General features: G+C 48.9%; 3 protein-coding genes and 1 pseudogene across 3 annotated transcripts; 3 read left to right on the top strand and 1 right to left on the bottom strand.

Annotated features, from left to right (window-relative positions):
* The first annotated feature begins 10,425 nt into the window (after positions 1 to 10,425).
* LOC139229774 (E3 ubiquitin-protein ligase TRIM69-like) lies at positions 10,426 to 67,446 on the top strand. Its single transcript, XM_070861359.1, has 12 exons — positions 10,426 to 10,873; positions 10,962 to 11,057; positions 28,078 to 28,311; positions 29,390 to 29,412; positions 29,512 to 29,627; positions 31,375 to 31,492; positions 54,293 to 54,356; positions 54,445 to 54,540; positions 55,869 to 56,102; positions 57,273 to 57,295; positions 57,395 to 57,510; positions 64,614 to 67,446. Exons 1-12 carry the CDS (start codon positions 10,463 to 10,465, stop codon positions 65,162 to 65,164), a joined length of 2,082 nt encoding a protein of 693 aa, XP_070717460.1. The 5' UTR covers positions 10,426 to 10,462; the 3' UTR covers positions 65,165 to 67,446.
* Positions 52,968 to 53,168, top strand: LOC139230788 (U2 spliceosomal RNA; annotated as a pseudogene).
* A 13,774-nt stretch (positions 67,447 to 81,220) lies between the features above and the next one.
* On the top strand, positions 81,221 to 98,605 carry LOC139229773 (zinc-binding protein A33-like). The gene is made up of 6 exons (XM_070861358.1): positions 81,221 to 89,461; positions 89,550 to 89,645; positions 89,738 to 89,971; positions 95,080 to 95,102; positions 95,202 to 95,317; positions 96,928 to 98,605. Exons 1-6 carry the CDS (start codon positions 88,892 to 88,894, stop codon positions 97,476 to 97,478), a joined length of 1,590 nt encoding a protein of 529 aa, XP_070717459.1. The 5' UTR covers positions 81,221 to 88,891; the 3' UTR covers positions 97,479 to 98,605.
* A 24,211-nt stretch (positions 98,606 to 122,816) lies between these two features.
* LOC139229772 (zinc-binding protein A33-like) lies at positions 122,817 to 129,375 on the bottom strand. Its single transcript, XM_070861357.1, has 6 exons — positions 128,750 to 129,375; positions 128,566 to 128,661; positions 128,240 to 128,473; positions 126,650 to 126,672; positions 126,435 to 126,550; positions 122,817 to 124,805 (listed from the first exon to the last, which is right to left on the bottom strand). Exons 1-6 carry the CDS (start codon positions 129,158 to 129,160, stop codon positions 124,240 to 124,242), a joined length of 1,446 nt encoding a protein of 481 aa, XP_070717458.1. The 5' UTR covers positions 129,161 to 129,375; the 3' UTR covers positions 122,817 to 124,239.
* Between the last annotated feature and the right edge of the window lie 852 nt (positions 129,376 to 130,227).

Below are 130,227 nucleotides of genomic sequence, written 5' to 3'. Positions count from 1 at the left end.
ACTTCTTCACTCAGAGAGTTGTTAATCTGTGGAATTTCCTGCCGCAGAGAGTTGTTGAAGCCAGTTCATTGGATATATTCAAGAGGGAGTTAGATATGGCCCTTAGGGCTAAAGGGATCAAGGGGTATGGAGAGAAAGCAGGAAAGGGGTACTGAGGTGAATGATCAGCCATGATCTTATTGAATGCTGGTGCAGGCTCAAAGGGCCGAATGGCCTAATCCTGCACCTATTTTCTATGTTTCTAACAAAAATCTATCAATCTCAGTTTTACCATTTCCGATTGATTCCAGACTTAACAGCATTTTGCTGAGAGAGTTCCAGATTCTCACTAACCTTTGTGTGAAGAAGTGCTTCCTGACATCACCCATGGATGGCCGAGCTCTAATGTTAAGGTTATTCCCCCTTGTTCTGGACTCTCCACACCAGAGGAAGTAGTTTCTCTCTCTATTTAACCCATCAACTTCTTTAATCATCTTAACCACCTCAATTAGACCATCCGTTAATCTCCTTCACTCGAGGGAATACAAGTCTAGTCTGTGTGACCTGTCCTCATAATTTAACCCTTTTTGCCCCATTATCATTCTGGTCAACCTGCACTGCTCTTCTTCCAAGGCCAATATCACTCTCAGCTCTCTCTTTAAGCAGGAGATTCCTTGTGCCGGCCCCTTTAGGAACCTGTGTTGGAATTATCCTGCCCGTTGTGTCATGATACTAGACAGAACTTAACGACACACATATATATCCCGCTCTTCCCCAAATCCTGTCCAAAGCAAAAACAGTTTAAAGACCCGTACCGAGCGCCAGTTTGAGTGCAATTTGTGCCCAGATTGTTGATTGGACCCAAAGCAGAAACCATCCCACAGTGTTAGTGAGGTGCCCTCTCCCTCTTCACTGTCTGCAAATAACACTCATTCAGCCAATCACAGACTCCCCTTTTCCCGCTCTCTCTCTCCCCGCCCCGCCCCCGGCGCTGACACTCGCCGATCCTCCAATCACAGCCTCCCTATCCCCGCGCGCTTCCTCCCTCCGGCCGCGCGTGGTTTTGACGTTGGCCTTTGATTTTCAGATGACGCGCGCTCCTCAACCGCAGTCAGTAACACGCGGTGCTGGGGGAGGGGTTACTGAGTGACAGTGTGAGGGAGCTGGATTAACATCAGTACAGATACAGTCAGTAACACAGGGTGCTGGGGGAGGGGTTACTGAGTGACAGTGTGAGGGAGCTGGATTAACATCAGTACAGATACAGTCAGTAACACAGTGCTGGGGGAGGGGTAACTGAGTGACAGTGTGAGGGAGCTGGATTAACATCAGTACAGATACAGTCAGTAACACAGGGTGCTGGGGGAGGGGTTACTGAGTGACAGTGTGAGGGAGCTGGATTAACATCAGTACAGATACAGTCAGTAACACAGTGCTGGGGGAGGGGTAACTGAGTGACAGTGTGAGGGAGCTGGATTAACATCAGTACAGATACAGTCAGTAACACAGTGCTGGGGGAGGGGTTACTGAGTGACAGTGTGAGAGAGCTGGATTAACATCAGTACAGATACAGTCAGTAACACAGTGCTGGGGGAGGGGTAACTGAGTGACAGTGTGAGGGAGCTGGATTAACATCAGTACAGATACAGTCAGTAACACAGGGTCCTGGGGGAGGGGTTACTGAGTGACAGTGTGAGGGAGCTGGATTAACATCAGTACAGATACAGTCAGTAACACAGTGCTGGGGGAGGGGTTACTGAGTGACAGTGTGAGGGAGCTGGATTAACATCAGTACAGATACAGTCAGTAACATAGGGTGCTGGGGGAGGGGTTACTGAGTGACAGTGTGAGGGAGCTGGATTAACATCAGTACAGATACAGTCAGTAACACTGTGCTGGGGGAGGGGTTACTGAGTGACAGTGTGAGGGAGCTGGATTAACATCAGTACAGATACAGTCAGTAACACTGTGCTGGGGGAGGGGTTACTGAGTGACAGTGTGAGGGAGCTGGATTAACATCAGTACAGATACAGTCAGTAACACAGTGCTGGGGGAGGGGTTACTGAGTGACAGTGTGAGGGAGCTGGATTAACATCAGTGCAGATACAGTCAGTAACACAGTGCTGGGGGAGGGGTTACTGAGTGACAGTGTGAGGGAGCTGGATTAACATCAGTACAGATACAGTCAGTAACACAGTGCTGGGGGAGGGGTTACTGAGTGACAGTGTGAGGGAGCTGGATTAACATCAGTACAGATACATTTTAGGTTTAATTTGAAGACAATGGAGAGAATTTTCCATGGTTTGTGCCACTGATGGGGTTTCACAGCAACGACAGTTTATGATGCACATGTGCTGCCTGAGAATTTTCACCATTTAAAATAGAAAGAAAATGGTGGGCAATGTATCTGTAAGTTCCCACCAGACCACCCATTGTGTGTGAAGTCCCATGGGTGGGGCAGGGCCACACAGGAATATTAGATTTGAGGCGATGGGGGGAATACAAGAACAAAAGAAATAGGAGCAGGAGTAGACTATTCGGCCACTTGAGCCTGCTCACCATTCAATAAGATCGTGGCTGATCCACCTCAACGCCACTTTCCTGCACTATCCCCATATCCCTGGATTCCCTGAACATCCAAAAATCTATCCATCTCTGTCTTGTATATACTCAACGACGGAGCCTGCACAGCTTTCTGGGGTAGAGAATTGTAAAGATTCACCACCCTGTGAGTGAAGAGATTTCACCCTGTCAATCCCCCTCAGAATATTATGGGCTGGATGTTCTGCTCCTTGGTGCTCTGGGTTTCGCCCCGGAGCGGTGTGAAAGGCAGTGTTCAGGTCTCCTGCGTCCCGTCACCATCCTCCGGTCCGGTTTTGTGGTGGCACTGAGCAGCACCGCCGGGAAGAGCTGCACCGGGTGTACAACACCTCTGGTTGTCACACCGGCAGTAGTTTGCACTTTTGCCCGATCCGTCCACCCGGAAGTGCACCTGCTCCGACCGCCTGGGAAACCAGAGCGATCCAGCATCGCCGGCGGGGCAGAGAGAGGGAAAGTGCTCCGAAGGTAAGTGTGAGTGGTTCTTTTAATTTTATACTGATTTGTGTTGTGGTCAACAACCCTAATCCTAATTCACTAACCAGTGATCCCAATCTTAAAACTAACCACTATCTCTAACCCTAATCCTAACCACTATCTCTAACACTAATCCTAACCACTAACTCTAACCCTAATCCTAACCACTATCTCGAACCCGAACCCTAACCACTAACTCTAATCCGAACCCTAACCACTATCTCTAACCCTAATCCTAACCATTAACTCTAACCCTAATCCTAACTACTATCGCTAACCATAATCCTAACCACTATCTCTAACTCGAACCCTAACCCGAACCCTAACCACTAACTCTAACCCTAATCCTAACCACTAACTCTAACCCTAATCCTAACCACTATATCTAACCCTAATCCGAACTACTATCTCGAACCATAATCCTAACCACTAACTCTAACCCTAACCCTAACCCTAACCACGAACTTTAATACGAACCACTAGATCTAACCCTAATCCTAACCACTAACTCGAACCCGAACCCTAACCACTATCTCCAACCCGAACCCTAACCACTAACTCTAATCTGAACCCTAACCAATATCTCTAACCCTAATCCTAACCACTAACTCTAACCCTAATCCTAACTACTATCGCTAACCATAATCCTAACCACTATCTCTAACTCGAACCCTAACCCTAACCCGAACCCGAACCACTAACTCTAACCATAATCCTAACCACGAACTCTAACCCTAATCCTAACCACTAACTCTAATCCTAATCCTAACCACTATCTCTAACCCTAATCCTAACCACTAACTCTAACCCTAATCCTACCCACTAAATCTAACCCTGATCCTAACCCCTATTTTTAATACCCTAACCCCCTGCCAACAACCCTAATTCTAACTCCCTAACCAGTGACCCCAATCCTAACCCTAACCACTAACCTCTAATCCTAATCCACTAACCGTGCAGTATCACAAATCATTGGGGTGTTGCCGATGATGCAGCTCGGTCACATTGTCAGTCGTCAGTCCGACAGAAAACAGTCATCACAACTAACCTTGAAAAAAAGCCCGAAGGGAGTTACTTTATTTGAACAGTAAAGGTTACAGAGTAAAGCTCGCAGATTGCCATGGGAAGGAAGGGCTCCTCTCCCCCTGTCTTCTTGCAGTTTCCCTCCCCTCTGAGGATGACCCAGGGATAATGCTTACAATGTGTGGAGCAGAGTGTTATGTGCTAACAATCACTGCGACAGACAGTTGTGGTTGTAATACAGATTCGGAATACAGGAAGTCAAACAAGACGGTGCATTCCTGACCAGAATGGAAGGTGGCTCAGTCTCAGGCCCATTCTGACTTTGTCCCCTTTCTGTTACAACTCATCCTTCTCATGTTCAACACATATTCCAGGGCGATAGGGTGGAAACGTTTCATATGATGAATAAGGGGATGGGGTAGATAGAAGCAGGGTGTTTTCCGTGTTCGAGGGCTCAAGGCGAGGAGCCATAGATACACGATTAAATGTAAGAGATTTGGAACAGTGATTAATGGAAACTTCTTCCCACACAGAGCTGTGAGGCTGTGGAGTTCACTTCCAGCGTCAGTGGGTGGGGCACAACGTTCTGCAGTGACAAATGGTCCTCATGATTTTATCCAGGACAGGCCTCAGACCAGTCATTTGCTCCAATGTTGATGCAATGGTTCAAGACAAATATCGGGAACAGCAGTCACAGTCAATAAAATCTGAGCCGAGGTAAGTACCAATATAGTTTATCTTCATCTATTTCTGTTTCAGTAACTTTTGCTGAATGTGTCCCAGATTTCGGATCAGGCCCAAAATGAATGTGCCTCCCCTGCTCTCGTCCATGATATGCTGAGAAGTATCGAATCACCTGCCCACAGCATCTTGGCTTGGAGAAATAAAACATAAACATAAAACAGGACACCGTGTGATCCCACCTGCTCCTCTTTACAATAACTGTGGGGTCTTTTACATACGCTGACGGACCCTCGGTTTAATGGCCTTGAAATTAACTCAGAGCCGAGAATGGAGTGTGGGGGGCCGGGGTTGGGGGATGGGCTGCAGCGGACAACGTCTGTATCAGGCAACGGGCCCCCAACATCACAATTTTTGCTTCTGGGTTTGGTGCCTCCACTGCCCCACAGAGAGGAAATGTTGCCCTCATTTCTCAGATGCTGCCCTTGATGTTCTGCTCCGTGCTGGAAGGGCCAGGAGGGAGGTGCTGTTTCCCACTAGTGTAAATAAGAGAGCTGCTGCCACCATGAAGAAGGCCTGGGTGGAGTTAGCAGAAGAAGTGAGCAGCTGAAGTGTGACCATGTGGTCCTGGATTTAGTGCCACAAAGGTTCAATGACCTGACTCGGTCAGGAAAGGTCAACATACATCGATATTCATCCAAATCCTGCAGTGCACTCCCTCTCACTATTTCTTGTCAGTCCCACTCCATTCACATCTCTCCCATCAGGATCATTCAGACCGGCTCGATGTACCTCCTCTCATCCTCACTCCCTTCACATGTTCAATAACAACAGGGAAACAACAACTTGCACATTCAACAATCCCTGTGGTGTTTAAAGTGGCCCATTGTGTCTGTGACAGCTCTTGGAAATAGCTATCCAATTAGTCCCACTCCCCCGCTCTTTCCCAATAGACGCAATTCTTTTCTTTTCAAGTCTTTATCCAATTACGGTTTGAAAGTTATGATTGAATCTGCTTCCACCAGCCTTTCAGGCCGTGCATCCCACATCATTCCAGGCCACGGTTTACTGACAGGATTTCACTGTAAACGGTCACGTTGGTAGTTTCAATGTTAAATGGTGACATAAAGGTGATCAAACATTTAAAGTAGGGCAGTGTGGCACATACGGGAGCACAGTGGTTAAGTTACAGGGTTAGTAATCCAGGGGCCTGGACTAATGATCCAGAGACGTGAGTTTAAATCCCACCAGCTGTGGAATTTAAATTCAGTTAATTAAATAAAAATCTGGCATTTACAAACAGCGAGTGTCAGTAATGGTGACCATCAAACTATCGGATTGTCGTAAAAACCCATCTGGTTCACTAATGTCCTTTAGGGAAGGAAATCTGCCGTCCTTACCCGGTCTGGCCTATGTGTGACTCCAGACCCACAGCAATGTGGTTGACATTTAACTGCCCCTCTGAAATGGCTCAGCGAGCCACTCGGTTGTAAAAAACAGCTACAAGAAACAATAAGAATAAAAGCGGGCCACCCGGTATCGACCTCAGCACCAGCGACAGACACGACAACAGCTCACACAGCCCAGTCGACCCTGCAAAGTCCTCCTCACCAACATCTGGGGACTTGTGACAAAATTGGGAGAGCTGTCCCACAGACTCCTCAAGCAACAGTCTGACATCGTCATACTCACAGAATCATACCTTTCAGCCAATGTCCCAAACTCCTCCATCACCATCCCTGGGTATGTCCTGTCCCACCGGCAGGCAAACACACCAGGGGTGGCAGCACAGTGGTATACGGGAGGGAGGGAGTGGCCCTGGGAGTCCTCAACATTGACTCCGGACCCCAGGAAGTCTCATGGCTTCAGGTCAAGCATGGGCAAGGAAACCTCCTGCTGATCACCACCTACCGCCCTCCCTCAGCTGATGAATCAGTACTCCTCCATGTTCAACACCACTTGGAAGAAGCACTGAGAGTAGCAAGGGCACAGAATGTACTCTGGGTGGGGGACTTCAATGTCCATCACCAAGAGTGGCTCGGTAGCACCACTACTGACCGAGCTGGCTGAGTCCTGAAGGACATAGCTGCCAGACTGGGCCTGCAGCAGGTGGTGAGAGAACCAACACGGGGGAAAAACCTACTTGACCTTGTCCTCACCAACCTACCTGTCGCAGATACATCTGTCCATGACAGTAGTGATAGCAGTGACCACCGCACAGTCCTTGTGGAGACAAAATCTCACCTTCACACTGAGGACAACCTCCATCGTGTTGTGTGGCACCACCACCGTGATAAATGGGATAGATTTAGAACAGATCTACAGCTCAAACCTGGGCATCCATGAGGTGCTGGGGGCCATCAGCAGCAGAATTGTATTCCACCACAATCTGTAACCTCATGGCCCGGTATATCCCTCACTCTACCATTACCATCGAGCCAGGACAACAATCCTGGTTCAATGAGGAGTGTAGAAAAACACGCCAGGAGCAGCATCCCGGCATATTAAAAATGAGGTGCCAACCTGGGAAGCTGCAACACAGGACTACATGCATGTTAAAAAGGTGGTAATAGCATGTGATAGACAGGGCTAAGTGATCCCACAATCAACGGATCAGATCAAAGCTCTGTAGTCCTGCCACATCCAGTCGTGAATGGTGGTGGACCATTAAACAACTGACGGGAGGAGGAGGCTCCATGAATATCCCCATCCTCAATGATAGCCGAGCCCAGCACGTGAGTACAAAAGACAAGGCTGAAGCATTTACAACCATCTTCAGCCAGAAATGCCAAGTGGGTGATCCATATCAGCCTCTTCCTGAGGTCCTCACCATCACAGAAGCCAGGCTTCAGTGAATTCGATTCACTCCACGTGATCTCAAGAAACGGCTGAGCGCACTGGATACAGTAAAGGCTATGGGCCCCGACAACATCCCGGCTGTTGGGCTGAAGACTTGTGCTCCAGAACTAACCGCGCCTCTAGCCAAGCTGTTCCAGTACAGCGACAACACTGGCATCTACCCGACAATGTGGAAAACTGCCCAGATATGTCCTGTCCACAAAAAGCAGGAGAAATCCAATCCAGCCAAAACCGCCCCATCAGTCTACTCTCAAACAAGTGCCAGGCAATGAATATCTCCAACAGCGAGAGTCTAACCACCGCCCCTTGACATTCAATGGCACTACCGTCCCAGAATCCCCCACCATCAATGTCCTGGGGGGGTCACAATTGACCAGAAACTTAACTGGACCAGCCACTTAAAGTGTGGCAACAAGAGCAGGTCAGAGGCTGGGTATTCTGTGGTGAGTGTCTCACCTCCTGACTCCCCAACTACAAGGCACAAGTCAGGAGTGTGATGGAACACTCTCCACTTGCCTGGATGAGTGTAGCTCCAACAACAAGCAGGAAGCTCGACACGATCCAGGACAAAGCAGCCCGCTTGATCAGCACCCCATCCCCACCTTAAACAGTCACTCCCTCCACCACCAGCACACCGTGGCTGCAGTGTGTACTATCGACAAGATGCACTGCAGCAACTCGCCAAGGCTTCTTCGGCAGCACCTCCTAAACCCGCCACCTTTACCACCTAGAAGGACAAGGGCAGCAGGTACATGGGAACACCACCACCTCCATGTTCCCCTCCAAATCACACACTATCCTGACTTGGAAAAATATCGCCGCTCCTTCATTGTTGATGGGTCAAAATTCTGGAACTCCCTCCCTCACAGCACTGTGGGAGCACCTTCACCACACGGACTGCAACGGTTCAAGAAGGCGGCTCACCACCACCTTCTCAAGGGCAGTGAGGGATGGGCAATAAATGCTGGCCTTGCCAGCGATGCCCACATCCAATGAATGTTTAAAAAATACACAAAGGTTTTGATTATATAAAAGTAGAAATAGAACAAGGTATTTGCAAAAACTCCAGTGTTGTGGCAAAATGTTGCAAACATTGATGAGTGGGTGAGAAGAGTTGGGGTAAATGAGCCAAGGCCCATAGTTAATGCTGTAGGTTCTCAGGAAGCTTTTAAAAGTGGGAAAGGTGCAGGGAGGTGAGTCGTTTAATAACAGCGTTGTAGAGTACATGGGTGTGATGCATGAAGACAAGTGTGTCAGCTTGGCTCAGGTGAGGTAAAACTTGTAAATTACAGCAAACTGTATTTTGATGCTATTTACCACATTGTGTACAGTCAGACATGTAAAACGGTTTACCAATTATTGTACGATGAAAGCTGTACCTTTCTGAACTATTCTCACGTTAGCCCTTCATTGCAAAGCTCCCCTTTAATGTGGGATTATTATACTGTAACGGTCAGACACGGATCATCCAGGCACTTGCTCATTATCTGGCCTGTCTTGGTTTTGTTTATGTTTGTGTATCCAGGACCAGAACAGATCGCCAGGACCGTGGGAGCCTGCCCCCATCCTGGGCTAATGTCAGTAATATATCGATCATTTCTTCACTCACCTTCTGAACCACACAAAACTGTGTCACGGAGCACGTTTACATATTTACCACAAATCAAACACAACTTCTGATTTTAAAACAGTCTGTACGAGAATCAAGACAAAAGCATCAGAGCTAAATTAATTGGACTCGTCTTAATTTTTAAATAATTAGTTTCTGTTTTATTTCCAGAATAGTATCCATTGATTTATTTATTTATATATGGTTAGGTATTTTAAAATCAGATTCAGAGACTCCCCTGAGCTGAACAGACCCATGGCCCTGCGGCTAAGAACGAAGGAGAAAACCGCCCCAAACATCCGCTCACACTGGGTCTCGCTCGGTCCATGCAGAGTGGGTTGTTCCACAATGCACTTGGCAGGTAATTGTGGTGGATCCGGTTGTAAGGGACACACACCGGGACCTGCATAATTGGAGAGAGGGGGATACAGTCATTCGGGGTTTAATGGGGGCAGTCACCAGCTGTAGGAAGCACACACCAACATCTGCACGGATAACGGTGGCTGCTCAGACCAACATCTGCACGGATAAAGAGAGGGGCTTTAGGGATTCGATAGTTCCAGGTCTGTACAAGCGCTCCTGTAGCACGGCCGTGCCCGGACACCACCAGCTGCAGTGAGAATTGAGCACAAGAATGTGTTTCCAGCAGTTAGGAGGCTGCCTTCTTCCCCCCACCCGATGTACCCTCCTCCCCGGGAATTCAGCAAGACTCCGCCCAGTCCGCCCACCTCTCACTTTCAGATTGCCCGGGCCTGAAATATGACCAGAGGTGGCTCCAAACTTCAAATCTGGGCCAACATGTGGAGCAACATAACGGCACATCCCCCAAAACCTCACATTAAATCAATAAACTGTAATAAAAAGCACATCAATGTATGGAGGATGGTGCAATTAAATAGTTTAACAAATCCAGGATAATTATCAGTTTCTGACATATTCATGTCATCTGCAAACATTTGAGATCAGAGCAATTATTTCTACACCTTTAGAGCATGTTTCCTGGCTCCATACAACATTAAACTGATGCACAGAGTAAATCGGTTTGTTTAATACGGCCCTTCACTGCACAGAAAGCAAATGCACAGTTTTCCCGCAACAAAATCTTTTTCAGGAAACTTACAAAAATCCTTGGTTGAGAAATATTGTCCAGCAGCGTCACCTAGTGACAGGATCCAGCTGGAGCTCAGCAACATTGAAACTGAAAGTGGGTTGAATCAGGAAGTGCTGAGTGTTAACATGGTTTCCAAGCAGCAGCCTGAGAGTTGGACTGAGGAGGTAACTTGTCCCATTTGTCTGGAATTCTTCACCGATCCGGTTTCACTGGACTGTGGGCACAACTTCTGCCGCTCCTGTATCACACGGTGTTGGGAAAAGAAGGAGACAAACTCCTGCCCGGAATGTAGAGAGGAGTTTCTGGAAATAAACCTCAGGACCAGTCGGGTCTTGGTGAGTCTGTCGGAGAAAGCTCGAAAATTAACCCTGACTCCGAGAGAGAAGGAAAATAAACTTCACTGTGAGGAACATCAGGAAGAACTGAAGCTGTTTTGTGAAACTGACAAGAAACTGATCTGTTACACTTGTATAGTTTCACGGGAACACAAATCTCACAACTTCATGTCGATTAAAGAAGCTGTTGAAATCTACAAGGTAAAATGGAACAGATTTTATCACCTGATTATTTTATCACATTTTCATAGTCCAGCCCTTTCATTCTGTGATTTTCTCCCAATCCCAGGATCAGCTGAAATCCTCTTTAGAATCTCTCACAGAGAAGAAATCGGTGGTTCTAGAAACGGAAGGGAAACAGAAATGGCAGATTTCCGGAGTTAGGGTAAGCTCTCCCTGTGCTGATTTTCTGGGATCTCGAATAGTTTAGTTAGTTCTCAGCGGGAACGGGTTTCCGAGGTCGGCCCGACAATGGTGGCCAACGGTTTGGCTGGGCCTCCAACAGGCATACCCCATGAAGAGCTCTCAGCGGCCCTCCCCTTTAACTGAAGGAGAGGGATGTTGTGATGACTCGGAGCGATGGCCATGGATTGGGGGTGGGGAGAGACTTGATCGATATTCAGCTCTTTGTTTATTTTTCAGTTGGTGTGGAGTGCGGCACTTTTTCGTCGGGGGGCAATTTCGGCCCATCATCTCTTTATGAATCCATGTTGTGGGTCCCTAATATGTCCCTTTCTATCCAAGCAATCATGTATTGTATCCCTAATGATGCCCTTATGTATCTTTTCTGTTACTGATGTCAAACTAATGGGCCTGTAGTTACCCGTGTCTGTCTTGTCACCTTTTTCAAAGATGTGGACTACATTAGCCTCCTTCCAGTCTATGGGAACCATCCCAGAGTGCAGTGAGCTATTAAAATATGGGCTAGGGGCTCGCACAGCACGTGTCCCATCTCCCTGAGGACCCCCGGGTGGCTATCATCCTGCCCGACTGCTCTATCTATTTTCAGATTCTTAATTCGATCTACTACAATCTGTTCATCTATGTTAATATTACTCGTTTTATTATTAAATATTCAATTCTAATAGTCGAGCATCATCTTCAGGATTGAGGACCAATGCAAAGTACTTACATAGAAACATAGAAAATAGGTGCAGGAGTAGGTCATTCGGCCTTTCGAGCCTGCACCGCCATTCAATAAGATCATAGCTGATCATTCACCTCAGTAACCCTTTCCTGCTTTCTCTCCATACCCCTTGATCCCTTTAGCCGTAAGGGCCATATCTAACTCCCTCTTGAATATATCTAACGATTTGGCATCAACAATTCTCTGGGGTAGGGAATTCCACAGGTTAACAACTCTCTGAGTGAAGAAGTTTCTCCTCATCTCAGTCCGAAATGGCTTACCCCTTATTCTTAGACTGTGACCCCTGGTTCTGGACTTCCTCCAACATCGGGAACATTCTTCCTGCATCAAACCTGTCCAGTCCCGTCAGAATTTTATATGTTTCCATGAGATCTCCTCTCATTCTTCTAAACTCCAGTGAATACAGGCCCAGTCGATCCAGTCTCTCCTCATATGTCAGTCCTGCCATCCCGGGAATCAATCTGGTGAAACTTCGCTGCACTCCCTCAATAGCAAGAACGTCCTTCCTCAGATTAGGAGACCAAAACTGAACACAATATTCCAGGTGAGGCCTCACCAAGGACCTGTACAACTGCAGTAAGACCTCCCTGCTCCTATACTCAAATCCCCTAGCTATGAAGACCAACATACCATTTGCCTTCTTCACCGCCTGCTGTATCTGCATGCCAACTTTCAATGACTGATGTACCATGACACCCAGGTCTCATTGTACCTCCCCTTTTCCTAATCTGCCGCCATTCAGATAATATTCTGCCTTCATGTTTTTGCCACCAAAGTGGATAACCTCACATTTATACATAAGAACATAAGAACATAAGAATTAGGAACAGGAGTAGGCCATCTAGCCCCTCGAGCCTGCTCCGCCATTCAACAAGATCATGGCTGATCTGGCTGTGGACTCAACTCCACTTACCCGCCCACTCCCCGTAACCCTTAATTCCCTTATTGGTTAAAAATCTATCTATCTGTGACTTGAATACATTCAATGAGCTAGCCTCAACTGCTTCCTTGGACAGAGAATTCCACAGATTCACAACCCTCTGGGAGAAGAAATTCCTTCTCAACTCGGTTTTAAATTGGCTCCCCCGTATTTTGAGGCTGTGCCCCCTAGTTCTAGTCTCCCCTACCAGTGGAAACAACCTCTCTGCCTCTATCTTGTCTATCCCTTTCATTATTTTAAATGTTTCTATAAGATCACCCCTCATCCTTCTGAACTCCAACGAGTAAAGACCCAGTCTACTCAATCTATCATCATAAGGTAACCCCCTCATCTCCGGAATCAGCCTAGTGAATCGTCTCTGTACCCCCTCCAAAGCCAGTATATCCTTCCTTAAGTAAGGTGACCAAAACTGCACGTAGTACTCCAGGTGCGGCCTCACCAATACCCTGTACAGTTGCAGCAGGACCTCCCTGCTTTTGTACTCCATCCCTCTCGCAATGAAGGCCAACATTCCATTCGCCTTCCTGATTACTTGCTGCACCTGCAAACTAACTTTTTGGGATTCATGCACAAGGACTATCTGCTCGGAACTCTGCGCGCTTTCGGGTTCGGGACGCATTTCGTCGCCCGGATCCGACTTTTGTACGCCGCCGCGGAGTGTCTGATTAAGGTTAACGGGTCCTTGACGGCGCCCCTTCGCTTTAGGAGAGGGGTGCGCCAGGGATGCCCCATGTCCGGCCAGTTATACGCCGTTTGCGTGGAGCCTTTCCTGCGCCTCTTGCGGACGAGGTTGACGGGACTGGCTCTGCAAGGGCCGGGCGTGGAGGTCGTCCTCTCGGCTTACGCCGATGACGTGCTCCTCGCGATAGAGGATCCCGCTGACCTGCGGAGGATGCGTGAGTGCCAGGAGATTTACTCGGCCGCGTCCTCCGCCAGGATCAACTGGGAGAAATGTTCCGGACTCCTGGTGGGTCAGTGGCGGGTGGACTCCCTGCCGGAGGAGCTCAGGCCTTTTGCCTGGAGCACGACCCATCTCCTCTATCTGGGAGTCTACCTTAGCCCCGATGAGGGAGCCTGGCCGGCGAACTGGCAGGAGCTGGAGGCCAAGGTCGCCGCTCGCCTAGGGCGGTGGACAGGACTGCTCCGAGTGCTGTCCTACAGGGGTCGAGCGCTAGTCATAAACCAGCTGGTGGCCGCAATGCTGTGGTACCGGCTGGTCACTTTGACCCCTCCCCCTGCGTTTGTCGCCAAGATACAGAAGAAGCTGGTGGACTTCTTCTGGAACAACAGGAAGCACTGGGTCTCTGCCGCGGTCTTGAGTCTCCCGCTTGAGGAGGGCGGTCAGTCGTTGGTGTGCGTCAGCGCCCAGCTCGCGACTTTCCGTCTTCAGACCCTGCAGAGATACCTTTACGTCGAGCCCCCTCCTAGGTGGTGCGCTCTGGCGAGGTATTTCTTCCGCCAGCAGCTCGACCTCAATTATGACACGCAGCTCCTGTTTGTGAACTTGGGGGGTGCCAGGACCGCCCTCCGGGAGCTGCCTGTCTTTTACAGGGAACTCATCAGGGTCTGGAACAAAGTCTCCACCAAGCGCAGCTCTCCACCGGCTGGAGTGGCGGCCGTCCTGCAGGAGCCGCTGCTCGGGAATCCGTACCTCCACGGCCGAGGTTTTATGTGGCGGTCGGAAGAGAGGGCTGTGGCTGGTGAGGTGACCAGGGTCAGGGACCTGCTCGATGGCGGAGGAGCGGGCTGGATGGCGCCAGTCACGCTGGCGCGGCGCCTAAATTCTGCCAACGTCCGCCACGCGGCCGATGCCATCGAGTCGCTAAAAACAGCTCTGGGCCCTGACTCCGTTAGGTGCATCGAGGAGGCTCAAGCACGTGGGGAGATCCCGTCCGAACTGACCCCCGTCCGGACGGAATTCCTCATCGGCGCCAAACCCCGGAACCTCCCTCGGGGGCCGGCGCCTCACAACTTGAGCCGCCTCGGGGAAATCCCCTCCGTGCCTTTCAGTTCCGCGCGGAGGGGTTTCCTGTACGGGCTGCTCCTGCACACCCTCAACTTTGCCATCCTCGCCGGCCGTCCGGACACGCCATGGCGCACCATCTTGCCGTCCGGAGGAGGCGGGGGTCCCCGATGGAGGGCACTCTACGCAGGGGTCCTCCCACTATTCATCGGGGACTTGGCCTGGAGGGTGGTGCACGGAGCAGTGCCGTGCAATAAATTTTTAAGCCGGTTCACGGACTCCCAGGCCGCCTGCAATTTCTGCGGTCTGGAGGAGTCCGTGTTCCATGTTTTTATTGAATGCACGAGGTTGCAGCCCCTGTTCCACTATTTGAAGGGGCTGCTCCTGAAATTCTGGCTGCACTTCAGTCCCACTCTCCTGATCTTTGGGCACCCTGTGCGGAGGGGAGCGGGTAGGTCCGAAGGCCTCCTCGTAGGACTGCTCCTGGGCACGGCCAAGGGTGCCATCAGCCGGTCCAGGCAGCAGGCGGTCGAGGGGGTCGTTCAACCTGACTGCCTGCCTCTCTTCCGCTCTTACATCCGGTCCAGGGTGTCCTTGGAGATGGAGCACGCGGTGTCCACCGGTACGCTCGCGGCCTTCCGCGAGAGGTGGGCACCGGAGGGACTGGAGTGCATCATCACGCCCGGCAACCAAATTTTAATTTGATTTTACGTTTTAAAGTTTAATTTGTTTTAATTGCCGGTGCTTTTAGTGTCCCCCTTCCCTTTTATAGGGGGCACTGGGGAAAATTGTGATTTTAGTGCCCAAAAAAAAAAACCAAAAAAAAAAAAGAAAAACACAAAAAAAAAACCAAAAAAAAAGGGGGGAAAAAAAGGGCCTTGAAAATGTCTGGAGTGTCACCCAGGTCGGGTGGCACCGTTTATTGTTTTTATGTTTTCACAGGTGAACTCAAAAGAGTTTCATGCACAAGGACTATCTGCTCGGAACTCTGATTGCTTTCGGGTTCGGGACGCATTTCGTCGCCCGGATCCGACTTTTGTACGCCGCCGCGGAGTGTCTGATTAAGGTTAACGGGTCCTTGACGGCGCCCCTTCGCTTTAGGAGAGGGGTGCGCCAGGGATGCCCCATGTCCGGCCAGTTATACGCCGTTTGCGTGGAGCCTTTCCTGCGCCTCTTGCGGACGAGGTTGACGGGACTGGCTCTGCAAGGGCCGGGCGTGGAGGTCGTCCTCTCGGCTTACGCCGATGACGTGCTCCTCGCGATAGAGGATCCCGCTGACCTGCGGAGGATGCGTGAGTGCCAGGAGATTTACTCGGCCGCGTCCTCCGCCAGGATCAACTGGGAGAAATGTTCCGGACTCCTGGTGGGTCAGTGGCGGGTGGACTCCCTGCCGGAGGAGCTCAGGCCTTTTGCCTGGAGCACGACCCATCTCCTCTATCTGGGAGTCTACCTTAGCCCCGACGAGGGAGCCTGGCCGGCGAACTGGCAGGAGCTGGAGGCCAAGGTCGCCGCTCGCCTAGGGCGCTGGACAGGACTGCTCCGAGTGCTGTCCTACAGGGGTCGAGCGCTAGTCATAAACCAGCTGGTGGCCGCAATGCTGTGGTACCGGCTGGTCACTTTGACCCCTCCCCCTGCGTTTGTCGCCAAGATACAGAAGAAGCTGGTGGACTTCTTCTGGAACAACAGGAAGCACTGGGTCTCTGCCGCGGTCTTGAGTCTCCCGCTTGAGGAGGGCGGTCAGTCGTTGGTGTGCGTCAGTGCCCAGCTCGCGACTTTCCGTCTTCAGACCCTGCAGAGATACCTTTACGTCGAGCCCCCTCCTAGGTGGTGCGCTCTGGCGAGGTATTTCTTCCGCCAGCAGCTCGACCTCAATTATGACACGCAGCTCCTGTTTGTGAACTTGGGGGGTGCCAGGACCGCCCTCCGGGAGCTGCCTGTCTTTTACAGGGAACTCATCAGGGTCTGGAACAAAGTCTCCACCAAGCGCAGCTCTCCACCGGCTGGAGTGGCGGCCGTCCTGCAGGAGCCGCTGCTCGGGAATCCGTACCTCCACGGCCGAGGTTTTATGTGGCGGTCGGAAGAGAGGGCTGTGGCTGGTGAGGTGACCAGGGTCAGGGACCTGCTCGATGGCGGAGGAGCGGGCTGGATGGCGCCAGTCACGCTGGCGCGGCGCCTAAATTCTGCCAACGTCCGCCACGCGGCCGATGCCATCGAGTCGCTAAAAACAGCTCTGGGCCCTGACTCCGTTAGGTGTATCGAGGAGGCTCAAGCACGTGGGGAGATCCCGTCCGAACTGACCCCCGTCCGGACGGAATTCCTCATCGGCGCCAAACCCCGGAACCTCCCTCGGGGGCCGGCGCCTCACAACTTGAGCCGCCTCGGGGAAATCCCCTCCGTGCCTTTCAGTTCCGCGCGGAGGGGTTTCCTGTACGGGCTGCTCCTGCACACCCTCAACTTTGCCATCCTCGCCGGCCGTCCGGACACGCCATGGCGCACCATCTTGCCGTCCGGAGGAGGCGGGGGTCCCCGATGGAGGGCACTCTACGCAGGGGTCCTCCCACTATTCATCGGGGACTTGGCCTGGAGGGTGGTGCACGGAGCAGTGCCGTGCAATAAATTTTTAAGCCGGTTCACGGACTCCCAGGCCGCCTGCAATTTCTGCGGTCTGGAGGAGTCCGTGTTCCATGTTTTTATTGAATGCACGAGGTTGCAGCCCCTGTTCCACTATTTGAAGGGGCTGCTCCTGAAATTCTGGCTGCACTTCAGTCCCACTCTCCTGATCTTTGGGCACCCTGTGCGGAGGGGAGCGGGTAGGTCCGAAGGCCTCCTCGTAGGACTGCTCCTGGGCACGGCCAAGGGTGCCATCAGCCGGTCCAGGCAGCGGGCGGTCGAGGGGGTCGTTCAACCTGACTGCCTGCCTCTCTTCCGCTCTTACATCCGGTCCAGGGTGTCCTTGGAGATGGAGCACGCGGTGTCCACCGGTACGCTCGCGGCCTTCCGCGAGAGGTGGGCACCGGAGGGACTGGAGTGCATCATCACGCCCGGCAACCAAATTTTAATTTGATTTTACGTTTTAAAGTTTAATTTGTTTTAATTGCCGGTGCTTTTAGTGTCCCCCTTCCCTTTTATAGGGGGCACTGGGGAAAATTGTGATTTTAGTGCCCAAAAAAAAAAACCAAAAAAAAAAAAGAAAAACACAAAAAAAAAACCAAAAAAAAAGGGGGGAAAAAAAGGGCCTTGAAAAAGTCTGGAGTGTCACCCAGGTCGGGTGGCACCGTTTATTGTTTTTATGTTTTCACAGGTGAACTCAAAAGAGTTTCATGCACAAGGACTATCTGCTCGGAACTCTGCGCGCTTTCGGGTTCGGGACGCATTTCGTCGCCCGGATCCGACTTTTGTACGCCGCCGCGGAGTGTCTGATTAAGGTTAACGGGTCCTTGACGGCGCCCCTTCGCTTTAGGAGAGGGGTGCGCCAGGGATGCCCCATGTCCGGCCAGTTATACGCCGTTTGCGTGGAGCCTTTCCTGCGCCTCTTGCGGACGAGGTTGACGGGACTGGCTCTGCAAGGGCCGGGCGTGGAGGTCGTCCTCTCGGCTTACGCCGATGACGTGCTCCTCGCGATAGAGGATCCCGCTGACCTGCGGAGGATGCGTGAGTGCCAGGAGATTTACTCGGCCGCGTCCTCCGCCAGGATCAACTGGGAGAAATGTTCCGGACTCCTGGTGGGTCAGTGGCGGGTGGACTCCCTGCCGGAGGAGCTCAGGCCTTTTGCCTGGAGCACGACCCATCTCCTCTATCTGGGAGTCTACCTTAGCCCCGACGAGGGAGCCTGGCCGGCGAACTGGCAGGAGCTGGAGGCCAAGGTCGCCGCTCGCCTAGGGCGGTGGACAGGACTGCTCCGAGTGCTGTCCTACAGGGGTCGAGCGCTAGTCATAAACCAGCTGGTGGCCGCAATGCTGTGGTACCGGCTGGTCACTTTGACCCCTCCCCCTGCGTTTGTCGCCAAGATACAGAAGAAGCTGGTGGACTTCTTCTGGAACAACAGGAAGCACTGGGTCTCTGCCGCGGTCTTGAGTCTCCCGCTTGAGGAGGGCGGTCAGTCGTTGGTGTGCGTCAGCGCCCAGCTCGCGACTTTCCGTCTTCAGACCCTGCAGAGATACCTTTACGTCGAGCCCCCTCCTAGGTGGTGCGCTCTGGCGAGGTATTTTTTCCGCCAGCAGCTCGACCTCAATTATGACACGCAGCTCCTGTTTGTGAACTTGGGGGGTGCCAGGACCGCCCTCCGGGAGCTGCCTGTCTTTTACAGGGAACTCATCAGGGTCTGGAACAAAGTCTCCACCAAGCGCAGCTCTCCGCCGGCTGGAGTGGCGGCCGTCCTGCAGGAACCGCTGCTCGGGAATCCGTACCTCCACGGCCGAGGCTTTATGTGGCGGTCGGAAGAGAGGGCTGTGGCTGGTGAGGTGACCAGGGTCAGGGACCTGCTCGATGGCGGAGGAGCGGGCTGGATGGCGCCAGACACGCTGGCGCGGCGCCTAAATTCTGCCAACGTCCGCCACGCGGCCGATGCCATCGAGTCGCTAAAAACAGCTCTGGGCCCTGACTCCGTTAGGTGCATCGAGGAGGCTCAAGCACGTGGGGAGATCCCGTCCGAACTGACCCCCGTCCGGACGGAATTCCTCATCGGCGCCAAACCCCGGAACCTCCCTCGGGGGCCGGCGCCTCACAACTTGAGCCGCCTCGGGGAAATCCCCTCCGTGCCTTTCAGTTCCGCGCGGAGGGGTTTCCTGTACGGGCTGCTCCTGCACACCCTCAACTTTGCCATCCTCGCCGGCCGTCCGGACACGCCATGGCGTACCATCTTGCCGTCCGGAGGAGGCGGGGGTCCCCGATGGAGGGCACTCTACGCAGGGGTCCTCCCACTATTCATCGGGGACTTGGCCTGGAGGGTGGTGCACGGAGCAGTGCCGTGCAACAAATTTTTAAGCCGGTTCACGGACTCCCAGGCCGCCTGCAATTTCTGCGGTCTGGAGGAGTCCGTGTTCCATGTTTTTATGGAGTGCACAAGGTTGCAGCCCCTGTTCCACTATTTGAAGGGGCTGCTCCTGAAATTCTGGCTGCACTTCAGTCCCACTCTCCTGATCTTTGGGCACCCTGTGCGGAGGGGAGCGGGTAGGTCCGAAGGCCTCCTCGTAGGACTGCTCCTGGGCACGGCCAAGGGTGCCATCAGCCGGTCCAGGCAGCGGGCGGTCGAGGGGGTCGTTCAACCTGACTGCCTGCCTCTCTTCCGCTCTTACATCCGGTCCAGGGTGTCCTTGGAGATGGAGCACGCGGTGTCCACCGGTACGCTCGCGGCCTTCCGCGAGAGGTGGGCACCGGAGGGACTGGAGTGCATCATCACGCCCGGCAACCAAATTTTAATTTGATTTTACGTTTTAAAGTTTAATTTGTTTTAATTGCCGGTGCTTTTAGTGTCCCCCTCCCCTTTTATAGGGGGCACTGGGAAAATTTGATTTTAGCGCCCCAAAAAAAAAACCAAAAAAAATAATTAAAAAAAAAAAGGGGCCTTGAAAATTGTCTGCTGTGTCACCCAGGTCGGGTGGCATGGTCTTAATGTTTTATGTTTTGCAGGTAAACTCAAAAGAGTTTCATGCACAAGGACCCCCAGGTCCCTCTGCACCTCAGCATGTTGTAATTTCTCCCCATTCAAATAATATTCCCTTTTACTGTTTTTTTGCCCAAGGTGGATGACCTCACACTTTCCGACATTGTATTCCATCTGCCAAACCTTAGCCCATTCGCTTAACCTATCCAAATCTCTTTGCAGCCTCTCTGTGTCCTCTACACAACCCGCTTTCCCACTAATCTTTGTGTCATCTGCAAATTTTGTTACACTACACTCTGTCCCCTCTTCCAGGTCATCTATGTATATTGTAAACAGTTGTGGTTCCAGCACCAATCCCTGTGGCACACCACTAACCACCGATTTCCAACCCGAAAAGGACCCATTTATCCCGACTCTCTGCTTTCTGTTTGCCAGCCAATTCTCTATCCATGCTAATACATTTCCTCTGACTCCGCGTACCTCTATCTTCTGCAGTAACCTTTTGTGTGGCATCTTATCGAATGCCTTTTGGAAATCTAAATACACCACATCCATCGGTACACCTCTATCCACCATGCTCGTTATATCCTCAAAGAATTCCAGTAAATTAGTTAAACATGATTTCCCCTTCATGAATCCATGCTGCGTTTGCTTGATTGCACTATTCCTATCTAGATGTCCCGCTATTTCTTCCTTAATGATAGTTTCAAGCATTTGTCCCACTACAGATGTTAAACTAACCGGCCTATAGTTCCCTGCCTTTTGTCTGCCTCCTTTTTTAAACAGAGGTGTTACATTAGCTGCTTTCCAATCCACTGGTACCTCCCCAGAGTCCAGAGAATTTTGGTAGATTATAACGAATGCATCTGCTATAACTTCCGCCATCTCTTTTAATACCCTGGGATGCATTTCATCCGGACCAGGGGACTTGTCTACCTTGAGTCCCATTAGCCTGTCCAGCACTACCCCCCTAGTGATAGTGATTGTCTCAAGGTCCTCCCTTACCACATTCCTGTGACCAGCAATTTTTGGCATGGTTTTTGTGTCTTCCACTGTGAAGACCGAAGCAAAATAATTGTTTAAGGTCTCAGCCATTTCCACATTTCCCATTATTAAATCCCCCTTCTCATCTTCTAAGGGACCAACATTTACTTTAGTCACTCTTTTCCGTTTTATATATCTGTAAAACCTTTTACTATCTGTTTTTATGTTTTGTGCAAGTTTACCTTCGTAATCTATCTTTCCTTTCTTTATTGCTTTTTTTAGTCATTCTTTGCTGTTGTTTAAAATGTTCCCAATCTTCTAGTTTCCCACTAACCTTGGCCACCTTATACGCATTGGTCTTTAATTTGATACTCTCCTTTATTTCCTTGGTTATCCACGGCTGGTTATCCCTTCTCTTACCGCCCTTCTTTTTCACTGGAATATATTTTTGTTGCGCACTATGAAAGAGCTCCTTAAAAGTCCTCCACTGTTCCTCAATTGTGCCACCGTTTAGTCTGTGTTCCCAGTCTACTTTAGCCAACTCTGCCCTCATCCCACTGTAGTCCCCTTTGTTTAAGCATAGTACGCTCGTTTGAGACACTACTTCCTCACCCTCAATCTGTATTACAAATTCAACCATACTTTGATCACTCATTCCGAGAGGATCTTTTACGAGGAGATCGTTTATTTTTCCGTCTCATTACACAGGACCAGATCTAAGATAGCTTGCTCCCTTGTAGGTTCTGTTACATACTGTTCTAAGAAACAATCCCGTATACATTCTATGAATTCCTCCTCCAGGCTACCCCGTGCGATTTGTTTTGACCAATCGATATGTAGGTTAAAATCCCCTATGACTACTGCCGTTCCTCTTTCACATGCCTCCATTATTCCCTTGATTATTGCCCGCCCCACCATGAAGTTATTATTTTGGGGCCTATAAACTACGCCCAGCAGTGATTTTTTCCCCTTACTATCTCTAATCTCCATCCACAATGATTCAACATTTTGTTCATTTGAGCCAATATCGTCTCTCACAACTGCCCTGATATCATCCTTTATTAACAGAGCTACCCCACCTCCTTTCCCTTCTTGTCTATCTTTCTGAATCATCAGATACCCCTGTATGTTTAATTCCCAGTCTTGGCCAGCCTGCAACCATGTTTCTTTAATGGCCACCAAATCATACCCATTTGTAATGATTTGTGCCGTCAACTCATTTACTTTATTTCGAATGCTGCGTGCGTTTAGATAGAGTGTTTTAATACTCGTTTTTAAACCATAATTTTTAGTTTTGACCCCTCCTGCAGCCCCTTTATATTCAGTGGCCCTTTTTGTTTTTTGCCTTGGGTTTCTCTGCCCTCCACTTTTACTCATCTCCTTTCTGTCTTTTGCTTTTGTCTCCTTTTTGTTTCCCTCTGTCTCCCTGCATTGGTTCCCATCCCCCTGCCATATTAGTTTAACTCCTCCCCAACAGCACTAGCAAACACTCCCCCTAGGACATTGGTTAAGGTCCTGCCCAGGTGCAGACCGTCCGGTTTGTACTGGTCCCACCTCCCCCAGAACCGGTTCCAATGCCCCAGGAATTTGAATCCGTCCCGACTGCACCACTGCTCAAGCCACGTATTCATCTGAACTACTCTGACTAGCACGTGGCACCGGTAGCAATCCCGAGATTACTACTTTTGAGGTCCTATGTTTTAATTTAGCTCCTAGCTCCTTAAATTCGTCTCGTTGGACCTCATCCCTTTTTTTACCTATATCGTTGGTACCAATGTGCACCTGGCTGTTCACCCTCCCTTTTCAGAATGTCCTGCACCCGTTACGAGACATCCTTGACCCTTGCACCAGGGAGGCAACATACCATCCTGGAGTCTCGGTTGCGGCCGCAGAAACGCCTATCTATTCCCCTTACAATTGAATCCCCTATCATTATCGCTCTCCCACTCTTTTTCCTGCCCTCCTGTGCAGCAGAGCCAGCCACGGTGCCATAAACTTGGCTGCTGCTGCCCTCCCCTGATGAGTCATCCCCCTCAACAGTACTCAAAACGGTGTATCTGTTTTGCAGGGGGATGGCCGCAGGGGACCCCTGCACTACCTTCTTTGCACTGCTCTTCCTGCTGGTCTTCCAGTCCCTAGCTGGCACATTATACTGCATCTGCCATGCATTTGTCCACTCACCTAATCTGTCCAAGTCACCCTGCAGCCTCTTAGCATCCTCCTCACAGCTCACACTGCCACCCAGCTTAGTGTCATCTGCAAACTTGGAGATATTACACTCAATTCCTTCATCTAAATCATTGATGTATATTATAAATAGCTGGGGTGCCAGCAGTGAGCCCTGCGGCACCCCACTAGTCACTGCCTGTCATTCTGAAAAGGTCCTATTTATCCCGACTCTCTGCTTCCTGTCTGCCAACCAGTTCTCTATCCATGTCAATACATTACCCCCAATACCATGTGCTTTAATTTTGCCCACCAATCTCTTGTGTGGAACCTTGTCAAAAGCCTTTTGAAAGTCCAAATACACCACATCCACTGGTTCTCCCTTGTCCACTCTACTAGTTACATCCTCAAAAAATTCTATAATATTTCTCAAGCATGATTTCCTTTTCATAAATCCATGCTGACTTGGACCGATCCTGTCACTGCTTTCCAAATGCGCTGCTATTTCATCTTTAATAATTGATTGCAACATTTTCCCCAATACTGATGTCAGGCTAACCGGTCTATAATTGTCCGTTTTCTCTCTCCCTCGTTTTTGAAAAAGTGGTGTTACATTAGCTACCCTCCAGCCCATAGGAACTGATCCAGAGTCGATAGACTGTTGGAAAATGACCACCAATGCATCCACTATTTCTAGGGCCACTTCCTTAAGTACTCTGGGATGCAGACTATCAGGCCCTGGGGATTTATCAGCCTTCAATCCCATCAATTTCCCCAACACAATTTCCTGACTAATAAGGATTTCCTTCAGTTCCTCCTTCTCACTAGACCCTCGGTCCCCTAGTATTTCCGCAAGGTTATTTGTGTCTTCCTTTGTGAAGACAGAACCAAAGTATTTGTTCAATTGGTCTGCCATTTCTTTGTTCCCTGTTATAAAGTCACCTGTTTCTGACTGCAAGGGACCTGCGTTTGTCTTCACTAATCTTTTTCTCTTCACATATCTATAGAAGCTTTTGCAGTCAGCTTTTATGTTCCCAGCAAGCTTCCTCTCATACTCTATTTCCCCCTCCTAATTAAACCCTTTGTCCTCCGCTGCTGAATTTTAAATTTCTCCCAGTTCTCAGGTTTGCTGCTTTTTCTGGCCAATTTATATGCCTCTTCCTTGGATTTAACACTAGCCTTAATTTCCCTTGTTAGCCACGGTTGAGCCACCTTCCCCATTTTATGATTACTCCAGACAGGGATGTACAATTGTTGAAGTTCATCCATGTGATCTTTAAATGTTTGCCATTGCCTATCCACCGTCAATCCTTTACGTATCACTCGCCAGTCTATTCTAGCCTATTCACGTCTCATACCATCAAAGTTACCTTTCCTTAAGCTCAGGACCCTAGTCTCTGAATTAACAGTGTCACTCTCCATCTTAATAAAGAATTCTACCATATTATGGTCACTCTTCCCCGAGGGGCCTCACACAACAAGATTGCTAATTAGTCCTTTCTCATTACACATCACCCAATCTAGGATGGCTCCTCAACATATTGGTCTAGAAAACCATCCCTAATACACTCCAGGAAATCCTCCTCCACTGTATTGCTACCAGTTTGGTTAGCCCAATCTATATGTAGATTAAAGTCACCTTTATTGCACACATCCCTAATTTCCTGTTTGATGCTGTCTCCAACCTCACTACTACTGTTTGGAGTTCTGTACACAACTCTCACTAGCGTTTTCTGCCCTTTGCTATTCTGCCGATCTACCCATACAGATTCCACATCATCTAAGCTAATGTCCTTCCTTACTATTGCCTTAATTTCCTCTTTATCCAGCAACGCTACCCCACCTCCTTTTTCTTTCTGTCTATCCTTCCTGAATTTTGAAAATCCCTGGATGTTGAGTTCCCAGCCTTGGATACCCTGGAGCCGTGTCTCCGTAATCCCAATTATATCATATTCGTTAATAGCTGCCTGCGCAGTTAATTCATCCACCTTATTACGAATACTCCTTACATTGAGGCACAGAGCCTTCAGGCTTGTCTTTTTTACACACTTTGTCCCTTTAGAATTTTGCTGTAATGTGGCCCTTTTTGATTTTTGCCTTGGGTTTCTCTGCCCTCCAATTTTACTTTTCTTCTTTCTATCTTTTGCTTCTGCCCCCATTTTACTTCCCTCTGTCTCCCTGCATAGGTTCCCATCCCCCTGCCATATTAGTTTAACCCCTCCCTGACAGCACTAGCAAACACTCCCCCTAGGACATTGGTTCCGGTCCTGCCCAGGTGCAGACCGTCCGGTTTGTACTGGTCCCACCTCCCCCAGAACCGGTTCCACTGTCCCAGGAATTTGAATCCCTCCCTCCTGCACCACATTTCATGCCATGTATTCATCTTAGCTATCCTGCAATTTCTACTCTGACTAGCACGTAGCACTGTTAGCAATCCTGAGATGACTACTTTTGAGGTCCTGCTTTTTAATTTAACTCCTAGCTCCCTAACTTCAGCTTGTAGAACCTCATCCCGTTTTTTTACCTATATCGTTGGTACCTATATGCACCACGACAACTGGCTGTTCACCCTCCCCCTCAAAAATGCCCTGCAGCCGCTCCAAGACATCCTTGACCGTTGCACCAGGGAGGAAACATACCATCCTGTAGTCTCGATTGCGGCCGCAGAAACGTCTATCTATTCCCCTTACAGTAGCATCCCCTACCACTATAGCTTTCCCACTCTTTTTCCTGTCCTCCTATGCAGCAGAGCCACCCATGGTGCCATGAACTTGGCTGCTGCTGCCCTCCCCTGATGAGTCATCCACCCCAACAGCACCCAACAGCATCCTGTTTTGGAGGGGGATGACCGTAGAGGACACCTGCAGTACCTTCCTTCCACTGCTCTGCCTGATGTCACCCATTCCCTATCTGCCTGAGTAACCTTTACCTGCGGTGTGACCAACTCACTAAACGTGCTATTGACGACATCCTCAGCATCGCGGATGCTCCAGAGTGAATCCATGCATAGCTCCAGTGCCGCAATGCAGTCTGTCAGGAGCTGCAGCTGGATACACTTCCTGCACATGTAGTCGTCACTGGAAGCGTCCCTGACTTCCCACATAGCACAGGAGGAGCATGGCATGGGTCTGGGCTCTCCTGCCATTACTTAACCCTTAAATTAATTTAGCTTGGCAACAATGCCAAAGGTTTCTTACTGATAAAGGAAAAGAAAAAGAAGAAAAACTACTCACCAATCACCAGCCAATCACTTGCCCCCTTGGCTGTGATGACACACTTTAATTTATTTTTACTTCTTTTTTGCCTTCTCTCCCTGCTGCAGCTGCAGGAGCTGGCTCCTCGATGATGCTGCCGCTCCCTCCTCAACTTATTTAATATATACTTATTTAATATTTCTGCAATACGCAGTGAGTCCTTGGTGACCTGTCCTTGAACATCCTTCAACGACCCAGTACCGTCGTTGACAGTTCTCTGACTCTTCCCATAACTCAAAAAGCTTTCCCCATCATTTCCACAATTGCCTACCATCCTCTTTTCCATTATCCTTCCAGCTGATCTAATAGCAGCCATTGGGCCAGAAATTGGTGAAGGACCCCGCTCGCTCGAGTGCTACCCAAAGGACCGCCGATGGCCGCCGAGGTACCTGACGGTACTTTGGGCGGGGTTTTCATCGTGAAGGTCCTTCAATGGGCGGCGGACGTCAAATGAGGGACATACGCTGTCAATCTGGGCGGCAGTCGGCGGGAGCTCCCAATCTCGGCGGCAAAGGTGCTTACTGCCCAAGTGCCGCCGAGGATGGAGTTGGGCCCACGGAGGGTCAAAGAATTGCAAAGAAAAATCATCAGGAAAAAAAAACCGGAAGACCTTCAGGGGACCCCATTGAGGTAAGTCGCTGTGGAACTAAAAAATGTTTACTCACCTTTTTTTCAGCATCTTCATACTTACCGTCGGGGACAGACCAGCCTCCAGCCAGTGGTCCTTCCCCGTTCTGGTGCCGACTCCCACCCGCACCAATCTGGTATCTCGGCGGGCGGACGGTCATTTGTGCCACTTGGCCGTCCGCTGACATCAGCGGGTTGTTCCCCCTTCGCGCCCGCTCCAGCCCACATTGCAAGTGGCACTGGGCGGATCTTCCAGAGGAATGTCGGCGGCAGTGGGCGGTGAGTTCATCAATTCCGGGCCCTTTGTGTTCTATCGCTGTTCCTTATACTCAACTTTGTTTACCTGAGTATTAGATTACTTTAATTTATAGAAACCATTCTTAATACATCTTCTTTGTCTTTGTAAATAACCAGTCAGCCACCATGCATTTTTCATGGGACAGTCTCTTCTTTTGACTTTAGGTACATTTGTCTTCCACATTTTTTATGTTCTTAAACATTTTCCATTTGTATTCTACATTGGTCTCATCACCACCCAGTCGGATTGGCCAATTTACTCGTTCCAAATCGTCTGCCATTTTAGTCAAGTTTGCTCTTCTGAAATCTGGTGTGATTTGTAGATTTGGAGATTTGGAGATTTGTAGATTTGGAGATTTGTAGATTTGTAGATTTGTAGATTTTTGGTACATTTAGTGTAAACCGTATAATGTTTCATTTGGTAGGAACAGTCGAGCAGTCTGCAGACCCACATCACATCCGAGTTCGCTAAAATGCACCAGATTCTCACTGAGAAAGAGCAGCGTTTAATCAGAGATCTCAGGGGAGAAGAGGAGAGGATTGTAAATACAATGGAGAAAAACCTTCGAGAAATTCTAAAGAATTTAAATTCTATTGAGGAGCAGCTTTCAAAGTTGCAGAAACAGATGGAGCAACAAGACGGGCTGACATTTCTGAAGGTGAGGATTATATTGTGGGTTAGTTGTAAAATAACTGACAATGTCGAAATAAATGCAGCATTTGCTGAAAAATTCTAAACTGATTCAAACTAATTGTTTTGTCTATTCCGGGTGGATCTGCTATTGTGACTGAACTAACCGGCTCCCACACTGTCTGCAGGATCCGGGAACAAGTTGCCCTGATCTTATACTTAGCTTGTAATTATTTCTGTGTTCCCCAAGAGGTTAATCTTCTCCTGGAGCTCACATTACATTCCTGGTCCAGTTACATTGTGTGAGTGTGTGGGTGTGTCTGGTACGGTGGGTGTGAGAGTCACTGTGTCTCTGAGTGAGACTGGTGTTCAGTTCCACAACCTGACAACACAAATCAGATTTTCCAACTGCATGCTCTTTCTATCACAGCGGTGGGCAATTATTTGGGCTGGAGGGCCACTTAATAAGTTTTGGTGAGATGTTGAGGGCCGGCTACCAATGTTCCCCATAACACGCGTGGCTGCACGGTCGTGAAATAATCGCCCGTATGCACGCAGGCCGCTCGCCAGCTGGAAGAGATATTGCACATGCGCGGCTGTATAGGATGCTGGCCAAGCAGCAAATCTAAAAGTCTGGGTGCGAAAAATACAATTAGAGGGAACATTGCATAAACATTAATTCAGATAGTAGTCAGATGCTATCTTACATACACAACATGTATTCGATACAGCTTGGAAATGAATCCAAGATAAAAGTTGAAAATGTGGTATCTTCTGGTCTCTGTTACTCAGTGCTGTGAAATAGAACTGTCCCCTTGTTAGAGCCTGTGTCGGCATCAATTCCCCACCTCAGTCAATCTTATGCCCGACTTGGCGGGCCAGTTATAGCCGTATTTTTCCCACCACTGTTCTCTCAGATGCTTTTAATAATTTTTGATGAAATTTCTGCTGTCCGGTTTTCAAATATATCCTCTTTCTATCTGTGTGGTCCCGGCAGTGAGAATTGGGAATTATCAGCATCTTGTAACAATGTGGGTGTAATTTCTGCTGTCCGGATATAGACGGTCAGTCTCCGTCAACTCAGATTTGTGTTTTATTGATTTCAGGAGGAAACGTGTCAGAAGAGGAGGTAGGACAAACTGTTTACTGAAACTCTGCACAATTTAGTAAAATAACTCAGCAAAGTGTTTATGGTCAATTTATAACATCAGCTGTTTAATATTTACAGGACTGGTGAGGATTATTATAAACTATCATTGGCAGATGACAAGCTGTCGATCGGAAAGTTCAACGGCCCTTTACAGTACACAGCGTGGAGAGAAATGATAGACACCATTAACCCCGGTAAAACTCTTATATTCCTTTCCCTGATTTATAAACCCAGATGAGAGGAGCCTAAACCGGCTCCCAGACCCCAGATTAAATGATCACTGATGTCCGTGTCTAGTCTGGAGGTCAGGACCTTGGCCAATATTTTATAGTCAGCATTAAGGAGTGTGTATGGTGACCATGTGGGGATAACCTTACTTTTCTTAAGTATTGACATGATTGTGTGTTGGGGTCTATTGAGATTTATGGATATAATGATGCCGTTTTTTTACATAAAGTTATTTTCCCTCCTCCTCCGGGTTCTCTCTTCCCGTCTGCAGCAGTTCCCCCACTTTTTCTTCTTTTCCCTTCTCTCTTTCCTTCCGGTGCCTGTACCTTTCCCCCTCTTCCGTTCGGAAGCCCCGCCGTAGCCTCTGGTGCCGATTCCCTGTGTGTTTCTGAAGGTCCCTGGGTCACTCTGCAGCCGCTGAGAACAGCAGGGGACCGGGGGCCGCAGAGTTCCTGGTCAGATCGCAGTGGTCAGCAGAGGTCAGAGCGACCCCAGGAGTGTAAACCCCCGGGTCAGAGCAGATTCCAGGACAGTAAACCCCCAGATCAGAGCAGATTCCCAGGACAGTAAACCCCCGGGTCAGAGCAGATTCCCAAAACAACTTGAAAGAAAGGACCGAGTGTAATGTAGCCAAGTTTGCTGACGATACAAAGATAGGAGGAAAAGCAATGTATGAGGAGGACTCAAAAAATCTGCAAAAGGACATAGACAGGCTAAGTGAGTGGGCAAAAATTTGGCAGATGGAGTATAATGTTGGAAAGTATGAGGTCATGCACTTTAGCAGAAAAAAAAATCAAAGAGCAATTATTATGTAAGTGGCGAAAAATTGCAAAGTGCTGCAGTACAGCAGGACCTGGGGGTACTTGTGCATGAAACACAAAAGGATAGTATGCAGGCACAGCAAGTGATCAGAAAGGCCAATGGAATCTTGGCCTTTATTGCAAAGGGGATGGAGTATAAAAGCAGGGAAGTCTTGCTACAGTTATACAGGGTATTGGTGAGGCCACACCTGGAATACTGCGAACAGTTTTGGTTTCCATATTTACGAAAGGATATACTTCCTTTCGAGGCAGTTCAGTGAAAATTCACGAGGTTGATTCCAGAGATGAGAGGGTTGACTTATAAGGAAAGGTTGAGTAGGTTGGGCCTCTACTCATTGGAATTCAGAAGAATGAGAGGTGATCTTATCGAAACATATAAGATTATGAGGCGGCTTGACAAGGTGGATGCAGAGAGGATGTTTCCACTGATCGGGAAGACTAGAACTATGGGGCATAATCTTAGAATAAGGGGTCATCCATTTAAAGCTGAGATGAGGAGGAATTTCTTCTCTCAGAGGGATGTAAATCTGTGGAATTCACTGCCTCAGAGAGCTGTGGAAGCTGGGTCATTGAATAAATTTAAGACCGAGACAGACAGTTTCTTAACAGATAAGGGAATAAGGGGTTATGGGGAGCGGGCAGGGAAGTGGAGCTTAGTCCATGATCAGATTAGCCATGATCGTATTAAATAGTGCAGCAGGCTCGAGGAGGCCGTATGGACTACTCCTGCTCTTATTTCTTATGTTCTTATGTTCCAACAGAACCTGGAGCCCTTTAAAAATACCGCAGTTCCCGGGAATCCCCCGAATGGCCTCTTTAAAAAGGGAAAATGTTTGAATCAATCATAGCAACAAACTAAACTGCTCACTGTGTTATGGTAATTCTCCCCCAGCTCCAGCCTCTCTGACTCTGGATCCGAACACAGTGAATCCCTGGATCATCGTGTCTGAGGACCGGACAAGTGTGAGAGACGGAGACAAACGGCAGGAGCTCCCTGACACCCCGGAGAGGTTTGATGTGAAGGCCTTTGTCCTGGGATCGGAGGGATTCACATCAGGGAGATACTACTGGGAGGTGGATGTGGGGAACAAGACACAGTGGGGTGTGGGAGTGGCCCGAGAGTCTGCTAACAGGAAAGGGGGAATCTGGGTCACACCTGAGGCTGGATACTGGACTGTGTGGCTGCTGCCCGATGTTGGCTATTTTGCCCTCATCCCTCCGTCACGGACACCCCTCACCCCGAGTGGGGATCCCCGGAAGATCGGGGTGTTCCTGGACTATGAGGGTGGACAGGTGACATTTTACAATGCAGACAACATGTCCCATCTCCACACCTTCACCCACACTTTCACTGAGACACTCTTTCCCATCTTCTGTCCGGGACAGAGTGACGGCGGGAAAAACTCCGCACCGCTGACAATCTGCGGGGTCAAAGGTCACTAACCTGTCCATCCCATAATTTCACACCGCCTACCTGCCTCCTGCCAGCTGCAAACTGATGGTCGTCGGTCTCAGTCACAGGTGGTGCGGATGGTCCCAATGTCACCTGAGGTCAGGGCGGGTACAACCAAGTGACAATGTCTTGTTGGTGAGATTTGTTTGTTTAATCGGTGCAGTGGAACAAACTCGTGGCAACTGTTCCAGAGACTGCTGTAAAATTAGATAAAAACCCAAGAAGATCGAGAATCATCGGGGCGCAGAGACAGAGAGCATTTAAACAGGGGCAGAAATACAGCAAGGGAACCACAGACCCCAGTTGGGAAGTTAAAGGTAAAGAGGGGCAGGAGAGAGGAACTAGGGTGAGAGAGAACACCAGGGGGAAGTACACGACAAAGGGGACCATCCGACACATGGCAAAGCTTTTACAGATGAGGCATTAGAGAAGTCCGTCCTGGGGTCAGAGTAGTAGAGGAGACCCCAGTACCTAGAGGAGGAGGGTGGGCCTCTGTTACAAAGGGGGCCAGAAATCATGGTCAGGTAGCAGAAAGTTAAGGGAAGAACCTCAAGTGTGGTATTTCCTGACCTACTACCCGTGCCACGTGCCAGTGAAGAGACGGAGGGTAATTAGACAGACCAACGTGTGGCTTGGGTTTTGGTGTAAGGAATCGGTGTTTCCATTCCTCAAACAGTGGGACACACAGAATCATGGAATGATAAAGTACAGAAGGAGGCCATTCGGCCCATCGTGCCTGTACTGGCTCTTTGGTAGAGTTATCCCATTAGTCCCACTACCCTGCCCTTTCCCCATAGCCTTGTAAATTGTTCACGTGCAAGAATTAAACTAATTCCCTTTTGAAAGTCACCACCACCACCATTTCAGTCAGTGCAGTCCAAATCACAACAACTCGCTGCGTACATGTTCTTTCCCTTCTGTTGCCATTGTTCTTTAGTCAATCACCTTAACTCTGAGTCTTCTGGTTATCGACCATTCAGCCATTGGAAACAGTTTCTCCTTATTAACTCCATTCATAATTTTGAACATTGCTATCAAATCTCCTCTTACCTCCTATGGTCTATGGAGCACAACCCCAGCTTCTCCAGTCTCTCCACATAACTGAAGTCCTTCACGTCTGGTACCGTTCTGGTAAATCTCTTCTGTGCCTTCTGTAAGGCCTTGACATCCTTCCTAAAGTGTGGTGCCCAGAACTGAACACAATACTCCAGCTGGGGCCTAACCAGTGTTGTATAAAGGTTTAGCTCAATCTCCTTGCTTGTGTACACTGTGCCTCTATTAATAATGCCAAGAATCGAGATGCCTTTTCAACAGCCTTCTCAACTTGTCTTGCCACCTTCAGTGATTTATATATATACCATCCCCCCCCCCCCCCCCCCCCCAGGTCTCTCTGTTGGTGCAGCCCCTTTAAAATTGTAACATTTAGTTTGTATTGCCTCTCCTTAATCTTCCTCCTAAAATCTATCACTTCACATTCTCTGCATTAAATGTCATCTGCCATTTCACCAATCTGTCTATGTCCTCCTGAAGTCTGTTACTATCCGGATTATTTTCTACATTTTACAGTTCTGTGTCATCTTTAAACATTGAAATGATACCCTGTATACCCAAGTCCAGCTCATTAATATACATCCAAAAGAGCAGTGGTCCCACTACCGACTCCTGGATCCTTCTCTCCAGTCTGAAAACCAACCGTTCATCAATACACTCTGCTTTCTGTCCCTCTCAATTTCGTATCCATGCTGCCACTGTCCCCTTAATTACATGCCCTTTCAATTTTTTTAAGAAGTCTAATATGTGGTACTTTATCAAACACCTTTTAAATCCCATATACATAACATTCATATTCATAACATCAACCATACTGCCCTCATCAATCCTTTCCATTACTTCATGAATGAACTAAATCAAGTTAGCCCAAAACAATTTGCCTTTATCAAATCTGTGCTGACTTTCCTTTATTAGCCCATACTTTTCCAAGTGGCCATTAATTTTGTCCCTCATTAGTGTGTTTCCCCACCATTGACAATAGGCCGACTGGCCTGTAATTGCAGGATTTATCCCTATTTTGAACAGGGTTGCAACATTTGCATTCCTCCAGTCCTCTGGCACCATCCCAATAATTAAGGAGGATTGGAAGATTGTGGCTAGAGCCTCTGTAACTCTTACTTCCCTCAGTAACAGGGTACATCCCATCCTGACTGGGTGACTTATCTACTTTGAGTCCTGCCAATCTTTTAAGTACCTCCTCTTTATTTTATACAACCCAATATCGCTACTACCTCCTCACTTACTGCGGCATTGGCAGCATCCTCTTCTCCAGTGAAGACTAATGCAAAGTACTCGTTTAGTACCTCAGCCATGCTCTCTGCCTCCACAAGAATATCTCCTTTTTGGTCCATAATCTGCATCAACCTTCCTTTGCCTACCCTTTTACTATTGTTAAATTTAGAGAAGACTTTTGGGCCCATTTTTCTGTTAGCCATTAATCTATTTTTGTACTCTCTCTTTGCACTTTTTATTCCCTTTTATAGATCATTATCATTACAATATTGCTCCTGCATCCATCTGTAAATTGCCTGTAAATTTGCTCCTCTATCTGCTTCCCACTATTTGGTGGCCTAACGTATACACCCAGTAACCAGGAATATTAAGTTCCCAATCCTCCCTTCTTTAAGCCAGACCTCTTTTATTGCCACAATATCATAGTCCCATGATAGAAATGCTTAAACTGATGAAAGGATGGGACAGGGTGGGTAGAAGCAGACTGTTTCCAGTGGTTGGGGGTCAAGAACAAGGGGAGATAGATCAAAGATTAATGTATTAGGTTTAGAACAGGGAGCTGGAGAAACCTCTTTACACAGAGAGCCATGAGGCTGTGGGATTCACTTGCAGGGTTAGAGGCTGAGGCAGGAACGATGTCAACATTCAAGCTCAGACTGGAGAGAGAGAGAGGAAGAAAAAGGGGTTGAAGTGATATGGAAACGGGATGGTTAAATGTGAATAGAATTACTGGTTTTGGTGGAGGGTAAATGCTGACATGGACGGTTTGGTCAAATGGCCTGTGTCCATGTTTTCTCTGTATACTCACTCAGACTCTGTACACTTGGGAATATGTTGTGCTCAAGGTGTGAACCAATACAAAAAAGGTGAAGTGTGTGAGGTGGTGAGGAATGCTGCTTTTTGTGGTACATTTCTTGTTCTTCTTGCCTATGGGCAACTCCTTCCTGCTCACAAAGTGCTGAGATGCAAATATGGAAAGCGGAGAGAAAAAGGTTAACGGTTCACTAACAACCAAGCGCACTCACTTTGTTGGTTTACTTTGGACAGAATGACGCTGGGCGCACAACTCATCACTGTGTGCAACACCTTTCATTTAACTGCACTTTCATTTACTGTCTCCCAATAATTGGGCCTTGATCTTGGGTGGGGAAATAAATAGAGCAAAGCTAGTATTTGGAATCCACGGGCAAAGTACGGAAAATGCCCGTCAGAGAGTTGTATAAATCGATCAGGGACCAGATATCTCCAGAGATATTCGGGGAGGGGCGGGGAGCGGGTTCTGTCGGTGCCCAGTGAAGGGGGAGACAGGTTGGTGTTTGGGTTGGGGGAATCCTTGGTCAGACCACAGAGCTGGGGGAGGTAGGCTGTGCCCTCCCTCTTCACCTGTTCTGTCCCTTCTCTGGTCTGCTGTACTTTACCAACTTGTGTTTTAGTTTAAAAGTATGTTTTAAATTCACCTTTTCTGTCCGGATGTTTCCTGTTTCCCATCTCTGCCATTTTCTCCCCTTTGCCTCAGGGCTCTCGCTGCTTCAGATTTCCTCCGTTCTGTGTCCATTTTGTGACCTGGAGTTACTGCTCAGTTGCGCTGATCTTTTCGCTAGAATTTGCCCGAAATCGGCGTAACCCAGGTAAAAGATCATGGAATTTAAGCGCAAATTACAATCTGCACAAACCAGAAGAACATCGCCTCCATGCAGTTGGCTTCACCATCAAGAATGGGCTGGTGGGCCGTCTCAGAGACTCACCCTGTGGGATAAGCGAACATCTCATGACTCTCCGGCTCACCCTAGCCCGGAACCAGTGCACCACAGTCTTCAGCGCGTACGCCCCAACACTCGACGCAACAAATGAGACCAAAGAGGAATTCTACTCCAGCCTCGAACAAACCCTGTCCCGAGTTCCTAAGGCCGACAAACTGATCCACCTCGGCGACATCAACGCTAGAGTCGGTTATGACACAGACCTGGGGGGAGGCGTGATCGGCAAAGAGGGGGTCGGGAAAACCAACTCCAGCGATACCCTGCTCCTGACAAAATGCCTAGAACATGACCTTGTCATCTTGTTCCATCAGAGTGACAAGTACAAGGCAACGTGGCCACCTGGGACCACAAGACAAGGATGGTCAAGGAAAAGATGCTGGGTTCATCATTGCCCTTAAACAGAAAAGGGAAAGAAAGAAAAAGATAAACATTTTTAATACTCAGCAGGTCAGGTCTGTGGAGAGAGAAACAAAGTTATCATTTCAAGTCGATGACTCTTCGGTCAAAGACATGGAATCTTTTACATCCACCTGAGAGGGTAGACAGGGCCTCGGATTAACGCCTCATCCTGAAAGATGGCACCTCAGACTGTGCAGCACTCCCACAGTACTGCACGGAAGTGCCACCCTAGAGATTGGGCTCAAGTCCCTGGAGTGGGGCTTGAACCCCGACCGTCTGATTTTGCAACTTCACTAGAAAATCTTTCCACTTATTTATAATGTCGCTAACGCATTGTGGCCAGAGAAAGTCCTGCCCTGTTTTATTTAGCCCACGATTCAGACCCTCGTGCCGAGCAGTGTTTATTAATCAGTACATCACTACAGCAGAAACTACAAGGTAGTGTAACAGAATATACAGAAACATTTTATTTCAATACGTCCTTACCAATTATAGTGAGCGGGGTGTTAAAGCCATCCATGCATCTTGAGATATCAAATCCTAATGGGTTTGTGCAATGTACAAGGTAGAAATGATCACCATTCACTTTCCAACATAACAGAACAATACGGGTCGTCCAATCCACTGCGACGCTCTAAAGTAGCGGTTTGTACAATCTGACACGGCAGGACTCAAGAAGCAAATAAGACTCTTTCGGCACAATACAGATAAGACGGTCATAACATTCTGAAATAAAAATGAATCGGGTGATAATGGGTTGAGTTGCCATCCGTAATAAGACAACGGATCTGTGCAGACCAAGAAAGCAGAGAGGAGCAACAGAACTGTGACGGCTGCAGCTCTGACCCTTTGTTCAATAGACCGTAGGGGTGGAATTGGACTTAGGTGGTGGGACACAAAACAAGTGGAATTATATTTGGTGCCCGTTATACCACATGGCCAATACTGAGTGCTATTGACATCAACGGAACTGAATATCGGGCCGGGCGTATAACGGGTGACTGATACGATATCGCCTGTTTTACGCCCCCGTCCATGTTGGAAAAGGCCCCACACAACAGCTGGATGTAGTGCAAGAGGTTTAAATAACATCTCCTCAGTTCTTAAACCCACATGGCATTAACAATGGATTCTCTCTGCACGTTAACATTTTTATTGGATGGTCCTTCCTCCAGCTGGGTCACCTTTGACGTCAGGTCCATTAATAAAATTCCACTGAACAGTCGGTCCTTAACTGCTGGAAGACTTGGCACAGAAGCGTTGTGGAGAAGGACAATACACACATCAGGCCAGCCGTAGGATCTCGAACCTTCGTCTGTCTGGGCTGAAACACTCAAGTTATTGTAAGGTGACCAAGGCAACAATATACCAATAAGGGGGCGGAGAGGGAGGATTGTCTAAGTGTGGCAATATCATAAACCTCTTCATGATTTCCTCTGGTCCTAGTGAAATCCTAAATATATTTTGCGTTGAAGATGATTATAATTATGATCGAAATACAGGCTAAAATGTATCTTCCGTGGGCCATTTATGATGTGACGACAGGGCAATGGCCACCCCTCCCTCCCCTTCCCAGATATCAATGGAGAAGTTGGGGCTGAAACTGGATGAAGACCAGCAACAATCGAGCGAGCTTCTAAATCCTTCTATTGTCGTAAATTAACATCAATGTCAAGGAGCTACAACACTCAACAGAGTTGGAACAATTGGCTTTGTAACTGAGGCGAGAGATTTTCTGTCTCAGTTACAAAGCCAATTGCTCCAGCTCTGCTCTTGTCCACGGCCTGTATTATTTACGAAATAGTTTCTGAGTAATCGCCTCCAAAATTAATTCTTTGTTGATGGACGTGGGTGGAGAACAGAATCACAACAAGTAAAGGTGGGAGGGCACATTTAGTTGGGTTGGATTTATTACACCGTAAATACAGGGAAATATTTCTCCATAGTTACCATTTTGAACAAAACATGAAAGCATTTTAAAGGTACATACTCACCCTCTCACTAAAAATTAACCACCAGAGGGAATCCTGCACATTTACTGTCTGAATAAATCAACTCTGCCATCACATGGGGCTCAAAACAAATATGGGGACACATCCAAGTAGTAGATTGTTTCACTGGGGGATTGGCTGGTGTTTTTGCTCCAGTTCTGAGGGAGTGGGCGATAGTGGGGTGTATTCATTCTCGGGACCGGTCAGACGGAACACAGAGGCCTTTCCCGGGCCCTGTGGTCTCCCTGCGCTCATATTGCGTTCGCTCACTTGAAGGATGTGGTTGTGTAAGTGGTTTGCTCGGGCGTACCAAAACACACCTCCTACTACAAGTTCTGGATGATAGGGATTACTATGGACAGATCTGGCACAGACAGTGTTTTTCGGGCTCAACCGTATAGTGTTTAATAAAGTTCAACTGCACCTCTAGTAAAACAGTACACAGTGGTGTAATACAGTACAAAAGTACAACCCTGGTTTGTCCAACAAGCCCCTGCTGTGTCACGTTACCACGGCCTAACATATAATATACAGTACACAAGAAAAGAAGCTTCCCAGACTAAACCCCTATGGTTTGTCTAGGACATACAACACCCCTTCACACAGCTAAGTGGTCTTAAGGATGTGTAGGTGTGGACAATGCTCACCCCGATTGCCCGTGGACTTGCTTGCAGCTTCTTCCCGTACCACGTGACTCCTGGTTCTGTATCGCCGCTGCAGTATTCGAGACCCAGTTTGAGTTGCGGTCCATATTGGGGTGGAAGAGCAAGGCTCAGCTCTTTGTGATGTTCTGTCCTTCCGTCCCGTGGTGGAGTGCAAAAAAGTAGAAAGAAATCGAAGGGTGATGTCACAGCCAAGGAGGTAAGTGATTGGCTGGTGATTGGTGAGTAGTTTTTCTTTTCCTTTATCAGTCGGTAACCTTTAGCATTGTTGTTGCCAAATTAAGTTAATCTAAGGGTTAAGTCATGGCAGGAGAGCTCGAACATGTGTCATGCTCCTCCTGTGCTATGTGGGAAGTCAGGGACGCTTCCGGTGTCCCTGATGACTATATAGGCGGGAAGTGTATCCGGCTGGAGCTGTGGGTGGATTTACTCTGGAGCATCCGCGATGCTGAGGATGTCGTGAATAGCATGTTTAGTGAGTTGGCCACACCGCAGGCAAAGAGTACACAGCCAGATAGGGGATGGGTGACCAACAGGAAGAGCGGTGGAAGGAAGGTAGTGCAGGGGTCCCCTGTGGTCATCCCCCTGCAAAACAGATACACCACTTTTGGTATTGTTGAGGAGGATGACTTATCAGCGGAGAGCAGCAGCAGCCAATTTCATGGCTCTGCTGCACAGGAGGGCAGGAAAAAGAGTGGGAGAGCTATAGTGGTAGGGGATTCTATTGTAAGGGGAATAGATAGACATTTCTGCGGCCGCAATCGAGACTCCAGGATGGTATGTTGCCTCCCTGGTGCAAGGGTCAAGGATGTCTCGGAGTGGCTGCAGGACAGTTTGGAGGGGTAGGGTGAACAGCCAGTTGTTGTGGTGCATATAGGTACCAACGATATAGGTAAAAAACAGGATGAGGTCCTACAAGACGAATTTAGGGAGCTAGAAGCTGAATTTAAAAAGTAGGACCTCAAAAGTAGTAATCTCAGGATTGCTACCAGTGCCACATATTAGTCAGAGTAGGAATCGTAGGATAGCGCAGATGAATACGTGGCTTGAGGAGTGGTGCAGAACGGAGGGATTCAAATTCCTGGGACATTGGAACTGGTTCTGGGGGAGGTGGGACCAGTACAAACCGGACGGTCTGCACCTGGGCAGGACTGGAACCAATGTCCTAGGGGGAGTGTTTGCTAGTGCTGTTGCGGGGGAGGGGCGGTTTCAACTAATATGGCAGGGGGAGGGGAACCAATGCAGGGAGACAGAGGGAAGTAGAAGGGGGGCAGAAGCAAAAGATAGAAAGAAGACAAGTAAAATTGGAGGGCAGAGAAACCCAAGGCAAAAAACAAAATAGCCACATTACAGCCAAATTCTAAAGGGGCAAAGTGTGCTAAAAAGACAAGCCTAAAGACTCTGTGCCTCAATGCGAGGAGTATTCGTAATAAGGTGGACGAATTAACTGCGCAGATAGCTGTTAACGGATATGATGTAATTGGCATCACGGAGACATGGCTTCAGGGTGATCAAGGCTGGGAACTCAACATCCAGGGGTATTCAACATTCAGGAAGGATAGACAGAAAGGAAATGGAGGTGGTGTGGCGTTGCTCGTTAAAGAGGAAATTAATGCAATAGTAAGGAAGGACATTAGCTTGGATGATGTGGAATCGGTATGGGTGGAGCTACGGAATACCAAAGGGCAGAAAATGCTTGTGGGAGTTGTGTACAGACCACCAAACAGTAGTAGTGAGGTTGGGGACAGCATCAAACAAGTAATTAGGGATGCGTGCAATAAAGGTACAGCAGTTATCATGGGTGACTTTAATCTACATATTGACTGGGCTAACCAAACTGGTGGAGGAGGATTTCCTGGAGTGCATTAGGGATGGTTTTCTAGACCAATATGTCGAGGAACCAAGTAGAGGACTGGCCATCCTAGACTGGGTGATGTGTAATGAGAAAGGACTAATTAGCGATCTTGTTGTGGGAGGCCCCTTGGCGAAGAGTGACCATACTATGGTAGAATTCTTTATTAAGATGGAGAGTGACAGAGTTAATTCAGAGACTCGGGTCCTGAACTTAAGAAAAGGTAACTTCAATGGTATGAGACGTGAATTGGCTAGAATAACTGGCGAGTGATACTTAAAGGGTTGATAGTGGATAGGCAATGGCAAACATTTAAAGATCACATGGATGAACTTCAACAATTGTACATCCCTGTCTGGAGTAAAAAATAAAACGGGGAAGGTGCCTCAACCGTGGCTAACAAGGGAAATTAAGGATAGTGTTAAATTCAAGGAAGAGGCATATAAATTGGCCAGAAAAAGCAGCAAACCTGAGGACTGGGAGAATTTTATAATTCAGCAGAGGAGGTCAAAGGGTTTAATTAGGAGGGGGAAAATAGAGTATGAGAGGAAGCTTGCTGGGAACATAAAAACTGACTGCAAAAGCTTCAATAAATATGTGAAGAGAAAAAGATTAGTGAAGACAAACGTAGGTCCCTTGTAGTCAGATTCAGATGAATTTATAATGGGGAACAAAGAAATAGCGGACCAGTTAAACAAATACTTTGGTTCTGTCTTCACGAAGGAAGGCACAAATAACATTCTGGAAATACTAGGGGACCGAGGGTCTAATGAGAAGGAGGAACTGAAGGATATCCTTATTAGGCGGGAAATTGTGTTAGGGAAATTGCTGGGATTGAAGGCCAATAAGTTCCCGGGACATGATAGTCTGCATCCCAGAGTACTTAAGGAAATGGCCCCAGAAATAGTGGATGCATTGGTGATCATTTTCCAACAGTCTATCGACTCTGGATCAGTTCCTATGGACTGGAGGGTAGCTAATGTAACACCACTTTTTAAGAAAGGAGGGAGAGAGGAATCGAGTAATTATAGACCGGTTAGCCTGACATCAGTAGTGGGGAAAATGTTGGAATCAATTATTAAAGATGAAATAACAGTGCATTTGGAAATGTCGAAATCTCGACTCTCAATATAAGACTCTAACACAATCGGCTCCGGTAGACGTTCCTTTAATTTTTACTTGCAGCAAGGAAGAGTCTCACTCAGTCAAAGGCTAAGCGACGACTTCCAACAAAGTATTTATACAGTAAAAAACAAGTTATGGTTCCATCCTGTGTATTGGTTCAGACTTTGCAGTCAGCAAAAACAGATAAAGAGTTAATGATTACCACATCCTTGTCTTTACATTTTTCTCAAATGTCTCTTTTGTAAGTGATTTTAGTGACCAGACAGCAATGATTCGATTAGGGTGTGATAATGTGCTATTACTGGCTTTTCATTGTTTTAGGATTGTCCAGTTTCCTGGCCAGTTATTTGGGCCCATGATTTCCATAGTGGTTGATTGGGTACTTGGCTTCTTGCATATTATGGATGATTTCTGTACAAGAGATAATAGCTGGTAATTTGAATATCTCTTAGGGGGTGAATTGATAATACAGGGGAGCACAATGGGTGTTACTTATCTTAGCAAGACAGTCTTAATGTTGTCTGGTGGCTATTAATCAGCTGTCAGCAGTTTCAGTCAGGGTTAGCATGTTTATGTAAACAGACTGTCTGTTGCAGAAGTTTCTAGCAGGTCCTGGACTCCATTTTGTTTTATGGTAAAAAGGGTACAAAAAACAGTATAATGCAACTTAAAAAAATACATTTCCACAGAAAGCAGTGACAGGATCGGTCCAAGCCAGCATGGATTTATGAAAGGGAAATCATGCTTGACAAATCTTATAGAATTTTTTGAGGATGTAACTGGTAGAGTGGACAACGGAGTACCAGTGGATGTGGTGTATTTGGACTTTCAAAGGGCTTTTGACCAGGTCCCACACAAGAGATTGGTGTGCTAAATTAAAGCACATGGTATTGGTGGTAATGTACTGACGTGGATAGACAACTGGTTGGCAGACAGGAAGCAGAGTGTCGGGATAAACAGGTCCTTTTCACAATGGCAGGCAGTGATTAGTGGGGTGCCGCAGGGCTCAGTGCTGGGACCCTAGCTATTTACAATATCCATTAATGATTTAGATGAAGGAATTGAGTGTAATATCTCCAAGTTTGCAGATGACACTAAGCTGGGTGGCGGTGTGAGCTGTGAGGAGGAGGCTAAGAGGCTGCAGGGTGACTTGGATAGGTTAGGCGAGTGGGCAAATGCATGGCAGATGCAGTATAATGTAGATAAATATGAGGTTATCCACTTTGGTGGCAAAAACACAAAGGCAGAATATTATCTGAATGGCGGCAGATTAGGAAAAGGGGAGGTACAACGAGACCTGGGTGTCATGGTACATCAGTCATTGAAAGTTGGCATACAGGTACAGCAGGCGGTGAAGAAGGCAAATGGTATGTTGGCCTTCATAGCTAGGGGATTTGAGTATAGGAGCAGGGAGGTCTTACTGCAGTTGTACAGGGCCTTAGTGAGGCCTCACTTGGAATATTGTGTTCAGTTTTGGTCTCCTAGTCTGAGGATGGACGATCTTGCTATTGAGGGAGTGCAGCGAAGGTTCACCAAACTGATTCCAGGGATGGCAGGACTGACATATGAGAAAAGACTGGATCAACTGGGCCTGTATTCACTGGAGTTTAGAAGGATGAGAGGGGATCTCATAAAAATATATAAAATTCTGACGGGACTAGACAGGTTAGATGCAGGAAGAATGTTCCCAATGTTGGGGAAGTCCAGAACCAGGGGACACAGTCTTAGGATAAGTGGTAGGCCATTTAGGACCGAGATGAGGAGAAACTTCTTGACTCAGAGAGTTGTTAACCTGTGAAATTCTCTACCGCAGAGACTTGTTGATGCCAGTTTGTTAGATATATTCAAGAGGGAGTTAGATGTGGCCCTTACCGCAAAAGGAATCAAGGGGTATGGAGAGAAAGCGGGAAAGGGGTACTGAGGTGAATAATCAGCCATGATATTATTGAATGGTGGTGTGGACTCGAAGGGCTGAATGGCCTACTCCTGTACCTATTTTCTATGTTTCTATGTTTCTTGGTGAGGGCGATGAGACGACTGAAGTAGCAAGAGAGAGAACTCTCAAAACGGCTTCCTTTTATCCCCCAAAAACCCTCGTCTCCTTTCGCGGCTGGGCTGATCAATCCCTTGCCTTGGGCTGTGTTTGAATGGCCTGCCCTTCTAGAGAATGTCCTGTAAATGGGTTTCGCTTCCAGCCCATCTGGGATTGAGTGGCTCCCCTTTGTGTGGTTTTCCGCTTGTCAGGGCTTGCCCATGTTGATACAATGGCCCTGAAATTCAGTACTGCTGGAACGCTGGTGCTCCCCCACCTTTTTGTGTCCATTAGCACTGAAATGTTTTCGTGGCTGGGCCACCCCATATTCAGCTCCAAAAATGAACAAATGGGTTCCAGCACTAATGAACCCTTCCAAAGTGGATTTTTCAGCAGTGTGGCTGTCTTAATTTGAGTGTTATCACCACTGAGAAATTCAGCATGCAGGTAAGGGTTTCTAATGGGCTAGCTGCTCCCGGGCCTTTTTAAAGGGCAGAGTTTGCAGCAAGGCCCTGACAGGGGAAGGAGGTTGGAAGGATGGCTGGTGTAAGAGGTGCAGGGAGAGCCAACAGGTTCACTGATATGGAACTGGAGACACTGATGGACGGTGTGGAGGACAAGAACAATACTGTTTCCTGATGTGGGGAGACCTGGCAGACCACCAGTACATAATGCATGGAGGCAGATTGCAGGGGGGATGTCAGGCACCTCGATATATGTGAGGACGCACCCTCCCAGGAGGGTGCTGGCAAGTCTGCACCCTGCCCGTCCAGGGTGGCGATAGGTCGATGCCTCCTCGCTCTGGGGCGACAGGGATCCTCCTCCTTCTGTGCTGCCTCCTTCTCCTCCTCTACCTCCTCCTCCTACACCCCCTCCTCCTGCACCCCCTCCTCCTACACCCCTTCCTCCTATACCCCCTTCTCCTGCACCTCCTCCTCCTACACCCCTCCTCCTACACCCCTTCCTCCTGCACCCCCTCCTCCTACACCCCTTCCTCCTACACCCCCTTCTCCTGCACCTCCTCCTCCTACACCCCTCCTCCTACAACTCCTCCTCCTGCACCCCCTCCTCCTACACCCCTTCCTCCAACACCCCCTTCTCCTGCACCTCCTCCTCCTACACCCCTCCTCCTACATCCCCTCCTCCTGCACCTCTTACTCCTGCACCTCCTCCTCCTCCTACACTCCCTCCTCCTGCACCTCCTCCTCAAAAACCTCCTCCTCATACACCTCCTCCTCCTACATCCCCTCCTCCTGCACCTCCTCCTCAGACACCCCCTCCTCCTGCACCTCTTACTCCTGCACCTCCTCCTCCTGCACCTCCTCCTCCTCCTACATCCCCTCCTCCTACACCCCTTCCTCCTACACCCCCTTCTCCTGCACCTCCTCCTCCTACACCCCTCCTCCTACACCCCTTCCTCCTGCACCCCCTCCTCCCACACCCCTTCCTCCTACACCCCCTCCTCCTGCACCTCTTACTCCTGCACCTCCTCCTCCTCCTACACCCCCTCCTCCTACACCCCTTCCTCCTACACCCCCTTCTCCTGCACCTCCTCCTCCTACACCCCTCCTCCTACACCCCTTCCTCCTGCACCCCCTCCTCCCACACCCCTTCCTCCTACACCCCATTCTCCTGCACCTCCTCCTCCTACACCCCTCCTCCTACACCTCCTCCTCCTGCACCCCCTCCTCCTACACCCCTTCCTCCTACACCCCCTTCTCCTGCACCTCCTCCTCCTACACCCCTCCTCCTACACCCCCTCCTCCTGCACCTCCTCCTCCGACACCCCCTCCTCCTGCACCTCTTACTCCTGCACCTCCTCCTACACCCCCTCCTCCTACACCCCTTCCTCCTACACCCCCTTCTCCTGCACCTCCTCCTCCTACACCCCTCCTCCTACACCTCCTCCTCCTGCACCTCCTCCTCCTGCACCCCTCCTCCTACACCCCCTCCTACCCCTCCTCCTCCTACACCCCCTCCTCCTACAGCCCCTCCTCCTGCATCTCCAACTCCTATACCTCCTACTCCTCCTACACACCCTCCTCCTTCTCCTCCTGCACCTCCTCATCCTACAACCCCTCCTCCTACACCCCCTCCTCCTACACCCCCTCCTCCTGCACCTCCTCCTCCTATACCCCCTCCTCCTGCACCTCCTCCTCCTACACCTCCTCCTCCTACACCCCCTCCTCCTGCACCTCCTCCTCCTACACCTTCTCCTACACCCCCTCCTCCTACACCCCCTCCTCCTCCTACACCTCCTCCTCCTACACCCCCTCCTCCGACACCTTCTCCTCCTACACCTCCTCCTCCTACACCACGTCCTTCTCCTACACCTCCTCCTCCTACACCCCCTGCTCCTACACCCCCTCCTCCTACACCCCCTCCTCCTGCACCTCCTCCTCCTACACTCCCTCCTCTACACCTCCTCCTCCTACACCCCCTCCTCCTACACCCCCTCCTCCTACAACCCCTCCTCCTACACCTCCTCCTACACCCCTCCTCTACACCTCCTCCTCCTACACTCCCGCCTCTACACCTCCTCCTCCTGCAACCGCTCCTCCTACACCCCTCCTCCTACACCTCCTCCTCCTGCACCCCCTCCTCCTACACCCCCTCCTTCTCCTACACCTCCTCCTCCTACACCCCTCCTCCTACACCCCCTCCTCCTCCTACACCCCTCCTCCTACACCTCCTCCTCCTGCACCCCCTCCTCCTACACCCCCTCCTTCTCCTACACCTCCTCCTCCTACACCCCTCCTCCTACACCTCCTCCTCCTCCTACACCCCCTCCTCCTCCTACACCTCCTCCTCCTGCACCCCCTCCTCCTACACCCCCTCCTCCTACACCTCCTCCTCCTACACCCCCTCCTCCTACACCCCCTCCTCCTGCACGTCCTCCTCCTACACCTCCTCCTCCTACACCTCCTCCTCCTGCACCCCCTCCTCCTACACCTCCTCCTCCTACACCTCCTCCTACACCCCCTCCTCCTCCTACACCCCCTCCTCCTCCTGCACCCCCTCCTCCTCCTGCACCCCCTCCTCCTACACCCCCTCCTCCTACACCCCCTCCTCCTACACCCCCTCCTCCTGCACGTCCTCCTCCTGCACCTCTTCCTCCTACACCTCCTCCTCCTACACCTCCTCCTCCTGCACCTCCTCCTCCTCCTACACCCCTCCTCCTACACCTCCTCCTCCTGCACCCCCTCCTCCTACATCTCCTCCTCCTCCTACACCTCCTCCTCCTACACCTCCTCCTCCTCCTACACCACCTCCTCCTACACCTCCTCCTCCTACACCCCCTCCTCCTACATCTCCTCCTCCTACACCTCCTCCTCCTCCTACACCCCCTCCTCCTACACCTCCTCCTCCTGCACCTCCTCCTCCTCCTCCTACACCCCCTCCTCCTACACCTCCTTCTCCTACACCCCCTCCTCCTTCTCTTCCATCTCCTACACCCCCTCCTCCTCCTGGACCTCCTCCTCCTCCACCTCCTCCGTCTGCACCTCCACCTGCACCTCCTCCTACACCTCCTCCTCCTGCACCTCCTCCTCCTCCACCTCCTCCTCCTACACCTACACCTCCTACACCCCCTCCTCCACCCCCTCCTCCTCAGGTGGTACTGCTGGCTTGACCTCCAGCGGCTGTCCCCTCACGATGGCCAGGTTGTGCAGCAAGCAACAGACCACGACGATGATGGAGACCCATTGAGGAGAGTACTACAAGGTGCCACCAGAGCGGTCCAGGCACCGGAACCTTTGCTTGAGGATGCCGATGCACTGCTCGATGATGCACCTGTACGCATGCTCTGGCGCTGTCCTGGGGTTCCGCAGTGGAGTGAGCTGCCAAGTGGACAGGGGATATCCCTTGACCCCAGGCAGCCAATCACAATCCTGATGTGGGTCGGTGAAGATGGTGGACACACTGGTCTGGTGCAGAATGAACGAATCATGGCTGCTGCCTCCCTTGCCCACTGCCTGTCTGCACGGTGCTGATGGCGATGCCTTCTCCTGTGTGCCGCCCTGCTTCTGAGCCGGTGAACCAGGTGTCACCCTCCCAACACTCCTCCCATCCTCAGGGTGAACCTGCCAAGCAGGTCTCTGCAGCCCACAGGCCTCCACTAAAGAGTCAGACCTGAAAGTTGTACAAAAGTCTGTGCAAACCTCTGAGCAGCACACAGCAGGTTAAATGGAGCCAAAACACTTAATAAAACTATTAAATACAGTGGATGCTGTAATCTTAAATAAAAATACTAACATTAATAAAACTATTAAAAGATAAATACAGTGGATGCTGTAATCTTAAATAAAAATACTAACATTAATAAAACAATTTCCGTACCAAAGGTCCCCGATCGCGACAACACTCCAGCGGTGTCCCGTTCGAGCACCGACTCGAATACCTCACGGGGACACTGCTGGGGAAAGGTGCACCATTTTGCAGCTGAAAATCTCTGTCCTTCCCGCTTTCCAGCAGCCCACACGCTGCTTCCCTCTCCGCAGGAAAGTCTCCTTTACAGCAGCTTCACCGCGCCATTCCCGGCGGAAGTGCACAGCGCTCAAATCCCCCCCCTCCCCCGAGCTGAATATGGCTCGGGGAGGGTGTTATGTATTGATGTGTGTATCGTCATCCTGTGTCCTGGTGGTGGTGGGGAAGGTGATGTTATGTATTGATGTGTGTATCGTCATCCTGTGTCCTGGTGGGTCGGGGGGGGGGAAGGTGATGTTATGTATTGATGTGTGTATCGTCATCCTGTGTCCTGGTGGGGGGGGGAAGGTGATGTTATGAATTGATGTGTGTATCGTCCTGTGTCCTGGTCGGGGGGGGAAGGTGATGTTATGTATTGATGTGTGTATCGTCCTGTGTCCTGGTGGTGGGGGGGAAGGTGATGTTATGTATTGATGTGTGTATCGTCCTGTGTCCTGGTGGTGGGGGGGGAAGGTGATGTTATATATTGATGTGTGTATCGTCCTGTGTCCTGGTCGGGGGGGGAAGGTGATGTTATGTATTGATGTGTGTATCGTCCTGTGTCCTGGTCGGGGGGGGAAGGTGATGTTATGTATTGATGTGTGTATCGTCCTGTGTCCTGGTGGTGGGGGGGAAGGTGATGTTATGTATTGATGTGTGTATCATCGTCCTGTGTCCTGGTCGGGGGGGGAAGGTGATGTTATGTATTGATGTGTGTATCGTCCTGTGTCCTGGTGGTGGGGGGGAAGGTGATGTTATGTATTGATGTGTGTATCGTCCTGTGTCCTGGTGGTGGGGGGGGAAGGTGATGTTATATATTGATGTGTGTATCGTCGTCCTGTGTCCTGGTGGTGGGGGGGAAGGTGATGTTATATATTGATGTGTGTATCGTCCTGTGTCCTGGTGGGGGGGGAAGGTGATGTTATGTATTGATGTGTGTATCGTCCTGGTACCTTAAATGTAATGTAAGCACGATGCTACACCACAGAGGGCGCTGTGGTGGGAGACCTGGACGTACCTGCAACAGGCACTATCTAAGGTTGACCACCACGCTTGAGGGGCACTCTGGTGCTGAACAATAAAGGACGAAGGTCACAGCAGTTCGATTTACACCAGACCGTGTGGAGTCAGTGATTTGTGTGCTACATACACTACAGAGGGAAAATCACCCGACCGCGGCAGCCCATCGATTTTATCGGTCGCCCGCCCAAACTCCGCGGTCGCTGTCCCTTCGGGGACCGTGAATTTCAGGCCCAGTGTCTTTAATAGCAGGTGAAGGGTTTTGATCACCAAACCGATCTAGTTACCTGGCTCATTTCCACACAGACAATGGGCCAGACATCGCCTGCCATTCATCAGTTGGGAGTCGACTGCTCGGGACATTGTTTCCCAAAGCAGTCTGTTTGTACAGCAATCCCCCTTGATCGGTTGGAATCTTCTGTCGATCACAGTTCACCCGGGCCACTCCCATCTTTACAAACAGGCTGCTGAACTTTCAGCAGAGATATGTCCTTATACCAATATCTGTCATTAAAGTCCATGGGAACTGAGCCAAATGCTACAGTCCCACATTGATATTTCAAAGTCCCCACTGCAATATCACGCACCTTCTTCGTCTTCTGCTGTGGAGATACATTGTGCTCCCAACCAAACCGTACATTACATTTTAACCCCGAGGTTCGGTTCTTTATACAAACACTCACTTAAAACATATTTAAGTGAAAATTCCTGGTTATAGTTTAATCAGGGCCTCCCAACGACTTCGGAGTGCTTTACTTCGTTTTCTACAGGCCAGCCGCAACAAATAAAATACCACTAGCCTTTGAACAATCACGAGAGCATGTGAAAATATACAAATCCACGGAGGGACCTCGACATTCAAACCGATGCGCCACCAGGGCGGGGAGATCATCCCTTTAACTTCCCCCCCTGTGTCCCGGTTCCGCTGTTGGAGTATATAAACGTCTTTTTGCGATAGTTCAACTGCTTTTATTCGCTTTGTGAGGTGTTGGGGCAGAGGAGGAATTTCATTCCCGAACCGTGTTATGTACTGGTGTAGGTCCTGTAATGTGTTGTTCACCGCGAGGTGTACCATGGTGGGCTCTGAAATGGGAATGATGACCTTTTGCACCACCTGAAGCTCTGTGTGGGGTTTGAAGCAGAAAGTCATATCAGTGACCGGGCACCAAGTGTCGGTGTGTACCCGCTGCTGGTCCACGCTTGTCGTGACGCAGTACGTCCCATTGCCTGTGTCTGCTACCTGGGGTGGAACGGGCTCTGGGCCATCACCTCCATGGTGCAATTGATGGGCTCTGCACTCTCTGATTCAAACCCACACTCGGGCCGATCGAACGTGTTCAGGTGTTGGGGTCACAATATCACGTGTGCGCCTTGCTCTGGCACCCCTTGAGGTCAGTGCCAGTCATGGCACGCTCCTACTTTACTTTATTACAAACGGTGCAGCCCCATGATGTCGCAGGTGCACCCCGCTCCTCGGCGGGTGGGGTGGGGGAGGGAGATCTTGTGTTGGGGGAGGGGAGATCTTGTGTTGGGGGGAGGGGAGATCTTGTGTTGGGGGGAGGGGAGATCATGTGTTGGGGAGGAGGGGAGATCTTGTGTTGGGGGGAGATCTTGTGTTGGGGGTGGGGGAGGAGATCTTGTGTTGGGGGGAGATCTTGTGTTGGGGAGCGGGTGAATGAGCCGGTGTTAGGGGGGAGGGGTGGGGGGGAAGCTGGTGTGGGGAGGGGGAGAGAGTTTGTTCTGGGACTGTTGTGCATTTCAAAATCAGATTGAGAGACTCCCCTGAGCTGAACAGACCCATGGCCCTGCGGCTAAGAATGAAGGAGAAAACCGCCCCAAACATCCGCTCACACTGGGTCTCGCTCGGTCCATGCAGAGTGGGTTGTTCCACAATGCACTTGGCAGATAATTGTGGTGGATCCGGTTGTAAGGGACACACACCGGGACCTGCACAATTGGAGAGAGGGGGATACAGTCATTCGGGGTTTAATGGGGGCAGTCACCAGCTGTAGGAAGCACACACCAACATCTGCACGGATAACGGTGGCTGCTCAGACCAACATCTGCACGGATAAAGAGAGGGGCTTTAGGGATTCGATAGTTCCAGGTCTGTACAAGCGCTCCTGTAGCACGGCCGTGCCCGGACACCACCAGCTGCAGTGAGAATTGAGCACAAGAATGTGTTTCCAGCAGTTAGGAGGCTGCCTTCTTCCCCCCACCCGATGTACCCCCCTCCCCGGGAATTCAGCAAGACTCCGCCCAGTCCGCCCACCTCTCACTTTCAGATTGCCCGGGCCTGAAATATGACCAGAGGTGGCTCCAAACTTCAAATCTGGGCCAACATGTGGAGCAACATAACGGCACATCCCCCAAAACCTCACATTAAATCAATAAACTGTAATAAAAAGCACATCAATGTATGGAGGGTGGTGCAATTAAATAGTTTAACAAATCCAAGATAATTATCAGTTTCTGACATATTCACATCACCTGCAAAACATTTGAGATCAGAGCAATTATTTCTACACCTTTAGAGCCTGTTTCCTGGCTCCAGACAACATTAATAACGTGAGAGGCAGGAGCAAGAAGCGTTGCCTCTCCAGCCTCGCTCCGCTACTCGATGGGATCACGGCCGATCTGATCCGATCGTGGCCTCCACTTCCCCCCTCACCATCCCCCCGCTCCCGCCCGCTCCCCACAATCCTCGAACTTCCCCTGCCGTACAAAAACCTGTCCAATCGCGTGCATGCGTGTATGTGTGTGTGCGCGTGTGTGAGAATGTGCGTGCGTGTGTATGTGTGTGCGTGTGTGCGAATGTGCGTGCGTGTGTGTGTGTGTGTATGCGTGTGTGTGTATATGTGTATGTATATGTGTGTGTAAGTGTATATGTGTATGTGTGTGTATATATGTGTGTGTGTGCGTATATGTGTGTGTGTATATGTGTGTGTGTAAGTGTATATATGTGTGTGTGTGTATGTGTGTGTATATGTGTGTGTGTGTGTATGTATGTGTGTATATGTATATGTGTGTATATGTGTGTGTGTGTATGTATATGTGTGTGTGTGTGTGTGTGTGCGGCGACAGCCCGCGAGGTTTGCGGGATAAACGAACGTCTGCCCCAGAGAAGGGGCACCGATGGAACGTTGAGAGCCCAGCGCGCGGATTCCAACCGCTGCCATCGTTTGTACATTTCCTTTTTTTTTAAACGCCCTTCTCCGTTTTATTTAACACATCTTCATAATCACTATTTTATCTCCTGAAATGTGCAATTTGAAGCCCGGATTTCCCAGGCGAGGAATCACAGACTTGCGATGGTTGGTTAAAATGCTGGTCAGACCATACCCCAGCACCTTGTACCCCCCGCCCCGACCCACCGTGTTAATTAAAGGCAGTGATCTGACCAGCATCCCTTCCCCTTCTCTAATTAATCACCATGCCCTGGGGACCGCTTCTCGGCCTTTTGGCTAAGATCATGCGTACCTGACCTGACAGGGGAGTAACCATGACCAGAAAGTGGTTCTCCCTGGATCAGGAAGGTGGTTCTCCTATGCTTTTTGGAAATAGGAGGTGGGTGGGAGGCTTGACCTGTCCACCTCCATGGCACGAACCTGGTATTGCAGTACTTCCAGGAACGGTGCTTTGGCTCTTGGCCTTTTGGCTAAGAGCAAAAACATTGGCGCAGAGTGATCCTTGAATGGGCTCAAGGTGACCTTTGGCGTTTATGATCTGACAAGTTGATCTGACAAAGAATTGGAAAGATTGGCAACGAATAAAACATAAAAAAAAAACACCACCGCAGGTCGAGGCTATAAATAGAGCTGGAGAGCCAGGCCCTGGGACATTGTGGGTGAATGAAGGTACAGGGCCCAGAAGAGTCGAGGGCCCAGGGGCAGCACGGGCCTGCCCACACTGCGATATGTGTGTGCACTCAGTCCCTGCAGCAGAGCAGGTCTCCAGTCATCCTGGTTAACCCTTGCCACTGGATAAAGGCTGAGCTCTGTCAAGCCCGTGTGGTGGCTGATGTGGAACGGTCACCATGTATTAAAAAAATCCACGCACAGACATCTTCCACCCCCTCAACTGGAGTTCAGGACTGGAACATCAGGTCCTTCATTGAAACATCTGTCAACTCTTGTGGAAGTAAGACATCCTCGTTCGAGGGACCGCCTGTGAGTAATGCCAGCATTAAACTGATGCACGGAGTAAATCGGTTTGTTTAATACGGCCCTTCACTGCACAGAAATCAAATGTGTGGTTTTCCCGCAACAAAATCTTTTTCAGGAAACTTACAAAAATCCTTGCTTGAGAAATATTGTCCAGCAGCGCCACCCAGTGACAGGATCCAGCTGGAGGTCAGCAACGTTGAGACTGAAAGTGGGTTGAATCAGGAAGTGCTTGAATCAGGAAGTGCTGAGTGCGAACATGGTTTCCAAGCAGCAGCCCGAGAGTTGGACTGAGGAGGTAACTTGTCCCATTTGTCTTGAATACTTCACCGATCCGGTTTCACTGGAGTGTGGACACAACTTCTGCCGCTCCTGTATCACACGGTGTTGGGAAAAGAAGGAGACAAACTCCTGCCCGGAATGTAGAGAGGAGTTTCCGGAAATAAACCTCAGGACCAGTCGGGCCTTAGCCAGTCTGTCGGAGAAAGCTCGAAAATTAACCCTAAATCCGAGAGAGAAGGAAAATATACCTCACTGTGAGGAACATCAAGAAAAACTGAAGCTGTTTTGTGAAACTGACAAGAAACTGATCTGTTTGATTTGTAGAGATGCACGGGAACACAGAGACCACCGCTTCATGCCGATTAAAGAAGCTGTTGAAATCTACAAGGTAAAATGGAACAGATTTTATCACCTGATTATTTTATCACATTTTCATAGTCCGGCCCTTTCATTCTGTAATTTTCTCCCAATCCCAGGATCAGCTGGAATCCTCTTTAGAATCTCTCACAGAGAAGAAATCGGCGGTTCTAGAAACGGAACGGAAACAGAAACGGCAGATTTCCGAAGTTAGGGTAAGGTCTCCCTGTGCTGATTTTCTGAGATCTCGGTTAGTTTTGTTCCCTCTAACAACAACAACAACTTGTATTACACAGCGTTTCACGGGAGTAGTATGAGATAAACATTTGACACCGAACCGCTTAAGTAGAAATTAGCGCAGGTGACCAAAAGCTGGGTCAAAGAGTGTCATGAAGGAGGAAAGAGAGGTAGAGAGGCGGAGAGGTTTAGGCAGGGAGTTCCAGAGCTTGGGGCCTAGGCGACAGAAGGCACGGCCACCAATGGTTGAGAGATTATAATCAGGGATGCTCAAGGGCAGAATTAGAGGAGCGCAGACATCTTGGAGGGTTGTGAGTCTGGAGGAGATTACAGAGATAGGGAGGGGCGAGGACATGGAGAGATTTGAAAATAACAATGAGAAATTTGAAATCGAGGTGTTGCTCAACCGGAAGCCAATGTAGGTCAGCGAGCACAGGGCTGATGGGTGAATGGGACTTGGTGTAAGTTAGGACATGGGCAGCCGAGATTTGGATCACCTCTTGTTTACGTAGGGTAGAATGTGGGAGGCCAGCCAGGAATGCGTTGGATTTGTCACGTCTAAAGGTTACAAACGCATGGATGAGGACATCAGCAGCAGATGAGCTGAGGCAGGGGCGGAGACGGGTGATGTTAAGTAGTTGGAAATAGGTGGTCTTAGTTATGATGCGGATATGTGGTCAGAAGTTCATTTCAGGGTGAATATAACACCGAGGTTGTGAACAGCGAGGTTCAGCCTCAGACAGAAGTTGGGGAGAGGGATGGAGTCAGTGGCTCGGGAACGGAGTTTGTGGCGGGAACCGAAAACAATGCCTTTGGTCTTCCCAATATTAAATTGGAGAACATTTCTGTTCCTCCAGATTTGGATGTCAGACAAGGAGACCATGGATGGGTCGAGAGAAGTGGTGGTGAGGTGGAGCTGGGTGTCATCAGTGTACATGTGGAAACTGACCTCGTGTTTTCTGATGATGTCGCCAAGGGGCAGTATATAGATGAGAAATAGGAGGGGACTAAGGATAAATCCTTGGGTGACCACAAATGTAACGATGCGGGAGTGGGAAGAGAAGCCATTGCAAGCGATTCTCTGGCTACGATTAGATAGATAAGAATGGAATCAGGCGAGTGCAGTCCCACCCAGCTGGACGATGGTGGAGAGGCATTGGGAGAGGATGGAGTGGTTAACCGTGTCAAAGGCTGCAGACAGGTCGAGAAGGACGAGGAGGGCTAGTTTACCTTTGTCACAGTCACAAAGGATGTCATTTGTGACTTGATCGCAGGACATGATTATTTTTCACCTTTTATTTGGTAGGAACAGTCGAGCAGTCTGCAGACCCACATCACATCCGAGTTCGCTAAAATGCACCAGATTCTCACTGAGAAAGAGCAGCGTTTAATCAGAGATCTCAGGGGAGAAGAGGAGAGGATTGTCGATACAATGGAGAAAAACCTTCGAGAAATTCAAGAGAATTTAAATTCTATTGAGGAGCAGCTTTCAAAGTTGCAGAAACGGATGAAGCAACAAGACGGGCTGACATTTCTGAAGGTGAGGATTATATTGTGGGTTAGTTGTAAAATAACCGACAATGTTGAAATAAATGCAGCATTTGCTGAAAAATTCTAAACTGATTTAAACCGATTGTTTTATCTATTCCGGGGTGGATCTTCTATTGTGACTGAACTAACCGTCTCCCACACTGTCTGCAGGATCCGGGAATGAGTTGCCCTCATCTTATACTTAGCTTGTAATTATTTCTGTGTTCCCCAAGAGGTTAGATCCTGCAAATCCCCTGGGAGGACAGACGCACCAATGTTAGCGTTCTCGACCAGGCCAACATCCCCAGCATCGAAGCACTGACCACACTCAACCAGCTCCACTGGGCGGGCCACATTGTTCGCATGCCTGACACAAGACTCCCAGAACAAGCACTCTACTCGGAACTCCTACACGGCAAGTGTGCCCAAGGTGGGCAGAGGAAACATTTCAAGGACACCCTCAAAGCCTCCTTGATAAAATGCAACATCCCCACCGACACCTGGGAGTCCCTGGCCAAAAACCACCCTAAGTGGAGGAAGTGCATCCGGGAGGGCGCTGAGCACCTCGAGTCTCATTGCCGAGAGCATGCAGAAATCAAACGCAGGCAACGGAAGGAGCGTGCGGCAAACCAGTCCCAACCACCCTTTCCTTCTACCTCTTGTCCCACCTGTGACAGAGACTGTAATTCCAGTATTGGACTGTTCAGTTATCTAAGAACTCACTTTTAGAGTGGAAGCAAATCTTCCTCGATTCCGAGGAACTGCCGAGGATAATGGTTCCTGACTGTATCTGTACTGATGTTACACGATCGGGCTCAGTAACCCCTCCTGGATCCCGAATTACATTCCTGGTCCAGTTACATTGTGTGAGTGTGTGGGTGTGTCTGGTACGGTGGTGTGAGAGTCACTGTGTCTCTGAGTGAGACTGGTGTTCATTTCCATAACCTGACAACACAAATCACATTTTCCAACTGCAACCTCTTTCTCCCAAATGATTTTAATAATTTTTGCTGAAATTTCTGCTGTCTGATTTTCAAATATATCCTCTCTCTATCTGTGTGGTCCCGGCAGTGAGAATTGGGAATTATCAGCATCTTGTAACAATGTGGGTGTAATTTCTGCTGTCCGGATATAGACAGTCAGTCTCTGTCAACTCAGATTTGTGTTTTATTGATTTCAGGAGGAAACGTGTCAGAAGAGGAGGTAGGACAAACTGTTTACTGAAACTCTGCACAATTTAGTAAAATAACTCAGCAAAGTGTTTATGGTCAATTTATAACATCAACTGTTTAATATTTACAGGACTGGTGAGGATTATTATAAACTATCATTGGCAGATGACAAGCTGTCGATCGGAAAGTTCAATGGCCCTTTACAGTACACAGCGTGGAGAGAAATGATAGACACCATTAACCCCGGTAAAACTCTTATATTCCTTTCCCTGATTTATAAACCCAGATGAGAGGAGCCTAAACAGGCTCCCAGACCCCAGATTAAATGATCACTGATGTCCGTGTCTAGTCTGGAGGTCAGGACCTTGGCCAATATTTTATAGGCAGCATTAAGGAGTGTGTATGGTGACCATGTGGGGATAACCTTACTTTTCTTATGTATTAACATGATTGTGATGAATTTCAGAGTATCTGGTTCTGTGTCTCCAGTACAGGTTCAGTCGGAGGGGAGAAAGCTCCGGGATTATGGGATGTTAGTCTTGGTAAGGTGGGTGTCAGTTGGTGTGGATTTTCCAGGTTAGAGCTCACCGTCTGAGATTAGGGCACAGAGTGACCGTGTGCAATAGTTCAGTCCTGCATTTTCCACCTCAGGGTATATGTGAGGAGATGAGCTTCGCCCAGAGGTAGGCAGGAACTCGGAGTCATGTAGGAGGGAAGGTTTGAGGCTCCGAGGACTGAATGGAGGATAATTGGTGCAAGTCCTGTTTACCTCCTATCACAACAGGTTAGGCGGGATAGACGGGATGCTTCAGGGAGGAGTAGCCGATCCTGGAGTGTGTCTTGTGTGGGTTCAAGTAGAAGGTGAATTCCTTCTCTTTGGGGTGTGAGCCCACCATACATCCTCTAGGTCCAGGACACCACACTGATCTCGGATTGCTCCGGCTGCTGGTCCTCGTGTCCTGTGTCCGCTGGGAGCTTGTCCTATTTGGAGTGAAGAGCACAGTTTGGGTCTCCACTCCTGGTTCCTGTGCTGTCCATAGGTGGGCGAGTGTGAGGAATGCTGATGTGGGGACTCCTCATTCGGGACACTGAACTGAAGCATCACTTTGGGTTCTCCTGTTCATCAACTTTCATTCGGATGGAGCGGCCTCCTTCTCCAGGAATGTGTATCTCCAGAGTAATGGGGAGGTTGCAGGTGATTAATGTTATGTATGTGAACCTCACCTGTGTGTAAGACTTGCCACTAGAGGGCACACCTGTGGGAGACCTATGGGTCACCTGTGTACCCTGGTGCAAGCAGGTATAAAAGGCAGGCCACCATGTTGCTGTCTCACTTTGAAGTTATATTAAAGAGACCAAGGTCACAATGGTTTGAGCTTACAACACAGTCTCGTGGAGTTATTCTGAACTTAACAACTGGTGACGAGTTACAGATCCCGAAGCTTCATGCAGAAATGGCTGCCGTTGGTATTCTTGAAAGATTTGTTGAGGGTGATAATTGGGAAACCTCATTGAGTGCCTCAACCAGTACTTTGTGGCCAACGAAGTGGACCCTGCTGAAACAGAGATCAACGCAGGACGATTCTCCTCACCGTATGTGGGTCATAGGTATTTGGCCTCCTTAAGAATTTGCTGGCACCGATCAAACTAACGGAGAAATGGTACGCAGAGCTGTGCACTCTGGCTAAGGAACACCTCAAGCCAAAGGAGAGCATCCTGATGGCCAGGTACTGCTTTTACACACACGGTCGCTCCGAAGGCCAGAACGTGGCGAGTTTCGTTGCCGACCTAAGACGCCTTGCGGGATCCTTGGGGGAAATGTTGCGGGACTATTTCGGCTGGGAATTGGCTACGAGGACATCCTTTGCAAACTGCTGTCTGCCGAATCCCTGGATCTGAGCAGGGCCATCACAATAGCCCAAGTCTTCACATCCACGAGCGACAACACGAAACAGATATCTTCACAAAACCGAAGCACACCGGCAAGTACTGTGCTTAAAATAATGCCTTCAGCAGGCAGGACTGTACATGGTAGGGCCCACACGGCCACAGAGGCCAGGCCCAGTGTGACTCAGAGGCTGCTGGGGAGTGTTAATGTGAATCCATTAACACCATGCTGGCGCTGTGAGGGCAGTCATAGAGCCCATCAATGTCGGTTCAAGCACTAAGTGTGCAGGGGCTGTGGAACAATGGGGCACCTCCAGCGAATGTGCAAGCGACCTCAGACTCCCCACGTGGCAAAGTCAGCAGAGAACGACCGATCCAGCGTGGATTACGCTGAATGAGCAGGAGAGGCAACTCAACCAGAGGAAGAGAAGGAAGTGTATGGTGTACACACCTTCACCACCAAAAGCCCTCCGATAATGTTAAAAGTCAAACTTAATGGCATTCCAGTCTCCATCGAATTGGACACAGTGGCAAGTCAATCGATTATGAGCCAGAAGGCCTTTGAGAAACTGTGGAGTAACAAGGCACAGAGGCCAAAACTGAGCCCGATTCACACTATACTCCGCACTTACACCAAAGAACTCACACCTGTTATCGACAGTGCGACAGTGAAAGTATTGTAAGAGGGAATGGTGTATAACTTACCACTATGGATTGTACCAGGCGATGGCCCAATGCTGCTCGGCAGGAGCTGGCTAGACATGATCCGGTGGAACTGGGACGACATCAAAGCACTGTCCTCGGTGGATGACGACCCGTGCGCCCCAGTGCTAAACAAATTCCCAGCGTTATTTGAGCCAGGCATCGGCAACTTCACAGGCACCAAAGTGCAGATCCACCTTGTTCCTGGGGCACGGCTCGTTCATCACAAGGCCCGAGCAGTCCCATATATGATGCGAGAGAAAGTCGAAATCAAGCTGACAGACTTCAATGAGAGGGACTCATATCGCCAGTCGAGTTCAACGAGTGGGCCAGTCCAATCGTGCCGGTATTAAAGAGCGATGGGACGGTCAGAATCTGCGGGGACTACAAGGTGACGATCAACCGAGTCGTGCTACAGGACCAGTACCTGCTACCCAAAGTGGAGGACTTATTCCCAACGCTAGCAGGGGGACAGTCGTTCACCAAGCGAGACCTAACCTCCGCGTACATGACCCAGGAGCTGGCTGAACCGGCAAAGAAGTTGACGTGCATCAACACACACAAAGGACTGTTCTTGTACCACAGATTGCCCCTTTGGGATTTGCTCAGCGGCGGAAGAGGAACATGGAGAGTCTGCTGAAATCGGTTCCATGTACACTGGTATTTCAGGACGACATCTTGATCACTGGTCGAAACACCACCGAACATTTGCACAACCTGGAAGAGGTTCTAAAGCGACTGGACAGAGTGGGACTCAGGGTGAAACACTCAAAGTGTGTTTTCCTGGCGCCAGATGTCGAGTTTCTGGGGAGAAAGATTGCGGCGGACGACATCAGACCCACAGACTCCAAGACGGAGTCCATCAAGAATGCACACAGACCACAGAACGTGACGGAACTGCGTTCGTTCCTGGGACTCCTCAACTACTTTGGTAACTTTCTACTGGGGTTGAGCACTTTGCTGGAATCCTTGCATTTGCTGCTACACAAGGATGACGCCTGGGTTTGGGGTAAATCTCAAGAAACAGCCTTTAACAAGGCCAGAAACCTGCTATGATCTAACAAATTACTTGTGTTGTATGACCCATGTAAACATTTAGTCCTAGCATGTGATGCGTTGTCGTACGGGGTCGGGTGTGTGTTATAGCAAGCAAATGTGTCAGGCAAACTGCAACTGGTTGCATATGCGTCCAGAAGTTTATCCAAGGCTGGTTGAGAAAGAAGCGTTGGCTTGTGTACACGGTGCTAAGAAAATGCACCAATATCTATTCGGTCTCCAGTTCGAGCTCGAAACCGACCACAAACCACTCACATCACTGCTCTCAGAAAGCAAAGGTATCCACTTTGGGGGCAAAAACACGAAGGCAGAATATTATCTGAATGGCGGCAGATTAGGAAAAGGGAAGGTGCAACGAGACCTGGGTGTCATGGTACATCAGTCATTGAAAGTTGGCATGCAGGTACAGCAGGCAGTGAACAAGGCAAATGGTATGTTGGCCTTCATAGCTAGGGGATTTGAGTAGAGGAGCAGGGAGGTCTTACTGCAGTTGTACAGGGCCCTGGTGAGGCCTCACCTGGAATATTGTGTTCAGTTTTGGTCTCCTAATCTGAGGAAGGACGTTTTTGCTATTGAGGGAGTGCAGCGAAGGTTCACCAGACACATTCCCGGGATGGCAGGACTGACAAATGAGGAGAGACTGGATCGACTGGGCCTGTATTCACTGGAGTTTAGAAGGATGAGAGGGGATCTCATAGAAACATATAACATTCTGACGGGACTGGACAGGTTAGATGCAGGAAGAATGTTCCTGAAATTGGGGAAGTCCAGAACCAGAGGACACAGTCTAAGGATAAGGGGTAAGCCATTTAGGACTGAGATGAGGAGAAACTTCTTCAGTCAGAGAGTTGTTAATCTGTGGAATTCCCTACCGCAGAGAGTTGTTGATGCCAGTTCATTGGATATATTTAAGAGGAAGTTAGATCTGGCCCTTAAGGCTAAAGGGATCAAGGGGTATGGATAGAAGGCAGGAAAGAGGTACTGAGGTGAATGATCAGCCATGATCTTATTGAATTGTGGTGCAGGCTCGAAGGGCCAAATGGCCTACTCCTGCACCTATTTTCTATGTTTCTCTGTAACACCAATGCTTCACCCCGCATCCAAAGATGGGCACTAACATTGTCTGCATACGACTATGTAATGTGCCACAGAGCAGGCACAGGGAACTGCGCTACACCCTCAGTCGGCTACCATTGCCCATCACCCGAGTGGAAATAGCACAACCCGCAGACTTGCTTCTGGTAATGGATGCTACCATTGCCCATTACCGGGGTGGAAATGGTACAACCCGCAGACTTGCTTCTGGCAATGGATGCTTTTGAGAGCGAAAGATCAGGTCCTGGACCAGCCAAGAGCCCCTGTTATCACCAGTAAAAAGATGCATCTTCAGTGGGAGCTGGTCGGGGGTTCCCGGGGAAATGCAAGAGGAAATCAAGCCTTTTCACTGACGCAAGGATGAACTGTCAGTCCAGTCGGATTGCCTCCTATGGGGGAATCGCGTGATTTTGCCCAAAAAGGGCAGGGAAATGTTTATACGCGACCTACACAGTACCCATCCAGCCATAGACATGATAAAGGCTATCGCCAGGTCGCAAGTCTGGTGGTCCGGCATTGACTCCAAATTAGAGTCATGTGTACACCAATGTAACACTTGCTCACAGCTCAGCAACGCACCCAGGGAGGCCCCACTGTGGTCATGGCCCTCCAAACCATGGTCCAGGGTCCACGTAGATTTCGCTGGCCCCTTTCTAGGGAAGATATTTCTAGTAGCAGTGGATGCTTACTCAAAATGGATTGAATGTCTAATAATGACATCACATACGTCCACTGCCACCATTGAAAGCCTCAGGGCCATGTCCGCCACCCATGGGTTGCCCGACCTCCTTGTCAGTGACAATGGACCATGGTTCACCAGCTCGGAATTCAATGAGTTCATGACCCACAATGGCATCAAGCATGTCAGGTCTGCCCCATTTAAGCCCGCATCCAACAGCCAAGCGGAACGGGCAGTCCAAACCATCAAGCAAAGCTTGAGACGTGTAACGGACGGCTCCTTGCAGACCCGGTTATCGAGCTGCTCAGCTACCGGACGTGTACCCACTCGCTCACCGGGGTTCCCCCTGCAGAATTGTTAATGAAGAGAGCACTGAAATCCAGGCTCTCCTCAGTCCACCCAGACCTCAATGATCACGTAGAAACCCGGGGGCACAGATATAATGTGTACCATGATCGCGCGGCGGCTTCACGTGACATTGAAGTCAATGACCCGGTGTTTGTTCTAAATTATGGTCACGGTCCCAAGTGGATTGCTGGCACTATCTTAGCCTAGGAGGGGAATCGAGTGTTTGTTGTGAAATTGTTGAATGGGCAAACGTGCAGAAAGCACCTGGATCAGACCAAACTGCGATTCACGGACGACCAAGACCAGTTTGAGGAAGACCCGACCATCTATGATCCACCGACACACACCCAACCAGCAATTGACCTCGCTGTCAACCACGAGAATGAACCCACCTTGCCCGACAGTCCGACCAGACCAGCCCAGCTTCCGTGCAGCGATGACCCGACCAACTTACCCATGCCAGGTGTCAACTCAGGCGATCGACCAGGGAACGCAGACCGCCAGATCGCCTCAACCTGTAAACTTGTACTCAAAACTTTGGGGGGAAGTGATGTTATGTATATGAACCTCACCTGTGTGTAAGACTTGCCACTAGAGGGCACACCTGTGGGAGACCTATGGGTCACCTGTGTACCCTGGTGCAAGCAGGTATAAAAGGCAGGCCACCATGTTGCTGCCTCACTTTGGAGTTATATGAAAGAGACCAAGGTCACAATGGTTTGAGCTCACAACACAGTCTCGTGGAGTTATTCTGAACTTAACAATTAGTGTGACTGTCCTCTGCTCTTGGCTGAGGAGAAGGTGGCCAGCATTTGTCCCACCCACTCACTCATAAACCTGGTGTGTTCTGAGGGTGCTGTGTCCAGGCTGCTTGTTTCATGTTGTGTCTCTGAATCTGGGACTACCCGGTTGTTGCAGTGTTTCTTGTCTTCCTGGTCAGGTTGTTGGACAGATCGAGTTGCGGGCCGTAGCCTCTCTGTCCAATTCTCTCTTCTCTTGCATCTACTTTTCTCGTTTTCTCTCCTTGAATTCTTTATCTCGCTCTTTCCCTTTCCCCCTGCGGCAGCTCCTCTCCTCCCTTCCTCTGTCCAATCTCCTCTTTCTCTGCCTCTGCTGAGTATTTTTATATAAAGTTATTTTCCCTCCTCCTCTGGGTTCTCTCTTCCCCTCTGCAGCAGTTCTCCCACTTTTGCTTCTTTTCCCTTTTCCCCTTCCCTTCTCTCTTTCCTTCCGGTGCCTGTACCTTTGCCCCTCTTCCGTTCGGAAGCCCCGCCGTAGCCTCTGGTGCCGATTCCCTGTGTGTTTCTGAAGGTCCCTGGGTCACTGTGCAGCCGCTGAGAACAGCAGGGGATCGGGGGCCGCAGAGTTCCTGGTCGATCGCAGTGGTCAGCAGAGGTCAGAATGACCCCAGGAGTGTAAACCCCCGGGTCCGAGCAGATTCCAATAACAGAACCTGGAGCCCTTTAAACACACCGCAGTTCCCGGGAATCCCCCGAATGGCCACTTTAAAAAGGGAAAGTGTTTGAATAAATCACAGCAACAAACTAAACCGCTCACTGTGTTTTTGTAACTTTTCCCCCAGCTCCAGCCTCTCTGACTCTGGATCCGAACACAGCCCATCCCCGGCTCATCGTGTCTGAGGACCGGACCAGTGTGAGACTCGGAGACAAAGAGCAGGAGCTGCCTGACACCCCGGAGCGGTTTGATCGCCATGCCTATGTTCTGGGATCGGAGGGATTCACATCAGGGAGACACTACTGGGAGGTGGAGATGGGGAACAAGACATGGTGGGGTGTGGGAGTGGCCCGAGAGTCTGTCAACACGAAAGGGGAAATATACCCGACACCTGAGGCCGGATACTGGATAGTGTGGCTGGAACCCGGGATTGGCTATTTTGCTCCCAGCTCCCCCTCTGATACCCCCCTCACCCCGAGTGGAGATCCCCGGCAGATCGGGGTGTTCCTGGACTATGAGGAGGGACAGGTGACATTTTACAATGTGGACAACATGTCCCATCTCCACACCTTCACCCACACTTTCACTGAGACACTCTTTCCCTTCTTCTGTCCGGGACTAAGTGATGGCGGGAAAAACTCCGCCCCACTGACAATCTGTGGGGTCAAAGGTCACTAACCTGTCCATCCCATAATTTCACACCACCTACCTGCCTCCTGCCAGCTGCAAACTGATGGTCGTCGGTCTCAGTCACAGGTGCTGCGGATGGTCCCAATGTCACCTGAGGTCAGGGCGGGTACAACCGAGTGACAATGGGGGGAATTTTAACCCCAAAAATGGGTGGGTTGTGGTCGGGTGGGAAGTTAAAGTGTTAAAATCTGAATCCTGACCAGAACCCGCCTCCAATCCGCCCATTTCCGGTATTAACGGAGGCGGGACGGGGCCGGGCAGCCAATCCGCTCCCAGGAGGCGGGTCAACATTTAAATATTATAATGAGGCTGGCGTGCCTCAGATTTAACCTCCATTTTAAATTTAACTGCAGCTGGTTGGGTTTTTCAGGCCTGGTGAAAGCCGCCAGCTAATGGAAGGTGAGTACTGCTGGATCCAGGAGGTAAGCACCTTTACACTTACCTCCTGGATCCAGTGTCCCTGCCTCACCCCCTCCCCACGATCGGACAAGCCCCGAGGCCTCCGATCCCCCTCCCCATGTTCCTCCCATCCTCCGATGTCGCCTGCCTCCTCCACCCCCCCCACCCCGCCCCCAGCGCCCCCATCTCCCACTCCTCCCGGATATTCCAAATCCTACCCCCCCTCCCGCCACACTGCCTCCTGCCCCCGATCTGCTGCTCCCGACCCCTGCTTCTCCTCTGCTCCCCGGTTATTCCTGACTACAGCCCACCCACTCTTCGAGCCTCCAATTCGTGACTCCGACTCCCGATCATTCACGACCCCAATCTCCTCCTCCGCACCCTGATCGTTATCGCCACCTCCCCCTCAATCCCCCGACCCTCCGATCGTTACCGACACCCCTCGATCCCCCGACCCTCCGATCGTTACCGAGTGCGATATGGGAACAGGACGGTTAAATGTGAATAGAATTACTGGTTTTGGTGGAGGATAAATGCTGACATGGACGGTTTGGTCAAATGGCCTGTGTCCATGTTGTAACTTCTATGTTTTTCTCTGTATACTCACTCAGACTCTGTACATTTGGGAATAGGTTGTGCTCAAGGTGTGAACCAATACAAAAAAGGTGAAGTGTGTGAGGTGGTGAGGAATGCTGTTATTTGTGGTACATTTCTTGTTCTTCCTGCCTGTAGGCAACTCCTTCCTGCTCACAAAGTGCTGAGATGCAAATATGGAAAGTGGAGAGAAAAAAGTCAACGGTTCACTAACAACCCAGCGCACTCACTTTGTTGGTTTACTTTGGACAGAATGACGCTGGGCGCACAACTCATCACTGTGTGCAACACCTTTCATTTAACTGCACTTTCATTTACTGTCTCCCAATAATTGGGCCTTGTTCTTGGGTGGGGAAATAAATAGAGCAAAACTGGTATTTGGGATCCACGGGCAAAGTACGGAAAATGCCCATCAGAGAGCTGTATAAATCGATCAGGGACCAGATATCTCCAGAGATATTCGGGGAGGGGCGGGGAGCGGGTTCGGTCGGTGTCCAGGGAAGGGGGAGACAGGTTGGTGTTTGGGTTGGGGGAATCCTTGGTCAGACCACAGTGCTGGGGGAGGTAGGCTGTGCCCTCCCTCTTCACCTGTTCTGTCCCTTCTCTGGTCCGCTGTACTTTACCAACTTGTGTTTTAGTTTAAAAGTGTGTTTTAAATTCACCCTTTCTGTCCGGATGTTTCCTGTTTCCCATCTCTGCCATTTTCTCCCCTTTGCCTCAGGGCTCTCGCTGCTTTAGTTTTCTACATCCTTTGTCCATTTTGGGGCCTGGACTTTCCGTCTGTTGCGCTGGTTTGTTCCAATATATGCAAATGAGTTTGAGCGGGAACTCGAGAAATAAAACTTCTCAAAACAGACACAATTTGGGCCCGGATTGCTGATTGCGTTCAAAGCGGAAATTCTTGGGCAATGTACTTTATTTATTTCTGTTACTTGCCTGAAAAGGTGAAGTAATGGTCCAGTTGTATAAGGCTCTGGTCAGACCACATCTGGAGCACTGCGCTCAGTTCTGGGTCCCACATCTCAGGAAGGATATGTTGGCCTTGGAGAGGGTGCAGCACAGATTGACCAGAATGATACTTGGGCTAAAAGGGTTAAACAATGGGAACAGGTTGCATAGACTTGGCTTGTATTCCGCTGAGTATAGAAGATTAAGGGCTGATATCATTGAGATGTTTAAGATGATTAAAGTATTTGATACAGTAGATAAGAGTGAAATTATTTCCTCTGGTAGGGGATTCCAGAACCAGGGGCATAAAATTAAAATTAGAGCCAGGCTGTTCAGGGGTGATGTCAGGAAGCAGCTCTTCACACAGAAGGTAGTGGAAATATGGAACTCTCTTCCCCAAAAAGCTGTTGTGTCTGGTTGTTGTTTGAAAATGTCATAACTGACTTTGACAGATTTTTGTTAGGTGAGGGTCTGAAGGGATATGGAACCAAATCAGATAAATGGAGTTACGATACAGATCAGCCATGGTCAAAGTGAATGATGGAACAGGCTCGAGACACTGTATGTCCTCTTCCTGTTCCTATGTCCCGATGCACTTTTATCCTAACCTGATCTTGTTACATTTGTTGATCAGATTGTTCTTGTAGATTGTACATCTCGATAGGAATAGTGGAATCAAGCAGACGCAGCATGGATTCATGAAAGGGAAATCATGTTTAACTAACTTACTGGAATTCTTTGAGGATATAACGAGCATGGTGGATAGAGGTGGACTGATGGATGTGGTGTATTTAGATTTCCAAAAGGCATTCGATAAGGTGCCACACAAAAGGTTACTGCAGAAGATAAAGTTACGCGGAGTCAGAGGAAATGTATTAGCATGGATAGAGAATTGGCTGGCGAACAGAAAGCAGAGAGTCGGGATAAATGGGTCCTTTTCCGGTTGGAAATCAGTGGTTAGTGGTGTGCCACAAGGATCAGTGCTGGGACCACAACTGTTTACAAATACATAGATGACCTCGAAGAGGGGACAGAGTGTTGTGCAACAAAATTTGCAGATGACACTAAGATTAGTGGGAAAGCGGGTTGTGTAGAGGACTCAGAGAGGCTGCAAGGAGATTTGGATGGGTTAAGCGAATGGGCTAAGGTTTGGCAGATGGAATACAATGTCGGAAAGTGTGAGGTCATCCACCTTGGGAAAAAAAACAGTAAAAGGGAATATTATTTGAATGGGGAGAAATTACAACATGCTGTGGTGCAGAGGGACCTGGGGGTCCTTGTGCATGAATCCCAAAAGGTTAGTTTGCAGGTGCAGCAGGTAATCAGGAAGGCAAATGGAATGTTGGCCTTCATTGGGAGAGGGATGGCGTACAAAAGCAGGGAGATCTTGCTGCAACTGTATAAGGTATTGGTGAGGCCGCACCTGGAGTACTGCGTGCAGTTTTGGTCACCTTACTTAAGGAAGGATATACTAGCTTTGGAAGGGGTACAGAGACGATTCACTAGGCTGATTCCAGAAATGAGGGGGTTACCTTATGAGGATAGATTGAGTAGACTGGGTCTTTACTCCTTGGAGTTCAGAAGGATGAGGGGTCATCTTCTAGAAACATTTAAAATCATGAAAGGGATAGACAAGATAGAGGCAGAGAGGTTGTTTCCATTGGTAGGGGAGACTAGAACTAGGGGGCACAGCCTCAAAATACGGAGGAGCCAATTTAAAACCGAGTTGAGAAAGAATTTCTTCTCCCAGAGGGTTGTGAATCTGTGGAATTCTCTGCCCAAGGAAGCAGTTGAGGCTAGCTCATTGAATGTTTTCAAGTCAAAGATAGATAGATTTTTAACCAATAAGGGAATTAAGGGTTACTGGGAGAGGGCGGGTAAGTGGAGCTGAGTCCACGACCAGATCAGCCATGATCTTATTGAATGGCGGAGCAGGCTCGAGGGGCTAGATGGCCGACTCCTGTTCCTAATTCTTATGTTCTTATGTACCCGATGTGCATGGACAGAAACAGAAAAGCATGGGTTAAGGGGTGTGTCAGCCCGGTAAAGTGAGAGGCTGCCAGCAGATGACAGACAGCGTGCCGTGTTGACTATTGGTGTCTTTGGTCGTCTCCACAGATATAACCAGGTGCTGTAGGGACTCATTTGGTCACCAGCCGGCAGTGTGGTTCTTCCAAGATGTTGACCTGGTATTGCACAGCTTCACAATCTCCAACCATGGCAGTTCACACACACCTTAACATTGTTTCAACATTGGTGGTCATGTTTTGAGAAAATACCTACTGGTGACAATGTCCCATTTACTGTAATATGCAATGAAGGTGTCCTGATATCCAATGATAGCTCAAAAGTGGGGGACCTTTAACATTCCCAAAGATATTGTAACTCCCTGAACACACGGTTTCAATTGCTGCGAGTTCTAAGTGTCAATCACACAATGAAAAGCAAAATTTCATACACTTAGGTTAACTAAATAATTGATTCCTCTGTAATCAACAGTACCATCAGTTCTATCCCTTGTAATTGGAGGCAACAGCATTTATGGTCACAGGAAGAATATGTTCTCAAATGACAATGGGTGCGTTTGAAAAGTGAGTTTAGTTCGACAGGAATTTTATTATAATTTACACATATATAAATATCCAAACACCATAGAAGAGAAAGCAGTCCGCTTGATCAGCAGCCCATTCAACAGCTTAAACACCCACTCCCTCCCCCCACCTTAAACACCCACTCCCTCCCCCACCTTAAACACCCACTCCCTCCCCCACCTTAAACACCCACTCCCTCCCCCACCTTAAACACCCACTCCCTCCCCCACCTTAAACACCCACTCCCTCCCCCACCTTAAACACCCACTCCCTCCCCCACCTTAAACTCCCACTCCCTCCCCCACCTTAAACTCCCACTCCCTCCCCCACCTTAAACACCCACTACCCTCCCTTAAACACCCACTCCCTCACCCACCTTAAACACCCACTCCCTCCCCCACCTTAAACACCCACTCCCCTCCCTTAAACACCCACTCCCTCCCTCACCTTAAACACCCACTCGCTTCCCTTAAACACCCACTCCCTCCTCCACCTTAAACACCCACTACCCTCCCTTAAACACCCACTCCCTCCCCCACCTTAAACACCCACTCCCTCACCCGCCTTAAACACCCACTCCCTCACCCGCCTTAAACACCCACTCCCTCACCCGCCTTAAACACCCACTCCCTCCCCCACCTTAGACACCCAATCCCACCCCACACACAGGTGGCAACAACTCACCAAGGCTTCTTCAACAGAACCTCCTGGACCCCCGACCTCCACCACTGAAAAAGACAAGAGCAGCAGGTGCATGGGAAGACCACGTCCTCCAAGTCACACACCACCTCGACTTGGACATACATCGGTGTTCCTTCCTTCAAAAGAAAACGTAGAATTGTTTCCCAATAGTGATGGACACACATTTAAAACCAACATGCTGAAATGTTCTTTCTGGATAACACAATGTACAAATCCAGTAAAATTGGGTTCTGTTTATTTTAACCGGTTGAATTTGTGGCGCTGGGGTGAATTGTCTTCACAGCTCCGAAACTTGGCTTAGATACCAAACCGTATTTGGAGGTAGAACTGCCTGATATTGTCCTGTATCATTGCCGGAGGGTGAGCCAGGAGCCAGCCCCACACAAAGAGTTTCTGGGATAAGTACCGGAATATTGGGATGAACTTTGTGTGGTCAGCTGGCGGGACCTCACTGGGAACACAAGACAAGGATGGTCAAGGGAAAGGGTGTTGGGTTCATAAAAAGAGAGAGTGAGAGAGCAAGGGAGAAGGAAAGAAATAAAAAAAGATAAAATATTGGAAATACTCAGCAGGTCAGGCAGCATCTGTGGAGAGAGAAACAAAGTTATCATTTGAGGTCGATGACCGTTCGATCAAAGACCGGGAATCTTTTACATCCACCTGAGAGGCAGACAGGGCCTCGGATTTACGTCTCATGCTGAAAGACGACACCTCCGACAGTGCAGCACTCCCTCAGTACTGTACTGGAGTGTCGGCCAGAGATTGGGCTCAAGTCCCTGGAGTGGGACTTGAACCCACGACCTTTTCACTGAGAGGCTACCACTCATTGTGCAACTTCAGTTGAAAATCTTTCCACTGATGTTTATAACGTCGTTAACACATTGTGGGCAGAGAAAATCCTGCCCCGTTTTATTTCGCCCACGATTCAAACCCTCGTGCCGAGCAGTGTGCTATTAATCAGTACATCACTACAGCAGAAACTACAGGGTAGTGTAACAGAATATACAGAAACATTTTATTATAAATACGAACTTACCAATTATAGTGAGCGGGGTGTTAAAGCCATTCATGCATCCTGAGATATCAAATCCTAATGGGTTTGTGCAATGTACAAGGTAGAAATGATCACCATTCACTTTCCAACATAACAGAACAATACGGGTCGTCCAATCCACTACGGAGCTCTAAAGTAGTGCTTTGTACGGTAGGACTCGAAGCAAATAAGACTCTTTCGGAACGACACAGATAAGACGGTCATAACATTCTGAAATAAAAATGAATCGGGTGATAATGGGTTGAGTTGCCATCCGTAATAAGACAACGGATCTGTGCAGACCAAGAAAGCAGAGAGGAGCAACGGAACTGTGACGGCTGCAGCTCTGACCCTTTGTTCAATAGACCGTAGGGATGAAATTGGACTGTGGGGGGACACAAAACAGGTGGAATTGAATTTGGTGCCCGTTATACCACACGCCCAATAATGAGTGCTATTGACGTCAACGGAATTGAGTGTCGGGCCGGGCGTATAACGGGTGTGTTGTAAAAGGCCCACACGCAACAGCTGGATAGAGTTATTGTAAGGTGACCAGGGCAACAATATACTAATAAGGGGGCTTGTCGAAATGTGGCAGTACCATAAACCCCTTCATGATTTCCTCTGGTCCTAGTGAAATCCTAGATACATTTTGTGTTGAAGATGATTATAATTACTGATAAGTCCTTACTATACAGTATAAATGCACACATGCTTGAGAGAAGGTCACTCTGTGACTAGTCCTTTATTCGCCAGCACTGAAGTGATGAAGGTGGGTGGAGCTTCCCCTTTTATACCTGAAAGACCAGGTTATGAGTGTCTCCCACAAGTTCACCCCCTTATGGTCAATGTTCTCAAGGTGTACAACTTAGGTCAGTTTATACATGGATTACAAAATGATAATTGAATACATGACATCACCTCTCCCCAAGTCTTATTGGGATCACAGGTTGAGTCTCTCTGGTGGTTTACGCTCCCTTGTAGAGCGCCTGAGTTGGGGCTCCGGTTGTTGGGCGCTGGCCTGAGTGTCTGCTGTTTGCGGTGCCTCAGGCCTGTCCGGACTGCCCACAGTGACTGGGCTCTCCTCCACTTGGTTCCGGTGTTCGGTCACCTATGGTGGAGTGAACTCAACATCGTGTTCTTCCTCTGCTTCTTCTATGGGGTTGCTGAACCTCCTTTTTGTTTGATCCACGTGTTTGCGCCAGATTTGTCCATTAGTAAGTTTAACTACCAGAATCCTATTCCCCTCTTTGGCAATCACAGTGCCTGCGAGCCATTTGGGCCCTGCAGCGTAGTTGAGGACAAAGACAGGGTCATTGACATCGATACCTCGCGCCCTCGCATTCCTGTCATGGTAGTCACATTGTGACTGACGCCTGCTCTCGACAATTTCATTCATGATGGGGTGTATAAGGGATAACCTGGTTTTGAGCATCCTTTTCATTAGCAGCTCTGCGGGTGGAACCCCTGTGAGCGAGTGTGGTCAGGATCTGTAGACCAACAAGAGGCGTGATAAGCGGCTTTGTAGGGAATCCCCTTGGATTCTGAGCATCCCCTGTTTGATTATTTGCTCTGCTTGTTCTGCCTGGCCGTTTGAGGCCGGCTTGAACGGTGCCATTCTGACATGGTTAATTCCATTGCCTGCCATGAAGTCCTGGAATTCAGTGCTTGTGCCAAACAGGCACCGGTGCATTTTCTTTACTGCATATACACATGCAAGCGCCTTCTTTTCTACCATCCCGAAGCCCCTTTCTGCCTGGGACAGACTTCTGGAGGCATAAACTACCGGCTGTAACTGACCCTTGGCATTAACATGCTGCAACACACACCCGACACCAAATGACGACGCATCGCACGTTAGAACAAGTTTCTTACATAGGTCATATAGCATTAACAGATTGTTGGAGCATAACAAATTGTGTGCTCTATCAAAAGCCCTTTCCTGACTGTCCCCCCAGACCCATTCACGACCTTTGCGTAGGAGCATGTGTAGCGGCTCTAACAGCGTGCTCAATTTGGGAAGAAAGTTATCAAAATAGTTCAGGAACCCCAGGAACAAACGCAGCTCCGTCGTGTTATGGGGTGTGGGTGTTCTGCGGATCGCTTCCGTCTTGGACGCAATAGGTCTGATCCCGTCTGCTGCTACCCTCATCCCCAGGAATTCTACCTCTGGAGCTAGGAAGACGCACTTCACCTTTTTCAGTCGCAGCCCTACCCGGTCCAGTCTGCGTAGTACCTCCTCCAAGTTACGGAGGTGTTCTTCAGTATCGTGACCCGTGATGAGGATGTTGTCTTGAAAAACCAACGTCCCTGGAATCGATTTGAGGAGGCTTTCCATATTTCGTTGAAAGATCGCGGCGGCCGAACGAATCCCGAATGGGCAGCTGTTGTACTCAAGATGGTGGTCAGCTTCTTCAACTCACTTGCCAGCTCCTGGGTCATGTAAGCTGAGGTCAGGTCCAATTTTGAAAAAAGTTTGCCACCGGATAGCGTCGCAAAGAGGTCCTCTGCTCTCGGTAGCGGGTACTGGTCCTGGAGTGACATCCGATTGATGATGGCCTTGTAATCACCACATATCGTGACTGACCCATCTGCCTTGAGCACCGGCATAATCGGGCTCGCCCAGTCACTGAATTCGACTGGCGAGATGATGCCTTCCCTCAACAGGCGGTCCAATTTGCCTTCTATCTTTTCCCACATCACGTACGGCACCGCTCTGGCCTTGTGGTGCACTGGCCTGGCGTCCGGGTTTATGTGAATCACTACCTTGGCCCCCATGAAAGTGCCAATGCCGGGTTGAAATTGTAAGTCAAATTTGTCCAGGATCTGTGAGCATGATACTTGCTCCACAGAAGAAATTGCATTGACATCGCCCAATTTCCAGTTCATGACAGCAAACCAACTCCTCCCCAGTAGTGCGGGACTGTCCCCCGGGACAATCCAGCCTGTTCTCCGAATCTTTGTGGGTCACGACTACCTAGCACCGGAATGATCTCCTTTGTGTATGTCCGTAGCTGTGCGTCAATCGGCGATAATTTTGGCCTTCTGGCCTTGGACGCCCCACAACTTTTCGAACTGTTTGATACTCATCAGGGACTGGCTGGCCCCCGTGTCTAGCTCCGTTGATACTGGGATGCCACTGAGGAGCACTTTCATCATTATCGGTGTCGTCCTGATGTATGAACTGTATGTTTGCTCCACATGAACTCGCTGAACTTCAGCTTCCATCGATTTCCCCCAGTGTTCATTTGGCCTCGTAGGGATTACATCGGGCCCGTCCTCCTCGTATGTCAGCCTGGCTGCAGGCCTCCTGCACATACGCGTCAAGTGACCGCTGACATTGCAATTTCTGCAGGTATATTGCTGATACCTGCAAACTCTGGCTGGGTGTTTGCCTCCACACCTCCAACATGAGCCGTTGTTGGAAACAAAAGGTCCATTACCAGTCGACCTCCTCTGACTGTCTCTGTGACTGCCCTTAAGTGCACCATTAACAGGTGTTGATGGCCCTATTACTGGCCGCATTGTCCCTTGTGATGGCGTGTATCGCCGTTCAGCTAGCCATTGTCTCTGTTGAATTCCCCCTCTGGGTTCGACTACATGTTGGGGCATGTCCAATTGCCCTTGTCTGCCTGGAGAACTGTGTGCCGCTTTAACAATGTTGACTCCCTGTTCATTTGAGCCCAGATTTTTGTCAAACATCATTCTGGTCTCTTCCTCACCGGAGATAAAAGTCTGGGCCATCAAGGCTGCCGCCGTTTCCAGGGTCAAGTCTTTGGTCTCAATCAGCTTCCTGAAAACCCCAGCGTGCCCGATGCCCTCAAGGAAAAGGTTTCACATCGTCGCTCTGCATGCATCTGGGAACTTACATAGGCTCGCCAGTCACCGGAGATCTGCCATGAAGTCTGGAACGCTTTGCCCTTCTCGTAGCCGGTGCGTATAAAACCGGTGTCTCGCCATGTGCATGTTGCTCGCCGGTGTAAAGTGTTCCCCAATCAACTTACTGAGCTCTTCAAACGTCTTCTCTGGCACTAGAAGATCCTTCATCAGGGAGTAGGTCCTGGATCCACAAACTATCAGGAGATGAGCCCGGTGTTTGTCGGCCGACTCCTGTCCCAAGCATTCCTTAGTGATGAAACTTTGCTGTAGTCTCCCAATAAAATCGTCCCAATCATCCCCAACATAGTACCTCTCATTTGTGCTGCTAGTGGCCATGCTCGCGTGGTTTAAATCCCAGTTTCTCGTTGCCAATGATAAGTCCTTACTGTACAGTATAAATGCACACAAGGCCCATGCTTGAGAGAAGGTCACTCTGTGACCAGTCATTTATTCGCCAGCACTGAAGTGATGAAGGTGGGTGGAGCTTCCTCTTTTATACCTGAAAGACCAGGTTAGGAGTGTCTCCCACAAGTTCACCACCTAATGGTCAATGTTCTCACAGTGTGCAACTAGTCAGTTTATACATGGGTTACAATGACAGTTAAATACATGACAATTACGATTGAAATACATGCCAAAATGTACCAGGTCTCGTTGCACCTCTCCTTTTCCTAATCTGTCACCATTCAGATAATAGTCTGTCTCTCTGTTTTTATCACCAAAGTGGATAACCTCACATTTATCCACATTATACTTCATCTGCCATGCATTTGCCCTCTCACCTAACCTATCCAAGTCGCTCAGCAGCCTCATAGCATTCTCCTCGCAGCTCACACTGCCACCCAACTTAGTGTCATCCGCAAATTTGGAGATACTACATTTAATCCCCTCGTCTAAATCATTAATGTACAGTGTAAACAGCTGGGGCCCCAGCACAGAACCTTGCGGTACCCCACTAGTCACCGTCTGCCATTCTGAAAAGTACCCATTTACTCCTACTCTTTGCTTCCTGTCTGACAACCAGTTCTCAATCCATGTCAGCACACTACCCCCAATCCCATGTGCTTTAACTTTGCACATTATTCTCATGTGTGGGACCTTGTCGAAAGCCTTCTGAAAGTCCAAATATACCACATCAACTGGTTCTCCCTTGTCCACTCTACTGGAAACATCCTCAAAAAATTCCAGAAGATTTGTCAAGCATGATTTCCCTTTCACAAATCCATGCTGACTTGGACCTATCATGTCACCTCTTTCCAAATGCGCTGCTATGAAATCCTTAATAATTGATTCCATCATCTTACCCACTACCGAGGTCAGGCTGACCGGTCTATAATTCCCTGTTTTCTCTCTCCCTCCTTTTTTAAAAAGTGGGGTTACATTGGCTACCCTCCACTCGATAGGAACTGATCCAGAGTCAATGGAATGTTGGAAAATGACTGTCAATGCATCCGCTATTTCCAAGGCCACCTCCTTAAGTACTCTGGGATGCAGTCCATCAGGCCCTGGGGATTTATCGGCCTTCAATCCCATCAATTTCCCCAACACAATTTCCCGACTAATAAGGATTTTTTATTACCCCTTTTATATCCGGAAGGTTGTTAGTCCTCCTTAGTGAATACCGAACCAAAGTACTTGTTCAATTGGTCCGCCATTTCTTTGTTCCCCGTTATGACTTCCCTGATTCTGACTGCAGGGGACCTACGTTTGTCTTTACTAACCTTTTTCTCTTTACATATCTATAGAAACTTTTGCAATCCGTCTTAATGTTCCCTGCAAGCTTCTTCTCGTACTCCATTTTCCCTGCCCTAATCAAACCCTTTGTCCTCCTCTGCTGAGTTCTAAATTTCTCCGAGTCTCCGGGTTCGCTGCTATTTCTGGCCAATTTGTATGCCACTTCCTTGGCTTTAATACTATCCCTGATTTCCCTTGATAGCCACGGTTGAGTCACCTTCCCTTTTTTATTTTTACACCAGACAGGAATGTACAATTGTTGTAGTTCATCCATGCGGTCTCTAAATGTCTGCCATTGCCCATCCACAGTCAACCCCTTAAGTATCATTCGCCAATCTATCCTAGCCAATTCACGCCTCATACCTTCAAAGTTACCCTTCTTTAAGTTCTGGACCATGGTCTCTGAATTAACTATTTCATTCTCCATCCTAATGCAGAATTCCACCATATTATGGTCACTCTTCCCCAAGGCGCCTCCTGTCTGACAACCAGTTCTCAATCCATGTCAGCACACTACCCCCAATCCCATGTGCTTTAACTTTGCACATTAATCTCTTGTGTGGGACCTTGTCGAAAGCCTTCTGAAAGTCCAAATATACCACATCAACTGGTTGTCCCTTGTCCACTCTACTGGAAACATCCTCAAAAAATTCCAGAAGATTTGTCAAGCATGATTTCCCTTTCACAAATCTATGCTGACTTGGACTTATCATGTCACCTTTCCAAATCTCGCACATCGAGATTGCTAATTAATCCTCTCTCATTACACAACACCCAGTCTAAGATGGCCTCCTCCCTAGTTGGTTCCTCGACATATTGGTCGAGAAAACCATCCCTTATGCACTCCAGGAAATCCTCCTCCACTGTATTGCTTCCAGTTTGGTTAGCCCAATCTATGTGCATATTAAAGTCACCCATTATAACTGCTGCACCCTTATTGCATGCACCCCTAATTTCCTGTTTGATGCCCTCCCCAACATCACTACGACTGTTTGGAGGTCTGTACACAACTCCCACTAACGTTTTTTGCCCTTTGGTGTTCTGCAGCTCTACCCATATAGATTCCACATCATCCAAGCTAATGTCCTTCCTAACTATTGCATTAATCTCCTCTTTAACCAGCAATGCTACCGCACCTCCTTTTCCTTTTATTCTATCCTTCCTGAATGTTGAATACCCCTGGATGTTGAGTTCCCAGCCCTGATCATCCTGGAGCCACGTCTCCGTAATCCCAATCACATCATATTTGTTAACATCTATTTGCACAGTTAATTCATCCACCTTATTACGGATACTCCTTGCATTAAGACACAAAGCCTTCAGGCTTGTTTTTTTTAACACCCTTTGTCCTTTTAGAATTTTGCTGTACAGTGGCCCTTTTTGTTCTTTGCCTTGGGTTTCTCTGCCCTCCACTTTTCCTCATCTCCTTTCTGTCTTTTGCTTTTTTCTCCATTTTGTTTCCCTCTGTCTCCCTGCATTGGTTCCCATCCCCCTCCCATATTAGTTTAACTCCTCCTTTAAGCAGGAGATTCCTTGTGCCGCCCCTTAAGGAACCTGTGTTGGAATTATCCTCCCTGTTGTGTCATGATACTGGACAGAACTTAACGACACACATATATATCCCGCTCTTCCCCAAATACTGTCCAAAGCAAAAACAGTTTAAAGACCCGTACCGAGCACCAGTTTGAGTGCAATTTGTGCCCAGATTGCCGATTGGGCCCAAAGCAGAAACCCTACCCCAGTGTTAGTGAGGTGCCCTCTCCCTCCTCACTGTCTGCAAACAACACTCGTTCCTGCGCCCAGGACCCTGAAACTGGGGGAAACCTTAAACTCTCAGTTTTCCCTTCGCCCCACCATCCAAACTTGGCATCACCAAGTCACCACTTCCAGATTTACCAGCTCTTCTCTCCCATTGCTTCCACCCTCAGCGCACGGTGCCCGAGACACTGGTCCTCGGCTCCTTTCACTGGGTCTTTCCATTGAGAGAAGAGTTTGCCATAAAACAATGTGTTGGGATACACTTCCCCAGTGACTGCACTTCAAAAGCACCTCATTGTCTGTAAAGCGCTTTGGGATGTCCTGAGGGGGAAAGGCGCTATATAAAGGCAGGGCTTTGTTATTTAATCTATTTCAAACAACACGGGGGTGAAAGTGGATATTGAGCTGTGGGAGTCCCGGGCCGCGAATATTGTCTCTAAATGCAGGACAATTCCCTCCCTCACACCATCCTCACCCGCACCTTGCACTGGGCCAGAGTGAACAGCCAATCACAGACTCCCCTTTTCCCGCTCTCTCCCTTCCCCCGCCCCAGCGCTGACGCTCGCCGATCCTCCAATCACAGCCTCCCGATCCCCGCGCGCGCTCCCTCCCTCCGGCCGCGCGAGATTTTGCCGTTGGCCTTTGATTTTCAGATGACGCGCGCTCCTCAACCGCCTTCACTCGCCCCGCCCCGCTCATCGCTCGCTCATCCTCCAATCACAGCCTTGACACACACCTCTTCCCCGCCCCCCGAGCTGATGGGCCAATCACAGCCTCCCCTTTTCCCGCTCTCTCTCGCGCTTTTGCCGTTGGTCTTTGCTGCTCCGCTCGAGGCCGTCCTTCAGCCGCCTTCAGTCTCTATGCAGCGGGGCCCCGCGCTCCTCCGCTCGGCGGCTCCACAAACCGCTCACATCCCCGGGGGAGGACAGAAGTTTAATGGCTGGAGAATCACGGGGCCTGCGATTTCCTGAACCACTCGCCCAACGTGTGGGAATAAGTCCCCGTGCACTGACCACACGCCCAATCTCGCTCTAACCGCTCGTCCTGTTTTCCTGGTTCCGTGCCCCACAGAAAGAAGAGCGTATCTCCGAGCTCCGCCAGCAGCTCTACGAGAGACAGCAGCTGAGGTCCCGGAGACGTCCCTCCAACCCCACCGAGGAGAACTTCACGGACAACCACTACATGTGAGGTCCTGGGTGTATCTGGCCAGCCTGGTTATCGGGGGTTAAGCGATAGTGGTCTATCTAAACCTTCATAAATTTAACCACCTCCATCAAATCTCCTCTTAGCCTTCTCTGCTCTAAGGAGAACAACCCCAGCTTCTCTAGTCTATCTGTGTAACTGTAATCCCTCATCCCGGGAACCATTCTCGTAAATCTCTTCTGTACCCTCTCCAAAGTCTTCACCTCTTTCCTAAATTGTGGTGCCCAGAATTGGACACAATTCTCCAGCTGGAGCAGAATTAGTGTTTTATATCGGTTTCGTATAACTTCCTGGCTTGTGTATTCTATGTCTCTATTTATAAACCCGGGGTCACATATACAGGTTAAACCTTCCTTATCCGGCTCCCTTGGGACCTGGCCTGTGCCGTGTAAGGGATTTTGCCGGATAAAGGGAGGTCACGCCGACGGAGGAGGTGGGGGGAGGCGGCCCGAGGTAGGGGAGGGGGGAGGAGGTCAGTGCCCCGTGTGAGCCCGAAGTGTCGGTGGGCTGAGTGTCGGCAGGCCCCAAAGTCGGGGCGAAGGTCGGCCGCGTTCTGTACATGTGCCCCCAGCCACCAGAATCATGCCGGACGAGGGGTGGTGCTGGATAAGGGAGTCCCGGACAAGGGAGGTACAACCTGTGCTTCATTAACTTCTCAGATAACCTGGTGTGTCACCTTCAAAGATTTGTGCACAAACATCCCCAGGACACTCTCTCTTTGCACCCCCTTTACAAATGTACAATTTAGCATGTAATGGCCCAGAAATTCCGGCTTCCCGGGTCCGTACGGAGTGTGTACAGACCGGGGAAGGCATCACAAAAGCCGGTTTTCAGCGCACAATGCGCATGTGCTGAAAACCGGCTTTTCCGATCTGTCAAGCTGGAGCTGGAGCCTGACAGATCCTCCACATCTCCACATCCATGACATTGGCAAGGGCAAGATTGGGATATTTGCCCATATCTTGTCCAGTGGTGGTCCTGGAAACTCTGGCGCCTGATAAAAGCAGGCACATACCCTACTTTTACAGGTACAGGAGTTTTAAAACACACTTTAAACAAAAAATAATATTAAAAATACTCATTTTATTTTTTTCAAGTACGGTAAATTTATTTTAAAGCATAATTAGAAAAACTTTTTTAAATCCTGAAAGTTTTTTTAATAATACCTTAATACCTAAATAATAATTACATAATTTAATAACTATTTTATATAATGTTTCAGAATTTAAAAAAAAATTTTGAATTAATGTTAAATATGTAGTGTATTTTTTCTCTTTTTTATTAATGTTTTGTGTGTTTGGGGGGTTTCTCATTCATAATAATGGAATCTCCAACTTACGGAGTTCCCATTATTATGAATCAGAACATACTTTACCTTGATTGGCTGCCCAGAGCCATGTGACTACAGCTCCAGCCCTGCGCATGTCCTGACGTGCACGCGCTCCAACACGCAGTCAGTGGAGGCCTCAGGACCGCGATCTCTCGTGGGCGCAGCAGGTTCTGGTAAGTCGCATCTTTTTTCTAGGATCCAGTCGATCACCCGTGGGAAGGAGAAACCGGGATTTCTGGGCCGTTGTCTCTCCTCATTCTTCCCAGAAAAACATATCACCACATTTTTCTCTGTTGAATTTCATCTGCCATGTGTCCCCCCATTCCACCAACCTGTCAATGTCCTTTTGAAGTCTATTACTATCTTCCTCAATACTACATTTCCAAGTTTTATGTCATTTGCACATTTCAAAATTGTGCTCTGTACTCGCAAGTCCCAGTCATTAATGTCTATCAAGAACAGCAGTGGTGCAGTACTGAACCGTGGGGAACTCCACTATATATCTCCATCCAGTCCGAAAAACAGCCATTCACCACAACTCTGTTTTCTATCCCTCAGGCAATTTTATATCCACACTGTTACTGCCCCTTGTAACCCACGGGCTTCAATTTTTCTAACACATCTAATATGTGGTATTTTATCAAACTTCTTTTGAAAATCCATACACACATCAACTGCACTGCCCTGATCCACCCTCTCCGTTATCTCATCAAAAAACTCAATCAAGTTAGTCAAACACAATTTGCCTCAGATTGTTGTTTCGTAAAGCTCCCTGACCACCAACGTTAAGCTGAAATAAATACTCAGCAGGTCAGGCAGCATCTGTGGAGAGAGAAACAGAGTTAATGTTTCAGGTCGATGGCCTTTCGACAGAACTGGGAACTTTGCTTTTATACCGACATTAAACTGACTGGCCTACAATTGCCACGTTTAGTCTTCTCCCCTTTTTTGAACCACGGTGTAACATTTGCAATCCTCCAGTCCTTTGGCACCACCCCTGTATCTAAGAAGAATTGAAAGATGTGCAGCTTTGTAATTTCTACCCTTACTTCCCTCAGTAACCCCGGATACATCCATCCAGATCGGGAGACTAATCCACTTTAATACTGCCAGCCTTCCTAGTACCTCCTCTTTACTGACTTTTAACTGATCCAGAATCCCACCAACCTCCTTGTTCACAGTAGATTGGGCAAAGTCCTTTTCCTTGGTGAACACTGATGCAAAGTACTCATTTAGTACCTCAGCCATGCCTTCTGCCTCCACCAATAGATCTCTGTTTTGGTCCCTAATCAGCCCCACCACTCCTCTGCTAACCCTTTTACTGTTAATATGCCGACAGAAGACCTTTACATTCCCTTTTATGTTAGTCACCAATCTATTCTCGTACTGTCACTTTGCCCCTCTTATTTCCTGTTTCACTTCTCTGTACTTTTTAGATACAGCCTGATTTGCCCTTCTATTATCAAACTGACATCTGTCATACGCCCCCTTTTTATATTTCATCCTAATCTCTTAATTCCTTCGTTATCCAGGGAGCACCGGCTTTGGTACCCTCCTTTCCCTTGTGGGATTATATATAGACTGTACTCGAACCATCTCCACTTTAAAGGCTGCCCATTACTCCATTACATTTCTGCCTGCCAGTCTTTGGCTTCAGTTTACCCAGGCCAGATTCAAGACTGAGATCGATAGATTTTTGGACAATAAGGGAACCAAAGGACATGGCGATAGGGCGGGAAAGTGGAATGGAGGTAGAAGATCAACCATGATCTTATTATATGGCGGAGCAGACTCGAAGGGCCGAATGGCCTACTCCTGCTCCTGTTTCTGATGTTCTTAAATATATAAACCTAGAATCCCAGAGGGGAAGTGAGAGAGCCCTTGGCGTCAAGGCAGCATTTGACTGAGTGTGTTATCGAGGAGCCCAGGTAAAACTGAAGTCAATGGGAACCCCAAGGTAAACTCTCCACTAGCTGGAATCATACTCACACAATGGAAGATGGTTGTGGTTGTTGGAAGCCAATCATCTCAGCCCCAGGACATCATAGAAACATAGAAATTTACAGCGCTGAAGGAGGCCATTTCGGCCCATCGTGTCTGTGCCGTAAGTGCCCATCCAACCATCTCTTAAAAGTGGTGAGGGTTTCTGCATCCACCACTCTTCCAGGCAGCGAGTTCCAGATCCCCACAACCCTCTGCATAAAGAAGCCCCCACCCCCCAAATCCCCGCTAAACCTTCCACCAACCACCTTAAAACTATGCCCTATTGTAATAGCCCCCTCCACTAATGGAAATAGACCCTTACTATCCACTATGTTCAGGCCCCTCAATATTTTGTACACCTCAATGAGGTCTCCTCTCAATCTCCTCTGTTCCAATGAGAACAAACCCAGCCTATCCAATCTGTCCTCATAACTAAGATTCTCCATTCCAGACAGCATCCTAGTAAATCTCCTCTGCACCTCTCCAATGCAATCACGTCCTTCCTATAATACGGCGACCAGAACTGCACGCAGTACTCCAGCTGTGGCCTAACCAAAATATTATACAATTGAAGCATAACCTCCCTGCTCTTATATTCTATGCCTTGGCCAATAAAGGCAAGCATTCCGTATGCCTTCTTAACCACCTTATTCACCTGGCCTACTACTTTCAGCGATCTGTGGACTCCAAGGTCCCTTTGTTCATCTACACTATTAAATGGCCTACCGCTTAATGTGTATACTCTTTCCTTATTCGCCCTCCCAAAGTGCATCACCTCACACTTCCCAGAATTAAATTCCATTTGCCACTGCTCTGCCCACCTGACCAGTAGATTGATATTCTCCTGCAGCCCATGACTTTCCTCTTCACTATCAACCACACAGCCAATTTTAGTGTCACCTGCAAACTTCTTAATCATATTCCCTATATTCAAATCTAAATCGTTGATATATACCACAAAAAGCAAGGGACCCAGAACTGAGCTGTGCGGAACCCCACTGGAAACATCCTTCCAGTCACAAAAACATCCATCAATCATTACCCTTTGCTTCCCCCTCCAAGCCAATTTTGGATCCAACTTGCCAGTTTGTCCTGGATACCATTGGCTTTAACCTTCATGACCAGTCTACTATGTGGGACCTTATCAAAAGCCTTGCTAAAGTCCATATATACTACAGAGTACGCACGACCCTCATCGACCCTCTTGGTTACCTCCTCAAAAAATTCAATCAGGTTAGTCAAACATGATCTTCCCTTAACAAATAGAAACATAGAAAATAGGTGCAGGAGTCGGCCATTTGGCCCTTCGAGTCTGCACCACCATTCAATAAGATCATGGCTGATCATTCACCTCAGTACTCCTTTCCTGCTTTCTCTCCATACCCCTTGATCCCTTCAGCCTTAAGGGCCATATCTAACTCCCTCTTGAATATATCCAATGAACTGGCATCAACAACTCTCTGCGGTAGGGAATTCCACAGGTTAACAACTCTGAGTGAAGAAGTTTCTCCTCATCTCAGTCCTAAATAGCTTACCCCTTATCCTTAGACTATGTCCCCTGGTTCTCGACTTCCCCAACATCGGGAACATTCTTCCTGCATCTAACCTGTCCAGTCCCGTCAGAATTTTATATGTTTCTATGAGATCCCCTCTCATCCTTCTAAACGCCAGTGAATAAAGGCCCAGTTGATCCAGTCTCTCCTCATATGTCAGTCCTGCCAACCCAGGAATCAGTCTGGTGAACCTTCGCTGCACTCCTTCAATAGCAAGAACGTCCTTCCTCAGATTAGGAGACCAAAACTGAACACAATATTCCAGGTGAGGCCTCACTGAGGCCCTGTACAACTGCAGTAAGACATCCGTGCTCCTATACTCAAATCCCCTAGCTGTGGAGGCCAACATACCATTTGCCGCCTTCATCGCCTGCTGTACCTGCATGCCCACTTTCAATGGCTGATGTACATGACACCCAGCACTCTGTGCTGACTGTCCCTAATTAATTCTTGCCTATCCAAATGCAGATTTATCCTGTCTTTCAGGATTTTTTGCAATAACTTTCCCATCACTGACATTAGGCTGACACGCCTGTAATTACTTGGCCTATCCGTTTTTCCCTTCTTAAACAAGGGTATTACCTTAGCAGTTCTCCAATCCTCCGGATGTCCAGATCCAAAGAGGACTGGAAAATGATGGTCAAGGCCTCTGCTATTTCCTCTTTAACTTCGCTCAACAACCTGGGATGCATTTCATCCGGGCCTGGGGACTTATCTACTTTCAAAGCTGCTAAACCCCTTAATACTTCCTCTCTCACAATATTTATTTCATCCAGAATATCACACTCCTCCTCTATAGCAGTATCTACATTACCGCTTTCCTTTATGAAAACAGATGCAAAGTATTCGTTAGGAACCCGACCAATATCTTCCGCCTCCTCTCAAAGATTACCCTCATGGTCTCTCATAGGCCCTACCCTTTCCTTAGTTACCCTCTTACTCTTAATATATTTATAGAACATCTTAGGGTTTTCCTTAATTTTACTGGCCAAGAATTTCTCGTGCTCCCTCTTAGCATTCCTAATATCCTTTTTAATTTTGCCTCTTATCCTTCTATATTCCTCTAAAGATTCTAAAGTATTCAGACGTTGATATGTGACATTAGCATCCCTGCAGGCATTCTTCAGGGCAGTGTCCTGGGTTCGAACATCTTCAGCTGCTTCATCAATGACCATCTCTCAGCAGTAGTGATCTTTGCTGATGATTGCACCGTGTTCAGTTCCATTTGCAACTGCTCAGATAATGAAGCAGTCTGGGCCCATATGCAGCAAGATCTGGACAGCATTCAGGCTTTGGCTGATAAATGGCAAGTAACACTCGCATTACACAAGTGCCAGGCAATGTCTATCTCGAACAAACGATTCGAAACACCTCTGATGGACATTGAAAGGCATTACCATCATCAAATCCCCCCGCCCCATCAACATCCTGGGGGTCACCATTGACCAGAAACCTAACTGGACCAGCCACATAAATAATGAGCCTATGAGAGCAGGTCAGAGGCTGGGGATTCTGTGGTGAGTGTCTCACCTCCTGACTCCCCAAAGCCTTTCCACTGTCTATCAGGTAGGTCAGGAGTTTGATGGAATACTCTCCACTTGCCTGGATGAGTGCAGTTCCAACAACACTCCAGAACCATCCTGGACAAAGCAGCCCGTTTGATCGGCTCTCCATCCACCACCCTAAACATTCACACCCTGCACCACTGGTGCACCGTGCCTGCAAAGTGTAACATCTAGAAGTTGCAGTGCAGCAACTCGCCAAGGCTTTTCCGACAGCACCTCCCAAACCCGTGACTTTTATCACCGAAAAGGACAAGGGCAGCAGGCGCATGGGAACACTACCACCTCCAAGTTCCCATCAGAGTCGCACACCATTCTGACTTGGAAGTATATCACCATTCATTCATCATCGCTGGGTCAAAATCCTGGAACTCCCTCCCCAGGAGCACTGTGGGAGCACCTTCACCACACGGACTGCAGCAGTTCAAGAAGGTGGCTCACTAGCACCTTCTCTAGGGAAATTAGGGATGTGCAATAAATGCTGGCTTGCCAGCAATGCCCACATCCCATAAATGTATAAATAAAAAACAGACGCTACGTCAATCAGTCAATTTTGGGTTGAAGACGGTATTCACCAATTAGTAACATAGGAACAGGAGGAGACCATTCAGTAATTCAAGCCTATTCCATCATTCAGTTAGATCTTGGATGGTCTGTACCTTAACTCCATTTACCGGCTGTGGTTCCATATCCCTTAATATCATTGCCCAACAAAAATCTATCAATCTCAGTTTGAATATTTTCAATTGGTGCCCAGCCTCAATAGTATTTTGGGGAGAGAAAGTCCCAGATTTCCACTACCCTTACATGTAGAAGTGTTTCCTAACATCACCCCTGAACAGCCTAGCTCTAATTTTAAGGTTATTCCCATTTATTCTGGACTCCCCGCCCCCCACCAGAGGAAATAGTTCCTCTCCATCGACCCTATCAAATCCTTAAATCATCTTAAACATCTCAATTAGTTCACCCCATAATCTTCTATACTCAAGGAGTACAAGACCTTCTGTGTAACCTGTCCTCATAACTTAGTCCTTTTAACCCTGGTATCATTCTGGTAAATCTGCACTGCACCCCGTCCAAATCTAGGCCCTGAAATTACGGTCGGAGGCTTCTTTCGGATGAACGCCTCCGATCAGAGAATTTTTACGAAAGTACCTGGTGGTCCCGGAGGAGCGTGGGATTCCGTTGGGGAGGCCTTCTCTTCCCACACTGCGAAGTGCGCTCCCGTCCTCGAGGTTCGGACACAGAAGATGCAGTCATGTGTCACTGCTCAACCAATCAGATACAGTATTCCACAGCTTTCTCATTAATAGCAATGAGAACTCCGTATCGACGAGTTCTCATTGCTATTAATGAGAAAAAAAACAAACACGAAATACTAAAATAAAAAAAATTAAAAACACACCTCACATAATTAAAATTAATTGAAATTAAAGTTAATAAATGTCTTAGAAAAAAAAATTCTGATCTTCTAATGTTTTTTTAATTATGGTTTAAAATAAATTTATCATAGTGGGCAGGGTTTTTAACAATAAAATGTGTTTTTTAAATTTTATTATGTTTTTGTGTGTTTTAAAACTCTTACACCTGTAAAAGTAGGCTATGCTCCTGCTTTTATCAGGCGTGAGAGTTTTCAGGACATTTGCTGGGCAAGATATGTGCACATACCGCAATCTTGCCCATGCGAATGTCCTCGCTCCCGAGATGCGGAGGATCGAACAAGCTGGAGCTCGACAGATCGGAAAAGGCAGTTTTCAGTGCATTGTGCGTTGAAAACTGGCTTTTGCGATGCCTTCCCGGGTCCGTACACACTCCTACGGACCTGGGGAGGCTGGGATTTCTGGGCCAAAAGATCCTTCCTGAGGTGATGCCCAGAATTGAGCATCGTGCTCCAGATGGGAGGGTAAGGAGTAACAGGGATGCATTTTAAGGAATTTTGTCTACCAGTCGAGACAATAATTCTAACCACAGATATTTGTTTTTTATCCATTCTTTCGATGTGGGCATCACTGACAAGGTCAGCATTTATTGTCTGTCCCTAGCCCTGGAATCTCCTACAGCACAACACCGACATGTTGGGCCGAATGACCTCCTGCTGTGCTTTCAGATTGTCCGGGCCTGAAATATGACCAGAGGTGGCTCCAAACTTCAAATCCGGGCCAACATGTGGAGCAACATAACGGCACATCCCCCAAAACCTCACATTAAATCAATAAACTGTAATAAAAAGCACATCAATGTATGGAGGATGGTGCAATTAAATAGTTTAACAAATCCAAGATAATTATCACAGTTTCTGACATATTCACATCACCTGCAAAACATTTGAGATTAGAGCAATTATTTCTACACCTTTAGAGCGTGTTTCCTGGCTCCATACAACATTAAACTGATGCATAGAGTAAATCGGTTTGTTTAATTCCGCCCTTCACTGTACAGAAAGCAAATGTGTGGTTTTCCCGCAACAAAATCTTTTTCAGCAATCCTACAAAAATCCTTGGTTGAGAAATATTGTCCAGCAGCGCCACCTAGTGACAGGATCCAGCTGGAGCTCAGCAATATTGAGACTGAAAGTGGGTTGAATCAGGAAGTGCTGAGTGTTAACATGGTTTCCAAGCAGCAGCCCGAGAGTTGGACTGAGGAGGTATCTTGTCCCATTTGTCTTGAATTCTTCACCGATCCGGTTTCACTGAAGTGTGGACACAACTTCTGCCGCTCCTGTATCACACGGTGTTGGGAAAAGAAGGAGACAAACTCCTGCCCGGAATGTGGAGAGGAGTTTCCGGAAATAAACCTCCGGACCAGTCGGGCCTTAGCCAGTCTGTCGGAGAAAGCTCGAAAATTAACCCTGAATCCGAGAGAGAAGGAAAATAAACCTCACTGTGAGGAACATCAGGAAGAACTGAAGCTGTTTTGTGAAACTGACAAGAAACTGATCTGTTACACTTGTATAGATGCATGGAAACACAGAGACCACCGCTTCATGTCGATTAAAGAAGCTGTTGAAATCTACAAGGTAAAATGGAACAGATTTTATCACCTGATTATTTTATTACATTTTCACACTCCGGCCCTTTCATTCTGTGATTTTCTCCTAATCCCAGGATCAGCTGAAATCCTCTTTAGAATCTCTCACAGAGAAGATATCGGCGGTTCTAGAAACGGAACGGAAACAGAAACGGCAGATTTCCGAAGCTAGGGTAAGGTCTCCCTGTGCTGATTTTCTGGGATCTCGGTGAGTTTTGTTCCCTCTATCGCGATACATGATTATTTTTCACATTTCATTTGGTAGGAACAGTCGAGCAGTCTGCAGACCCACATCTCATCCGAGTTCGCTAAAATGCACCAGATTCTCACTGAAAAAGAGCAGCGTTTAATCAGAGATCTCAGGGGAGAAGAGGAGAGGATTGTAGATACAATGGAGAAAAACCTTCGAGAAATTCAAGAGAATTTAAATTCTATTGAGGAGCAGCTTTCAAAGTTGCAGAAACAGATGGAGCAACAAGACGGGCTGACATTTCTGAAGGTGAGGATTATATTGTGGGTTAGTTGTAAAATAACCGACAGTGTTGACATAAATGCAGCATTTGCTGAAAAATTCTAAACTAATTTCAACCGATTGTTTTGTCTATTCCGGGGTGGATCTGCTATTGTGACTGAACTAACCAGCTCCCACACTGTCTTCAGGATCCGGGTTCCGAGTTGCCCTGATCTTATACTTCGCCTGTAATTATTTCTGTGTCCCCAAGAGGGTAATATTCTCCTGGAGCTCACATTACATTCCTGGTCCAGTTACATTGTGTGAGTGTGTGGGTGTGTCTGGTACAGTGGCTGTGAGAGTCACTGTGTCTCTGAGTGAGACTGGTGTTCAGTTAGAAACATAGAAAAATAGGTGCAGGAGTAGGCCATTCAGCCCTTCGAGCCTGCACCACCATTCAATAAGATCATGGCTGATCATTCCTTCATTGCCCCTTTCCTGCTTTCTCTCCATACCTCTTGATCCCCTTAACCGTAAGAGCCATATCTAACTCCCTCTGGAATATATCCACTGAACTGGCATCAACAACTCTCTGCGGCAGGCAATTCCACAGGTTAACAATTCTCTGAGTGAAGAAGTTTCTCCTCATCTCAGTCCTAAATGGCTTACCCCTTATCCAAAGACTATGTCCCGTGGTTCTGGACTTCCCCAATTTCGGGAACATTCTTCCCGAATCTAACCTGTCGAGTCCCGTCAGAATCTCATATGTTTCTATGAGATCCCCTCTCATCCTTTTAAACTCCAGTGAATAAAGGCCCAGTTGATCCATATGACAGCCCAGCCATCCCTGGAATCAGTCTGGTGAACCTTCGCTGCACTACCTCAATAGCAAGAACGTCCTTCCTCAGACTAGGAGACCAAAACTGAACACACTATTCCAAGTGAGGCCTCACGAAAGCCCTGTACAACTGCAGTAAGACCTCCCTGCTTCTATATTCAAATCCCCTAGCTATGAAGGCCAACATACCATTTGCCTTCTTTATCGCCTGCTGTACCTGCGTGCCCACTTTCAGTGACTGATGAACCATGACACCCAGGTTCGTTGCACCTCCCCTTTTCCTAATCTGCCGCCATTCAGATAATATTTTGCCTTCGTGTTTTTGCCCCCAAAATGGATAACCTCACATTTAGCCAAATTATACGGCATCTGCCATGCATTTGCCCACTCACCAAACCTGTCCAAGTCACCCTGCAGCCTCTTAGCGGCGTCCTCACAGCTCACACCGCCACCCAGCTTAGTGTCATCTGCAAACTTGGAGATATTACACTCTATTCCTTCGTCCAAATCGTTAATGTATATTGTAAAGAGCTGGGGTCCCAGCACTGAGCCCTGCGGCACTCCACAAGTAACTGCCTGCCATTCTGAAAAGGACCCGTTTATCCCAACTCTCTGCTTCCTGTCTGCCAACCAATTCCCTATCCACGTCAGTATATTACACCGAATACCATGTGCTTTGATTTTGCACAACAATCTCTTGTGTGGTACCTTGTCAAAAGCCTTCTGAAAGTCCAAATACACCACATCCACTGGTTCTCCCTTGTCCACTCTACTAGTTATATCCTCAAAAAATTCCAGAACATTCGTCAAGTTGATTTCCCTTTCATAAATCCATGCTGACTTGGTCCGATCCTGTCACTGCTTTCGAAATGCGCTGCTATTTCGTCCTTCATGATTGATTCCAACATTTTCCCCACTACTGATGTCAAGCTAACCGGTCTATAATTACCCGTTTTCTCGCTCCCTCCTTTTTAAAAAAGTGGTGTTACATTAGCTACCCTCCAGTCCATGGGAACTGATCCAGAGTCGATAGACTGTTGGAAAATGATCACCAATGCATCCACTATTTCTTGGGCCACTTCCTTAAGCACTCTGGGATGCAGACTATCAGGCCCCGGGGATTTATCGGCCTTCAATCCCATCAATTTCCCGAACACAATTTCCCACATAATAAGGATATCCTTCAGTTCCTCCTTCTCACTAGACCTACTGTCCCCGAATAACTTCAGAAGGTTATTTCTATCTTCCTTCGTGAAGACAGAACCAAAGTATTGGTTCAATTGGTCTGCCATTTCTTTATTCCCCATTATAATTTCACCTGAATCCGACTGCAAGGGACCTACGTTTGTCTTTACCAATCTTTTTCTTTTCACATATCTATAGAAGCTTTTGCAGTCAGTTTTTATATTCTCTGCAAGCTTCCTCTCGTACTCTATTTTCCCCCTCTTAATTAAACCCTTAGTCCTCCTCTGTTGAATTCTAAATTTCTCCTAGTTCTCAGGTTTGTTGCTTTTTCTAGCCAATTTATATACCTCTTTCTTGGCTTTAACAATGTCCTTAATTTCCTTTGTTGGCCATGGTTGAGCCACTTTCCCAGTTTTATTTTTACTCCAGACAGGGATGTACATTTGCTGAAGTTCATCCATGTGATCTTTAAATATTTGCCATTGCTCATCCACCATCAACCCTTTGAGTATCGTTTGCCAATCTATTCTAGCCAATTCATGCTGAATTAACTTTGTCACTCTCCATCTTAATAAGGAATTCTACCATATTATGGTCATTTTTCCCCAAGGGGCCTCACAAAACAAGATTGCTTATTAGTCCCTTCTCATTACACAATACCCAGTCTAGTATGGCCGGCTCCCTGGTTGGTTCCTCGACATATTGGTCCAGAAAACCATCCCTCATACACTCCAGGAAATCCTCCTCCACCGCATTGCCACCAGTTAGGTAGCCCAATCAATGTGTAGATAAAAGTCGCCCATGATTACTGCTGTACCTTTATTGCACACATCCCTTATTTCTTGTTCGATGCTGTCCCCAACCTCACTACTACTATTTGGTGGTCTATACACAACACCCACTAGTGTTTTCTGCCCTTTGGAATTCCGTAGCTCCACCCATACCGATTCCACATCATCCAGGCTAATGTCCTTCCTTACAATTGCATTGATTTCCTCTTCAACCAGCAATGCCACCCTGCCTCCTTTTCCTTTCTGTCTATCCTTCCTAAATGCTGAATAGCCTTGGATGTTGAGTTCCCAGCCTTGGTCACCCTGGAGCCATGTCTCCGTGATGCCAATCACATCGAATCCATTAGCTGCTATCTGCGCAGTTAATTCATCCACCTTATTCCGAATACTCCTCGCCTTCAGGCTTGTTTTTTTTAACACACTTTGCCCCTTTAGAAGTTTGCTGTAATGTGGCCCTTTTTGTTTTTTGCTTTGGGTTTCTCTGCCCTGTACTTTTACTATTCTCCTTTCTATATTTTGCTTCTGCCTCCTTTTTATTTCCCTCTGTCTCCCTGCATAGGTTCCCATCCCCCTGCCATATTAGTTTAACTCCACCCCAACAGCACTAGCAAACACTCCCCCTAGGATATTAGTTCCGGTCCTGCCCAGGTGCAGACTGTCCGGTTTGTACTGGTCCCACCTCCCCCAGAACCGGTTCCAATGTCCCAGGAATTAGAATCCCTCCCTTCTGCACCACTCCTCAAGCCACGTATTCATCTGAGCTATCCTGCGATTCCTACTCTGACCAGCACGTGGCACAGGTAGCAATCCTGAGATTACTACTTTTGAGGTCCTACTTTTTAATTTAGCTCCAAGCTCCCTAAACTCGCATCGCAGGACCTCATCCCGTTTTTTACCTATGTCATTGGTACCTTTATGCACCACGACAACTGGCTTTTCAGAATGTCCTGCACCTGCTCCGAGACATCCTTGAACCTTGCACCAGGGAGGCAACGTACCATCCTGGAGTCTCAGTTGCGGCCGCAGAAACGCCTATCTGTTCCCCTTACAATTGAATCCCCGATCACTATTGCTCTCCAACTCTTTTTCCTGCCCTCCTGTGCAGCAGAGCTAGCCACGGTTCCATGAACTTGGCTGCTGCTGCTCCCCCCTGATGAGTCATCCCCCTCACCAGTACTCAAAGCGGTGTATCTGCTTTGCAGGGGGATGACCACAGGGGACCCCTGCACTACCTTCCTTGCACTGCTCTTACTGTTGGTCTTCCGTTCCCTATCTGGCTGTGTACCCTTTACCTGCGGGAAGACCAACTCACTAAACGTGCTATTCACGTCATTCTCAGCATCATGCATGCTCCAGAATGAATCCACTCGCAGCTCCAGTGCCGCAATGCGGTTCGTCAGGAGCTGGTGGTGGATACACTTCCTGCACACGTAGTCGTCAGGGACACCGGAGGCATTCCTGATTTCCCACATAGTACAGGAGGAGCATAACATGTGTCCGAGCTCTCCTGCAATGACTTAACCCTTAGATACACTTAAATTGGCAACAACAATGCTAAAAGTTACTCACTGAGAAAGAAAAGAAAAAAGAAAAACGACTTACCAATCACTTACCCCCTTGGCTGTGACGTCACCTTTCTATTTCCTTCTACTTTTTTGCCTTCTCCCTGTAGCTGCACAAGCTCCGCCTTTATGGCCTCTCGCCGGACTCCCGACTCAGTGACGCACCTCCCGACCTAGCGGCCTTTATAGGCCTCTCGCCGAACTCACGGACTCCCGACTCTGACACAACTCCCGACCTCGCGGCCTTTATAGGCCTCTCGCCGAACTCACGGACTCCCGACTCAGTGACGCACCTCGCGGCCTTTATAGGCCTCTCGTCGAACTCACGGACTCCCGACTCAGTGACGCACCTCGCGGCCTTTATAGGCCTCTCGCCGAACTCACGGACTCCCGACTCAGCAACGCACCTTCCGACCTCGCGGCCTTTATAGACCTCTCGCCGAACTCACGGACTCCCGATTCAGCGACGCACCTCGCGGCCTTTATAGGCCTCTCGCCGAACTCACGGACTCCCGACTCAACGACACACCTCCCGACCTCCACAACCTGACAACTAAATCACTTTTACCAACTGCATCCTCTTTTTACCAGATGATTTTAATAATTTTTGGTGAAATTTCTGCTGTCCAGTTTGCAAATATATTGTCTTTCTATCTGTGTGGTCCCGGCAATGAGAATTGGGAATTATCAACATCTTGTAACAATGTGGGTGTAATTTCTGCTGTCCGGATATAGACGGTCAGTCTCCGTCAACTCAGATTTGTGTTTTATTGATTTCAGGAGGAAACGTGTCAGAAGAGGAGGTAGGACAAACTGTTTACTGAAACTCTGCACAATTTAGTAAAATAACTCAGCAAAGTGTTTATGGTCAATTTATAACATCAACTGTTTAATATTTACAGGACTGGTGAGGATTATTATAAACTATCATTAGCAGATGACAAGCTGTCGATCGGAAAGTTCAACGGCCCTTTACAGTACACAGCGTGGAGAGAAATGATAGACGCCATTAACCCCGGTAAAACTCTTATATTCCTTTCCCTGATTTATAAACCCAGATGAGAGGAGCCTAAACCGGCTCCCAGACCCCAGATTGAATGATCACTGATGTCCGTGTCTCGTCTGGAGGTCAGGACCTTGGCCAATATTTTATAGTCAGCATTAAGGAGTGTGTATGGTGACCATGTGGGGATAACCTTACTTTTCTTATGTATTGACATGATTGTGTTGAATTTCAGAGTATCTGGTTCTGTGTCTCCAGTACAGGGTGTGGGAGGTTCAGTCGGAGGGGAGAAAGCTCCGGGATTATGGGATGTTAATCTTGGTAGGGTGGGTGACAGTTGGTGTGGATTTTCCAGGTTAGAGCTCACTGTCTGAGATTAGGGCACAGAGTGACCGTGTGCAATAGTTCAATCTGCATTTTCCACCTCAGGGTATATGTGAGGAGATGAGCTTCGCCTAGAGGTAGGCAGGAACTCTGAGTCATGTAGGAGGGAAGGTTTGAGGCTCTGAGGACTGAATGGAGGATAATTGGTGCAAGTCCTGTTTACCTCCTATCACAACAGGTTAGGCGGGATAGACGGGATGCTTCAGGGAGGAGTAGCCGATCCTGGAGTGTGTCTTGTGTGGGTTCAAGAAGAAGGTGAATTCCTTCTCTTTGGGGTGTGGGCCCACCATACATCCTCTAGGCCCAGGACACCACACTCATCTCGGATTGCTCCGGCTGCTGGTCCTCGTGTCCTGTGTCCGCTGGGAGCTTGTCCTGTTTGGAGTGAAGAGCACAGTTTGGGTCTCCACTCCTGGTTCCTGTGCTGTCCATAGGTGGGGCGAGTGTGAAGAATGCTGATGCGGGGACTCCTCATTCGGGACACTGAACTGAAGCATCACTTTGGGTTCTCCTGTTCATCAAATTTCATTAGGATGGAGCGGCCTCCTTCTCCAGGAATGTGTATCTCCAGAGTAATGGGGAGGTTGCTGGTGATTAGTGTGACTGTCCTCTGCTCTTGGCTGAGGAGAAGGCGGCCAGCATTTGTCCCACCCACTCACTCATAAACCTGGTGTGTTCTGAGGGCGATGAGGAGGGTCTCCTGTAGAAATGCCGCTTCCACCTGTCCTTTTATGTCCATCAGTTTAGTTTTGCCGGATTGTGTGTTGAGTCTATTGTGATTTAATGATGCTGTTTTTTAATATAATTTCCCTCCTCCTCTGGGTTCTCTCTTCCCCTCTGCAGCAGTTCCCCCACTTTTGCTTCTTTTCCCCTTTTCCCCTTCCCTTCTCTCTTCCCTTCCGGTGCCTGTACCTTTCCCCCTCTTCCGTTCGGAAGCCCCGCCGTAGCCTCTGGTGCCGATTCCCTGTGTGTTTCTGAAGGTCCCTGGGTCACTCTGCAGCCGCTGAGAACAGTAGGGGACCGGGGGCCGCAGAGTTCCTGGTCAGATCGCAGAGGTCAGAGTGACCCCAGGAGTGTAAACCCCCAGGTCAGAGCAGATTCCAATAACAGAACCTGGAGCCCTTTAAACACACCGCAGTTCCCGGGAATCCCCCGAATTGTCACTTTAAAAAGGGAAAGTGTTTGAATAAATCACAGCAACAAACTAAACCGCTCACTGTGTTGTTGTAACTTTCCCCCAGCTCCAGCCTCTTTGACTCTGGATCCGAACACAGCCCATCCCTGGCTCATCGTGTCTGAGGACCGGACCAGTGTGAGACACGGAGACAAACGGCAGGAGCTCCCTGACACGCCGGAGAGATTTGATCGCTGGGCCTTTGTCCTGGGATCGGAGGGATTCACATCAGGGAGACACTACTGGGAGGTGGAGGTGGGGAACAAGACACGGTGGGGTGTGGGAGTGGCCCGAGAGTCTGTCGACAGGAAAGGGGGAATCAGCCTGAGACCTGAGGCCGGATACTGGACTGTGTGGCTGGATCCCGGAATTGGCTATGTTGCCTTCACCTCACCCTCTGATACCCCCCTCACCCCGAGTGGGGATCCCCGGAAGATCGGGGTGTTCCTGGACTATGAGGGGGGACAGGTGTCATTTTACAATGCGGACAACATGTCCCATCTCCACACCTTCACCCACACTTTCACTGAGACACTCTTTCCCTTCTTCTGTCCAGGACAGAGTGACAGCGGGAAAAACTCCCCCCCACTGACAATCTGCGGAGTCAAAGGTCACTAACCTGTCCATCCCATAATTTCATACCACCTACCTGCCTCCTGCCAGCTGCAAACTGATGGTCGTCGGTCTCAGTCACAGGTGGTGCGGATGGTCCCAATGTCACCTGAGGTCAGGGCGGGTACAACCGAGTGACAATGGGGGGAATTTTAACCCCAAAAACGGGTGGGTTGTGGTCGGGTGGGAAGTTAAAGTGTTAAAATCTGAATCCTGACCAGAACCCGCCTCCAACCCGCCCACTTCCGGTATTAACGGAGGCGGGGCGGGGCCGGGCAGCCAATCCCGCTCCCAGGAGGCGGGTCATCATTTAAATATTATAATGAGGCTGGCGTGCCTCAGATTTAACCTCCATTTTAAATTTAACTGCAGCTGGTTGGGTTTTTCAGGCCTGGTGAAACCCACCAGCTAATGGAAGGTGAGTACTGCTGGATCCAGGAGGTAAGCACCTTTACACTTACCTCCTGGATCCAGTGTCCCTGCCTCACCCCCTCCCCCTCCCCGCGATCGGAGACACTCCCCCCCCCCCCCCCCCACTCGAGGCCTCCGATCCCCCTCCACAGATTACTCCCATCCTCCAATGTCGCCTGCCTCCGCCCAGCCCTCTTGCTCCTCCTGGATATTCCAAATCCCCCCCCCCAACACTCGCTCCTGCCCCCAAGCCACTCCTCCGCCTCCCGATCTGCTGCTCCGGAGCCATGCTTCCCCTCTGGTTCCCGGTCATTCCTGACCACAGCCCACCCGCTCTTCCAGCCCCCAATACGTGACTCCGACTCCCGATCATTCACGACCCCAATCTCCTCCGCACCCCGATCGTTATCGCCACACCCCCCCCCCCCCCACCCTTGATCCTCCAACCCTCCAATCGTTACTGACACCACCCCCCCCCCCCCACCCCCGTCGATCCCCCGACCCTCCGATCGTTACCGAGTGCGATATGGGAACAGGACGGTTAAATGTGAATAGAATTACTGGTTTTGGTGGAGGGTAAATGCTGACATGGACGGTTTTATCAAATGGCCTGTGTCCATGTTGTAACTTCTATGTTTTTCTCTGTATACTCACTCAGACTCTGTACACTTGGGAATATGTTGTGCTCAAGGTGTGAACCAATACAAAAAAGGTGAAGTGTGTGAGGTGGTGAGGAATGCTGTTATTTGTGGTATATTTCTTGTTCTTCCTGCCTATAGGCAACTCCTTCCTGCTCACAAAGTGCTGAGATGCAAATATGGAAAGTGGAGAGAAAAAGGTTAATGGTTCACTAACAACCAAGCGCACTCACTTTGTTAGTTTACTTTGGACAGAATGACGCTGGGCGCACAACTCATCACTGTGTGCAACACCTTTCATTTAACTGCACTTTTATTTACTGTCTCCCAATAATTGGGCCTTGTTCTTGGGTGGGGCAATAAATAGAGCAAAATTGGTATTTGGGATCCACGGGCAAAGTACGGAAAATGCCCGTCAGAGAGCTGTATAAATCGATCAGGGACCAGATATCTCGAGATATTCGGAGAGGGGCGGGGAGCGGGTTCTGTCGGTGTCAAGGGAAGGGGGAGACAGGTTGGTGTTTGAGTTGGGGGAATCCTTGGTCAGACCACAGTGCTGGGGGAGGTAGGCTGTGCCCTCCCTCTTCACCTGTTCTGTCCCTTCTCTGGTCCGCTGTACTTTACCAACTTGTGTTTTAGTTTAAAAGTGTGTTTTAAATTCACCCTTTCTGTCCGGATGTTTCCTGTTTCCCATCTCTGCCATTTTCACCCCTTTGCCTCAAGGCTCTCGCTGCTTTAGTTTTCTACGTCCTTTGTCCATTTTGGGGCCTGGACTTTCCGTCTGTTGCGCTGGTTTGTTCCAATATATGCAATGAGTTTGAGCGGGAACTCGAGAAATAAAACTTCTCAAAACAGACGCAATTTGGGCCCGGATTGCTGATTGCGTTCAAAGTGGAAATTCTTGGGCAGTGTACTTTATTTATTTCTGTTACTTGCCTTAAAAGGTGAAGTAATGGTCCAGTTGTATAAGGCTCTGGTCAGGCCACATCTGGAGCACTGCGCTCAGTTCTGGGCCCCACATCTCAGGAAGGATATGTTGGCCTTGGAGAGGGTGCAGTACAGATTGACCAGAATTATACTTGGGCTAAAACGGTTAAATAATGGGAACAGGTTGCATGGACTTGGCTTGTATTTCACTGAGTATAGAAGATTAAGGGCTGATATCATTGAGATGTTTAAGATGATTAAAGTATTTTATACAGTAGATAAGAGTGAAATTATTTCCTCTGGTGGGGGATTCCAGAACAAGAGGCATAACATTAAAATTAGAGTCAGGCTGTTCAGGGGTGATGTCAGGAAGCACCTCTTCACACAGAGGGTAGTGGAAATATGGAACTCTCTTCCCCAAAAAGCTGTTGAGTCTGGTTGTTAATGAAAATGTCATAACTGACTTTGACAGATTTTTGTTAGGTGAGGGTCTGAAGGGATATGGAACCAAACCAGATAAATGGAGTTACGATACAGATCAGCCATGGTCAAAGTGAATGATGGAACAGGCTCGAGAGACTGTATGTCCTCTTCCTGTTCCTATGTCCCGATGCACTTTTATCCTAACCAGATCTTGTTACATTTGTTGATCAGATTGTTCTTGTAGATTGTACCCGATGTGCACGGACAGAAACAGAAAAGCATGGGTTAAGGGGTGTGTCAGCCCGGTAAAGTGAGAGGCTGCCAGCAGATGACAGACAGCGTGCCGTGTTGATTATTGGTGTCTTTGGTCGTCTCCACAGATATAACCAGGTGCTGAAGGGACTCATTTGGTCACCAGCCGGCAGAGTGGTTCTGCCAAGATGTTGACCTGGTATTGCACAGCTTCCCAATCTCCAACCATGGAAGTTCACACACACCTTTACATTGTTTCAACATTGGTGGTCATGTTTTGAGAAAATACCTACTGGTGAAAATGTCCCATTTACTGTAATACGCAATGAAGGTGTCCTGATATCCAATGATAGGTCAAAAGTGGGGTCCTTTAACATTCCCAAAGATATTGTAACTCCCTGAACACGAGGTTTCAATTGCTGCAAGTTGTAAGTGTCAATCACACAATGAAAAGCAAAATTTCATACACTTAAGTTAAATAAATAATTGTTTCCTCTGTAACCAACAGTACCACCAGTTCTATCCCTTGTAATTGGAGGCAACAGCATTTATGGTCACAGGAATAATATGTTCTCAAATGACAATGGGTGCGTTTGAAAAGTGACTTTATTTGAACAGGAATTTTAAATATAATTTACACATATATAAATATCCAAACACCATAGAAGACAAAGCAGTCAGCTTGATCAGCAGCCCATTCAACAGCTTAAACACCCACTCCCTCCCCCACCTTAAACACCCACTCCCTCCCCCACCTTAAACACCCACTCCCTCCCCCACCTTAAACACCCACTCCCTCCCCCACCTTAAACACCCACTCCCTCCCCCACCTTAAACACCCACTCCCTCCCCCACCTGAAACACCCACTCCCTCCCCCACCTGAAACACCCACTCCCTCCCCCACCTGAAACACCCACTCCCCCCACTTTAAACACCCACTCCCTCCCCCACCTGAAACACCCACTCCCACCACCACAGGCAGCAACTCGCCAAGCCTTTTAACAGAACCTCCCTGACCCCTGACCCCCACCACCGAGAAGGACAAGAGCAGCAGGTGCATGGGAACACCACCACCCCCAAGTTCCCCACCAAGTCACACACCATCTCAAATTGGACATATATCGGTGGTCCTTCTGTTGAAAGAAAACAAAATTGTTTTGTAGAAATCGGTAAAATTGAGTTCAGTTTAATTTAACCGGTTGAATTTGTGGCGCTGGGGCGATTTGTCTTCACAGCTCTGAAACTTGGCTCAGAAACCAAACCGCATTCGTGAAGTGAAACCGCCTGATATTTCCATGTATCAGTGTGGGAAACCCAGCCAGGAGCCAGCCCCACACAAAGAGTTTCTGGGATAAGTACCGGAATGTAGGGATGAACTTTGTGTGGTCAGCTAGCGGGACCCCACTGGGAACACATGACAAGGATGGTCAAGGGAAAGGGGTAGGGTTCATTGTTGCTCCGCGAAAGAGAGAAAATGAAAGAAATAGTGAAAGAAAGAAATAAAAAGAGAAAGACTTGCATTTCTATAGCGCATTTCACAAACTCAGGATGTCGCAAATCACTTTACAGCCAATGAAGTACGTTTGAAGTGTAGTCACTGTTGTATTACATAAGAAATAGGAGCAGGAGTCGGCCATTTGGTCCCTCAAGCCTGCTCTGCCATTCAATAAGATCATGGACTCAGCTCCACTTCCCTGCCCACTCCCCCTAACCCTTTCCTCCCCGAACACTCAAAAATCTGTCTCTCTCGCCTAAATTATATTCAATGACCCAGCCTCCACAGCTCTCTGGGGCAGAGAATTCCATAGATTTACAACCCTCAGAGAAGAAATTTCTCCTCATCTCAGTGTTAAATGGGCGGCCCCTTATTCTAAGACTATGTCCCCGAGTTTTAGTTTCCCCTATGAATGGAAATATCCTCCCTGCATCCACCTTGTCGAGCCCCCTCATTATTGTAACATTCGGTTCAGTTCCCATGGACTTTCATGACAAATATTGGATTTAAGAACAAATCTCTGCTGAAAGTTCAGCAGCCTGTTTGTAAAGATGGGAGTGGCCCAGGTGAACTTTGATGGACAGAAGATTCCAGCCGATCAAGGGGGATTGCTGTCTAAACAGACTTCTTTGGGAAACAATGTCCCGAGCAGTCAACTTCCAACTGGTGAATGGCAGGAGATGGCTGGCCCATTGTCTGTATGGAAATGAGCCAGTTAACTAGATCAGTTTGGAGATCAAAACCCATCACCTGCTATTAAGGACATTCTCTCGAAGGGCAGGCCACTCAAACAGAGCCCAAGGCAAGGGATTGATCAGCCCAGCCGTGAAAGGAGACTAGGGTTTTTGGGGATAAAAGGAAGGCGTTTTGAGAGTTCTCTCTCTTCCTACTTCGCTCACCTCATTGCCCTCACCAAGAAACGAGCATTCCACCACGGGACAGAAGGACGGAACATCACAAAGAGCGGAGCCTTGCTCTTCCACCCCAATACTAACCGCAACTCAAACTGGGGCTCGAATACTGCATCGGCGATACAGAACCAGGAGCCACGTCGTACGGGAAGAAGCTGCAAGCAAGTCCACGGGCAATCGGGGTGAGCATTGTCCACACCTACATAGCCTTAAGACCACTTAGCTGTGTGAAGGGGCGTTGTATGTCCCAGCCAAACCAAAGGGGTTTAGTCTGAGAAGGTTCTTTTCTTGTGTACTGTATATTATATGTTAGGCCGTGGTAACGTGACACAGCAGGGGCTTGTTGGACAGACCAGGGTTGTACTTTTGTACTGTATTACACCACTGTGTACTGTTTTACTAGTGGTGCAGTTGAACTTTATTAAACACTATACGGTTGAGCCCGAAAAAGGTTGTCTGTGCCAGATCTGTCCATAGTAATCCCTAACATCCAGAACTTGTAGTAGGTGTGTTTCGTTATGCACGAGCAAACGACTTACAGATATTGGCGACCGCGGCAGGACGATAGGTTGGGATTAGCTACGGACAGTTTGGAGGGCAAGAGATCTAAAATGGGGGAGAGAATTTCCTCCTGCGTGTTTACTAAAGTTAATGTGTCTCGGCACTGGGTGCTGGAGATGTTACGCTCTGAGATTCCCTAGGTTAGGGCCTCTGGACGACAATTTCTCCAGGAGTTGCCCCGTTTTTTTTTGGAGCAAGTAGCTTTTTTTGGAGTAACTTAAAAATCGCAAATTTCCCCATTTAACTTGCTCCAGTGTAAGTCAGTTAGTTAGGTTTTTTTCTAGTTTAGTTTTTGCTCTCCAAAAGTGGGTGTGACAAGCCACTTGCGCCTCTTTTGGCCATAGAAGCAAATTTTGCCAGCTGAAAGTTACTCCAAACTAACAGGCCAGTGTATGTGGCCACTTTTGTCGGCACATAAAAACCTTACCTACATTATAGAAATGAGTGCAGGTAGCCAGAGATAGGAGGGTGGGGGTGGGGTCCACAGGGAAGATGAGTTAGAGGATTCTAAAATACTAAAGACCTTCACAACATCAGCAGCACAACAGCTGCACAACATCATTAAAAATAAATTAGATAAATCAGCTACAGAAAATAGAGCAGTCCTACCTTGCCGACTGCAGACCGCACCAGCTAGCCCTCCCGCCAGGGCTCGGGGTGGCAGGCACGCATGACTGCAGGGTTGAGGGATTTTTACTTTTTACAGTTGTGCCTCAATGTTGTGTGGTCCTAATGGAACATGATTCAGTTTTAATGCAAAATATCTTTTATTGGATATTTTACAGTGCACTTCAATGACAACAACAACAACAGCAAAGAAAGGCTGCACCCATCCCTCACCCACATCTCGGGGATAGTGCACTTCCTCATAGGGTCGGTGATAGTGGTGGGGGGCGGTGTTGGGGGCCCGGCTTGGGTCTCACCGGTGGCTGATGCGTGGATTGTATTGGGAGTGGCATTTGAGTATCCGGCCTTTGTGCCCTTATTGCAGAAGCTAGCTCCCTCATGGCATCTGCCATCGTTTGTACACCCTCTGAAATGCCCGCCCTCACTTCCCGTCTCAGTGCTGAAATTTCACCCGACAGTGTCACTACCTCATTACGCACCCCAGTGACGGCCGCCACGAGTGATCTTGAAAGGGCATTGGTCTCCTCACCCAATGACAGAACCTGATTAACCTCTCCTGAGGGCTGCATCTCAGGAGAGACTGGTCGGCTTCTCCTTCCCCTCACCGTGGGTCTGCCTAGTGACACCCCTCCAGTGTGAGGCGCAGGGTGGGGCATTGGGTGTCCCAACATGCATTTCACCACCGCCACTGGGACCCGCGACCTCGGAGGGTGTGAAACCATGGAATGTCGCCGAGGAGCTCATGGAGGTTTCTGGCAGTGTGATGCCCTGTACTATCGACTGATCCATATCGCGGTCTGCATCCTCCCGTGAAAACATTTCCATGGACCCCTCCTCCCCCCACCCGCCTTGGTCTGGAGCGCATGCATCTGGATTTTCTGGTGGATCTTCAGGATGTTGAGGAGTGTCTTCTGCAAAATACAACAGAACAGTCAAATGGTTAGCAGCACAGGAGGGGGCAGGATGGCTGGCATGAGTAGTCTGACACGTAGCAGGCCAGTCAGCAGGTTGATTTGAAGGGCGACTATGCATTTTAATGATTCACCCTTATCCTCACGTGTGGGTCCAGCTTGTGCAGAGCTGATTCTTTTTCCGCCGGTGTGACTCAGCAAGGCAGCAACCCTCTGTTCCAGGGGTGACAGTTGGTGCAGATTTGGCGGACCTCCTCCTGTTCAAGTCTTTCACTTTTGTTGTGGGCCAATTTATTCTACAAAGATGAAAATATTAATTTTCACACATGGTGCGCTTCTGATGGGTGGGATACATACAGATGGTCACATTTTCAATTGCAATTCAATTTAAAGATGAAGATATTACTTACACTCACTGCTTGACCAACGTCCTGCCATTTCTTTTTGCACTGGCTTCCAGATCTTGTGGTATGCACCCCTGCGGAGTATTCTTCTGTAAATAGGTCCCATCTTCTTCTCATTTCCTTGGGTGAAACTTTTGTGGGACCACACTTGCTGATATCCAGCTCCAGCCATTTCTCCTCAATTACAGTCACGAGTTTCTCCACTTCCTCATGGAGGAAATTCTTTGTTCTTGTTGCACACTCTTGCATCATTCGTGTATTGGACTTACACTCAGGTACAGTTCTCTCCTTTCTTCCACCTATCCAGCACTACTTTCCACGCCCTCAGCCACACAAAAATCATTATTTAGACCTTATCTTTATATATGGTCCATTACCAATTGTACTGAGGACGCTCTCCCTTTAATTGGCCGATTGCCAAGCTTCCTGCTTCACTGCTTGCGCGCAAGCTGAATTGCGCGTGCGCGCATGCTCAAACGGACATACGTCCCCCTGCCGGCACTCCACAAGATGCAGGGCCCAAGCCCCGGCCCCCTGCTGGCTGTGCTGAGCAAGCGCGGCTGAAGCTCCGACCCCCCCGCAGGCTCTGCAGCACCGCGCCAATGGAACCCGACGATAAGGGAGCGGCCAAATTAGAGATACATTTTTGGCGCTTTTTTGCCCCAAAAAGTCGGCGTGCCGCCCCTCACTCCGCTGCTGTAGGCGGCTGGGGAAATGTGGGCCCACAGAGTGCACAGGGAGCAAGGATCACAAGAAGCCCAAAGAGAAAGCGATTTGTCTCTTGTGTCTGCAGAAGCAAGTTCACCTGCTCAGGGAGCAGCTTGAAAAGCTGCAGAATGAGCTCCAGGAGTCTGAGCACAGGTCGGACACACGGGAATAGCAGGGAGCAGGCTTCTAAAGGGATTGTGCGAGGAAAGGCAGGAAAGACGTGGGCAGGAAGAAACCTCCCGTAACACTGGGGAATAGCTGCAGTGCCAGGTTACAGAGGCCAAGCTCAATGAGCAGGCTCTGCGGGAGGAGAACGTGTGATTAACAGGAGGGCTGACAGCTTGGAGGCTCAGCTAAAAGATATTAAAATGGCCTGGCGGGTAGCCAGAAGTCGGGGGTATGAGGATTGAAATCACGGGCCCTGCGAGGAAACAATCCCAAGTTTGACCCAAGCTTTGTCCAAAGCCAGAGGTTTGGTTTGTTTAGCCCCACCGGGGGAAGCTCGGGTAGACTGGGACAAGGAGGGCCAGGAAGCTGGGGATTGGGATCAGGACCGGGAAGCTCGACCGGTGCCGGAAGCACCACCGGGACCAGTGTGTCCTCTGAGGCAGCAGAAATACGGCCCGCCTGCACCAAACGGTGACCAGGGCCCGCCGCAGAGCGATTACCTGCTCCCTCTATCAACCCCACAACTGCAGGCCATGGTAGCGAGCGTGCCCAGGCTAAAGAAGGACGGGGACCCCTCCGTTCACTTCACGGAAGTAGAGCAGGTTGGGGGGTATCAACGGGTGTAGTGAGGGCGGGGTTCACAGGCTGCTGCTGTTTTCCCTTGACGGGAAACTATATCAGACCTTGTCCACAGCCACCAAGCTGGGGCAAGGTACCACAGCGGGGCTAAAGGAGGAGATCCTGAGGGCCATGGGGCATACCCAGGGTAGCCCGTTCTCCCGAGAAGAATGAAGATTACAGCTGGCCGGCGAGGCACCGCAGACATTCACAGACAGGCTGTGGCCTGTGTACAAAAAGGGGCCTTAGACCGAGAGCAGCTACCAGGGGAGCCCAGGAATCACTGGCTCAGGGCCCTGGTGGTCAACAGCTTGCCATGGATCAGGGCCAAGGCAGAAGCATGGTTTGACTCCGAAGACCTCGCAAATACGGAGGCCAGCGTGCTCCGAAAATTGAACCTAGAATTTAAGGCTGGTTCTGAGGAGATCAAATCAAAGGGAAGGGTCCATGAAATAAAGGCCAGTGAGGGGGGTGAGAAGGAATGGCATCAGGAAGGGGCTAGTGCCGGAAAGTCCAGGACATGTGACGGGTGTGGGAAGACGGGACACTGGAGGTGAGTGTACCCGGTCCAAAAAGGGGGACCAGGCTGAGGGCCGAGGGCCGAGGGCCAAAGCCACAGGCCGTCGAGGCGAAGGGGGAGACCGAGGAACCGTTTGATGTTCTGGTGGCCACCCTTCGGACGGTTCTGTTGCAGGACAAAGGGAGGGCAGATGCTGCCGTGAGCAGTGTGATCCCGACCACACCCGTATGCCCCCCACCCTGACTAGAACGTGTCCAGCCTGAGTACCTGTGTCCCCTTACGTACGATGACTAGGGCAGGCCCTGTGAGGATGGGGGTGGAGACGGTGCAGGGGACATATTTGGTGAACACCGGAGATTCCAGCACAGTGGTCCACTCAAAGAACCAGACCAATTCACTCAGGTCTAGCAGGGTCCTATTCAGCCTCGTGGGGTTCACAGGGAACGAGCAGGCTGGGGCAATTTCCAGACTCCTGGCCATAGAGCTAGGATCCCTCCATGCCACGTGGAAATGAGTCGTAATAAAATGGGAACAGCCAGGGTCAGGAGTCCTCGGGCCCGACCATGTTAGTCCACCGAGTTATAGTGGATTTAAGGAATCACTGCCTATGGGGGGCAGTGGGTTCCGATAAAGAAGGGGAAGTAACAGTAATCCCCAGAGACGGGGAAGGAAAGGGCAGTAGTATGTGTACGATGAAGCCCAGGGGGATTACGACCTGGAGCAGCTGGTCGGTAATGCCCCAGCCCATTATCAGGTGAACGTGTGGGACAACCTCACCTCGTTCACCACTCACAAACATGACTGTGGCAGGGTGACCGGGGTAGAAGTCAGAGTACAAGGGGACCCCATGTCACCGCCACAGAAGCAGTAAGTTTCCCCAGAGAGGCAGAAACCGACTTGGAGACGGCACTGGGATCCCTGGTGGAACAGGAGGTATTGAGGCCGATAACCACCCACGTAAACTCACCACTTTGGCCGGTTAAGAAACCCGACAAGTCGTGGAGAGCCACCGTGGACTATCGGGTGCTCAATAAAAATATCCCAGCCTGCACGCCCACAGTCGCGGCTGTTGCCGATCTTATAGGGAGCATTCCAGCGACCGCAGCTGTTATGTATGTATGTCTATGATGTACTGTAATACTAGACCTAATATACCTTCACCCTGTATATACCATACCAGTACACCAGAGGGTGCTGCTGCTGGAGACTAAGGGTCACCTGTACACTGCAGGTAACCCAGTATAAAAGGGAGCTCACCTCTTGGTGTCCTCACTCTGGGAGCTGCAATAAAGGACTACAGTCTGTACAGTTCAAGTGCCATACCCCTGCCTCGTGGGTTCACTAACAGAGTGCCTACATACACAATAACTGATGACGTTACGAATTCCACGCTAAACATGTCGAATCTCAGCAACTTCCAACAATTCACTGATGGGGAAGATTGGGATGCCTTTGTGGAAAGGTTAGAACACTTCATCGTGAACGACCTGGATGGGGACTCACCGGCCACACTGGCGAACAAGCACAGGGCCATCCTGCTCAGCAGTTGTGTGCCCACTATCCACGGCCTTGTCAGGGACCTGCTAGTCCCAGTGAAGACAATAACCAAGAGCTATGAGGAGCTTGTAACTCTAATACACTCTGAAACCCAAAGAGCAGCCTCACAGCCAGGCACCGGTTTTACACTCACCGGCGGCCCGAAGGACAAGAAATTGCTGAGTATGCTGCAGATCTAAGAAGGTTGGCTGCACCGTGTGATTTTGGTGACCACCTCACTGAAGCACTAAGGGACATCTTCGTTATTGGAATCGGCCACGAGGGCCTCCTCCATAAACTGCTCTCTGCAGACATAACGGTCACCCTGCAGAAAAAAGTCTAAGTGAGCCAGGCCTTCATGATTTCAGTCTGCGACTCCAAACGGATGATGACCTGCACCCAGGACTCTAACCCGACGAGCACAGTGAACAGAATGGTGACTTACAAAGGCAAGATTGCTGCCCCGAGTCCCACAACCCTGAGTCTGTCACATGGGACCAACCGACTAGCACCGTGCTGGCACTGTGGAGAAAACCACAGGGCCCACCAGTGCCGATACAAAGACTGTACCTGCAAAGGCTGCAACGCAAAAGGTCACATTCAGAGAATGTGCAGAAAAAGCTTTACTCACCGTGTCGCTGAAGAGTTGGCCGGTCCCCTGGGCTCCGACACTGATGAAGATGAAGTTGCTCAGCCCCTGGAAGAAGAGTACGGAATATATACCTGCTCCACCGAGAGTTCCCCACGGAAGATGGAAGTGGATATCAACGGGGTTTCGATGGAGATCGACACATGGGTGAGCCAGTCGTTGATGAGTCAGACGGCCGTGGAAAAATTCTGGGATAATCCCGCTGAACGACCAAAACTGTCCCCAATCCAGGCAATGCTACTCACCTATACAAAAGGCACCATCCCAGTCGTTGGCAGCGTGGAGGTCCAGGTGTCCCATGGCGACGTGATGTACAAGCTCCCCTTGTGGATCGTTGCTGGCGATGGTCCAACGCTGCTGGGAAGAAGTTGGATGAAGCAGGTCCAAATCGATCGGAGCGATGGAGGCCTCCGGGCCCCAGCAATCGACATCCCACGTGGCCCCAAACTTAGATCCATCGCAGCACCCAGAAATCCTACCGTTCAGCTCGACTGTGTGGCGATGACACAGACTGCACAACACCGTGGTGAGATCATCCAACCCGAACGTCCAGGCCTCACCTTCTGGGCCGTGGCAGGACTCCTAGGGAAGAAGATCGTGGAAAAAGGTGTATTCCTGGTGTCCGTGCCGAACCTGGGGAGAAAAGGATCACCACAGCGTACCTCGAGGAGAGCGAGAAGATGGTGACCGCACCACGAGGTGAAGAACCTGGAATCAAAATGGCCGCGACCAGACCACAAGGGGCAGCGTTGGAGGAGCAACACGTGACCCCGAGCGGCGAACCGGATTGGAAGGCCCCCTTAAAGGAGACTGGCAACCCAAGGCAATTAAAGGGACAGTTCCACACTGGGCACAGCGATGCCAAGGACATTAAAGTTAAAAGTGCAGTAAGCGAATGCAGGTATGCAAAGGTAATGCTAAATGGTGATGCCGGAGAAACTAATGGAAAAAATGTATTGAATGCTTTTAAAAGTGATGTAAATAATGATGCCAGAAATGTTAATATGGTAAATGTAACCCTGTATGGAGACACTGATACACAAGAAAGTGTTGTCAGTGCTAAATGTGATAATGTGAAGAGATATAACAGTGTAGAATCGACTATTTGTGATCAGAGCCAATGTGTTGTGCATGTAAAAAGTAGACCATTAAAGGACACTGGGTTCTACAGGTATAATGTAAATGTCAGAGGAATCCCCCTGTGGGAGACCCCCAGGGCCAGCACCGGGAGTGAGAGGCCAGTACCCTCCAGCTTTCCTGCCAGACCCTGGGATGACCAGACTTCCACCACCAATGGAGGACAAGGAGCCCACACAGCCGTGTAGCCCTGCCCAGCACCAAACAACACCACCTACCCATTATACAATGTATGGACCTTACCCATTGCACTGGCTCCCCCACTGAGGGATCGCAGTGACACACACATGGTCTTTGTGTGAGGTGGGAAATGTATGAGGCCAGTCTCATGGAAAGGGATCATACCTGGCACCCACACAACCCTCACCACAATCTTCCACAGCCCACTGCTGATCACCTCCCCTGGTCATGGCAATAAGGACTTGGGAAAGGCTTAGGGGGGGAGTGTTGTTATGTATGCATGGCTATGATGTACTGTAACACTAGACCTGAATGCACCTTCACCCTGTATATACCACACCTGTACACCAGAGGGTGCTGCTGCTGGAGACCTAAGGGACACCTGTACACTGCAGGTAACCCAGTATAAAAGGGAGCTCACCTCTTGGTGTCCTCACTCTAGGAGCTGCAATAAAGGACTACAGTCTGTACAGTACCCCTGCCTCGTGGTGTCACTAACAGAGGTTTTACATACACAATAACTATCACTTTCACAGTGCTGGATATCTCCAATGGGTTCTGGTCCATTCCCGTTAAACGGGAAGACCAATACAAGTTTCCTTTCACGTTCAAAGGGCAGCAGTACACCTGGACATGTCTTCCCCAGGGGTTCCATAACAGCCCCTGCATATTCCACCAATGTATGGTCAACGCGCTAAAAGGCTTCAGCTGACCCCAGCTGCTAAATAGTATGTGGGCGACTTGCTTTTGTTCTCCGCCAAAGGGGAGGAGCACGGGCCACTGCTGGACGAGCTGTTGGGGCTGTTGTGGGAGACAGGGTTTAAAGTGAACCCAAAGAAATCCCAGATCAGCCGGGAGGAAGTCAAATTCCTCGGGCTGACCGTAAGGGCTGGTGAAAGGGCTATAGATGAGGCAAAGAGGAAGGCAGTACAGGAGTTACCTGCCCCCAAGAGTGCAACCAGGGTAAGGTCCCTCCTGGGACTCACAGGGTACTGTCGGGACTTTATAGAGGGTTACGCAGCCACGGCAGCCCCTCTGCTTCGGCTCCTCCGCAAGGGAGTCGGGTGGGAGTGGGACCAGAACTGTGAGGAAGGAGGATTTTCAGATGGCACCCACACTGGGAGCCATCAACGGTGGGGAGACATTCTTTTTGAAGGTAGCAGCCAGCAGGGATAGCTTGAGGGCAATGCTGCTCCAAGAGCGTCACGGCAAGCTGTGACCCGTGGCCTACTCCTCAAGGGTTCTCTCAGATGTGGAACGGAGATATTCAAACTGCGAGAAGCATCTCCTGGCCACACATTGGGCCGTAAAGCACTCACAGCTCTTTACAGGATCATCCTGATAGTTGTACTGACCCACCACACCCCCACTCAGATGTTGTTAGACGGGAGAATAAAGGACACAACAGTGAGCAGTGCCCACGTTGCTCGCTGGACTTTATTGCTCTAACAGATGAATCTGAGAGTGCAGCGGTTGACCGAGCCCCCAAGTTGGCAGCAAATATGATTGACCCAGGGACGGCCCACACATGGACGGTAGAAGGGGCATGGGACCTAGATGTAGGATTCTGGGCCGGGATACACCCGACAGGCCGGGACATTTACGTAGATGGGTCCAGTTCAGTGGTGAAAGGGGAGTGCTTCACCGGGTGTGAGATTTATGACACCACGGCTAAGGTAGCGAAGGCCATTAAACTCCCCAGCACCCTGAGCGCTCAGCACGCCAAACTGTGGGTGGTGTACGTGGTTCCCCACCCCAACGAGTTCCCCACCCCCTATACCATCTGCTCGGATTCCATGTTCACCTGCAATTCGTGCACCATGTACTTGGCCATCTGGGCTCGACGCGGTTTCAAACCCGCAGATGGGAAGCCCCTAGCAACAGCACCGCTGCTAGGGAGAATTTTAGATGTCACCTGGGGAGATCATTATATGCATAAGGTCAAGGCCCACTCGAAGACAGAGCCCAGAGGGGAAGGCAACCAAAGGGCAGACGAGTTGGCCAAACGGGGCCAGGGAAGGGGTATTCTGGGATCCGTACGGAGCAGGTCCAGTAGTGGCAATCCGGGACAAGGGAGGAGCACAGGGGTTAGCTTTGGCCCCGGACTTAAAGCAAGTCCAAGCACAGGATCCCATCCTGGGAAAAAGGGAGATAGCCGAACCGGTAGAAGGTCCGTTCGGGGCAGCGGACATTACCGTTAAAGAGGGGATGCTGTTTAAAGGGGATGGGTGGATAGTTCCAGCGCAGCATGGAGAGGAATTCCTCCAGTTGACCCACGGGGGCCCAGGAGCGGGATACCCAGGGCTGGAAACTATCTGGCGAAGGGGAGAGGAGGCAGGGTGGTGGCCAGGGGTCAGGGAGGAAGTCTGAGAATTCTGCGCCATTTGTTTGGTGTGCGCAGCGAACAATCCCGACCCCCAGCACAGAAAGGTCCCCATAGGACACACCTGGAGGGTAGAGGGACCCTGGCCCAGCCGTGAAAGGAGACTAGGGTTTTGGAGGATAAAAGGAAGGCGTTTTGAGAGTTCTCTCTCTTCCTACTTCGCTCGTCTCATCGCCCTCACCAGGAAACGAGCATTCCACCACGGGACGGAAGGACGGAACATCACAAAGAGCTGAGCCTTGCTCTTCCACCCCAATACGGACCGCAACTCAAACTGGGACTTGAATACTGCATCGGCGGTACAGAACCAGGAGTCACGTCGTACGGGAAGAAGCTGCAAGCAAGTCCATGGGCAATCGGGGTGAGCATTGTCCACACCTACACATCCTTAAGACCACTTAGCTGTGTGAAGGGGCATTGTATGTCCTCGCCAAACCATAGGGGTTTAGTCTGGGAAGGTTCTTTTCTTGTGTACTGTATATTATGTTAGGCCGTGGTAACGTGACACGGCAGGGGCTTGTTGGACAGACCAGGGTTGTACTTTTGTACTGTATTACACCACTGTGTACTGTTTTACTAGTGGTGCGGTTGAACTTTATTAAACACTATACGGTTGAGCCCGAAAAACGTTGTCCATGCCAGATCTGTCCATCGTAATCCCTATCACCCAGAACGTGTAGTAGGAGGTGTGTTTGGGTACGCCCGAGCAAACCACTTGCGGTTGAAATCACCGAGGATGAGAAGTCGCTCGGTGCAGAGGCTGAGGGAGGAAAGCAGTGAAGATATCTCCGTGGGCTAAATACATGCTCAATGGTACAATTTTAAAGGGACTGCAAGCAGTGAGTGTCCTTGGGAGGTTTGTGTACAAATCTTTGAAGGTTATCAAAGCAGTAAATAAGGTATATGGGCCCCTGGGCTTTATAGGTCGAGGCACAGAATACACAAGCCGGGAAGTTGTGTAAACCTCACCGTCAACTTTCACTTGTCTTTGTTCCCAGTTGACACTGTCTGGCCCCACATAACATGGAGCACAGTCTGAAGCTGTGTTTCATCCATGTCCCTTCCCTCTTCCCTGCACTTTTGTAGCAGTTCATGAAGCTGTCAAGTGTCGGCCCACATCAGCACCCTGAAGGTGTCACGTGGGGAGAGGGGTGACAATGCCCCTTCACCTGCCCTCGCACCAGGGTGTGCAACCTCATCTTCCTCTAGATACCCCCCTGTTCTTCCTCATCCTCCTGCTCACTTACAATGTCACGCCCCTGACCGCCCTTTGTAGCGCCCCCCCCCTCCCCCTCACCGCTCTCTGTAGCCCCCCTCCTCACCGCCCTCTGTAGCCTCCCTCACCGCCCGCTGTAGCCTCCCCCACCGCCCTCTACTCCCCCCGCCCCCCTTCAAGGCCCTCTGCAGCACCATCGCCCACCCCCCACACCTCCACCTCCCCCACTTGTCTCACCGCCCTCTGCAGCCCGTACGTCCCGTGGGAAGGAAAAACAATAAATGTTACAATGGTGAAGAATGTTCATCTCCCACATCACAGAAGCTCAGATGCTGCACGAGCCCATTGATAATTTAGTCTCCTTTTCACACTCTGCAGCGTACAGGTTTAAACACGCAGCTGGGCAAAGCAAGAACGTGAGGCTCACTTTGCCTGACTCCAGGGTCTATTTGGGCACCAGGAACTGAACTGGTCCTGATGCCCTGCAGCTAACTGGCCCTTTCTTTGTGTTCGCTCAGTTCCTTCAGAAAGGCCTCACCACCGATCCCCAACCACTCACGGGCATTGTGGGCCATCTTACTCTACACAGACATGGAAAATAAAAATTAGTCTGTGCATGTTGGTGTGAGAGAGACAGGTTTTGTGCTTTATAAACCAGGGGGCCATAAATTGCAGCCTCTCCGGGTGCGTACGACATGCACCTAAATTCAAAGACATTTTGACAGATCACACGGATCCCTGGGAGGAGGGCCTTCGCGGGCGGAGATTTGGGCTATTTGCCCAACCCCTGCCCAGCGTATGTCCTTCAAACTCTTACGCCTGGGAAATAAGAGTTTTAAAAGATAGAAAAAATTCATTTTACTACTTATTCTTATGTTTAAAAACCCTGCCCATGAAATTACGTTTATGGTTAGTTCTATTAAAACATTTTTTTTTTTAATTTCCAAAAAATATTTTTTTTATAAAACATTGAATTTAATTTAATTTCTTAAAAAAGTGAAGTCTACTTTTTATTTATTTGTGTTTTTTTGTTTTAAGGGGTATTCTCTATGGGCTCAATTTTCCCCAGTGATTTGTGCCGGTTTTTGGAGCAGACTGCTTTTTTTGTCCAAACGTAAAAGAACACTTTCCCCGATCAATTTGCACCAGCGTAACTCAGTTGTTACGATTTTTTTAGGAACTTTTTTTTTCAGCCAAAGGGGCCGTAACCTGCCACCCGCGTCAATTCTGGCCATTTAGGGAAGTTTGGCCAGCTGAGAGTTACTCCAGTTCTTCTTAGGCTGGCGTATGTGGCCTTTGCAGGAAAACCTTCTGGAGAGTTCAGGAAATCGGCGCAGGTAAGGAAATTGGCGCAGGTGAGGGAATCGGCGCAGGTGAGGGAATCGGCGCAGGTGAGGAAATCGGCACAGGTAAGGAAATCGACGCAGGTAAGGGAATCGACACAGGTAAGGAAATTGGCACAGGTGAGGGAATCGGCGCAGGTGAGGAAATCGGCACAGGTAAGGAAATCGACGCAGGTAAGGGAATCGACACAGGTAAGGAAATTGGCACAGGTAAGTGCAGCAGATGCCCGGAGAGCAGCAGCAGGAGAGGTAAGAGAGAGAAGCGGGGGTGGTGGGGGGGTCTTTTGGGTATAGTTCGGTGCAGGGACCAGCAGGGAGGAGGACATTTGGCCTGGGATAGGGGCAGGGGAACGGACTGGGAGGTCACTTGGTTGGGGGAGGGGGTAGCGGACCGGGAGGTCACTAGGTTGGGGGAGGGGAGAGCGGACCGGGAGGTCACTTGGTTGGGGGAGGGGGGAGCGGACCGGGAGGTCACTAGGTTGGGGGAGGGGAGAGCGGACCGGGAGGTCACTTGGTTGGGGGAGGGGGGAGCGGACCGGGAGGTCACTTGGTTGGGGGAGGGGAGAGCGGACCAGGAGGTACTTTGGCTGGGATAGGGGCGAGGGGGGGGAGACACTTTAATAATTGGAGGTAAGTTGCTGCAATGTATTTTAATGTGTTTTTAAGTTGCTGCAATGTATTTTAATGTGTTGGGATCTGGCTGTATGTTTCACTTTGCAGCCGCAGCTCGCATTGTGTCCCTGGTTACCGTGGCAACCCGATCTTTTTGGCGCAGATCAAGACCGCCCCCCCCCCCCCAAAACTAAAGGACAGGTTAGGCTGTGCCAAAATTAATAAATCAAATGGGGAAACTTAGAGCATTTTTTTTGGCCTCAAAAAGTGGGCGTAACTCTTTAAGTCCGCCAAAAAAAAGCTTTGGGGAACTGGGAGCTCCCATGACTAGGAATGAGAATACTACACTGTGATTGGTGGTCCAGGCCCACATGATCCCAGGAAGCACTGACACTCCTGGGATACGTGGGCCTCTGTGCTGGGCTGTGTATCTAGGCCTCGGAGCACAAGTGCTCGTTCCTCCGGGATCATCAGGCACTTTCATTAAAAACATTTGGTTGGTTGCAAGTCTAAATCATTAATTGTAACTTCACACTTCAAATCTCTGGAGTAAAGATAAAAGATCTTTATAAGCACGTAGTGAGGTCCGTCTCCAATGGCAACTGAGTTTTATGACCAATTGACATGAATTGAAGTCTGACCACCCATAAACAAGCTCTTCGCTATTCATTACATCAGTAAGAGTAAGAACATTTAACAACTCTTAATTTTAAATGTCTAAAACCAGTACAAACCCTGGCAGATGGCGTTATGTCATTCAATCTTTTGCCGCACTGTTCCGTTGTGCGTGACACGCTGCAGTCAGAACCTGTGCCACCTCCTCCCACACCAACATGCTGACTTTCCGTGGCGCCCTACACTTCCCATTCCCCAGAAGCCTCTGATGTCTCACCGTCACCTCATTGAGGAGTGTGCAGAGCTCTGCCTCACCAAAGCTGTGAGACCTCTTCTTCTCATCCAGCTTTTGCCCGAACATCTTTTTCCTGTAAGTGTTCATTTCCAATGACTTTTTAACAACAGTTCATTGCTTTCCACACCTTTATTAAAACTGCTCATTTTAATTTGCTTTTTAAAAATTGTTAATTTTTACATTACTATGCTTTTGATAAACTCTTCATTTTACTTTGCATTTCTATAAACAGCTTATTTTTAAGTTTATTTACTAACTTTCTATATTAAAGAGGCCATTTGAAGACTCCACGCACTTCTCTTTGACACCCCGGCTGATTTGGTGAACAGGACTTAACTTCACTGTTTATTGTCCCGTGTGATCAGATTTTTTTCATGCACCATTCCAACCGCTGCTCAGATGCCCTATAGAGGGCTCCACACTGTGTGGGCTCCTGATGACAGGAACTTGCCTCACAAAAGCCCATGAAAAGTTTATTGTCAAGTGCAAGAACCCAGTGCTCGCTGACCTACATTGGCTCCTGGTTAAGCAATGCCTCAATTTCTAAAATTCTCATCCTTGTTTTCAAATCCCTCCATAGCCTTGCCCCTCCCTATCTCTGTAATCTCCTACAGCCCCACGACACCCCAAGATATCTGCACTCCTCTAATTCTGCCCTCCTGAACATCCCTGATTTTAATCTGCCATCATTGGTGGCCGTGCCTTCAGTTGCCGAGGCCCCAAGCTCTGGAATGGCCTAAAGCTCTCCACATCTCTATCTTCCTTCAAGATGCTCCTTAAAACCTACCTTTTTGACCAAGCTTTTGGTCATCTGCCCTAATTTCTACTAATGTGGCTCTTTATCAACAAAGAATTCATTTGGGAGGCGATTTCTCAGAAACATTCAGAAAATAATACTCGCCATGGACAAGAGCGGAGGTGAAACAATTGGCATGGAACTGAGGCAAAAAATCTCTCGCCTCAGTTACAAAAGCCAATTGTTCCAACTCAAGTGTCTTAGCTCCTTGACATTGATGTTAATTTAGCGACAATAGAAGGATTTAGAAGCTCGTTCAATTGTTGCTGGTCTTCATCCAGTTTCAGCCCCAACTTCTCCATTGATATCTGGGAAGGGGAGGGAGGGGTGGCCATTGCCCTGTCGTCACATCATAAATGGCCCACAGAAGAAATATTTTAGCCTGTATTTCAATCGTAATTATAATCTTCTTCAAGGCAACATGTATTTGGGATTTCACTAGCACCAGAGGAAATCATAAAGGGGTTTATGATATTGCCACACTTAGACAATCCCCCCTCTCAGTCCCCTTATTAGTATGTTGTTGCCTTGATCACCTTACAATAACTTGAGTGTTTCAGACCAGACAGATGCAGGCTCGAGATCCCACGGCTGGGCTGATGTGTGCATTGTCCTTCTCCGCAAGGCTTCTGTGCCAAGTCTTCCAGCAGTTAAGGACCAACTGTTCACTGGAATTTTATTAATGGACCTGACGCCAAAGGTGCCCCAGCTGGAGGAAGGACCATCCAATGGAAATGTTAACGTGCGGAGAGAATCCATTGTTAATACCGTGTGGGACTTCCTAACTGAGGAAGCGATATTTGAACCCCTTGTGCTACATCCAGCTCTTGGTAAGGTGGAGTGGGCGGAGGGGGGGGCGACAAAACGGATGGTATCGCCTCGGTCACCCGTTATACGCCCGGCCCGATATTCAGTTCCGTTGACGTCAATAGCACTCAGTATTGGGCCTGTGGTATAACGGGCACCAAATACAATTCCACCTGTTTTGTGTCCCACCACCCAAGTCCAATTCCACCCCTCCGGTCTATTGAACAAAGGGTCAGAGCTGCAGCCGTCACAGTTCTGTTGCTCCTCTCTGCTTTCTTGGTCTGCACAGATCCGTTGTCTTATTCCGGATGGCAACTCAACCCATTATCACCCGATTCATTTTTATTTCAGAATGTTATGACCGTCTTATCTGTATTGTGCCGAAAGAGTCTTATTTGCTTCTTGAGTCCTGCCGTGTCAGATTGTACAAACCGCTACTTTAGAGCGTCGCAGTGGATTGGACAACCCGTATTGTTCTGTTATGTTGGAAAGTGAATGGTGATCATTTCTACCTTGTACATTGCACAAACCCATTAGGATTTGATATCTCAAGATGCATGGATGGCTTTAACACCCCGCTCACTGTAATTGGTAAGGACGTATTTATAATAAAATGTTTCTGTATATTCTGTTACACTACCTTGTAGTTTCTGCTGTAGTGATGTACTGATTAATAGCACACTGCTCGGCACGAGGGTCTGAATCGGGGGTAAATAAAACGGGGCAGGATATTCTCTGCCCACAATGTGTTGGTGACGTTATAAACAGAAGTGGAAAGATTTTCGACTGAAGTTGGAAAATGAGTGGTAGCCTCTCAATGAGAAGGTCGTGGGTTCAAGTCCCACATCAGGGACTTGAGCCCAAAATCTAGGCTGGCACTCCAGTGCAGTACTGAGGGAGTGCTGCACTGTTGGAGGTGTCGTCTTTCAGGATGAGATTTAAACTGAGGCCCTGTTTACCTTCTCAGGTGGTCATAAAAGATCCCATGGCACGATTTCTCTGATGAGTAGGGGACTTCTCCCCGGTGTCCTGGTCGATATTTACCCCTCAAACCAACACCTAAAACCACAAATCGACCACCGCGTTTCCTACAATACAACAGTGACTACACTTCAAAAGTAATTCATTGGCTGTAAAGTGATTTGGGACATCCTGAGTTTGTGAAGGGCGCGAGAGAAATGCAATTCTTTCTGTTTTTATCTATTTCTTTCATTATTTCTTTCTTTTACTCTCCCTTTCTCTTTTTCGAAGAGCAACAATGAACCCAACACCCTTTCCCTTGACCATCCTTGTCTTATGTTCCTAGTGGGGTCCCGCCAGCTGACCACACAAAGTTCATCCCAACATTCCGGTACTTATCCCAGAAACTCTGTGTGTGGGGCTGGCTCCTGGCTGGGCTTCCCACACTGATACATGGAAATATCAGGCGGTTTCACATCACGAATACGGTTTGGTTTCTAAGCTAAGTTTCAGAGCTGTGAAGACAAATCGCCCCAGCACCACAAATTCAACCGGTTAAAATAAACGGAACTCAATTTTACCCATTTCTACTGGGTGTTATCCTGAAGGGATATTGCTGCATGTTGGTCCAAAATGTGTGTCATCATTATTGGAAACAATTTTGTTTTCTTTCAACAGAAGAAACACCGATATATGTCCAAGTGGAGATGGGGTGTGACTTGGTGGGGAACTTGGGGGTGGTGGTGTTCCCATGCACCTGCTGCTCTTGTCCTTCTCGGTGGTGGGGGTCAGGGGTCAGGGAGGTTCTGTTGAAGAAGGCTTGGCGAGTTGCTGCATGTGGGGGAGGGAGTGGGTGTTTAAGGTGGGGAAGGGAGTGGGTGTTTAAGGTGGTGGAGGGAGTGGGTGTTTAAGGTGGGGGAGGGAGTGGGTGTTTAAGGTGGGGGAGGGAGTGGGTGTTTAAGGTGGGGGAGGGAGTGGGTGTTTAAGGTGGGGGAGGGAATGGGTGTTTAAGGTGTTGAATGGGCTGCTGATCAAGCGGACTGCTTTGTCTTCTGTGGTGTTTGGATATTTATATATGTGTAAATTATATTTAAAATTCCTGTTCAAATAAACTCACTTTTCAAATGCACCCATTGTCATTTGAGAACATATTCTGCCTGTGACCATAAACGCTGTTGCCTCCAATTACAAGGGATAGAACTGGTGGTACTGTTGGTTACAGAGGAAACAATTATTTATTTAACCGAAGTGTATGAAATTTTACTTTTCATTGTGTGATTGACACTTAGAATTCGCAGCAATTGAAACCTGGTGTTCAGGGAGTTACAATATCTTTGGGAATGTTAAAGAACCCCCACTTTTGACCTATCATTGGATATCAGGACACCTTCATTGCGTATTACAGTAAATGGGACATTTTCACCAGTAGGTATTTTCTCAAAACATGACCACCAATGTTGAAACAATGTAAAGGTGTGTGTGAACTTCCATGGTTGGAGATTGGGAAGCTGTGCAATACCAGGTCAACATCTTGGCAGAACCACACTGCCGGCTGGTGACCAAATGAGTCCCTTCAGCACCTGGTTATATCTGTGGAGACGACCAAAGACACCAATAGTCAACACGGCACGCTGTCTGTCATCTGCTGGCAGCCTCTCACTTTACCGGGCTGACACACCCCTTAACCCATGCTTTTCTGTTTCTGTCCATGCACATCGGGTACAATCTACAATAACAATCTGATCAACAAATGTAACAAGATCAGGTTAGGATAAAAGTGCATCGGGACATAGGAACAGGAAAAGGACATACAGTCTCTCGAGCCTGTTCCATCATTCACTCTGACGATGGCTGATCTGTATCGTAACTCCATTTATCTGGTTTGGTTTCATATCCCTTCAGACCCTCACCTAACAAAAATCTGTCAAAGTCAGTTGTGACATTTTCAATTAACAACCAGACTCAACAGCTTTTTGGGGAAGAGAGTTCCATATTTCCACTACCCTCTGTGTGAAGAGGTGCTTCCTGACATCACCCCTGAACAGCCTGGCTCTAATTTTAATGTTATGCCTCTTGCTCTGGAATCCTCCACCAGAGGAAATAATTTCACTCTTATCTACTGTATCAAATACTTTAATCATCTTAAACATCTCAATGATATCAGCCTTTAATCTTCGATACTCAGCGGAATACAAGCCAAGTCTATGCAACCTGTTCCCATTATTGAACCCTTTTAGCCCAAGTATCATTCTGGTCAATCTGTGCTGCACTCTCTCCAAGGCCAACATATCCTTCCTGAGATGTGGGGCCCAGAACTGAGCGCAGTGCTCCAGATGTGGTCTGACCAGAGCCTTATACAACTGGACCATTACTTCACCTTTTAAGGCAAGTAACAGAAATAAATAAAGTATATTGCCCAAGAATTTCCGCTTTGAACGCAATCAGCAATCCGGACCCAAATTGCGTCTGTTTTGAGAAGTTTTATTTCTCGAGTTCCCGCTCAAACTCATTTATATATATTGGAACAAACCAGCGCAACAGACGGAAAGTCCAGGCCCCAAAATGGACAAAGGACGTAGAAAACTAAAGCAGCGAGAGCCCTGAGGCAAAGGGGAGAAAATGTCAGAGATGGGAAACAGGAAACATCCGGACAGAAAGGGTGAATTTAAAACACACTTTTAAACTAAAACACAAGTTGGTAAAGTACAGCGGACCAGAGAAGGGACAGAACAGGTGAAGATGGAGGGCACAGCCTACCTACCCCAGCACTGTGGTCTGACCAAGGATTCCCACAACCCAAACACCAACCCGTCTCCCCCTTCCCTGGGCACCGACAGAACCCGCTCCCCGCCCCTCCCCGAATATCTCTGGAGATATCTGGTCCCTGATCGATTTATACAGCTCTCTGATGGGCATTTTCCGTACTTTGCCCGTGGATCCCAAATACCAGTTTTGCTCTATTTATTTCCCCACCCAAGAACAAGGCCCAATTATTGGGAGACAGTAAATGAAAGTGCAGTTAAATGAAAGGTGTTGCACACTGTGATGAGTTGTGCGCCCAGCGTCATTCTGTCCAAAGTAAACCAACAAAGTGAGTGTGCTGGGTTGTTAGTGAACCATTAACCTTTTTCTCTCCACTTTCTATATTTGCATCTCAGCACTTTGTGAGCAGGAAGGAGTTGCCTATAGGCAGGAAGAACAAGAAATGTACCACAAATAACAGCATTCCTCACCACCTCACACACTTCACCTTTTTTGTATTGGTTCATACCTTGAGCACAACATATTCCCAAGTATACAGAGTCTGAGTGAGTATACAGAGAAAAACATAGAAGTTACAACATGGACACAGGCCATTTGACCAAACCGTCCATGTCAGCGTTTACCCTCCACCAAAACCAGTAATTCTATTCACATTTAACCGTCCTGTTCCCATATCGCACTCGGTAACGATCGGAGGGTCGAGGGGGAGGAGGGGTGTCGGTAACGATCGGAGGGTCGGGGGATCGAGGGGGAGGAGGGGAGTCGGTAACGATCGGAGGGTCAGGGGATCGAGGGGGAGGAGGGGAGTCGGTAACGATCGGAGGGTCGGGGGATCGAGGGGGAGGTGGGGAGTCGGTAACGATCAGAGGGTCGGGGGATCGAGGGGGAGGAGGGGTGTCGGTAACGATCGGAGGGTCGGGGGATCGAGGGGGAGGAGGGGTGTCGGTAACGATCGGAGGGTCGAGGGGGAGGTGGGGTGTCGGTAACGATCGGAGGGCCGGGGGATCGAGGGGGCTGGAGGGGTGTCGGTAACGATCGGAGGGTGGGGGAGCGAGGGGCTGGAGTCAGGACCGATTTGGGCCAGAGGAGCAAATCGTGGGTCAGAGCAGCGGTTGGGACGATTGGATGGCTGGAGAAGCGAGGGGCGGGGGGAGGGCGGGGTACTGTGTGCTGTGTAGGATCGGGAACGATCGGGGGGGGGTTAGAGGGGCGGTGGGGGCGGGGCTGGAGTGAGGAACAATCGGAGGGCCGGTGTAGATGATCGGACGACGGAGGGGTGTGGGTGCAGTGAACGATCAGGGTGTGGAGCAGGGTCTTGGGAGCTGGAAGTAGGGGGGGGGGGGGGTGGGTGGAGGAGGCAGACGACATCGGAGGACGGGAGGAACATGGGGAGGGGGGATCGGAGGCCTCGGGGCTTGTCCGATCGTGGGGAGGGGGTGAGGCAGGGACACTGGATCCAGGAGGTAAGTGTAAAGGTGCTTACCTCCTGGATCCAGCAGTACTCACCTTCCATTAGCTGGCGGCTTTCACCAGGCCTGAAAAACCCAACCAGCTGCAGTTACATTTAAAATGGAGGTTAAATCTGAGGCACGCCAGCCTCATTATAATATTTAAATGTAGACCCGCCTCCTGGGAGCGGATTGGCTGCCCGGCCCCGCCCCGCCTCCGTTAATACCGGAAGTGGGCGGGTTGGAGGCGGGTTCTGGTCAGGATTCAGATTTTAACACTTTAACTTCCCACCCGACCACAACCCACCCGTTTTTGGGTTAAAATTCCCCCCATTGTCACTCGGTTGTACCCGCCCTGACCTCAGGTGACATTGGGACCATCCGCACCACCTGTGACTGAGACCGACGACCATCAGTTTGCAGCTGGCAGGAGGCAGGTAGGTGGTGTGAAATTATGGGATGGACAGGTTAGTGACCTTTGACCCACAGATTGTTAGTGGGGCGGAGTTTTTCCCGCCGTCACTCAGTCCCGGACAGAAGAAGGGAAAGAGTGTCTCAGTGAAAGTGTGGGTGAAGGTGTGGAGATGGGACATGTTGTCCACATTGTAAAATGTCACCTGTCCCCCGTCATAGTCCAGGAACACCCCGATCTTCCGGGGATCCCTACTCGGGGTGAGGGGGGTATCAGAGGGGGAGGTGCTGGCAACATAGCCACTTCCGGGATCCAGCCACACAGTCCAGTATCCGGCCTCAGGTGTCGAGTCGATCTCCCCTTTCCTGTCGACAGACTCTCGGGCCACTCCCACACCCCACCATGTCTTGTTCCCCACCTCCACCTCCCAGTAGTGTCTCCCTGATGTGAATCCCTCCGATCCCAGGACACAGACCCAGCGATCAAATCTCTCCGGGGTGTCAGGGAGCTTCTGCCGTTTATCTCCGAATCTCACACTGGTCCGGTCCTCAGACACGATGAGCCGGGGATGGGCTGTGTTCGGATCCAGAGTCAGAGAGGCTGGAGCTGGGGGAAAGTTACAATAACACAGTGAGCGGTTTAGTTTGTTGCTGTGATTTATTTAAACACTTTCCCTTTTTAAAGTCGCCATTCGGGGGATTCCGGGGAACTGCGGTGTGTTTAAAGGGCTCCAGGTTCTGTTATTGAAATCTGCTCTGACCCGGGGGTTTACACTCCTGGGGTCACTCTGACCTCTGCTGACCACTGCGATCTGACCAGGAACTCTGCGGCCCCCGGTCCCCTGCTGTTCTCAGCGGCTGCAGAGTGACCCAGGGACCTTCAGAAACACACAGGGAATCGGCACCAGAGGCTACGGCGGGGCTTCCGAACGGAAGAGGGGGAAAGGTACAGGCACCGGAAGGGAAGAAGAAGGGAAGGGGAAAAGGGGAAAAGAAGCAAAAGTGGGGGAACTGCTGCAGAGGGGAAGAGAGAACCCAGAGGAGGAGGGAAATTATATTAAAAAAACAGCATCATTATATCCATAAATCACAATAGTCTCCAACACGCAATCCGGCAAAACTAAACTGATGGACATAAAAGGACAGGTGGAAGCGGCATTTCTACAGGAGACCCTCCTCATCGCCCTCAGAACACACCAGGTTTATGAGTGAGTGGATGGGACAAATGCTGGCCGCCTTCTCCTCAGCCAAGAGCAGAGGACAGTCACACTAATCACCAGCAACCTCCCCATTACTCTGGAGATACACATTCCTGGAGAAGGAGGCCGCTCCATCCTAATGAAATTTGATGAACAGGAGAAGCCAAAGTGATGCTTCAGTTCAGTGTCCCGAATGAGGAGTCCCCACATCAGCATTCCTCACACTCGCCCCACCTATGGACAGCACAGGAACCAGGAGTGGAGACCCAAACTGTGCTCTTCACTCCAAACAGGACAAGCTCCCAGCGGACACAGGACACGAGGACCAGCAGCCGGAGCAATCCGAGATCAATGTGGTGTCCTTGGCCTAGAGGATGTATGGTGGGCCCACACCCCAAAGAGAAGGAATTCACCTTCTACTTGAACCCACACAAGACACACTCCAGGATTGGCTACTCCTCCCTGAAGCATCCCGTCTATCCCGTCTAACCTGTTGTGATAGGAGGTAAACAGGACTTGCACCAATTATCCTCCATTCAGTCCTCGGAGCCTCAAACCTTCCCTCCTACATGACTCAGAGTTCCTGCCTACCTCTGGGCGAAGCTCATCTCCTCACATATACCCTAAGTTGGAAAATGCAGGACTGAACTATTGCACACGTCACTCTGTGCCCTAATCTCAGACGGTGAGCTCTAACCTGGAAAATCCACACCAACTGACACCCAGTCTACCAAGATTAACATCCCATAATCCCGGAGCTTTCTCCCCTCCGACTGAACCTCCCACCCCCTGTACTGGAGACACAGAACCAGATACTCTGAAATTCATCACAATCATGTCAATACATAAGAAAAGTAAGGTTATCCCCACATGGTCACCATACACACTCCTTAATGCTGACTATAAAATATTGGCCAAGGTCCTGACCTCCAGACTAGACACGGACATCAGTGATCATTTAATCTGGGGTCTGGGAGCCGGTTTAGGCTCCTCTCATCTGGGTTTATAAATCAGGGAAAGGAATATAAGAGTTTTACCGGGGCTAATGGCGTCTATCATTTCTCTCCACGCTGTGTACTGTAAAGGGCCGTTGAACTTTCTGATCGACAGCTTGCCATCTGCCAATGATAGTTTATAATAATCCTCACCAGTCCTGTAAATATTAAACAGTTGATGTTATAAATTGACCATAAACACTTTGCTGAGTTATTTTACTAAATTGTGCAGAGTTTCAGTAAACAGTTTGTCCTACCTCCTCTTCTGACACGTTTCCTCCTGAAATCAATAAAACACAAATCTGAGTTGACGGAGACTGACCGTCTATATCCGGACAGCAGAAATTACACCCACATTGTTACAAGATGCTGATAATTCCCAATTCTCACTGCTGGGACCACACAGATAGAGAGAGGATATATTTGAAAACTGGACAACAGAAATTTCACCATTGAAAGCATCTGATAGAAAGAGGATGCAGTTGGAAAATGTGATTTGTGTTGTCAGGTTGTGGAACTGAACACCAGTCTCACTCAGAGACACAGTGACTCTCACACCCACCGTACCAGACACACCCACACACTCACACAATGGGCCCAACTTTCCACACGATAAAAAACGGGCGCCCCTCCGAGCTGGGCACCCGTTTTTCGCACCTAAAAAAAAACGCGCTATTCTCGAGCGCCCTGCAGCTCCTTGTCTGCCTGGCGCGGCGCCCAGGGGGGCGGAGCCTACACTCACGCCGATTTTGTAAGTGGGAGGGGGCGGGTACCATTTAAATTAGTTTTTTTCCTGCCGGCAACGCTGCGCATGTGCGTTGGGGCGTTCGCGCACGCGCAGTGTGAAGGAAACATTGGCACTCGGCCATTTTTGTAGTTCTTTGTAGCTGTTTAATTTTTGAACATTTTTTAATAAAAGCACATTGCCCTTCCATGATCAGCACTGAGGCTTCTTGCAGCCGTTTCCCTCCCCACCCCCGTCCGCCATCGGGAACGAACGGAACGGCTCCTCCCCCCCCCGCGGGAACGAACGGAACGGCTCCTCCCCCCCCCGCGGGAACGAACGGAACGGCTCCTCCCCCCTCCCCCGCTGCGGGAACGAACGATGGCTGAAGCACTTTCACACAGGTAGGAAGATGGTTTATTTAATCTTTTCTTTGCTTATAAATGTTTATTCAGATTGGATTTATTTGTATAATATTTGTAGAAGTCTAAATAAGGATTTATTATAGAATTTAATGACTTCCCCCTCCCCCCCCACCTCGTTCTGGACGCCTAATTTGTAACCTGCGCCTGATTTTTTAATGTGCAGAACAGGATTTTGCAGTTCTACAAAAATCTCCACTTGCTCCATTCTAAGTTAGTTTGGAGTATGTTTTCACTGTGGAAACTTTGAAATCAGGCATCAGTGGCCGGACACGCTCCCTTTTGAAGAAAAAATTCTGTTCCAAAGTGGAACTGTTCTACCTGCCGAGAACTGCAGAAAAAAAAATGTGGAGAATTGCGATTTCTAAGATAGTCCGGTCTCTACCAGTAGCTCCTAAAAATCAGGCGCAAATCATGTGGAAACTTGGGCCCAATGTAACTGGACCAGGAATGTAATGTGAGCTCCAGGAGAATATTAACCTCTTGGGAACACAGAAATAATTACAAGCTAAGTATAAGATCAGGGCAACTCGTTCCCAGATCCTGCAGACAGTGTGGGGGCTTAGTTCAGTCACAATAGCAGATCCACCCCGGAATAGACAAAACAATCGGTTTAAATCAGTTTAGAATTTTTCAGCAAATGCTGCATTTATTTCAACATTGTCGGTTATTGTGCAACTAACCCGCAATATAATCCTCACCTTCAGAAATGTCAGCCCGTCTTGTTGCTCCATCTGTTTCTGCAACTTTGAAAGCTGCTCCTCAATAGAATTTAAATTCTCTTGAATTTCTCGAAGGTTTTTCTCCATTGTATCTACAATCCTCTCCTCTTCTCCCCTGAGATCTCTGATTAAACGCTGCTCTTTCTCAGTGAGAATCTGGTGCATTTTAGTGAACTCGGATGTGATGTGGGTCTGCAGACTGCTCGACTGTTCCTACCAAATGAAAGGTGAAAAATAATCATGTATCACGATAGAGGCAACAAAACTCACCGAGATCCCAGAAAATCAGCACAGGGAGACCTTACCCTAACTTCAGAAATCTGCCGTTTCTGTTTCCGTTCCGTTTCTAGAACCATCGATTTCTTCTCTGTGAGAGATTCTAAAGAGGATTTCAGCTGATCCTGGGATTGGGAGAAAATCACAGAATGAAAGGGCTGGAGTGTGAAAATGTGATAAAATAATCAGGTGATAAAATCTGTTCCATTTTACCTTGTAGATTCCAACAGCTTCTTTAATCGGCATGAAGTTGTGAGATTTGTGTTCCCGTGAAACTATACAAGTGTAACAGATCAGTTTCTTGTCAGTTTCACAAAACAGCTTCAGTTCTTCCTGATGTTCCTCACAGTGAGGTTTATTTTCCTTCTCTCTCGGATTCAGGGTTAATTTTCGAGCTTTCTCCGACAGACTGGACAAGGCCCGACTGGTCCTGAGGTTTATTTCCAGAAACTCCTCTCTACATTCCGGGCAGGAGTTTGTCTCCTTCTTTTCCCAACACCGTGTGATACAGGAGCGGCAGAAGTTGTGTCCACACTCCAGTGAAACCGGATCGGTGAAGAATTCCAGACAAATGGCACAAGTTACCTCCTCAGTCCAACTCTCGGGCTGCTGCTTGGAAACCATGTTCACACTCAGCACTTCCTGATTCAAGCACTTCCTGATTCAACCCACTTTCAGTCTCAATGTTGCTGAGCTCCAGCTGGATCCTGTCACTAGGTGACGCTGCTGGACAATATTTCTCAACCAAGGATTTTTGTAAGTTTCTTGAAAAAGATTTTGTTGCAGGAAAACCACACATTTGCTTTCTGTACAGTGACGGGCCGTATTAAACAAACCGATTTACTCTGTGCATCAGTTTAATGTTGTATGGAGCCAGGAAACAAGCTCTAAAGGTGTAGAAATAATTGCTCTGATCTCAAATGTTTGCAGATGATGTGAATATGTCAGAAACTGATAATTATCCTGGATTTGTTAAACTATTTAATTGCACCATCCTCCATACATTGATGTGCTTTTTATAACAGTTTATTGATTTAATGTGAGGTTTTGGGGGATGTGCCGTTATGTTGCTCCACATGTTGGCCCAGATTTGAAGTTTGGAGCCACCTCTGGTCATATTTCAGGCCCGGGCAATCTGAAAGTGAGAGCGGAGTCTTGCTGAATTCCCGGGGAGTGGGGTACATCGGGTGGGGGGAAGAAGGCAGCCTCCTAACTGCTGGAAACACATTCTTGTGCTCAATTCTCACTGCAGCTGGTGGTGTCCGGGCACGGCCGTGCTACAGGAGCGCTTGTACAGACCTGGAACTATCGAATCCCTAAAGCCCCTCTCTTTATCCGTGCAGATGTTGCTCTGAGCAGCCACCGTTATCCGTGCAGATGTTGGTGTGTGCTTCCTACAGCTGGTGACTGCCCCCATTAAACCCCGAATGACTGTATCCCCCTCTCTCCAATTGTGCAGGTCCCGGTGTGTGTCCCTTACAACCGGATCCACCACAATTATCTGCCAAGTGCATTGTGGAACAACCCACTCTGCATGGACCGAGCGAGACCCAGTGTGAGCGGATGTTTGGGGCGGTTTTCTCCTTCGTTCTTAGCCGCAGGGCCATGGGTCTGTTCAGCTCAGGGGAGTCTCTCAATCTGATTTTAAAATACCTAACCATATATAAATAAATAAATCAATGGATACTATT

The sequence above is a fragment of the Pristiophorus japonicus genome, chromosome 19, assembly GCF_044704955.1.
Source record: "Pristiophorus japonicus isolate sPriJap1 chromosome 19, sPriJap1.hap1, whole genome shotgun sequence".
NCBI lineage: Eukaryota > Metazoa > Chordata > Chondrichthyes > Pristiophoridae > Pristiophorus > Pristiophorus japonicus.
The sequence above is the reverse complement of the archived record's forward strand: the minus strand, read 5'-3'. Positions and strand labels throughout refer to the sequence as shown.

Coding starts and splice junctions, on each gene's coding strand:
- LOC139229772 (XM_070861357.1), bottom strand. CDS start 129,160: ATGGTTTCCAAGCAGCAGCCCGAGAGTTGGACTGAGGAGGTAACTTGT. Junction 126,673..128,239: donor ACGGGCTGACATTTCTGAAG/GTGAGGATTATA, acceptor TATTGATTTCAG/GAGGAAACGTGTCAGAAGAG. Junction 124,806..126,434: donor GATAGACGCCATTAGCCCCG/GTAAAACTCTTA, acceptor ACTTTCCCCCAG/CTCCAGCCTCTCTGACTCTG.
- LOC139229773 (XM_070861358.1), top strand. CDS start 88,892: ATGTGTGGTTTTCCCGCAACAAAATCTTTTTCAGCAATCCTACAAAAA. Junction 89,646..89,737: donor GGCAGATTTCCGAAGCTAGG/GTAAGGTCTCCC, acceptor TTCATTTGGTAG/GAACAGTCGAGCAGTCTGCA. Junction 89,972..95,079: donor ACGGGCTGACATTTCTGAAG/GTGAGGATTATA, acceptor TATTGATTTCAG/GAGGAAACGTGTCAGAAGAG.
- LOC139229774 (XM_070861359.1), top strand. CDS start 10,463: ATGGTTTCCAAGCAGCAGCCTGAGAGTTGGACTGAGGAGGTAACTTGT. Junction 54,541..55,868: donor GGCAGATTTCCGAAGTTAGG/GTAAGGTCTCCC, acceptor TTTATTTGGTAG/GAACAGTCGAGCAGTCTGCA. Junction 57,511..64,613: donor GATAGACACCATTAACCCCG/GTAAAACTCTTA, acceptor CTTTTCCCCCAG/CTCCAGCCTCTCTGACTCTG.